General features: G+C 35.5%; 4 protein-coding genes and 1 pseudogene across 4 annotated transcripts; 1 reads left to right on the top strand and 4 right to left on the bottom strand.

Moving 5' to 3' along the window:
• Positions 1 to 910: 910 nt before the first annotated feature.
• LOC125647714 (integumentary mucin C.1-like) lies at positions 911 to 13,018 on the bottom strand. Its single transcript, XM_048874515.2, has 2 exons — positions 7,443 to 13,018; positions 911 to 1,498 (listed from the first exon to the last, which is right to left on the bottom strand). The coding sequence occupies exons 1-2, from the start codon at positions 7,734 to 7,736 to the stop codon at positions 1,082 to 1,084; spliced, it is 711 nt and encodes a 236-aa protein (XP_048730472.2). The 5' UTR covers positions 7,737 to 13,018; the 3' UTR covers positions 911 to 1,081.
• A 15,659-nt stretch (positions 13,019 to 28,677) lies between these two features.
• On the top strand, positions 28,678 to 55,427 carry LOC125665391 (uncharacterized). Its single transcript, XM_056151202.1, has 3 exons — positions 28,678 to 28,967; positions 52,638 to 53,998; positions 54,146 to 55,427. The coding sequence occupies exons 2-3, from the start codon at positions 52,838 to 52,840 to the stop codon at positions 54,416 to 54,418; spliced, it is 1,434 nt and encodes a 477-aa protein (XP_056007177.1). The 5' UTR covers positions 28,678 to 28,967; positions 52,638 to 52,837; the 3' UTR covers positions 54,419 to 55,427.
• LOC125660473 (uncharacterized) lies at positions 30,251 to 32,796 on the bottom strand (annotated as a pseudogene).
• Positions 55,428 to 63,008: 7,581 nt separating the features above from the next.
• Positions 63,009 to 102,723, bottom strand: LOC125665390 (uncharacterized). The gene is made up of 14 exons (XM_048898033.2): positions 102,579 to 102,723; positions 90,750 to 90,853; positions 76,738 to 76,883; positions 75,499 to 75,610; positions 73,283 to 73,398; positions 72,336 to 72,433; positions 71,154 to 71,299; positions 70,246 to 70,413; positions 69,839 to 69,972; positions 67,106 to 67,248; positions 66,708 to 66,766; positions 65,569 to 65,695; positions 63,356 to 63,634; positions 63,009 to 63,235 (listed from the first exon to the last, which is right to left on the bottom strand). Exons 1-14 carry the CDS (start codon positions 102,706 to 102,708, stop codon positions 63,009 to 63,011), a joined length of 1,989 nt encoding a protein of 662 aa, XP_048753990.2. The 5' UTR covers positions 102,709 to 102,723.
• A 7,224-nt stretch (positions 102,724 to 109,947) lies between these two features.
• LOC125665938 (uncharacterized) lies at positions 109,948 to 143,481 on the bottom strand. The gene is made up of 15 exons (XM_048898966.2): positions 143,098 to 143,481; positions 133,128 to 133,231; positions 126,803 to 126,948; positions 125,369 to 125,480; positions 121,908 to 122,023; positions 121,287 to 121,384; positions 120,645 to 120,790; positions 119,763 to 119,930; positions 119,308 to 119,441; positions 116,781 to 116,923; positions 116,369 to 116,427; positions 115,279 to 115,405; positions 112,867 to 113,145; positions 111,396 to 111,584; positions 109,948 to 110,098 (listed from the first exon to the last, which is right to left on the bottom strand). The coding sequence occupies exons 1-15, from the start codon at positions 143,351 to 143,353 to the stop codon at positions 109,986 to 109,988; spliced, it is 2,190 nt and encodes a 729-aa protein (XP_048754923.2). The 5' UTR covers positions 143,354 to 143,481; the 3' UTR covers positions 109,948 to 109,985.
• Between the last annotated feature and the right edge of the window lie 698 nt (positions 143,482 to 144,179).

The raw sequence follows: 144,179 nt of genomic DNA, 5'->3' as shown, positions 1-144,179 counted from the left end.
CTTCTTTTTTGTGCTGATTATTACAGCTATATACTGTACAACACAATGTGATGGGACTTGTAACTGTTGAATCTCTCCATTTTGTATCAATAGCCTGCTTTATGTGCTGCTCACAACTTGTTTAAATGTTTTCATGCTTGCTCGCTTCACCGCGATTGGCACGTATGACGTCACATACTAATGGCGCGAAAATCTCTAACGAGAATATGCATATCTGGCTTTTTGCACTTTCGATACAAAATAATCACTAAAGCACGCTTTATATCGATAAAACAATAATAGCACGATTCAAAACACCCCATTTTCGTATAAATTTACAAACAATAAAAATCGTGGTAAAAACCCTTTAAGAAAACAACACTTGAAATGTTTCTTTTATTAAACATCAGTTGAGTTCTTTGAATTGCTTTACATGTAAACATGTTTCTCAAGCAAAACCAGTACGACTGACTGAAAGTTAGAAATAAGCTACCTACCGCTGACATTAATAGTGGCTGGTTTATCCTGTATCGATGTTCAATGAAAACTTATCAAGCCCTACTGCAGAATACAAAAACACAGTTCTATTATGATGAATATTTATTTATTTGGCACAACGCCTGTCGCGACACGGGGCCTCGATTTATGAAGCCATAACCAAAAGGCCGTGATTCTCGCTTCTAAATCCGAGAGTTTGGCGAAGGAGCAATATCTACCTATGTTAACTCTTAGGTATGACGCGGACATGACACGAGCGGGACCCGAAGTCACGACCTCCCGCTTAAGAAGCGAACGCTTTTCAGCGTAAATGGTATGAGTTGAACATTGACTTAAAACAGCAGTCTTACACACTGGATTTAACGTTCATGTAATATTGCATATTTTCGAGAAAAGATATGCTCAAATACTACATATATTCCGTGAACAATACAACTAAAGGATATTTATTACCCACTTAACTTTGACAGACAGACAGGGAATTCAAGTGGCGTTGTAAAACATTGAATAGAAAACATTTTCAATTCATGTTTTCATGATCATTGCGAAAACATGTAAACTGACAGTGTCCTGTTCTAATTCTGTTTTACATAGTTCATTCATACTATGGGTTCTGACACAGAGATGGAAATGCAACACAGATTGGGTCTAGTGTTGTGGTTGTTGCGGGTGTTGTGGTTGTTGTTGCTGGTGTTGTGGTTGCTGGTGTAGTTGTTGTTGCGGGTGTTGTGGTTGTTGTTGCTGGTGTTGTAGTTGTTGTTGCTGGTGTTGTAGTTGTTGTTGCTGGTGTTGTGGTTGCTGGTGTTGTTGTTGTTGCTGGTGTTGTGGTTGTGGATGTTGTTGTTGCTGGTGTTGTAGTTGCTGGTGTTGTAGTCGTTGTTGCTACATCGGTTGTAGTTGTTGATGCTTCTGTTGTTGGTTTAGCTGCTGCTGTTGTTAGGGTTGTTTCTGTTGTTGTCATCACGTCAGTTTGTCCAACAGTAGACGATGCTGTTGTGTGTTGATCGGCGGTGCTTGTTTCCTTGAAAATCAAATGAATGTATGTACACAGTATACATTTCATATGAAGAAACAGTTAGGTGAATGGAACATTTCAATCACAAATTTTCATTCATTTATTTAAAATTCATTTACGTACGAATAAGGGACACAGCACATAATGCTTTAAAGAGTTCTATTTCTAAAAAAAAAAAAAAAAAAAAAAAAAAAAAAAAAATCGGGTCGCCCAGCTTTTGGGGCGTTCGCTTCGAAACCAAAAGGTTCCGAGCTGGATTCTCGATTCCGGCGCTACGACAGACATGACCTAAAAGTCACGGGTCTTTCGAATCACTTTAAAAATTGAGGTCCCGTATTAATATACGAGGCTGGTTGGTTGTCTATTGTTTAACATCCCATTAGAAAATATCTTTCACTCATATTTGAGACATCACCATTGCCGATGAAGGACTACAAAATTTAGGCCTATGCTCGCTGCTTATGGCCTTTGAGCAGGGAGGGGTCTCTATCGTGCCACGCCTGCAGTGACACAGGACATCGGTTTCTGCGTTCTCATCCGAAGGAGCATCCCACTTAAAGGGACTGATTCACGATTTCCCCCAAAATTTTCTTTTTCACTTTTAATGATCAAAGTCTACTGGCTAATGTGTTTAAAAGAGTTCACATAAAAATTAAGGTTATACATTATCAAAGAAGCTCATTTTAGAGAGTTTATTATTTGTTTTGTAAACAAAGATTGCGGTATGTTATTGTTTATGAAATTGTCAAAAGAAATGGATATCGATCTAAGTTTATTATATCTTTCACATTTCGTAGCAGTTTTGGGGTAAATGTGTCATCTAAAAGTTAAAATTTGTGACTATGCAAAATAAAGATGCTTTATATTACAAAATCAATATTTCACTTGTTTGTTTGTATACATAAAAAGACTCGAGTCTTTGTTTACATAACACAGATTTAAGGCTAAAATATTGTTTTAATTCTTGCATTCAGAAGGTCAAAATTTTGGCTGTCAATATTAAATGAGTTTTATTTTTAATGTTTACCATAAAAAATTAAATATAGTTTTATCAAAAATCGTGAACCAGTCCCTTTAATCGCCTCTTACGACAATCAAGGGGTGTTGTAGACCTATTCTAACCCGGATCCCCACAGGAGGAGTTCGTACAAAAAAACAAATAGACCAACACCGCCTTGTGCGTTAAGCGTAGGTCAAAATATGACACTTCATCTGAATGAAAAATTCTCAAACGGGGGCAAACAAACCGAACTACAACTTTCAACAGGATTTCACGGATTATCCTTAACAAAAATAAACATGAAAAAGTTAATCAGAGAATATCGTTTAAATGCATACGCATACATAATTGCCGTCAGTTACAGCTTGTATTGCTTTAATGAGTTGAATCATGTAAATTTTAACATGAGACAAGATAATTCATTTTTATAAATAAATTAATCTAAGTTATTAGCTCAATCAAGTTTTTAGCTCACGTGAGCTTTTCTGATCGCCTGTTGTCCGTCGTCTGTAAACTTACTACATTTTCTATTTCTTCTCCAGAACCACCGGACCAATTTCAACCAAATTTGGCAAAAATCACCTTGGGTAAAGGGCTCTCTAGTTGATTCAAATGAAGGGTCATACCCCCTTTCAAAGGGGAGATAATCACTAAAATGCCAAAATAGTTGGGGGTCATTTAAAAATGTTCGTCTCAAGAACCACTGGGCCAGAAGAGCTGAAATTTACACGAAAGCTTCCTGACATAGTGCAGATATGAAAGTGTCTTAAAACCCTTACCCCCGGGGGTAGAATGGGGTCACAATAAGGGATCAAAATTTTACATGGTAATAAATGGGGAAAATCTTGGAAGATCTTCTCAAGAACCGCTGAGCTAGGAAAGTACCAATTTATTTCATGTCATGACCCCTGGGTGTAGGATGTGGCGACGATAGGGGATCAAATTTTTACATAATATATACTAGGGATAAAATCTTTTAAAATCTTCTCAAAAACCAGTGTGCCAGAGACGTTTATATTAGCATGAAAGCTTTTAGAGGCTTGTTCAGATCCCCACCCCACCCCCCACCCCGGAGGTAGGGCGGGACTACAATAGGGTATCAAATTTTACATGCTGATACAAAGGAAAATCATCTTCTTTATAACTAATGGGCCAATTTCAACCAAATTTAGTACAAATCATCTTTGAGTTAAGGGGATTCAGGTTTGTTCAAATGAAGGGACATTCCCCCTTCAAGGGGAGATAAGCACAAACAAGGAAGATTAGGGTGGGATAATATAAGAATCTTCTTCTCAAGAACTACGGGGCCAGAAAAGCTAAATTTTACATGACATCATCTTGGCATATTGGGAATTCAAGTTTGTTAAAATCATGACCCCAGGGGTAGGGTGGGGACGAGATAGGGGATCAAAGTTTGACATACGAAAATATAGGAGGAATCTTTAAAAATCTTCTTCTCAAGAACTACTTGGCCATAAGAGTGGATTTATATCTGATAGCTTCCTAATATAAAGTAGATTTAAGTTTGTTTAGATCATGGCCCCCAGCGTAGGATGGGCCACAGCAGGGGATCGAAGTTTTACATTTTTCTGAAGAACCACTGCGCCAAAAAAGTTTATATTTACGAAAAAACTCGAAATTCATGCGGGATATCGTTATGATCCAACAACTCCCGTGGTGAACCGGGTTATAATAGGTCCCCAGTACCCCTTGCTTATTGTAAGAGGCGATTAAATGGGGCGGTCCTTCGGATGAGACCGTAAAAGCTCAGGCTCCGTGTTACAGCAGATGTGGCACGATAATAAAAAAAAACCCTCCCTGCTTAAAGAAAGTAAGCGTCAAGCGTAGGCCTAAATTTTGCAGCCCTTCACCGACAATGTCTCCATTGGAATTAAAAGTAAGGATAACTGGAGATTGTTGTTTATGAAAAAGAAAGGTCTCCCCAGCTACCCACATTGGAAGTGCTTCATATGAAACCTCCTCCCCTTCATGTACTGCATAGTATGGATGAAAAGTCATGAACGGGAACAGAAATTATGATCGTCGATAAGCCACATAGGAGAAGTGTTCGCAAACTATTTTACAACCCCCATCCCTCAAATCCACTATAAATTTAAGGATAACAATTGGATCTCCCTGTTCCTAATATATGCACATTTGCAAATGGCGTTAAAATATTGTACACAATTTTAAGTCTATCGGATAAGCCATATAGAAGAAGCATTAACAAGCTATTTTAACATCTTCCACCCCTCATGGATCTACGAAAATAATTTGATCCTCCTGTCCCAACAATATGTATATCTACAAATTACAATGATAAATTGTACAAAGTTTCACATCTATTAGATAAGCCATATAGGAGTGTTCTCAAGCTATTATACATCCTTCGCCAATCTTAGATCAACTTTAACTTTTAGGAAAATAATTGGATCCTAGCATCCCACCAACGTGCACATCTACAAATGGAAATGAAGTATTGTATAAAGTTCCAGGTCTATCTGATAAACCATGTAGGAGGACAAGCGTTCACAAGATTTTGTGACGAACAGATGGACAGACATAAAGTACAACAATATTTCTTTCCTTGGAAGAAGGGGGATGTAATTACATTAATTGACAGTTCACCCCCCCCCCCGTTCAATATCTAGTGTGGTTCCCCCAGCACTAATGACTGACTGAAAACGCCTCCCCATGGACGCATTTAATTTTCTAAGAGGTCCATGGGCCACATCGCTCATCTGAGTCACGTTACATTGGCCCATATTTAGAGATTTTTCCTATATATTAGTATGTAAATTTAACTTTGATCCCTATACTGAAGCCCAAACCTACCCCCGTGGGCCGTGATTTTTACATACATGAATCTGCACTATGTCAGAAAGCTTTCAAGTCTGACCAAATGGTTCTTGAGAAGAAGCTTATTAAAGATTGTCCCCTATATATTTGTATGTAAAACTTTCATCCCCTATTTTGGCCCAAACCTACCCCCGTGGGGTCATGGGTTTAACAAACTTGAATCTGCACTATGCCAAGAAGCTTTCATTGTTTCAACTCTTCTGGTCCAGTGGTTCTTGAGAATATTTTAAATGCCCCACCCTATTTGTGATTATTTCCCCTTTGAAGGGGACATGGCCCTTCATTTGAACGGGACTTTAAAGTCCTTCACCCAAGTATGCTTTATTCCTAGTTTGGCTAAAATTTGTCCAGTGGTTCTGGAGAAGACGTTTCTTTATGTTGCAGAGTTTGAGGCTGTTGTTGTCTTTGGTGGATGCCCTCATTCACTTCGAATGTTGCTAAAACGCGAAACGTAAAGCGGAGCGGAATTTAATCATTAGAATGATTGAATTAGCTATAACACCAAAACATCTGGAAAATATGCTCTATTTGGATTAAAATCAAAATTTTGGGAATTTGTATACGAGCTGTAAAAAAAAAATTATTTTAAAATTCTACTCAATTTGATGAAGCTAAGTTAAACGCGTGTATACGAGTTTACAAAGTTTTTTTTAACGAGAATTTAGAAATTTGGGCATTGACGGAAGTGTTAACAAGCAGCAACACCTATGCCCTTCTTTGATAACGATGACTGGTACGATAAAGAACCGTCACTATCAAATGGTCCAGGACGCCAAGCAGAGGTAAGAATGTGTTGCACTTCATCTACAACTGCCGACAACTCTATAATGCGAGAGACCCTTGAAGAAAAAAACGCTAAACAATTGATTAATTAATCATCCTCACTTAAGTCTAAGTACTTGAATAATTTTAAGGTCTAATAATCAGGTAGATTTCGAGAAATTGACTTTTTAATTTTTTTTTCATAATTTACAGTGTCACCAAATGAATATGATATTAACCATTGTTATTTAAGTGACTGGTTCGCGTTTGGATTTTTTCTGACAATTTTGATGTTGAACATTAAACATATAACTCAATTAACGTTGAGAAAGAAGAGGTGGGAGCTTCTTAAACATGAATAAAACGATTCTATGAGCCCCTTGTTTATATTTGCACACAAATTAGTGAAATGCAAAGTATCCTAATTCTGCAAATACACAAACAGAGATCGATAACCATACACGTTGTAATTAGTTACATATATGTACCTCAATGTTTACACAGAAAATACAAGTAATGAATTCCTCTGTCATAATGTATTACTTCGATGTTTTTGTGAAACCCTTTAAACACACTTGAGTTCCATGGTGACCCGGCTTAGAATAGGTCCTCAGTAACCCTTGTTTGTCGTAAAAGGCGACTAAATGGGACGGTCCTTCGGATGAAGCCGTAAAAACCAAGGTCCCGTGTCACAGCAGGTATGGCACGATAAAGATCCCTCCCTGCTCAAAGGCCATAAGCATCGAGCATAGGCCTAAATTTTGCAGCCCTTCATCGGCAATAGTGACGTCTCCATATGAGTGAAATATTCTCGAAAGGACGTTAATCTAATTAATCAATCAGTTGTAATAGTTGTGCAGTCAATTATGTATATTTCACTCATCCCAATAAAGAATATTGCTAATTAATGCCATTTCAGGTCTCTTGAGTCACAATGCAATAGATAAAAATTTGATATAAGTATGATAACAGTCTTCAAATATTTCTTGGTCACCTTTCGTTCCTTCTTTCTTTTGACAGTGCATAGCAATATGGAATTCTATTAGACAATTGTGATTTTTGGAAACAAAACATATTGGTTTTGTTAATTAATTTGATAGAACGAGTCAGAAATACTTATTGATATCTTTTGATTTATTTTTTCCATAAATAGTTTATCGATAGAATTGTCTATAAGAAAAGTTACTTTAAAGGAGTTTAAAATGCATTTATTCATGATATATGTATTTCATAATATTTTTAAAAAATTGTGTTCTTCAACAACCGAATCGTCCTCACATAACAATTATACTAAACAGAAAGAATTCAGTAGTCAAATTTTTTAATTACCTTTGAGAAAAGTATGCACACGGTGCTTGTTGCGGAATCCCCACAGTTAATTTTAGAAACGGTCCTATAAACAGTGCAGTTTTCTTGATGAAATTCCCGACAAATACGAAACCTCGTACACGCGGAAGACGTCCCGCAAATGAAGCTGCATTCCAATGTTAACAAGGTATTAGACGATGTTAACAAAGTGTTAGTCTCATCGTAAAGATGACAGGCTTGTCCATCTACTGTTGAGAGGATCCAACACATGGCCAACAAGATTCTGTACAAGACACCGAGCACACACGTAGACATTTTCTTACTGAACTTCACCCGGTAGTTTCAAATTCACTTCAACATTCAATGTTCTTTGTGGCTTTTTGTTCTGTACACACGGATGGCTTCGTGCTGTAGCCTACAGCCGTTGCCGTTTTCCATACTGTGATATCATATCTGATACGATATGTAGCGGGGCTCTGTTTTCCCGATTTAAACAAGCTTTGTGGTGCTTTATCCGTTGATTATATGTGTTAAATTCCAAAGATATAGCAAACTACTTTAATTTTTCAGTTCGATAACTATCAGGTCAATTACTGCAGGATGAATTGTAAATGAAAATCATGACAAGCACGGGAAGTCAACCTATGTACATGTTGGGTCTAATGGTAAATTCATCTGTAAATCAATTACATGATATGCAGCAAAAACACTCATTCGTCAGACTTAATGGGTTTTATTAGCATCTTTATTCTGACTGATAAGGTTTTCAAATCAGTTAAAGAAAGGAATTGAAATAAAAATGGTTATGTACCCCTGCTGCATGTACAATAGGCTTACTTCAAGGCTAAGGACATCTGTATCAATTTTATGCTAGTTTATTTGAGCAGCCAGCGACTTATTTCAAGTTGATTATTTGGCTTGCATAAAAACAATGGATTTATATTGAAAAAAGTAATGTTGAGTGAATATGTTAGAGGGGACAAAAAATCCTATTAGTTATCTTCTGTGTTGCACAAAGACACACTGCTGTTACATTCACCGAGTACGTGTTCCGAAGAGTTTGCTTGAGGACCGAAAAATTAGTTTCCATAACCATTAGGAAACGTGTTGTCTCAGGTAACGAGGCCACAGCAGGGGACATGTTTCCATACTAAAAATAACGATTTTTGAATTATTATATTTGCATTCACTGTGTGCTTTCTGCTTAATTCTTATTGAAATTCATTGCTTGTCAAAAACACATTATGTTCAGTCTGACGGATTTAAAGGGGGGGGGGGGGGAGCAAATTTTAGGTAAATCGTGGTATCTTGTTTAGAAAAATGTACTAAACGATAAAAGAAGCAATAATTTCTGTCACTCCCGGATAAATAAATGACAAAATCTTTTGATTTCTTGAATTACTTTATTGGGAGAACTTAATGTTTTCGAAAAACCCTTAAAATTTGCATCATTTCATTAATTTCACCTTATAAAAAATAATAGAAAATAGTACAAAAGACTGAATAGGAGACATATTTCAAGCCCTGTAAAATCCAGTGGCGGGTAAATGTTATACGTCTACAATAATTATAAGGGATTATCTTATGAGTTTAGAGTATGTACTTCTTGGACTGTTTCCCGTTACCAACGTCCAAATATGGGGATAAGTCAAAGTCTGATCATTTCAGCTGTTACGTGTACATAAAGTACTTTTTTAAATACAGAAAATTATAAGTAATAAAATGCATTCATTTGGTTTGTTAAACGGGGGATGAAGATCGCAAACATTGCAGAAAAAAGTACATACATGTATATTCTTACATATCCTGTAATCTAATAAATTAAAGAGAACATTTTATTGGTACCGTATAAGTTTTACATTTAAATCAACTGAGAATATTCACAACGGATATGTGATTAACATCAAAATCATTTAGATTTAGTTTGTCTGAAAGTTAGTTTCATGTACATGTACGTAAAGGTGGAGATAACGAACATTGATCAATCTCATCACTTCTATAAGGAATTCAAAATGATGAGTTGAACAAATACGTACCCCTCGAGCTTTTTAATGAAAACGGGATAAAGGATTCAATGAAAACAGAGTTATTGCCCATGGATTTAATATTTTGAAACATATTTATATATATCATGGACTTTTGAAATAGTTTATGTTTAAAAAGATTTTTTTTTTATAATAACCATTGGAAAAGACTCCAACAAAATTTATGGTAATATCATGCATAAATCTAAATAAGCATTGATCTCGCAAAACATCATGTCACCGGAGAGTGGAACTATATCCATTGTTTAAGATGAGAGTTTCTGGTAAAATAAACTCTGGTAAGAATATATCCATTGTTTAAGATGAGAGTTTCTGGTAAAATAAACTCTGGTAAGAATAGATTAAAGTGAAGGTTTGTCGTTTACTTTTTATGTAAGTTTAAGGAGGTACTTTTCATCGTCTGACTTCCTTTTAAAACATGTATGAAAATATAATTATCAGCAATATTTGCCTATTCATTTCAAAACTCATCACCTAGCCGAGTAGCTCAGTAGGTTAGCACGTCAACTACTAAAAGAGAAGAAAAAAGCACGTCGACTACTGAACTGTAGATTGCGGGTTCGAGTCCACCAGGGTGTTTTTTTTTTTTTTTTTTTTTAAAATCCGATTGCTTTCTACACCACTAAATCTGCATTTTTTGACTAAATAAAGTAAATTTGAAAGTTTTTAACTTTAAAATTTCAAATTTCCCGGGTGTAGCATACCTCCTTAACACGACTAAGGTTCTTTAATCAATTTAAGATTTTTCAGGGACAATACCATTTCCATAACATCCTTCAGTGACAAACCCCCCACACTTTTTGGACAAACATGTATTTGTATTGCAGGTCCCCTAAACTACGATACTACCATGTATGAAAAAGAAAATCATTTTCAACTATTTTTTCATGTCATTGACCTGTCTACCTTTAAGACACTATGTAATGTAATCAATTGGAACTAAATATCTGTTGTTTCTTTCACAAAACAAATATACATGCCAAAATTATTCTCATTTCATAGCTGAAAGCAAATTTAATTTGTCTTCTTGGGTCAACACCACCATGCCTGTTGTGATAGTGATTCTGTGTTTGTACTTTTAGGAGGGGCTTAGTATTTTGATTCAAATTGAAACAGATACGTACTCCCACAAGTAATTAGACATCGCTGGTCCACTTTTAGAAATGCTGATGTATTCCACATTTGGAATAATATGCATATGTTAATTAAATCCTTCGGGCAAGTATTCTTCTTTTAATTTAGTTGCCTAGGGATGTCTATGGGTTAACCATTGACAATGTGTTTGCTGTAGAATCCGCTTCGCGTCTCCTTGAAGTCATGTAAAATTATTTCTAAAAGATTGCTACGTTTGTATAATTAAGTAATTGTGTCAATCAAGCGGCAATACGACCTACTAAAGGAACAGGAGTAATGTACAATGATTGAGAACCACGGGATATTAAAAATACATTGAATTCGATATCTTTCCATGCTTTCATCATTTGAAATAAAATATATTCTAATATACTGCTGGTGATGATTTCATTGTGAACAAAGACGTTAATGGCGATGCAACAGCTCAACTTTATACTTTATACAGAATATCTCCTTGGTCGTTAACTTCCCATCGTTATGTAGCAATGTTACATTATTAAGAGTGATATGTTAGGCCTCCGTGGCCTAGTGGTTAGAGCATCGTAGCTCAAAATCACACGGCCTCTCACCTCTGGTCGGCGCGGGTTCAAATCTCACTCGCGCCGGTAAATGAGAACGTTTCCCAGTTTACTTTCGGAAGGTCGGTGGTCTCTTCCCAGTCACATTGTATCTGTGTTCTCTCTTCCACCAATAAAAACTGGGCGCCACCAGATAACTGAAACATTGTTGAGTGTGACGGAAAACAGCAAAACAAACGTTTTAAAGAACCCAACTGTTCCGTTTAAACGACAAAGTATCATGGCGTATCAAATTTAAAGGATTACAGACTCATAGAATACATTTATGTTTTATTCTTTACACATTGAGTTGTCAATTTTTACTTCCTTTTTATACTTTGCGAATAAAAAGCATTTGAGTTGTGTTACGCAATCAAGTCATCAACGACTCCTTCATTGGTGCATAACGGACTTATACAAAATCTTCAACTTACAACAATAGACTCTAACTAGAATTTCAGTAAAACTATGGATGCTCCAGGAAATACATCTAACCGATGAACTATTTCATAGAAGGACTGACATAATGATCAATAATTGTTGAAATATTGGTGAAATGAAGGGTGTATTTTCATACATTGTGAGTGACGTTCATGTTTACAAAATGACCTTGTCTGAAATTTATTTCCCTATTACTTCAATACCTGTTCAAAATTTGTTGAAGTAAGGCATTTTTCCTCATATAAAGTAAATATTCCGAGTGACCTTGATCTTTCCAAAATGACCTTGGTTCAAACGCCCCCATCTCATGCAATATTTGTGATCAATTTTTGATGAAAGATTTAGGAAATAGGAACTTTTATATCACAAAACGTTGAATTAATTTTTATACGTTGAATGATCTTGACCTTTCCAAATGACCTTGGTTCAAACGTCCTTGTCTAGAGGAACATATGTGATCAATTATATCAATTTCTGATGATACGAGCTAAGATGTACCTAACGGCGACTATTTTTTCCCCCGAATTTTTTCGGGGAACATAAAAGTCTGAATAAACTAAATAGCACCATACCCAACACTTTGTGAGGGAAAAACTCAAATCAAAGAAACATTTATTGCGTCATTAACCAATTATATGTATGTGAGGGGAAAAAAACCCAAAACAGTGAAAAGTTAAATGTAAATTTGTACATGTTTAATAATGAAAAAAAGATACAATATGCATTCATCATTAAAGCAAATATTGATCGACAAAAATATAGTTTTACTAACAGCCGTCATTTCCGGTAGCGACTTCCCCTTGGTTTCTTTTGGATATTTTTCTCCATAAACATGAAAGAGACAATGTAAACAACTAAATATGATAAATTCTATTCATTAATAGTAACCTTCGTCCACACATTTACCCACTTTGTAAATAGTCGTTTACCTCTTATCCATTTACCACCAGCATTTGATGTTTATGTATCTCAACTGATTCGATACGGGTAAGCATGTCCTGTGTACGATTAATTTTGAAACCACAGAAAGCTAATGACAAATAAATTGATGTTACAAAGGTTTCACTAATTTCCTTTGATATCAACTATCTTATTTAGAAATACAACCTCTCATTTGATTAAATGCTGGCTGCATGTTTTATTGTTATACTGTTCCTCTCATTCTTATTTTGACTATTGATTACTCCATTTACCTTATCCAAACTTAGCTGCAGGACTGACCGGCTACCTAACATGGCTACGTCAACAAACGAAATCATTTAAAGCTGGGAGTTTTCAGGTCGTATGAGGCTTTAATGAATATTTGAAGGTATGTTTAGACACAAGTATAGTAGGAAAATATGTTAAGAATTTTTTGATATTAAATTTATGAGACAGCAACTCAAGAATACAACGATATAAGGCCTCAACCGTGCGCAGCTTTTTGTGCGCCGTAAATCGAAGGTTTTTATAAGGGGTGGCTCTGTAGCTCTCTGTTATGTCAAAATATTTTTTCAGAGAGCTACAGTTCTGCAGCTAATCCAAACTAAGAATTATTGGACGGTGTGACCGGTCAACATGAAATGCTTACTTGCCTTGGGCTTCTCAATTTCGTATCCTTTGTAGTGGTATGAGATTGGTCACTGTTATCTTCAACATTTTGATCCATAGCAAGAGTTTCTCATTTTTGTAAACTTCGAAGAAGTAAGCCATAACTTCTAGCAGTTCCTGTATTGTCGGAAATGTTGCATAGTACATGTATGTCTAAATGCTATAATTAACCTTTGATTCGTAATATAACGTTCCCAAGTTGATTGTAGGACTTTAGATTTAATGTAACATTTATTTTTAGCAAATAATGCAATTCATTGATGAACAAGTTGCATGGGTGTGTTTGGGTATGCTACAGTAACATAAAATCGCCTTTGGTTTGTAATAAATTCTACAGAAAGTAGGTTTTTTTTATTCCACGAATCAGAAATAAATGCTGCATACACTCCTGAACTATGCATCATCTACATAGCATGCACTGGAAATAGAATATCGGGTAGTGCAGTTATATTATTCTTTGAAAACCAATAGTCGTTTTTATGAAGCCTATAATATTAAGTGCAGCAACTATTCTGAAAGGAAAACTGTCGGGATTTTATGTACCATATTTGAATTATAAGTGTTTAGCGCAGTTGATTGATTGATTGTTTTTACATCTCATATTCAGACGTCACCAGGTGTAGGCGAAGTACCACACATTTAGACTTATGCTTAGCGCTCAATCACTACATATTTTAACTTCTTAGGTTTTACGCGGTCATGGCATGAGCGGGGCTCGAACTCACGACCTCCCGGTTACGAAGCGAACACTTTAACCATTGAGCTATCGCGAGCGTCCGCAGTTATGGAATGAAACGTTAATTGATTTATTAACAAGATATCAATTATATACAGTATATGTTCTCTGAATTGTATTTCTTTTAGTGTAGATAAATACGAACATCAATACAAGGGGTGAGAATAAAGATTGATTCATTGAATATTATTTAACGTCCCTCTCGAGAACATTTCACTCATATGGAGACGTGAGAATAAAGAAAAGTGATAAATCTTGTAAATCCCACAAAATGAAAAATCTCGGACAGGGTAAACACGGACCCCTGGAAACACCAGAGGTGGGGTTGTGTACCTAGGAGGAGGACTATTGCCTGAACTGTTAACCGGTTACATCCCCTGTGAGTCCTCTGTGTTCGTGTAAATGGAGTAATCTATAGTCAAAATCACTATGGATAGGATGGCTTATCAATTAATATGAAGCACGTCATAAAACAGACATACTACTTGCACAGAAAATCATTATACACTGTAACGAATATGTAAAATGCTGTATTTAAGCAAGACTTGAAAAATTTCTTCGGTTTATGTAAAACATGCTCTCGTGTATTGAATCAGTATCATGGACAAATGTAGTTGGAAATTGAAGGTTATAACGAGGCTGGCGTCATTCCTTTTGTCATAGAATTGAGTCCTTAGTCTGACACCATGGTCTCTGTACAGTACACCATGTAAAACAGATAGAGAGACTGTCATTATACCCCGCGCAACAAGTTGTGGGGGGTATACTGGAATCGGGTTGTCCGTCTGTCTGTCCGTCCGTCTGTAGACGCAATGGTTTCCGGGCTCTAAAGCATTTTCCTTTCCACCTACCGTCACCATATCATATATATGGACTACCCATGGGATGAAGATGTTCCCTATCGATTTTGGGGTCAAAGGTCAAGCGCACTGGACATCGAAGTAGCAATATGGTTTCCGGGCTCTAAAGCGTTATCCTTTCCACCTACAGTCACCATATCATACATATGGACTACCCATGGGATGAAAATGTTCCCTATCGATTTTGGGGTCGAAAGCTCAAAGGTCATCGAAGTAGCAATATGGTTTCCATTTAAATTCTTTAACGGCTTTTTTCATCGCATGGAGATGCTGTGTTCCTAGATAATCCATTTCTCCCTACAAACGAGAATACCCCAGGTTTGTCATGCCATTTGTTTTTTACACTCAGAAAAGAGGTAGTTTATACCTATTACCAACACCCTTTGGGAGATTGGGGTAAGCGGGGGGTATTCTTAGTGAGCATAGCTCACAGTACCTCTTGTTTCAGGTTTACTTGTATGGATGGCATATCATGTATGAAAATGAATATAATTATTGTTGACGATAAAACGTAGTTAATGTATCTATATCTAGTTGAAGGCCAGTGCAAGAAGGTTTTATGTACAAGTTTTCAATAAAGTTTGCTTCATAAGGATATGAAAACAGGTCAACTAATAAAGGAGCACAATTTGTGTCAATTAGAATTCCATCATACTCTTTCAAGACCTGGTTTCCAAAGACTATATAAATATTGTCAATTGGAAACCTCAACATTTCTTTCATACATTGTATCAACTTCAGAGTGCCTGTGTGTAAAATAGGAATGGTTTTGACAAAGTAATTTTTGGAAGACTGGTCCCAAAAAATATTTCGAAGTTTTATTTTTATTGACGATGCAACGGTACATAATACGCCCGTGAGAATGCTGACATAGAATACCGGTGTTTTTCCCAAGCCATGATTTGTAGGACTTTGCTTCAGGTAGTATCAGCCATCATCAGACTGTGGCATACTTTCTTTGAATAATATGAATAAAGGGTCTTAGCTTATAAATGTGGCAGGAGGTAGATATACAAACTAAGAGTTTTGGGTGTAAAATATTTGCCCATATTTTATCAAGTTCAACAACCTGTAAATATTCAAAATGTCAAAGAAAATTAAGATTTGTTAAGTATCACAATCCTTACACTATGCATTTTCAAGTTATTCAAAAATACCCTAGACTCTAATTTGTGAGAGGAGTTATAAGGACAAACCATGTCCTTCATTTATTATAATATTTCTTCAAAATGGACTAAGTTTAACAACTTGTAATTTTCTAAAAGAAAAATCAAGAAAATCAAACTCCTTGCCACATGCGCATTTTCCATACCCAAACAAATACTCTGTAAGATAAGAAGGTCCTCACTTGACGGAAGGAAAAATAAAAGACAAATTATGTAAGGTATTCTCTATGCAATATTTTTTCAATACTGACAAAGTTCAATAACCTGTAATTTCCTCACCATGAGCCACATCGCTCAACTTAGTCACCTTGACTCATATCTAAAGATTTTCCCTATATATATCGACTTATGAAACTTTGATCCCTATTGTGGCCCCAACCTACTCCCGGGGGCCATGATTTTACTAAACTTAAATCTGCACTATGTCAGGAAGCTTTCATGCAAATGTAAACTTTTCTGGCCCAGTGATTCTTCAGAAGAAGATTTTTAATGATTTTCCATATATATTTGAACGTAAAAACTTTGATCCCCTACTGTGGCACCATCTTACCCCCGAGGACCATGGTGTTTACAAACTTGAATCTGCACTATGTCAGGAAGTTTTCATGCTAATGTAAACTTCTTTGGCCCAATGGTTCTTAAGAAGATTTTAAAACAAAATCTATTTATTGGTATGTAAAATTGTGATCCCCTATTGTGGCCTCATCTTAGCATCAGGGGTCATGAGTTTAACAAACTTGAATTGACAGTGTCAAGAAGCTCTCAAGTAAATAGCAGCTTTTGTTGCTCATTGGTTCTTGAGAAGAAGATCTTTAAAGATTTTCCATATATATTTATATGTAAAACTTTGATCCCCTATTGTGGTCCCATAATACCCCCAGGGGCCATGATTTTTACAAACATAATTCTGCACTATGTCAGAAAGCTTTCATGTAAATATCAGCTTTTCTGGCTCAGTGGTTCTTGAGAAGAATATTTTTAAAGATTTTTCCTACATATTTGTATGTGAAACTTCGATTCCCTATTGTGGCCCCATCATACCCCTGGGACCATGATTTTAACAAACGTGAGTCTGCACTATGTTGGGAAGCTTTCGTGAAAATATCAGCTTTCTGGCTCAGTGGTTCTTGAGAAGAAGATTTTTCCGATATATGTGTATATAAAACTTTGATCCCCATATTGTGGTCCCATCTTACCCCCATGGGCCACGACTTTAACAAACCTGCATCTGCACTATGTCAGAAAGCTTTCTTGTAAATGTCAGCTCTTCTGGCCAAGTGGTTCTTGAGAAGAAAATTTTTAAATGACCCCACCCATATTTTGGCATTTGTGTGATTATCTCCCCTTTGAAGAGAGCATGGCCCTTCATTTGAACAAACTTAAAAGCCCTTCACACAAGGATGCTTTTGGAGAAGTTTGGTTATAATTGGCCCAGTGGTTCTGGAGAAGAAGTCGAAAATGTAAAACGTTTACAGACAGACAGACAGACGACGGACAACAGGCGATCAAAAAAGTTCACAACTTCATTACCCATATAAACACTTAGTAAAATAAGGTTTTCATTTGGAAAGTGTGGGAGGAGTTCACTGAACAAATTTTGTACTCTCTTTGTAATGTTTTCTCAAAACGGACCATGTTCAACAACCTGTAATTTTCTTAAGAATTGAAGAAAATGAAAATCCTTGCCACATGCAAATCTTTAATATCCATAAATACACTATGTGGAACAAGTTGGCCCTCTCTTGAAAATTGTGGGAGGAGTTTGCCGGACAAATTATGTACCCTCCGTATAACAATAATTTTCAAATAAAGGGGCAAAACTCCTGTATTAAAGAGAGGTCAAAATGGATCAAAATTATAACATGATCTAGAGTGATCCACATAGAAGCTCCATAGCAAGTGTCAGCTTAATACATGTATGTGGCAGATAAATGAAATTAGAAACAGAAAACCTCGAACGAACGGACGGACGGACGGACAGATGTACAGCCATCGTTGTACCATAATACGTCACATCTAAAGACGGACGTAAAAAAAGCACAGTTTTCAATTTATCGTGAGGCATGGTCATGTAAGGTGTTGAAAAATTCGCACATTTGCATTTTGATACTGTTTTAGAAAATGATTTGTGATTTCATATAATACTGACTGCTAATTGTCAACTCATATAAATAAGGATAGCGGTTTTCATTGATTCTCAAGTACCCCAGGAAATAAATGGACTTCATCCATATAATTTGGTTGGTTGGTTGTATATTGCTCATGAATTTCTCACTCACATGAAGGCGTCAAAATTTAGGCCCACGTTCTTTATCGAGTCACATCTGTTTTGACACTGGGCCTTTGTTTTTCGCGGTTTCATTCGACGGACCGCCCCATTTAGTCGCCTCTTCCAACAGACAATCGGTAGTGAGGACTATTCTAACCCGGATCTCCATGGGGTTTGACAATATGGACCACTTATATGCATTTCTAAGCTACGGAATACAGTATAAAATGTATTTCTTTAATCATATTCTAATCGCCGAAATTGGAAAATCTATAACAAGAGATATTAACTTTTTTCTCAGTCATATACAACAAGAGTAGTACCCGGACGTTCAAAGGGACTGTGGGTAATCACGTGATTCATAGTCCTCCCACTACCTGCATAAAAAGCGGCATTTGTTTTGAAACTTTTGAGTTATCTTTCTTATTTTGTTTTATCACTGTTGTTATGAAGATTTTTTATTGATACCAATATGACAGAATTTAAATATTAGTCTCGTTTGCAAGTGATAACCGAGATTTTCAATCAATATAATGACTCATTACAGGAGAACCCTCTGTCAATATGCAAGCAAAACGAGCTCGATTCACTTAAAAGGGAAAATGGAACTAGCTAGATCAATTGAGGACATCTTGCTGTTTAATTGATTATGGTATTCTTTTTAATGAAATAAACGACAGTTCTTTTTCGTGTTATGTAAAGTACAGTGTGCCATTTTCACGGACTTGTTTGGAATAAGCTTGTAACCTTAAAAGTTTTCAAGATGTTTTGTTCCACGTCATTGACATGCAATACTGGACGGACTATTTCCAGAACGGTATTTTTTAAACTAAAGATACCGAGACACAATTATTAATTAGATTGATAATCTGAATTGTATATTGTTTCACCAACAAAGACAAATAAGACACGCACAATGTCCCTATGTTATATACTGTAAACCAACTTTTTTTTCGCGAGCGAGAAAGTTTCTCGCAAGAATCCAATTATCGCGAATATTTCTCACCGCGAACCAGTCCATTGATGTCTCTTGTAATTGTCTAAGATAATCTAAGTCGCAAAGATTAATCGCCGTGAACCAATTCATCTCTGATACATGTATATCGTGAATGAATATATATATATATATATAGAGAGAGAGAGAGAGAGAGAGAGAGAGAGAGATGTGCATACATTTTGAACTTTGCGTGGCACACCAGACCAGGGTAATTCTTAATCTTACCAACGCAAACTGTGACACGGGACCTCCACTTGTATAACGTCATATCCGATTGCAAAGTGAAGACTGCAACTAATAGGCTTTCGCGACAAATAAGTTGGCTCGGGTGATCAGTCAATTCAGAAAAGTACACCTCCCCCATCCCGCCCTTTTATAACTTTCGCATCCCTCTTTGTTTTTTCTTGACCTCCCCCCTCCTTATCGTCTCATATACACGTATCAACACTTCGCGAAAGTTACGTCCCTTGTCTGCCATCTCCCGGATAAAAATCGTATTTCCCTACGTTGTAGTTATTTACAATATGCCCCAGATTTGGGCAACCCATTAACTTGTATGAAAACGTGGTAATTGGCTAAAATTCAAAGTAATAACATCTTACATTTGGTAAGGTAAAGAAGGAAAACTTGGGTTTTTCACCGACTGACCTTTGGCTGACCTCGCAAGGGGACGTAACTCGCGGCAAAGTGTTGATACGTGTATTCGTGTTACCCCGCACCAAATACGACATGTGATTTGTCGGTGTTTACATTAAAGAGAGACTTGAGTAACTTTCATCGAGAAAAAAAATGAAATATCAGTTTTGTATCTACGTTTTTAAGTTGAGATGATGGTGTACCACATCATCCAATTTCATGAATTAAATTGAAATATGAAAATCTGGATATTAACAAGATTTAAAATCTATATCATGATAATACATTTATTCCAAAATGCCCTTTCGCTGATAAATAAACATATTAGTCTCGCAACTTCAGGTCATTTCTCAGTCGACAACGTCAAACTGTTCAAAATAACGATTTATTATGATGTTGAATGTAAATGGAATAAACGGTCATTATCTCGGTATACTTTGTGTAAATGGTGTTTGGGCGAAGGTTAGAAAGCTTGATTTTGATCAAACTTCCTTTTATAATTCAAAGTAGCTACATATAATGTATTTTGTTTATAAGACAAATTAATGAGATTTTGCCCCCAACGAAATTTTCTCACTTTACGTAGTTGAATTACTAAACAGAATAATAATATTCATTACTGGGCACAACAGACGTTTAGCGAGGCTTTCCTGTACATAATTCACACTCCACCCAGGAGCAAACCTTGTAACGAGTCCGTCAGTTTATTCAGATCCTTGAGGGGTGTGTTTGACCGTCAAAATGCAGGTGTAGACCTGAGTGCAGATGAATACAAACTTCCTGTGTTTTGCCATTATCGAACATAATACAAGATTTAAAGAAACAACAGGTGTGTTCTGATTGTCCTCTTTCTCAGTCAATGGATTCCTTCACTCCCTGTAAACCTGTCAAGGATACCTCACCTGCTTGGTCTTCACTTCCAATATAATAAACGTAAAGAGATGATAGTCAGCGACCGAGTAAAACATTTGGTACACGTAACAAAACGTATTATCATAAAGTCGATAATGGAGGGGGTAATTAGATATTGCGGAAGCAAATAAGCCGATTTAGTTGTTGGTTGGTTGTATATAATATTGTTTAATGTCCCGCTCGAGAATTTCCCCCTCATATGGAGACGTCACTGTTGCCGGTTAAGGGATGCAAAATTTAGACTTATGCTCGGCGCTTACAACCTTTGAGCAGGGAGGGGGATCTTTATCGTGCCACACCTACTGTGACACGGGGCCTAGGTTTTTTGCGGTCTCATCCGAAGGACCTATTCTAACCCGGATCCCCAAGGGCTGTCGATTTGGTACATAACCCTTTAGGGGATATGCACTCCTTTCCTATAGTCAAGGTGCATATACTATACCAAAATTCATTCCATTTACTGTTGAATACATGCACAATAAACCTGTCACATTTGATAAGGAAAACACTTGTATCAATATTTATGTATTATATCAAAAGAATAAATCTGTATATTCTTAAAGTGTAAATTAAATTCAGAACGAGGGTATTCTTTACTCAGATGTACTATAGATACCAATCCTCATTATTATATAATTTAAGAAATAAAACATGCAGGTAGTATTGAATATATACTAATGGCGGCGCGAAGCAACCCGACCTTTCAGTAGTATAAATATAGGCATTGTTGCAAAGTGTAGTTATCATTTAGATATTTTGGTAATTAAAGAATATGCAATACAGTACTTTAGGTATCAAATGCTGATGAAATTTTGAATTTCGTTTAAATGGTAACTGCAACGTTGGACATTTAAAATCAGTACACGGATTTCAGCAATCTAGAGTTCTGCGTTTCATTTAGTGTATTACGTGTAAATTATATACTTATAAAATCTAGGAAGTAAACAACATAACCAAGGGTCGAGGGTTTATTTCCCCTACTTCATACGTCGATACACTAATGTATTATCATGCAGTTATTAATTTGTGAAGTAAGAGGGATAACTGGAATTTGTTTTACAGACCAATCCATAAATTTTTATTTTTTTTTAAATATTTGCTTCTTTCTTTAAAAAAAATTGAAATCGCAATTACGAAACATTTAAACTAATGTTGAATTATGCAGCAAAACAACATCTCTATACAATGTCACCCTTCAGCGCCCCATCCTACGGATATAACGGGTTAAAATTTCTAAACAGGTAAAAAGATTAATATTAATAACATTTCCTGTATATTGGCAGTTGTATTATAAAGTATTCAGGTTTTTTTCAACAATTGCATTCTTGTAAAAACGCTTATACTATGATTGCTGGTAAAAAAAAAAAAAGGGGGGGGGGGTTCTTGCATCGATTGCATATTATTAAAATGTCTATTTCGTCTTGGCGAAAAATCAGTACATTTTAAAAGGATGTGACGCATACTTGATGTTACAATGTTCTTGGCAACCTGAGTTTGACTACGGATGACTCCGTTTACCTGATCAAGATATAGGGCTCACAGTGGGTGTGACCGGTCGACAGGGGATGCTTACTCCTCCTAGACACCTATATCCCACCTCTGGTATATCCAGGGATCCGTGTTTGCCCAACTCTTAATTTTGTATTCTTTATAGGAGTTATGAGATTGATCACTGTACTTTATTTTCTCCTTTTCATTATACTTGATGGACAGTCACAAGCTATGCATTCAGACTGAAGTTCTCTATTAAGTAGGTATGAATGTCTCAATTTGGAATCGTTTCTGACATACCCACTTCGCCATGACATTTCAACAGGAATCATGGTCTGTTTACTTTGTTTTGAATAGTTTAAAGTTTACTTGTGTCGCAGAAATCCTAATGCATTTGCCAACGAGAGTTTACATATAATTCATAGAAATATTTTAGATCAGTGTAGGGAATTTGAAAGAGCACAACATCATTCTTTACTGTAATTTTTGCCATTGTGTCCTTTTTAGTGTTGCCATGGATACCAACACGACACGACTTGAATCCAGCAGAAATCAACTATTCGTCTTGTTTAGGTAGAAGATAGAGATAAAAAATGTATGGATGATCAGTATTAGTGTTGATTATTGACTGCAAACAAAATCTGAGAAAGTAGTAAAATATTTGTCAGTATATAGACATTTTAATATACTAAAACGCAAGCCGAATATCCTTTGTTTGGCGGTATAAATTGTTGCTTCCGTTCAGGAGTCGCGTAGAGAAAGCGTCATTTGTGATCATTGCAACAGCAGGGACTCTATACACTCAGCGGTAAAAATCTCAATTTGTAGAATGTTTAGACTGTTTTTACTCCGATATCATTTAAATTTACATGTTGCATGCTTTTTCATTGGTTGAAAAATTATTGGACTATTGTATTCAACGGAAAAAAAATAAATGACCGGAACTACTTTCTATTGGAATGTTGGGGATTCCTTTAGATGCTTCGTATTTATATATAGATTAGGGAATCCTGAAAAGAAAAACTTAACAATTCTATCGATCTATATAAATTTATTAAAGAAAAACAAACAAATATCAAATATAAATAATAATTAATTATGCAAAATGAAATAAACATGGCTATTTGAGGACCCCTCCCCCTCAGATAACAACACACGTCTGCTGCAATTCCGGGCTGAGAGTTAAATGTATTCAACCGGGGATGACAATAGTCCAGCTTGCTCCTTGCGACAACTTCCTTCAAGTCACGAACCCAAATACCTGATACACCGCACACTGCCTCAGAGATACTGCAACATCGTTGCCCTTTACGACTAGTATGGTTTCGAACTGCGGCATATGTTTATGAGTGGGCACCGAAACGAGGCTTCCGTACATCTTTACAACAGCTCTGACGCCTTAGAAGCAATTTTCTCTCAACAGGACTTATCTCTAACTCATCCTTTCAAAACTGAATTATTCAGTCTACAAGAAACCCGTTTACTCAACAGTAAACAACAGTTCGTGGAAGTTGCCATTAGGCCTAACGGATTTAGTGGGGTTTTTTTTAAAGTTGTGTATTCACAAATTACTACGCCCATCTCGGAATGACACAGAATGTAGTACAAGAATAACTCGTTAATTCAACTCAAATCATATAATATTTTATCATATAAACTCAATGCTTTAAAATATTAAATGATAAGGAATGAATTTATTATTTTGTCGCTACGCGCAATGATGCAGTTTTCAGTCTTTTTTTATGGAATACCTCCATCCAATGAAAAAATAATAAATTCATTCCTTAAAGTGTTTGCTTGAAAATGATGGGGTTTGTTTCATTTTTCTTGTATTAAGACAATGATGTGTCTGTATCCTTCTTTTTTTTTTTTAACTCACCTGAGCTTTTCTGATCGCCTGTTGTCCGTGTGTAAACTTTTTACATTTTCGACTTCTTCTCCATAACCACTGGGCCAATTTCAACCACTTTTGGAAAAAAAAGCATCCTTCGGTAGGAATTCTCAAGTTTGTTCAAATGAAGGTCCATGCAATCACAAAAATGCAAACATAGGGTGGGGTAATTAAAAATTCTTCTCAATAACTACTGCACCAGAAGAACTGACATTTATATGAAAGCTTCCTGACATAGTGCAGATTCATGTTTATTAAAACCGGGGGTAGATTAGGGCCACAATAGGGGATCGAAGTTTTACATACGAATATATACCATATACTAGAGGTAAAATCTTTGAACATCTTCTTCTCAAGAACGGCTGAGCCAGGGAAGTACAAATTTACATGAAAGCCTCCTGACATAGTGCAGATTCAAGTTTGTTAATATCATGACCCCGGAATAGGATGGGACTACAATAGAGGTAAAGATTTACATACAAATATATAGGGAATATCTTTAAAAATGTTCTGAAGTTTCACTCCGCCGGAAAAAGTTTATATTTACGTAAAGGCTTCCTGACCTAGTGCAGATTCATGTTTGTTAAAATCATGGCCCCCGTGGCTTATTATGAGTTTTAGATACAAATATATAGGTCGACAGGCATTACTTACTCCTTTTAGGCACCTGATCCCACCTCTGGTGTGTTCAGGGATCTGTGTTTGCCCAACTATCTATTTTGTATTGCTTATAGGAGTTACGAGATCGATCATTGTTCGTTATCGTCACCTTTCATAGGGAAAATCTTTTTTTTTAAGAACCACTGGGGTTGTGTGGGACCACTATATGGTATCGAACATTTACTTGCAAACTAAGGAAAATCATTAAAAATCTTCTGAAAAATCACTGGACCAGAAAGGTTTACTAATATTACATGAATGATTCCTGACATAGTGCAGATTCAGGCTTGTCAAAATCATGGCCCCAGGGGTAGTGGAGGGCAACAATAGGGGATCAAACTTTTACATGCATACTAGGGAAAATCCTTAAAAGTCTTCTGAAGAATCACTAGGCAAGAAAAGCTTACATTTACATAAAAATTTCCTGACATATAGAGAGGAATCAAGTCCCAGGGGGATGGGTGGAGTCCACAATAGCGGATCAGTTTTGTATACAAATATATAAAAAAAATCTTTTAAAATCTTCTTCTCAAGAACCATTGGGCCGAAGAAGTTTACATTAATTTTACATGAAAGCTTTCTGACATAATTCAGATTCAAATTTGTAAAAAATAAATAAATAAATAAATCATGACCCCCGGGTGTAGGTTGGGGCCATGAAAGGGATCAAAGTTACTGTATTATATGCGAAAATATAGAGAAAATATTTGAATATGAGTCAAGGTGTCTCAGGTGAACGATGTCGCCCATGAGACTCTTATTTCGTAATATCCAATGGAAATAAGAGAACAAAGCTTTCTGAAAAGCTTAATTATTACGTGTAAGGGGCCAACATTCCAATCCACAAAAAACTATTGCAATTACAAACGATAACTACCGAAGATGAATGTGGATTACTATTGACAAAAATTATAATTCATTTCAATGTCAGAACTTCTGCTGCCGTCTTCTGATGGACAAGTCCACCGTCACAGCGAACTAATCTAATGTATTCTTCAAAATGGAGGTTCCAAACTGACAGTAAACTAAAGAATCACATGATGCCCGTCCATGGGACCATTCGTGTCATCTGCCCCTGGTGTCCAGAAGAAAGAATCTATTTAATAGGGTAGCTAACATATTTGAGATCCCATCTGAAAGAAATCAACCAGTTAGCGAATTATCCGTTGGAGGTGATATCGGAAATTAACAGAATATGGTTCAGCTTGGATCCGGAGGAATATGGACGTTTAGTGGGTGAAGTTCAGCAGACACACATGCTCGAGTTGTGGTACTTGTGTGGCTATCCAGGTCAAGAAAGAACAGTAAGAGAAAAGATAAGTAGCAAAGGAACAGGAAGATGATGAAGTCCGGAGACATGGTGGATGTTCTCACTCCTGACGAGCTCTTCAAGTCAGACCGTGATGAGAATGATACAACTAGCAATCCAAAGTCAGAAGAGTACAACGCCTCCGAACCTGAAATAGGTCATAGAAGTGGAAAATGTTCATTTAGCCAGAAGAAAGATTGCACTAAAACAAGAAAAACAACTCTTCAGCATAAGTTTTAACAAACAAACACATTTGCCAGGTCTATGAGCAGTATTACCAAAATCATGGCAGTACAGAACCGATCAGAAAAGCCAGTAACATCGGTAAGTAACAGGAACAGATGATCTACTTTATTGGGATTGAAGCAATGTATGTCGATCAAATTAAAAGAATATAGAAGGTGGGTTTATTCATCCACCCATCAAAAGAAAGAAAGAGTCCTGAATCCAACATCAGTATAGTATACACTTTATCACCAACCCGTATAGCCAATGTACATGTACCAACAGAAGTTGCAGCCGTCCCAGAAGTTCAAATGCAACTTTCCAAGGACGTCAGATCTGTCAGAGAGGGCAAAGAATCTTTTGAAATAAGGATGTCTACCATTGTTCCCTCCCGCCCGTAGATACTGGGTCTCGAAAAGGATTACGGTGAAAATCAATAACCTCACCATCACTTGGCCACCCACCTGATGGAAGGAGATGCCACCTGACAGGTGCCCTTCGTCTTGGGAATTTACAGCTATGTCAATGCAGCAGGCTATATATCCAACACAATCCAATACCATGGATAGAACAGATTTGTTGGATAAATTCAACTTTCTTGACCTACTAGAAAATATTGAAAAACCCGTAATGAAGAGAACGGTCAGGTGAAGAGAAAATCACGATACTATCTATACGAACAGGTAAAGGAGATTTCAACTAGAAAAGGATGAAAAATGGATTCAATGGATGGAACGATCACAAGTCGGCAGATAACATACTGGTCATGATTGATTCACCGGACATTTCAGTTAGCCTGTAAACTTACTGAAAAGATACAATAATAATTGGCAAATGCTATACGTTTTGTTTACCTCATTTGACTCTATTGACTTCGGGTAGTCATTCTGTAGTTTTCAGCCTACGGCTGTTAATCTAATACTTGTTTTTGTTTTATCCTTACCTTCCAATATCCCAATGGAAAAAGACTGTACACTTACTGGAGATACATCAGGTTTTCGTATTTACCAAAATGTATAATAGAATGGTGAAGATAACGAAAAATGACCAATCTCACGAAATCCATAAGCACTGCAAAATAGATAGTTGGGCAAACACGGACCCCTAAACACACCAGCGGTGGGATCAAGTGCCTAGGAGGAGTAAACACCCCCTGTCGACCGGTCACACCCGCCGTGAGCCATATATCTTGTTCAAGTAGGGGGATTTATCCGTAGTCAAAATCAGTGTGTCACGAACGGTCTAACAATCGGTATGAAACACGTCAGACAGCATTTGGCCCAATGGTAGGTTGTATTGGAAAACTAGATCGTTATAACGACCATAGAATTTGTGAAATGCTGACTGTAAACGAGACTGTTGAAACCCCTCTACCATCAACTTGTTTGTCAGTAGTTTGCCTCGATTTAAAAACTGATCATACACAGAACAGGCTCTTGCGTATGGAGTCAGTTGAGATATATACATGTAAACTCCATATGCAGGTGATAATGGAATATTGCAACATAAATAAGGGAAGTTGACGATGGAGAAGCTAAAACCATTCCGTTTGTCATAAAGTTGAGTTATAAGTTTGCCGTTAATATCTACTTTCAATAAAATATTTAAGTATGAAGCAGAAGTGGACAACTCTGTGGTGTCTTTTATTTCGAGGACGCAGGGAGATATCGAACCGACATATGAATGGAAGTTATTGTTAGTAGATAAAACCTAAACAATATATCTAAATGTCGAATTAAGAGCCACAGCAAGATATTTTTACTTCTCATGTAGAGGTTTTCTGAATAAAGAACCTGATTCACAAACACCAAAATATGGCCCTTAAAATATGTAAAAATTAAAGTAAATGTTGAATAAGAGTATTGGTGTCACAGATACGTATCAGAATCCAGGGTTTAAAAAATCATGTTAGATTTTAAAAATAGAAGCACACCTGAAGCTGTAAACATACTAGAACCGGATATGGTTCCGTATTTTCAGTATTTTTTCACCAAAAACTAATAATTTTCAAAGTTTTCCCCACACTGATTTCATCTCGCCCTAGATATCTGAAGTACTTTTTTAATCTACATCTTTTCAACTGCTCATGATTGCAAAAATATTTTAGGGCGAGCTAGGAGCACTATTTTTATTTTTTAAAATACAATATTTCGGATTACTGCTAAATATTACCTTTATGATGGGTTGGGGTGAAAAAATTTAATTTTACGGTTGTCATGATCGATTTTAGTATGTGAATCATTATAAAATATGTAATATATAGATATTTATGAAATGAAATATTCGTTACAGGTCAGTGTTTATTTTTAAGCAAGGAAAATTCCCTTGTCTAAAAATAGTTTTCGGTTGCAACTTGATTCGCCTCCCTTGTGCATATGTACCATCATTTAAAGTCTTTTACATTGCAATTACATTACGTTTTTGTTTTGACATTTTGAATATTTTATTGTTGTATCTTTGGAATTTTTTAATATTCATCCTCAAATGATCCTATAAACTTAACGAACGACAAGGACCGAAAGTGTATAAAACCCGAATTGACTATGAATCAAAACATTGTCGTGACGTCAGACGTCTGCTTTCTCATTCGATGTCGGAAGATGACAGATACTTTTTCCAAGCTTCACGTAAGTATTCTTAGATCTTTTTGATATCATATCGGATAATTTCAGTTCTGATATTGTATTGAGAACATTTACCATGTAGTTTTAAACTGTTTTATACACGTTGTGCACAGTAGCCGAACGTGTGATATTCGTACGAACTGATGTTACCGTTATCAATTTGACAACTGATCACGTTTCGGGGTTGAACAGTACCATGAAAAACATGAAACATATAATCAAAATGAATGTACCTTAAGTGTTATATACACGTTTAGTCTTTGATATAAACGTCTTGAAAATATTAAAACGTTATCACTGTGCAATGCACTTACATACATGTACATGTATGCTTCCATTGTTAGATATCTAGCATTAACTAAGAAACTGTAAATAAACTTCAGGTAGCTCAGAACAGAGTTGTACGTTTTGATTTAAACTTCCATAGTAGATATAGAGTAACCTTTAGGGAATTTAAGGTTCAGATGGATGTTTTCCCAATTTCAATGTCAAAGAGTGAAACAGCAGAATTAAAATAAATCATGTACACAGATATTGTCGAGCAAAGAAATGCTTCCATCGAAGAATGTATCGGTACTCATTCAATTACAATAAGAAATTAAGACTCTGTTTCATTTTGTCATTCAAACCAATGAAATGTAACTAGAACTTTTGTTAATCAGACATTAACGTACAGTGTACCTGAAGATATTTTTCTATCACTCTGCTGAAATCTTTCTCGAATAACTAAATTATAATTAATTAAGCTTTTGAATACTATCAAGTCATTTTGATAGGAGTTATTACCTCCACATAATAAGGACCCCTTTGAAAATAAAATTTGTATATCTTTATGGGTTATCCCAGGAATTCAGGTCATCAACCCTTTTATGAATGTTTTGACTTAAAATATTATATATATAGTATATAAATATATTATATCTTAATGTAGTATATATATATATATATATATATATATATATATATATATGAGTTGCATCAAGCGAAAAGGGACCTTCGGAACAAAATTTTGGAAATTCACTTTTTTAGTTTTTCTTAAAGAACAAGTCCTCCTGATTATTTGTGTATCAATTTTCACTTCTTTTCTAAAAAATAATTGCATAAAAACTGCCATAGAAGCAAAGTGAATTGTTCTGTGTTTTGACGTCATTAGCGTAACGTCAAATAACGTTACGTGGTTTCAGTTTAGAATACATGACATATAATTCTGATGATGCCTTATTATAAGAGCTATTGATGCAGTCAAGGGTCAAAATGTGTGTAGAAGCAACAACAAAGAAGTATGTACATGTAAGCTCTTTTATGATGTTAGAGCATCTATACTTCATTCCAATAATGACATAAAGTTTCAATAATAGGCCAAATTATGGTGTGATTATTCCTCGTGATTCGGACAAGTCAGCTCTTTATAAGGATCCCTGACAAATGGTCTGACCATACGATAGAGGTATTTCTGTCTCTCTGGAGAAATCCCTCCTGGTGGTACAATATCCGGCATCACGGTATTAGCTGTCAGGTCTTCAGGTATAACAGCAGACTTCAATAATACAATTTCGGTCTCTACCTGATCAGCCCTTTCTCTGACGTACATCTTTCCTGGAAAAAGAAATAAATATATTTAGACATTTGTAAAATATATTCTTGCAGCCAATGATAAGAAAGTCCTACCTGAATTTGTATCTCGTGCGCTGATATACAGTTAGTTTGCAAAATGACTGGGGATTTTATTTCTAAACTTACCAGGAAATGACGAAGAAAATCTAAAATGGTGCATTTTCCGTATGCCTCTTACTGGGCCAAAGTACTGGGATATAAATGTCTTCCAATCAAACCATTCCCAGTTGTGTTCCCCCGCATCATTTAGATATGTCACCGATCTGTTTGACTTGGCACTTCTGTTTATGACATCCACTAAACCGGATAAACTATCAACATCAGTCCTGTGGTACAAACGCTTGATGTTGGCAAATCCAGCATCCACCAGACAACGCCCATGATAGGGCACCTGCGTTGAAAGGGTAATATCCTTGTGTAGGCCTAACAGTGTCCGCCACGACAGATACCCCAGTACGTATCTGTTTTTATTCTCACCTAGAAGAATAGTTACCTCTATAAATACATGTACGAGTATTTATAGAGAAAAAATACACAAAATCATGATGTATAGTTGAAGGTGAGCAAAATACAAAAAATGCATACACTACAACGTATTCAAATGTTAACGTACCTGCACAATTATCACAATGGATAATGCATTCTTTTTCTCCAGATCCAAATGTTGTAAGGCAGTGATGTAGCATAGAAATAACACCGTTTGAACCTTTGACGCCAGCCCCGTTTTCTCCCATTCCCTGGTCTTCATCAACTATATAATTCACCTGCTGGTAACATCCCTCTAAGGCAACTCCAAAAAGCTGCACCTTTCTTGGTGTCAAGAAATAAAGTGGTCCCTCCTGTCTGGCATGATGTGGAATGGAAAGCGCTTGAGAAAAGTCGAAGGTGTAGTGGACATGTTGAAGATTTGTTGAGCATGGAGGAAGTAATCCCGCTGGTCTTGCGAATGTACTAAATTCATCTCTTGCTTTCGTCACTGCATCATTATATACCTGAAATAATTCAATAAATAAAATAAGAGCTAATAGGTGTTTAATAAACGTAAATTCTGATTTGATTTTAAAATGGCACAATCCTTCAATAAATATGTATTGAACAAAACTTATCATTTACCTGTCGTTCCATCTCAACCTTTGACAAGTGTTCTGTGAAAATGCGCAGGTCCTCTTGCTTCTCAACTAACCCAACCGCCGTTGAAATTCTTGCTCTACAATCCTCACATATAGGGCATATGTCAGATCGGGGTGTCATATATTTAATATGAGGACAACAGTCTTTCCACAAAAGTTTGAAGGTTGTGAGTCCCACTTTTCTTTTACCCAACTCGACACATGATGTAGAATACAAAGAATGGAGTGTAGTTTTGCTGCCCGATGAAGGTAAATATGTGATGGGGATGCTTTTGTTTTTCACCGTTGGCTGTGGAAGTCCAAATTCTTCAGCGTAATTCTAGATGTAGTCGATTGCGTTCTTAAGATCATCGAAATTGAAAGCATTTGATGGGCGTCTGTTCTTGTTTTTGTGTGTCCGTGGAACATATCCATTTTCATTCATGTGGGAAACTAGATTTTTCACATACTTTGATCCAACTCCGTAGGCGAAAAGAAAGGAACCTTTACAAATTTCTTGATTTTGGAAATAGTATGCGTATTTCTTCCTTTTCCTCTCTTTCCCACGTTGGGTATTGCTACCAAATCCAGTACACATCAGTCTTCCCATTATAAACATGTCCTTTTCATCCCTAGTGAGTTCCTTTGTGGTCAATATTGAGTTCTGTATCTCTTCTACACCGATATTTTTCAAACAGTTTTTACCACAAGAACAGGCTGTAGTAGTGTTCTGCTTTAAACTTTGAAGATCGTTGTATCCATTACAAGCAGTGTCCTCCTCACCTTCACTTTGACTTTCTTCGTTGTTGTCGGTGAAACAGTTTCTTCCAAACATATCGACTTTGTTTCTGATAGTTTCTTGTCGATCAAAGCCTGTGTTGATTTCATCATCACTGCCATCATCGCTTACATCACCGTCGGAGACATCTAACCCAGGATTGTATTTCGATAATCTTGTGGGCCTATGGGGGAAATACTCATCGTCTAAGTGTCCTAGATCCTGTAAAGTGAAAAGTATGGATATCAAATTAGTATTGGTGTTAAAAGACAGCAATAGGGTCATATTCTTTATTTAATGGGTGGGTGTAAATACAAAATTAATGTTTGTAGTGGTTAAAGTATATTGAACAGTGCGACATTTAACTCTGGACACGACAAAAGTCCGGAGTTTCGCCAACCCTTTTATTAAGGATACAAATAAACCCTTTACAAAAAAAGATGGGATTTTATGTTCACAAGACATGCACCAACATTTACACTTGTAACTATTGTAGTTTTTAAGATATTTCACCTGAAATCAAAAAATCCCATGGGATTTTGGAGGGATTTTTAATCCCACTTGGGGGATTTTCACTCCCACCAAAAATCCTGTGGGAGAAAAAATATAATTTCTCCCATAGGATTTTAACTCCCATATTTAAACTTATTATGGGATACAATGTCCCATAGGAGGAAATGTCCCATAATGAACATGAAATGGCAGTAAATATCCTATTTGAGCATGAATGGGAATAGATATCCCAAAATAAAGCACAGGATGGGATTTTTATTCCATGAATATAACAATAAAACAGAAAATTGTATCTTAAAAAGTGTTGTTTGTCATGATTCTTAAAATATACTTAAAAGCCAAGGCATGACATTAATTTTTAAATATATATAGTAATTATAAACTCTTATGTGTCGGCCTATGTGTTTGTGAATAAATGTCTAAAAAACATGAGAGATAATAAAGGATATTAGAGCTCTGCATTACTAAACTTTTCCCCATGCAATTTTAATTGTATACATATAACCTTGCACAAAAATCTCCATATAAAATTGGACGGGACTATATTATTGCAACAAGCAGACAAGAACACTATGAAATACTCATTCACACACGGGCACTTTAAGTTAATGTAAATATATAGTATGTGCATGTATAAATATATATACATGCACATACTACATGTATCTATTTACATCAACTTCCATTGCCCGTGCATTCACATGCAGTTGCTCACATTCACTATTCACAACCCTTCATATGTCGTCAGGTGTTAAAATATGTTCACAGGAACCGGTAATTTGTCAGTGTATTAATAATAGTGTGGGTATACCATATACCGTACCATCCCCTAATCAGCTGCTATTGGGGGGGAGAGGGGGGGGGGGGGCTACAAGGGCTGATACTTCACTCAAAACTTCGTTTCAAAATAGTTCTTAAAATTATCGTCACCCACCATCCTTGTGGTTTTATAAAGGGTAGCAGTATTATTACTACATATTAAATTACCAGTTCCTGTGATATGTTGTTGAATTACGGAATAGGCCTAACTTACAACTTGTTTACATATTCTAAAATTAGTGTTAAGTGCTTACGGTGAAAGATGAACTCTGCTAGGTGATGCTAAGTTGTTTAGTGAACCGAATCAGACATCTCAAATAAGATTCTCGATTATTTAACAACACAAGAATCGTTTTACAAAATGCATGCTTCGGTCCATCTTTCCCTCCCTTCTACAATCGTATTCATTCTCAAGTCAAAGTACTTTCTCCGATTGCTACCATTACCTTAAGCGTCGAAAAGACTTTGACAGGCGTGTCAGAATAAACGGTTAACAGACGTCTCGACTCTAGGGAAGTTCGGCTCTAAGTGTTCTAAACATCTCGAGCGATTTTATTGTGATAAACTTCTATGATTTACGACATTTGTGTATCAATGTTTTATGAATATTGTAGACTTTTTTACTTATAAAGCAAAGCAATGTTATCGCAAATTTTTAGGTCTACTTACAAATGTATTAACCCCGAGATCCGCCACTAATTAGTTACACAAGTTGTGTGGTTACAACAGTCTTCACTTATCATTTTAATTTCATTGGATGATAAAATAGATGACGTTAATATTTTGAATACCTTGTATACGCAAAAGAATTTAACTATACGATGTTTATTTTTCAAATTATAACTCCAGTGGCGAATGGGCGGATCCCCCGTCCCATTCCCATCCCTCATGCATAATACTGATTATTTCCCCAGCCACTTAATGGTCAGCGGTACGTACATGTACTCACCTATCATTCTAACTTATTGAAAGTTAAAATAAATGTAGATATAATGTAAACATTTTGAATACTATATATATATATATATATATCATATGATGAAGGCATGCCTTCATCATATAATGTTATGATGTTTATTAACTTTAGTGGTGGATAACCGAGAACAACACCCCACCCCTACTTCGCACAATTCAATTTCTAATATTGACAAGCAGCCCATTTTGACCAGATAGACATTACCCTTGAACGTAAAACACTGGTCAGTCATTGTGTATTTCTAATAAACAAACTTCATCATTGAATACAGACCGTTATGTTGCCACTGACACTACTTAGTCGTGAGTTGATTTTGTAGGTGATAGATTCCTATGATCTTTACTCGTATGTTTCATTGCTTATTTGGAGTTTTTATTTGTTTGGTTTTTCCCCCTTCTTCTTCTTCTTCAAGAGCAAAGTATTGATATTGCAGTTTAACCCCCTGTAACCGCCAGTTATTAGGTAGACGTATTGTGTTGATCTACTAATTAGGTAAATGAATTCAATGGATATCTGCGGTAATATTTAGCGTTATTCACTTAATATTAGCTTCCTAACTATATTGAAAGTTGAAATAAACAACGTTAACATTTCGAATACTTTAAATATCTAGGATACATAATCATACGAGGATTATTTTTTAATATTTTGAAATTAGAAAAACAACTTTAGAGGCGGAGGAGCGGAAGCCATCCCTCTTCCTGCAGGATTTATGGTCCAAAATTGACAAAAGGCTCGTTTTGACCAGATAGAAATGGCACTTTCAAACGGAAAATATTGGTCAGTCATTGTGTACTTCCAATTAAAAAAACTACTCCCATTGTAACTCTACTTAGTCCCTGGTATTCTACAATGTACAATTTGAATATTTCATATCTGTATGGTATAAACAGTCACACGATGTTTAGTTCGGAAATAAAAAAAAAAATGTAGTGGGGACACTGGTCAGTCATTGTGTATTCCCAATTAACAAACTACCCTTTTAAATCCTACTCGTTACGGTTCGTCAGACATGACAACATATCCGAACTAGTCTTGTATGTATGGATGTACTTGTTTATTGTAATTAAGGTCTGCTTCGCAATGAAAACCTGTTATCATTGACAATTAATTGTTATTCCACTTAGTCATCGATTTTTTATGTGATACATTTCTATGATCACAGACATTTATATATATATCAGGGCTGTCTTGTCAGGGTTTATTTATCATTATTCCAAAAGCAAAGTACTGTTATCACGATTTTATGCCTACTTCTTACCCCTCTGGATCCGCCACTAGCTAGATAATTTTGGTGATGCCTATAACAGCGGTACTCATCTATCATTGTAACATTATTGGAAGTTAAAATACAAGTAGATATAATGTTAACATTTTGAATACTTTACATATATACATGTTAAGGAATTCATCATATGCTGTTTATTAACTTTAGTGGTGGATGACTGAGAGCGAACATCCCCCTCTCCCTCGCACAATTCAATTTCTAGAATTGACAAGTGGCCCATTTTTACCCTTGAACGTAAAGCACTGGTCAGTCATTGTGTAATTCCAATTAACGAACTTCACCATTGAGTCCTGACCGTTACGCTTCGTCAGACACTAACCCACTAATACTACCTAGATACTGATTTTGTACGTGATAAATTCCTGTGATCTTTACTAGTATGTTTCATTGTTTATTTGGAGTTTCTATTTGCTTGGGTTTTCTATTTTCTTCTTCTTCAAAAGTAAAGTATTCATATTGCAATTTAACCCCCTGGATCCGCCACTTTTTTAAGTAAATGTATAAATATAATTGTGTTGATCTATAATAATTAGGTAAATGAAGTCAATGGATATCTGCGGTAATATTCAGCGTTATTCACTTAGCTTCCTAACTATATTGGAAGTTGAAATAGACAACGTTAACATTTTGAATAATTTAAATATTTAGAATAGATAATCGTGTTTATTTTTGAATATTTTGAAATTAAAAAAAAAAAACTTTAGCGGCGGAGGAGCAGAAGCCATCCCTCCTCCTGCAGGATTTATTGTCCAAAATTGACAAAAGGCTCGTTTTGACCAGATAGAAATGGCACTTGAACGGAAAATACTGATCAATCACTCTACTTAGTCCCTGATATTCTATACAATGTACAATTTCAATACTATATGTACAGGAAATAATCACACGGATATAAAAAAAAAAAAATATAGTGGCCCAACTGGTCAGTCATTGTGTATTCTCAATTAACAAACTATCCTTTTAAATCCTAGTCGTTACGCTTCGTCAGACACGACAACATAACAGATTGACCCTAACCGAACAAGTCTTGTAATTAAGGTCTTCTGCTCCCAAATGGAAACCTGAATAAGATATCATTAAGGTCTTCCGTTTCCAACGGAAGATTCCGTTGTTCTTGACACTACTTAAATAATAATAATAAAATTAAAAAAAATAGTGGTCCCACTAGTCAGTCATTTTGTATTCCCAATTAACAAACTACCCTATTAAATTCTACACGTTACGCTTCGTCAGATACGAGATCATAAGTCATTGACCCTAACCTATCTAGTCTAGTATATATGGGTTTTTTGATTACTGTAATTCAGGTCCTCCGCTTCCAACTGAAGACCTCATTGTTATCTCTGTTATCATTATGGTCTTCCGCTTCCAAAGAAAGATTTCGTTGTTATTTTTGACACTACCTAGAGACATAATCTCGAACATTTATGTATTGATGATTTGTTGTTTGTTGTAATTTTTGGTGGAAGCTTTACTGGAGTTGAAATAGTTACGGTTGATATTGGAAATAGATTTTACAATGAAGAACTAATACTGTCTTCATTACTAGGAAAACTTTAGTAGCGGACTGATCAAAGCACCCACCCTTTCCCCAACCCCTCGACCAGCCATCACGTATAGTTCATTTTCCAAAATATATAGATGCAACACTTGATCGTAAAATAGTGATCAATCAATGCATATTCCTAATCAACAAAATACCTTTAAAAGTGCGACATTTAACTCTGGACACGATAAAAGTGCGGAGTTTTTTGTCTATGACAACCACATATTTTCTTCAATAAAAACACTGAAATTTCACTCTGTCATTAAATGTACGTATACGACGCGATCTAATCAAGCCGGCATAGAGGCGCCCCATGCGAAAATTACCCTTATCAAATGTTACATACTTCGGATTTTTATTGAGCTTAATCCTAAATATTGCACATCTAGATAATTTTCCAAAAATATATGAAACTTTTTACTTGTATCAAAATTCTTTCTGTTTTATATCTTCTAAATTTTACCATAGAGTTAACTAACAGTCTCACTTGCGGAATTAAGGGGTGTGGAGATCGCACCCCCCCCCCCCCATCATTTCAAAGATAAGAATTTAATGTGCTTGAAATTGCTCTGCTTCAATATTTTCTCCCGTAAGGGAGGGGGACAACCCCTCCCGAACCACCCTAACCGTGATTTGGTTAGTCCTCAATTGCAAAGCCCCTGTAGTCCAATATCCAGTATCCAGTTAATGTAGGGCTTTTACATGTAATATGTATATCAGATATGTTTTATCCCGTGGGGATCCGGTGTTGTATCATAGACCCCCCCCCCCCCCCCCGGAAAAACGGGCCCGGAATTGCGCCCCAGCATATAATTTCCCCCTATGTACAAAGTCAGTAAAGAGTCTCCCCTTTGGCGGAAAAATCACCCTGGTATATATAGAACCCCCCCCCCCCCCTGTTTCCGGATTTCATTTGTTATAATAGTTTAAGGAAATAGATATGCGCTCATTAATATTACGATATTCATAAAACAAACGAATATTTTTTGTTGTTGACATGATAAAGTTGGATTTACACGCTGAAAACTTTGAAATGCATATTGTAAATACAATATGCTTACCAAAAGACTTTAACGATGGTCAATATAAGTAGGATTTTTCGTAAAAAATCGACTATAAGATGTATAATTAAAATATTTGAAAAGTAAAATAGATGAACTGTATAAATAAAAGTTATTAAATTTTCTCGTTTATTTAAATTAAAAAAATCATTTAAGTTCTTCCCAACTTTACTAATTCAAATGTTAGATACTAGTAAATAACGATAAAGACTTTTAAGATGTCTGAATGAATTTTGATATACCATTACACGATTTGAGCAATTTCCTTTTTATAAAAAATCATAAGATGATGATTGTTCACGATACACACACACAAAAATAATCAGAAGAATTACTGGGTCTAAATAAGCAAGAGAATTCTAGTAATAGAAATGGAAACAGATACATAGCTAAAATGTAAGAATGGGGGTGTACTGTCATTTAGGGGGAATTTCTTTTTTGGGACGGTTTTTCCAAGGGGGGTTGGGTTGGACCCGGGTTAATTCTTCGTAAGGGGAAATTCTATTCCAGGCCCATCTTTCCGGGGGGAATGTCTATCCCGGGCCCGTTTTTACGGAGGGAAAGTCTATGCGGGGGAGAATCTTATGCTTTACAACACCGGGTAGAATAGGTCCTCAGTACTCCTTGCCTGTCGTAAGAGACGACCCAATGGGACAGTCCTTCGGATGAGAACGCAAAAACCGAGGCCCACTGTCTCAACTTCTGTGGCACGATAAATTCCCTCCATGCTCAAAGGCCGTAAGCACCGAGCATAGGCCTATGTTTTCAGCCCTTCACCGGTAATGGTGACGTCTTCATATGAGTGAAAAATTCTCGAGAGGAAACTTAAACAATATCCTATCAATCAAATCTGAGTCTGTTTTCATATCCATGTAACGTGTGTCTCTAGTACTTAATACATTCTAAGGAACTAAAGATCATGCACCCAATGTTGGGAATGAACTAAGTAAACTTAATTTGTACACTTTTAATGCGATATAGTTTTATACTTTTTTTTCATTAATGTATATTAAATATGCGCATGCCAAATATACAGCTTTTAAGAATAAAGATATGCAATCAAAATACTTTAGAGAGTACTGGTGCTAGTTTTTGCAATAAAAAGAAGAGAGAAAAAAGCGGGAGCTTTCATAGGCATTGTCCCCTGGAACCACCCAGGACTTTGTCCTGGACTTACTGAGGTCTAAAGGCGGTCTTTAGACCCACCCACCCAGCAATTTCTCCGGGCCCCAAACTGAAATATTGCACCCGCCTCTGAATACAATACATAATTCATGGTTATCTTGCTTTAAAATCAACAAATGTAAATTCATGTAATACTACACAATTGTCTATTACTTGAATGTGGCCATTTGCATGGATCTTGAGAGATAATTCAATTATCCCCTAGATTATAACGCGAGAGTCTGAAGGATAGAGCCAGTCAGACAGCAGAAAGGCATGCGCATGTGCACGTGTGTAGATTCTTCTTTTCCAATATAATTTCATACTAGAGCATTACACACCCGTTTTTATTTGTCAAACTGCGTTTTGGAAATCTTCAATTCAAAATACCCAGTCTAAGCTTCGATGATTCTGGCTGTATGAACTTCGTAATATTAGGGGTGGGTCCAGGAAATGCGGTTACAGGGAGGGGGCGCCACTTTATGAGGCAGGGGGTCTGGGGGCCGCCTTGAGGCCCACAGTGGATCCAGAGCAAAGCGCTGGTGGAGTTCAGGGGGGCGAAGCCCCTGGAAGCTCCGGGATTTTACAGGGCTTGAAATATGTCTTCTATTTAGTCATTTGTGAAATTAATAAAATGACTCAAATTTTATGGGTTTTAGAACAAAATTAAGTTCTCCCAATAAAGTAATGCAAGAAATCAAAAGATTTTGTCATTTATTTCTCCGGGAGTGGAAGAAATTATTGCTTCTTTTATCATTTAGTACATTTTTCTAAACAAGATACCGCGATTTACCTTAAATTTGAAAATTTTAGGGGGGGGGGGATTGCACTGAATATAGGTGTATGGAAATGTATAGATCTATGTACGTGCATTTTAATAACCAACTGGGACTTCACTTCAGAGTAACACAAATTCCTAACACTAAAAGCTGGTCTGAATCCCCCCCCCCCCCCCCCACTCGCTTATATACCCTACAAAATTTACCTGCAATATTACATAGTATTTACTAATGTCAATTATTATAAGTTCTTTTCATTAAAAACATGGAATTTACAAATGGATGAAAAATACAAATTTCACTACATAGACTTAGGTGTACAAGTGGTTTTCGTCAAGTTTCCGCACTCATTTTTCATCTTGATAGCTTTCTCCCTGCAAAAACTTGGTGTGTCCTGCTGAAACTTGATATATCTACGTTGTTTTCAAGTAGTTTCCGCAACGACAATTTGCTGAAAGCTGATCAAGTTTGCGCAAATTTCGGTTTGCAGAAACTGTTCTGTTTTAGTATGCACATTGCTATACTGATAGTCTACCGCAAAGTTTTGATAAGTTTCCGCAATATTTTAGTTCTGTATCAGTTTGTACAATATGGTGTATACCAATTTTCAGCTTTGTGGAAACTTACTGAGACTTTATCATCGCCATGTAATTATAATAGGATGTTTGTGTTGCAATCAATATATAGAATTTTTAAAAAGATAACTGAAAACACTCGGACTAAATGCAAAGACAGCCTGTTACATGTATATTATAATTTGCGGAATGTGTTTTTCCCCTTTCGTTGTTAGTCTCACCCCCTCCCTTTGGAGGGATGGTGGTGGTGGTGGTGTCCATTTGTACTAATGAAGTATCACCTATAAGGTGTCAGTATATTCTGGTAGATTATTGCAATATACATCAGTGGCAGATTTAGAGGGGGCGTAGGCGGAGAAATAAATGACAAAATCTTTTAATTTTTTTTAATTACTTTATTGGGAGAACTTAATACCCCCCCCCCAAAACCTTAAAATTTGGGTCATTTTATTAATTTCACCTTATTAAATTGATAGAAAATACATGTAGTACAAATGACTAAATAGGAGAAATATTTCAAGCCCCATAAAATTTGTAAAAGCCAGGAGTTTCCGGGGGCTTCGCCCCCTGGGCCCCAACCAGGGCTTCGCCATGGACCCACTGCCTCATAAAGTGGCGCCCCGTAACCACAATTCCTGGATCCGCCCCTGTACATGTAGATATGAGGAGATACTGTCTGTATAAGTTGATAGCTCATCAAACGCACCTCCTGCGATGTGAAAGTGAAAATAGCTGCAATCCTCGCCGGCGGAATTATGGTAAGGTTCAATTTCAGCAACTATTTGCGATAATGTGCTCCACGAAGATTTCCTTAAAGATTACAATTATTCTAAATGAACCCTGTGCTTCCTAATCCCCGTAATGTAGTTCTTGTTCATCAGTGGCGGATCGAGAGGGTTGTAGTCACTCCACTTTACTTCCATAGTTTTAAACAAAACTGGTCATTTTACCAGTTTGCGATATTCACCCCTCTTTGGGGCCGGGGCGGAATAGGCACAAACTTGGGTCGCAATCCGCTCATCCTTTAAACAATTCCTGGATGCGCCCTTGCCCACAGGCACCTTAAATATGGATATTACTACCCCCCCCCTCAACTTTTTTTCATATTTTTTTTATGGGAATAATTTCTCTGAAGTGTATGAATTCGTAGTCTATTTCATCCCTCTTCGATTCATGTAATCGTTTCACGTTTTTTTTTTTTTGTAAGCTTTAGAGATTGTCCTTCTACCGGTATAGAGATTGGCCTTCTACCGGTATAATAAAATTCATTTTATTATATACCAGTAGAAGGCCAATCTCTAAATACATGTATCCATACTTCCGGTGCCTGTGCCCTTGCCCGTGGAGAACAATACGTAAAGTGCACTTGTAAATATATTACCATTTTGTCTGTAATGATATTTCAGGGCCGTAAATTAACCTTCAATTTGGAGGAGGCAGGAAATTAGGCGGGGGTCTGGGGGCCGCCGAGGCCCCCAGACGCTGAGCACATTTTGTGCACACTGAACACGTTTCGTGCAAAATCCTTGATTCTAGGGCCTTCTAAAATGTTACTTGACTAACTCATTCTAAAAGAAAGATTTGGAATGCTTTTTAAGGGAGGTATCATGTTCTTAGTTATTGGAAACAACATAAATTCTAATGAACTTTAAATTTTAATTTTTTTTGGCTCAAAAGTTGGAGGAGGCAGCTGCCTCTTCCACCTCCATGTAATTTACGGCCCTGTATTTACGGGTGTATTCAATACCACCTCCTAATAAAAACACGGGGGTGGGGGGGTGGTATCGTATAGACTCTCATTATTATCATTACAAACAAAATTACCGGTTCCTGTGATTAGACAAATATTGATTTATATTCACAAAATAAAAATTAAATCAAAATCGGAACCAGGAAAGATTAATTGATTCCCAACTACATGGAAATGGACATCAGATTTTAATAGTGATATTGTTTAGCTACAGTTCATAATGCATAAGATATAATTGCAAAAGTCTATCTGTTAGTTGGATAATATCTTGTATACAATATGAGAATTTCATAAGTTAACATCAGGGACCTATATACTAACTAGTATATAGGTCCCTGTTAACATCAACACTGTTTCAAGTATCTGATTTAAATCATTACTTCTTTTTACTGGCTAACAATTTATATTTCTATTAATTTGTCTTGAAAATGAAAAATCCATCGTACCACTGGACTTGTTTATAAAATGAAATTGATCCAACTTCGCCCCAAAATCACAGATTAAACAGTGGCGGATCTAGACCTCACTGTGTGTGTGTGGAGGGGGGGGGGGGGCTTTTTTGGTCAAGCAAAGGAGATATGGTTTTGGTATTAAATGTTAATGAAAATTGAAACATCCATACTTCTTCATTATACTAGCCCGAATATTTAGAAATAATTGTCAAAGTGCACAAATGATCTTACAAAGATTTGGCCTAAAAGCAAAATATGCTTGACCTGGACCATTTAAATTGGCTTTAAAAGTGTTTCAGGTGTTTTCCCCCAAAAAGTCACTAAAATGATTTTAAAAGATTTGAGATGACCTTATAGAAATTAACAAATTTTGCACTAATCAAAATTTATAATCCATAGTTTTGAAATGTTTGAGTGGAGTATGAATGGTTGGTATGAGTGATTATATATCAATTGTACATCTTACCTTTAAAAGTATATATTATGATGCACTTAATTTCTATTTGTACAAATAAATTTAAAAAAAATTAAGCCTAAAAAAAATAATTTAAAAAAATTATTATAATCCGAGGATTAATGTGCATTAAATTATACTTTGTTGTACAATATGAAAAAGGTACAAATTAAACAAATATTAGAATGAGATTACATATCTTAATGGTAGTATAAGTTAACCACATTCACTAACTGCAAAATTGTAGCTCTCTGAGAAAATATTGGGACAGATCTGTACCAATTAATATTTTCTCAGAGAGCTACAGTTCTGCAGCTATTGCATTCACATGATTATGAATTTCACAATATTTCATATGAATTTAAACGTAAAAATTAAAATGTATCCTTTGTCTTTGTATTGGGTGATGTATATTGCAACATAATTTTCAATGTTCAAGCTGAGAATTGCTTTGCCATTATTTTCCAAATATCACCATATAAGCCTACAATATTACATATTATGTATCAAATGAATTATTTATAATATTGACTGAAATAGCATGATATGTTGATCATGATATGAAATGCTTATAAAAGTATTAGATGGCAAATTACAACCTCACAAAGTCATTCACCCAGTAATTGTAGATAAGGAACAATGAGAAACAAAGTCAGGGGCTTGCTGAGCTGTAAAGAACATCCCATGTGTATTATACACAAAGGGATTAGTTGGGGTAAAATTCACCAGACAAAACCTGGGTACAGATATAAAAAAAAAATGGACAAAATGACCATGCAAGGACAAAGTCAATATTAGAAGTTTATTAAAGCATAATAACAAAATGTCACAGGACATAATACTGATTTTTATATAAATTCAGGGGGGAAATCTGTTCCTTTTGTAATGTTTACAAAAATGCATGTGTAAAATATATGTTATATTTTTATGAGATTGTTTTTCAATTTTATACTATAGATTTTGATAATTATTATTAAATGCTTATTCCTTTTATCATATCTATTGCAAAATATGAATTAAAATAGGATTTTCTTTTACTGATATAGAATACTAATAGGCTTTGTAATCATTGGGTTTACAAATTGCTACACAAGATCTGACATTTTTCACATAGCTTCTGCGTGCATGCATGTCATTTGATTCCATATCAACATATCAATTAATAAGCAAGATTCAAAATGTGAAATTACTTTGAAAAAAAAAAAACACAACAAAAAACTTGATGACTGATAATCTATAATATGCATGATAGTTCAAATTTTCTTATGAATATATATGTATATCAAATGATATGTCAGAACAATCAATTTGCTATTATTGTACATACATGTATATGCTTTCATAATTTTGCTGTTGTGTGATAATGAAATATTGTCAAATTAAAAAAAAATGTGAAATTACAATTTATTGTCCTTAGGTTTGTAATCAAGAATGAAGGAGTAAATGATAACCTAGTGGTGGATCCAGAGGGGGTGCTGGTTCAGGAAATTTTGCTAAAATAAAGTAAAAATAACACATTTTGAGGGTGGACCCCCTCCCTTGATAACCAAAATTAATGGTAAAATTCCCCTCTCAAAAATTCCTGGATCCATCCCTGTAAGCATTAGACAATCATTAAGTTGTCATTCCATTATTCATAATTTCTTCATTGGACACATGGAGGCCAACTCTCACATGTGTGTATATAGACATAATTCCAATTATTTTGAAAATAAAGAGGTCAATTAGTACCAATTGAATTCAATATAAAATATATAAAGAATATCTTATCATGGATATAAAGATTAAAACATTTCAATCATGTTAATTAATATATTTTTAGGTCAATTGATTCTCTCATGTGACCTATTGCTAGTGGTCAGCTTCTGTTGTGACAGTAAACAAAACATCAAGCTTGAAAATATCATGATTCCTAGGGTAGAAATTCTGACTCCAGGAGGAACCAAACTTGATATATAGTGTTTATGTGTAAAACATTTAAATTTAGATAACATCTTCTTTAATGCTATTGATACTTTTAGGTAAAGAAGGAACAGGTAATTGTAAATTTCATGACCTCTATCAGTGATAATAATAATAAAATTTATATACATGCAGCCTTATATAAAACAGTTTATTACTCTAAGGTGCTTTACACAATCTGATTAAAATAAGATCTTTGATCCGCTCCGTTATTGTTATGTCGTTTCAATAAGATCTTTGATCCGCTCCGTTATTGTTATGGAGAGGATCAAAGATCTTATTTATAACAATAACGGAGCGGATCAAAGATCTTATTTTAATGAGATTGTGCTTTACAAGGGCAAGAAGAGGAATGCAACAATAAAATAGAATTAAATGACATTATGACAACTTATACATGTATCTGTAAATTAAATTATCAAAATAAAACACTAATGGCTAAAAGTTGGTTGGTTTTTTGGGTGGTTTTTTTTTTTGGTATTTGATAATTAAAAACACAGTTTATATATACATGTTAGAATCTAAAGGTTTTGATACTAGCTTTAAAATAGATGGAACCAAAAATGGTCATAGTAATTACATGTCTTTATGATTTAAAAGAATCCTTCTTTAATTTTGTTGACACTAGAATATTATAAATGATGGATGCATTGTCAAGAAAAACAGAAAGATGTACAAAAATTGTGACACTTGCAACTCCAGGGTTCTGATTCAAGGTCAGATCCAAATAGTGTTAAAAGTGTATATCAAGTTTATAATTGTAAAATGTTTCATCAGTATAGACGCTTTTGGGGGAATGAATTACACCTTATACATGTATTATACTTCTACTGAATATTAGAATTTAGCATATAAATGCATGCCTAGAGCAAGAAAAGTTACTGTATTATATAGATTTCATTCATATTGAGGTTAGTAATACTTTTAACTAAATAACTCAGGTATTTAGTTAAGGTCAGTGTCTTGTTGATATTTTTGATGTGTGTATGCATGTACGTGTATGTGTGCGTGTGTGTGTGAAATACAAAAAAATCCATAAAGATTTGTTTCAGAGTTTTGAGTAGTGATCAGTTTTAGCAATCATCAACAGCTAGGGTATGAATCTGTACACTCATCTTTGTTAATTTCTAAAAAGACTTAAATTGCATTTCAAAAGTAGTCAAGTGTTATGTGAAGGAGATTTGAGGAACATATGTTCCTGCTAAATGTGTGTGATCATACATTTGGGGTGTCAATGGATGGAAAATCATCTGAAGATCGAAGTTTTGAAGAAATTGAAATACTTTATTGAATATTAATCAATCTTATTTTCATTCTAAAATCATGTACTCAAAGGAATTTTCTTTCAATTACATATGTAAGTGCATTAAATTGAATTATTTTTCTATTTCTTACTTACATTTAAAACAGTTATGTTTGTCATTTTGTTTCTCAAAGTAGAAAATATTTTCATGTAGATTTTTCTTCCAAGATTATCATTCCTTAGATTTCAATTTAGAACATTCAAGTAAAAGAAAATAAGACTCTAAAAAAGGAGGTCTCCATGTGAATTGAGAGAAAGAAACGGAAATTATAAATTCTGTGGTGACATTAAATTTCATTTCATAATTTTGCCAGCTATAATAAGGTATGATATGAGATTCAGGGTGGTACATTTATGTGCATACATGTACCTTGTATCTCCAATTGAAAATTGATTGCTTTAAATCAATTTCAACATTATGAATATCCTACAAAAGTAAAACATAATGATTTTAAAGTTTAAAAAACACATTGTTTCACTCCTGAAACCTTGACCTCACATGGATATATATTGGTATTTAGTGTTGGTAGGTTTTGGTTCTTTTTGGGTGGATTTTGGATAATGTAGTGAATTTCAGTTAGTTGTAGCACAGTAACATGGAGTGAGCTTGCTTGCTTCCTGATATCTAGTCAATCACTTTTTAAGACATACATATTTTTCAAACTTGCATTGCACATATTTGTTTACATTTTTGGTAGGAGTGTTTTATATGCTCACTATATATGTCATCTTCATATATAGATGTGTAATTGTTTGCAAAAAGAGGAGACATCTAAATTCCTAATAAAAATGATAATTACATTTAAATCATAATTGTGCACTTCATGTACTTTTTACATGCAAAATCATTTCATATAATTATATGGTTTTTGTATTTTCTGTCCATATCTGTAAGTCTGTCTGTCACAAAGTCTTAAATTGTGCATTAAAATGCTTCTCCTCCTGTATGGATTATCTGATAAACTTGAAACTTTGTACAATGCTTCATTGCCATTTGCAGATGTGCACATTGTTGGGAGAGGATTTATTGTTATCCTAAAAGTTATAGTGGTTCGATCCAAGAGGGATGCGGGTGTAAAATAGCTTGTGACCATTTCTCCTAGTTGCAAACATATTGCAGAGTCTTGAATTTTTATTTTTTTTTATATACAATACTTCATTATCATTTAATGATGTCTAGATTTCTCTGACCCAGGAATCTAATATTTTCCTAAAATCTACAGTGGATCAAAAACAAGTATTTTAAGTGTTGTTTTTTTTTTTACCCTTTATTGAATAATCTTTGTAAAATTGCATGTGCAAAAGTAAAGATGCTTTGAAAATTCAATTACAAAATTAAACATTTCACTGGTTTGTTAAGGTACTCACTACACTAAAGCTTTATGACACTATGTTACAAGATGGCGATTTAAATGTTTTGGGAAAGTATTTGTATTGATCGATTTATTCGTCTATAACACCATAGCTAAGTGGTTAATTAATAAAGCATTGGGCGAGAGAGAGAGAGAGAGAGAGAGAGAGAGAGAGAGAGAGAGAGAGCATTGGGCTGGTGAACTACAGATCTTGAGCTCAAATCCACCAGTCTTTTGTTCATGTGTTGAAATAATATTTTTGAAAATCATGTTTTTATCCAAATTTGCATTTTTTGCTGTTTTTGGCATACACACTTATTGTATATCATCAGATCTTTTTTAAAATATTAAATCTATTTGTACTGATTTGAGAAACTATTTCCCGGTGTAGTGAGCCACCTTAAATGTAAACATAAAAAGACTCCAGTCTTTGTTTACATAACACAGAATGAAGGCTAAAATATTGCTTTTATTCCTGCATCCAGAAGGTTAAAATTTTGGCTGTGAACAAACAAACAAAAAAAACGTAAACGTCCTGTTTGAGAATTTTTCACTTGTATGGAGACGTCACCATTGCCAGTGAAGGGCTGCAACATTTAGGTCTATGCTCGGTGCTTATACCCCTTTGAGCAGGGGTGGATTAATATTGTGTCACACATTTAGGTAATGTCATATAACTGTAAACAATGTCTCTAGAGGATTTGGGTGTTGCTCAACCGGAAATGTAATAAATGAATGCATAAGATTGGATCATACTTCTTTTTGGACTAGAACATCCAGGACTGAACTTTCTTAGGGTCGAGATGTCTGTTAACCGTTTATTCGTATTTACCTGTCAAAGTCTTTTTGACGCTTCAGGTATAGGAGACAGTAGTTTGACTTCAGAATGAATGTGATTGTCAGAGGGAGAATGATGGACCGAAGCATGCATTTTGTAAAATGATTCTTGTGTTGTTAAATCTTCGAGAATCTTGTTGGAGATGTCTGATTCGGTTCACGAAACAACTTAGCATCATCTAGCAGTAGCAGATTTCACCGTAAGCACTTAATTAACACTAATTTTAATATATTGTAAACAAATTGTAACTGTAAGCTAGGCTATTCCAAAATTCCACAACATATCAGAGGAACCGGTAATTTAGCCTGTACATAATGATAAGAGTAGGGGTATATACCACACACCCCTAATAAAAGCACTGGGATTACTGAATCAGAATGACAATTGGGGTGGGACGATAAAAGCAGAATTTTCGAATTATTTTGAAGCGAAGTCTTTTGGGTTATTTTTTTCATTGGGGATGGTACCATAGGGCCTACTATTATTATTACAGACAAAAATACCGGTTCCTGTGAATATTCACACCTGACGACCTGTAAAGGGTTGTAAATAGAGAATGTGAACAGCTGCATGTAAATAAGTTAGTGTTCTAACTGCATAATTTAATACCGTTCAATTTTATTCTAATATTTTTGTGATAGGGTTATATGTATACAATTGAAATTGCATGGGAAAGAGTTTAGTAATGCAGAGCTCTAATATAATTTAATTTCTCATGTTGTTTAGACATTTATCCATTAACACATGTATAGGTCTACATAATTTAGGAATGTAATTACTAGATATAAAGTTAATGTCATTCCTTAGCTTGCAAGTACATTCTTAAGAATCATGACAAACAACACTCTTTAAGATACAATTTTCTGCTTTATTACTATATTCATGGGATAAAAGTCCCCATCCTGTGTTTTATTTGGGATATTTATTCCCATTCATGCTCAAATAGGATATTCACTGCCATTTCATGTTCATTATGGGACATTTCCTCCTATGGGACATTGTATCCCATTTTGAATTTAAATATGGGAGTTAAAATCCTATGGGAGAAATTATATTTTTTCTCCCATGGGATTTTTGGTAGGAGTGAAAATCCCCCAAGTGGGATTAAAAATCCCTCCAAAATCCCATGGGATTTTTTGATTTCAGGTGAAATATCTTAAAAACTACAATAGTTACAAGTGTAAATGTTGGTGCATGTCTTGTGAACATAAAATCCCATCTTTTTTTGTAAAGGGTTTATTTGTATCCTTAATAAAAGGGTTGGCGAAACTCCGGACTTTTGTCGTGTCCAGAGTTAAATGTCGCACTGTTCTTGGCTTTTTAAATCAATTTTGAATATCTATTTATCTTTTATCGATACCAAAATATACTAGTATAGGGACAATCGATTTATTCTTTTAGTCTGCCTACCTTTTTGACAATTAATTTATGTTATTGTGATTTCATAGTTTTAGCTACATGTATAATACATTTTTAAAAAATCAGTTGTTCTTAAAGGCAAAATTATATATTTAGAAGTACATGTAAAGTGTTGAAAAAGTAGTATTTGGAAATAATATATAATATACATTATTAGGATTTTTAAAGCGCCTTTAACTTCAACAATGTTACAGTTCATTTAAAATCAATTAAAAACAAATCACTGCTTGAACGTTATTTAAAGAATAATTAATTCGATATCTAAAGCAACACCTTATAAATAATCATTCCTATGAAAATACTTTAATGTTTATATTAACTTTGAAAATAAAAGATAATAATGTTGAAGAAAAAAATGAATTTGCAATTTAAAAAAAAAAAGAAGAAAAAGCGCAATTTTGAAGGAAAAAATGTTGCCCATCAGAGGAATTGAACCTGGATCTTCGTGTCAGAAATCGAGAACGTTCCCATTTGACCATTTCGACGTTACATAACTTCGTAATAAAATTAATACAGTATTGTCAGGGAAAAAAAAAAGAATCTTTGGATAAACATTTTGTTTACTGTTGTCAAGTGCTTCTATTAAGTTCATAATCAATAGTTCTTTAAATATATCCGTTTATTAGGAGAATGTTTACCCATTATTATACTTATTCTACGACTATTATCACTAAAAAACAGTGCCGACATCGTTGGTTAGTGTTGTCGTCTGTTTACATCAGATCACAATATTATCGTAAGCAATATACCTAGTAAGTCTTACATATTTCAATATATAGACATACATGTAGTTTTGTGAACAATATTTCTTTAATGGGAGTAAGCTCTGTATATATGCACAGTTACTTTTAAGTTATTTTACTTATTTTGATTATGTACAAGAATATATAGGCCCTATGTAGATCCATATAGGCATAAACGTACACTGTGTTTTACGGGGACAATGTAACACAATTTAAATCTTAAACTACATGTCATTAAAAAATTAATGCTTTACCTGTAGATCCATGGGATGCCAGTAATTGTGGTATTATCTCTGTTGAAAACTCTTTTTAGCGGTGTCGTGTTTTTTTCCCCCCGGCAATTATCGTCTGTACAACAACGTTACTTTTTTGATCGATTGTGACGTTTTTCCATGAACGTCACGAAGGTCCCTTTTCGCTTGACGCAACTCATATGTATGATATATACTCTATCAGCTTTGTGATATATATAATTCATTTTATCTGATCTGACAAAACAATTGCATCTAGACTACACTAGCTAGTATCACATGAATTGTTATTTGTATGTTAATGCCTTCAATGAAAGGTGAAGATAACAAACAGTGATCAATCTCATAACTCCTATAAACAATGCAAAATAGATAGTTGGGCAAACACAGACATTGATGTAATGATGTTCTAGATATGAATTAGTTCACATTTCATAATATTTGATCATGTTATTACTGTATGTTCTCAACTGTGCTACAAATAAATGTGGTACATATTTGTGATGTATTTGAATTGCTGTAAATGTCCTCTGATTTTAAATGCATTATATATGCTGAATTCTTGAATAGATATTATTGATCAAATGCAACACGCATTTTTTTTTCAATCTAGCAAATTGTACTTTAGATGTATTCTGTTGATTTAGTGGTTTGACCTATCTTAAAGAAAACCTAGGCAATATGTCATGAATAACTTAAGGTAATGCTTTCACACTATATTATAAATATTTCTTGTGACAAGACCTTTGGTGTCATGATCTTTGACTTTGTGACCTAAACATTGATATTTGACCCAAAGGCATAGCATTTCACAAAAATATCTTGCTATTAGGAGTGTGGGGATGGGGAAAGAAAAACTTATGGTGTGGTTATGCATAATAGTTTAATTTGTAAATGAAAACTTAAAGGACTTTACATTTTTTACAGTAATACTGCCTCGTTGCGAGAGAAACAATTTTAACTGTGTATGCTGTACTAAAAGAGTTTAACCAAGGGACAGGAGGAAGGTCAACAAGGACATCTGCAAGTATTTAGAGAAAAAGTATCTGATTTCTACTACTAAGTATTCTATCATATGCAACAAATGCCGACACAAGTATCGGAATGAACGTTCAAAAAATGTTGATATGCAACATAAATCACAACTTCCAGAGAGTCATGACGACCTTCAAGTACCAGCACCATTACATTCATCTTCAACAAAAACTCCAAAGAGTCCTCCATCTATTTCCCTACCAATTTCATCAACAGTGAAGAGTCATGCATACTGTTTCATTTGTAAGAGACCAGGACCCAAGTTAGTTGTTGTGCCCTCAGAATGTAGACTATCTGTTTTTGTTAATCAAAACATTCTGATTGCAGAAGGAAACAGATGTCCAAATCATTTAAAAGATGGAATTTTTACTTCTGAATCCTTTCAAAATTTGAAAACAACAGACCATACTTTTCTCAATAGACATTCTGTGCTGGATCTCATTACTAAAATTCGTCATCTTTGCCAAGTCAACAAAAACTACCGACTTCATTTTGACAGCAAAGAAAATCTTACCAATGAGGACTACATTTCTATAACTGGTCTGAACAAAGAAAACTTTCAGGATTTGTACAAGACTATACAACCTCATATCAGAAACACTCCATCTAGAAGTGTCAGAACTACCTTGGCTGTTTTTCTTTGCAAGTTGCACTCTGGACTCTCAAATAGATTTCTGGCAACTTTGTTCAACCTCACAAAATCAAGTCTACGGAGAGCAGTAAAAACAATTCGTCAAGCTATGATGGAAAATTTTGTTCCACAGAATCTGGGTTTTCATCATGTGACTCGTGAAAAGGTAATTGAAGACCATACGCGTCCTCTGGCAGCATCACTCTTTGGAACATCAGGAAAGGAGGTAATATTGGTTTTCGACGGAACATACATTTATATTGAAAAGAGTTCCAACTTCCATTTCCAGAGGAGATCATTTAGTTTGCACAAGGGAAGACCTTTGTTGAAACCTATGGTAATTGTAACAACATCTGGATATTTTGTTTCTGTTCTTGGACCTTATCTTGCTGATCCCAGAAACAATGATGCTTCAATTTTGACACATATAATCAAAACAAATGTGGAGGACATCAAACATTGGATTCAAGATGAGGATATTTTTGTTGTAGACAGAGGATTTAGAGATGCTATTCCTCTTCTTGAGGATATGGGAATTCAAGCAGAAATGCCAAAATTGATGATAAAGGGTCAGAAGCAGTTGTCCACAGAAGATGCAAATATGAGCAGATTAGTTACCAAAGTAAGTAATTTGAGTATATAGTGTACTGTATGCATGCTTGTGGCTTACGTATATCTGATGACTTGCATATTAATAACAGGTTATAAAGCTTACAGAAAGATTCATGTCAAATACCATAAGGTAAAATTACTTTACTTTGATTTACAGATTCGTTGGGTAGTGGAGTCCTCGAATGCAAGAATCAAAAGGTGGAAATATCTCGGTCACACGTTGCCAACCAACCAAATTCCTTATATTGGTGATTACGTAAAAATTGTGTGTGTCTTAAGTAACAAGTATTTCTCAGAGTTGAATACATGCTTAAGCAGAGATGACGATGAAGCCCAAGCAGCAAAAATGTTGTATCTATCAAAGCAAGGCAACACTTTGAAGGAATATGTAGAGCAGAACAACCTTCATCGTAAAACAGCTCCTTGGTAAGCAGCTTCAGAGATAAACCTAAATAATTTTCCTACACTTGATGATGAGCAGTTAAGAAATCTGACTATTGGAACATTACCAGCTTAGACTATCAACCAGTTATATTCAAGAGCATATAGAAAATGACAGTGTCATTACGTTTCATGAGGATGATGAACAGTTACTTCGTATAAGAATACAAAGTCGACATATATCTTCGAAAAAGTACACTTTATGGATTAAATACAATGATGTTTGTGTAGAGTCATGGTATTGTTTGTGTCGATGTGGAGCTAGAGTGGTTGGAATGTGCAGCCATGTCTCAGCCATTTTGTGGTACCTTGGCAAATCCAAGGAAATGGACAGCAAGTCAATTGGAGTGCGTGATTGGAGCAAGCATGTCCTTGATGCCAGTGACATTCCTTCTGTTCTTGACCAGTCAGATGATGACAGTGAAAATGATGCAATTGAAGAATAGATTTTGAATCTTTGATCCTATTGAACATATTTTGTAAGGTTATGTAAAATGTTGAGTTCTACACTCACTGTAAATAATATACATTCACTGTTGGGGAAGTCTAAACTTTGAAGAGATGTAATGTGCCAAATGATGATGATTAATTGAATACCATATCATACTTCATAATTACTTATGTATACAATAATTCATTATATGCTGCAAATGATTTAAACTATCAAGAGTAAATAAAAATATTAGGATATGAATAATTGTAGATTCTAGCCAATATTTATTTACAATCCTATATTTGCAAGGAATCAGTTCTGTATCAAGTAAAACTAATATCATATTTATCAGCATGTAAAGTTTGGCATTTCATGAAATTGTTAGATGGCTTATTTAAAGCCCTTTATTACATTTTTGACAATTAATGCTGTAATTATCAATTTATTAAAAGCTAAAATTTTAACAAATCACATACAGTGTGTGTGTGTGTGCGTGTGCGTATGTGTGTGAATGTTTCATGTTTGAATAACTAAATAAAAATCAAATTGAAATTGTCTAATTGATTTTTATATCTTTTGCATCTTTCTTGAAGTACTAAGTACTACATTTTCAGCACAAAATTGCATTGTACATCAATAAAGAGACAACTGACATGTTAAAAGAGGTAAAAGAAATTCTAAAGAAATATTGATGAACAGAAAATTAAATGTTCCATTGTTGGATTTAGAATTTATTTCACTTATGAGATGGGATTCTTTTTATATTTCAAAATTAAGTTCTATATTGGCAACTTCCGCCCGAGTTCGTTTGCACACAAACCAAATATATACGAGGAGGAACTTTGGTTCTGTTAACTGTATAAAAATTAGATCTTTTAATGAATGAATTCATGTCACAAATGTTATGGAGTTATAATAATAATAAGGCAGTTTGAAATACACACAGATATGTATTATTGAAATAAATGATCAGGATAGGAAAATAATGGCATTAGATAATAAATAGAACAGAATTTACCTGATGATGATATCACATGAACATTTTTCTTAGCCGCATGTGAAATAGATTATCTTCATATGACTAAACTAAATTTACAATTTACTTTTGTAACGGCTAGTTTTTCTACCCCCTTCCCCTTACCCAGCCACCATAAATGTAGCTCTATATAGCAAATCACAAAATTTTATACAATTACAATAGCAATTTTGTTTCGCTTATCTAGGGGACTTTAACATAAAAGTACATGAAACGTTGCAAAATTGTGACGTCAATAAAAATTGGGCCAAAAACAATGGATACTTTGAATGTCAATAACTAAACAAAATGAAAAGATATTGGAAAAATAATAGCATATTTGAAACATAGATATTTTTGGCCTTTGTCCCTGAAAATAATATCAAGTTCCGACTAAGGGCCATTTTTGGCTATTCGTGGCTCTAGTTCTTTCCTTCATGCAAGGTGAAGATAACGAACAGTGATCAATCTCATAACTCCTACAAGCAATACAAAATAGATAGTTGGGCAAACACGGACCCTTGGACACACCAGAGGTGGGATCAGGTGCCTAGGAGGAGTAAGCATCCCCTGTTGACCGGTCACACCCGCCGTGAGCCCCATATCCTGATCAGGTAAACGGAGTTATCCGCAGTCAAAATCAGTGTGCCAAGAACGGCTTAACAATCGGTATGAAACACGTCAGACAGCATTTGACCCAATGCGAGGTTGTATTGACGAACTAGATCGTTATAACGACCATAGAATTTGCGAAATGCTGACTTCAATCGAGACTGTTGAAATCCCTGTACCATCAACTTGTTTGTCAGTAGCTTACCTCGATTTAAAAACTGACTATACCCAGAACAAGCTCTTGCATATCGAATCAATTGAGATATATAAACACCATATGCAGGTGATAATGGAATATTGCTACATAAATGTGGGAAGTTGACGATGGAGAAGTTGAAATCATCCCGTTTGTCATACAGTTGAGTTGTTAGTTTGCCGTTAATGTCTACTTTCAATAAAATATCTAAGTATGAAGCAGAAGTGGACGACTCTGTGGTGTCCTTTATTTCGAGCTCACAGGGATATATCAAATCGACATATGAATGAAAGCTATCATTGTTAATAGACAAAACGTCATCGATATATCTAAAAGTCGAATTGAAGGTCACAGCGAGTGATTTTTTCTTCTCACGTAGAAGTTTTTGAATAAATTCTGCTTCATATGAATATAAAAACAGGTCAGCTAACAAAGGAGCACAATTCGTGCCCATGGGAATTCCAACAGACTGTTGGAAGACCTGATCACCAAAGACCACGAAGATATTGTCAATGAGGAACTCTAGCATATTTTTTATTTCAACTTCAGAGTACTTGTGCGTGGAATCAGAGTGGTGTTTAACAAAGTAAGTTTTTGAATGACTGATCACTAGATATGAATATTTCCGTTTTCCGTTTTTGTTGAAGAAACAACTGTCTATGATGTCAAAAAGTCTAGTCTTTAATTTATCGTGAGGAATGGTCATGTGTCTAATGCGGGATTTTAATATCCCTCTTATGCTTTTAACCCATTCTGACAATGTATCAAGTTCTTTTTCATATTTAGCCCATCGTCTGGCATAATCTTCGACAGAACTCATAATAGAGATGAAGTTTTGTCGCCAATTAAAAGACCGAGGTTCTCTGTATTTAGGACCTTTAAGAATAAGTGATTTGAGGTCCTCATTTTCAACTATATCAACATCACCAGTAATGACATGTCCAGCTGGACTGTAGTTGAAAGAAGATGAAGAACAAGAACATGTTGGTGGATTACGTATAAGATGGTTTATATCTAAGCACTGCAAAGTTTGTTTATAATTAAAAAGTTTGGATGCAATAGTAGTATAGCTGTAGGAAATACAGGGTGTAGACTTGAACTTGAAATAAGTTGGAATACACGACTGAACCCTTTTATGACGAAGAATGTTGCTTATGTTGACGGCATCTATTCCTTTGTTTGTAAATTTGAGCTTAAGGAACTGACGGCATGATTTAGAAGGAATATCATCCATGGTCCGTGCTGGTTTATAGAGCCTGTGGTAGGCAACATCCATAATCATAGAGTTAAGTCTATATTCAAGCGTTGAAAAATCCAAGTATAGACTAGCCATAGCTTCTTCAAATAACGTATGTAAAACCCTCAATGGAATAGAGTAAAGTTTTGTACGAATATGATGTGGACCCAATTGTCTGTTGACGTAAGGCAAAAGTGAATCAAACGTGACATCATTTATACTTGGTCTTTTATATGAACGATGTCCGTGACTGCGTTTTCGTCTTTGGGTATTGGGAAAGAGTCCCATCACATTAACGTTATTTCCTTGTGGACTAGTCAAATTTCCCACATCATATACTTTATCATTGCATCCATATGGACATGCAGTGCCTAGGGTCCTGATCCAGTGATCTTCTCGTTGTCTACGAAAAGGGGTGCTTAATGTAGGATCAATGTAAAACAAAACAGATCACCTAACAAAGGAGCACAATTCTGGCCCATGGGAATTCCAACAGGCTGTTGGAAGACCTGATCACCAAAGACTCTAGCATATTTTTAATTTCAACTTCAGAATACTTGTGCGTGGAATCAGAGTGGTGTTTAACAAAGTAATTTTTAGGATGACTGATCACTAGGTATGAATATTTCCGTTCTCCATTTTTGATGAAAAAGCAACTGTCTATCATTTCAAAAAGTCTAGTCTGTAATATATCGTGAGGACTGTTCGTGTAAAGTGTTGAAAAGTCATAGGTTTTGAGAAAAGTTTTGGTATTTCAAGTTAGCTAAAAGTTCTTTAGAATTTTTTAGACTCACACGTTTGGCATATGTAGTCGCACAGTAAGTTTGAAGTTTCTCCTTAAGAGCTGTTAATATTTTCGTGAGGAGCAAAGATAGGGGCTTGGCAGAGCAATTACTGAATCCAGCGATGTATCTTTGTAAGGGTTTTTATGTAGTTTAGGAATCCAGTTTAGGTACGGTAACTCATATTCATTCGACCCACCAACTGGGATACCAAATGTGCCTAAAACTGAAGCATGGTTTTGAAGAATTTCATCTTTTGATATGGCAGTTGGAGTATAAGTACGATTACCAAATGAGGAGTTAATGCAAAATTCGTTTAAAATACAGTTGTAATAATGAGCCTTACATGCAAAGACAATGTTGTTAAAAGCTTAGTTATCTGGAAGCAAAACATATTTCCCATGTGACCTATCTAATTAAATAAATTACAACATTTGAACTAGTTCCAAGTCTCAACTACTTGTATCATGAATTATAAAACTGAAATACAGGTATAGGAGTATAAAATAGAAGATATATTTGATGAAACAGGAATTATAAAATCATGCAGATTTAGTTCAGTAATATATGTGTAATATGTTTTGCACCAACAGGATCATTGTTAAACCACTAAATACTTAGTTGTAGCATCCTGCGCAGTTGTGCTCAAACACCTACGAGCCAACTTCCTTAAACAATATAAAATCATTGAATCACTTTAGCGAAAGTTAAAGGAAACGACCGACAAAAATGCAATAAACAGAAAATTCATTGATTTTGTTGTTGGATATAGAACGTTTTCTTACGAGATATTCGCATAAATGCCTTCCGTGAAAATTTTTATTCAGCGTAAATTGATCTTGAAGCGGATAGCCTCCCTGTTTGTTATTTTTTTTTTGGTTGCGCTCTACATGGATCATTTCAAAAGCTTACATGAAGCAGAAAACAACTTATGAAGGTGATAGGCGGAGAAATAACATATAATGGATACACTGTAATGTTTAGTTAGATATCTATTTATTGATTAGGTAGATGGATAATGTACACAAGATATATACACAATATCCATACTTCTGTGGTTTGCCCTATATACTTCATTTTGTATTCTTTATGGAATGTATGGGATTTGTGATTTCGTTATCTTCACCGTTTCATATTTTAAGGTAATTCCACCCCTCTAGAATTTTAGGTTCCATCTTATATTTGATTGTTGATTCTTCAAATAATATATCTGAGTAACAAATAAAAATGATAACGTCAGACAACTGCAATTTGCCATAAACAGCGCTAGCATTATCAAAATTTCACAAAAACTGGTTACAGTATAATAATATACATAATAATTTCATGAAACTGTTTCTTTAAAGAAATATACAAAATGTTTGTGAAAAATAAAGGAAATCTATCGCATACTGGACTTGATAAATAACATAATACAAACAGAGTTATTGCCCTCGGATTCAATATTTTTAAACATATAATTGATCATTCATATATAACATGTATATATATATATATATATATATATATATATATATATATATATATATAAATGTGTGTGTATGTATGTGTGTGTGTATGTATGTATATATATATATATATATATATAAATGTGTGTGTGTGTGTATGTATGTGTGTGTATGTGTATGTATGTATGTATATATATAATATAATATAATATATATCTATTATGGTGAACAAGATTTTTTACAATAACTATAAAAAAGACTCTAACAAAATTCATGTTCCTGTCATGCATAAATCTTATTAAATCACTGACTTTGCGAAATTTTATGACGTCACAGGAGGGTGGAACTACATTAAATGTTACATTTTCCCCGGAGGTCGTACGATTTTACATCTTCATACGAGCGAAAGATTCTCGAGGGGGACGTTAAACAATATACAACCAACCATCCGTACGATTTTAAGGCATCGTATGAAGCTACAGACTCTCACGAAAATCTCACAACCACCCCCTGCCATCGCACGGCAAGGTACATGTACAGATGTACATTCAGATACAGCAAGGTTACGGGCTCCGTGGGAGCATCGCGGGTCAAATTTAAACTCAGCTTTGAATCGGCACAACGACGTACATGTATAATTCATATATCCTATTCTTACATCTTTAAAATTATTCTTCAGTTTAGATTTTTAACAGACGAGAAGGAACCACACGCCTTTATCTACATTTATTTGTCATTTTGTAGAAGCACAGCTAGGCAAACATATTCAGAGGGCCTTTACACATCCCTAGAAACACATGGCAGATGTTGAACGTATTCCCTTGTCGCTGTAAAGCGACACCTGATCTGTAACTTGAAGTAATACCTGTTAAAATTCAAAATAACATCGTTAAAGTTAACATTCTTTATCAAATTCAATTTGCCAATGCTAGTTTTTCATCACACAAATAATGATTTCATATGACGATAGTTTACACATGTTTTACCATTCTTCAACACCACCTTCAACTAATTATTTTCCCATTATCTGAAAATACATTGCAACGATATACACAAACACTGCATAACTTTTCATACAAATTGTTAATCTTGTGTGTTTTTTCTTCCACTCTGTTAACAGATAGTTTAACAGCCACACAATTTCCACGTCAATGGGAAAAACAACAACACATATATATTGAATATCATTGGAGCTGCATATTTTCCTGCTTTTTTTTATTTAATTATTTTGATTGTGTGATATCAACTATTTCTATTTGGATTATATATATATATATATATATATATATATATATATATATATATACAAAGCACTAAAATGACCAACGACACGAACAACCAGATTGTCAAATTTTCGGGACGAACAATTTGACAATCTGGTTGTTCGTGTCGTTGGTAATTTTAGTGCTTTGTAAAAAATTTTGTATTTGACCTTGGATCCATGTTGTGGATCCGGGTGTTGTTGGAACGTTAGTGCTTTTATATATATATATATATATATATATATATATATATATATATATATATATATATAATTGCTTTCTTGATAAGTATATATATCGACATAATCATGGAAACGATGCACATTCACTAGGACCATTTTTACGTGCTTTAAATGAAGTATTGCTTCTCATAATTCCTTTATATATTTTTATGAAAAACTTGTGATTTTTCACAAAATCCTAAACTCCTTTCAATCGAATTATCTTAGCAAATTTATTATTGGTTTAATTTGAACATATCTTATTGTAACTGAATTTTCAAAGAGATTGGAGACAAGTTCTTAAAACTTGGAACGCTCTCTCCCTTATACATATATATATAACAATCTATTTTGGTATGCATGGTAAAACAGTCATTCTAAATATAATTTAAAGAAAGTTGATCATTTAAAGAAAAACAAAGTAATGATATATTGTAAAACTTACACGGTACAAATTTTGATGCACCAGATGCGCATTTCGACAAATAATGTCTCTTAAGTGATGCTCAACCGACATGTTTGAAATCCGAAATAACAGTAAACTTGTAAGAGTTATTTTAGGGAAAAACAGAGTGCCAAAAAAGTGGAGCCAAATTCGTCTAAGGATAAGAGCTATGCACGAGGGAGATAATCCTTAATTTTGAAATGAATTTCTAAATTTCTAAATCTTATCACAGCAATTAAATATACATCCGTATTTTCAAGCTAGTAACGAAGCACTTAGCTACTGGGCTGTAGAGCCCCTCGGGAACTAACAGTCCACCAGTCTATAATTATATAGCCCTGCAAATTAATCAGAACGACCACTATGTTTGATAAAAGCTTGTATGATAGTAAACAAGTATTCGTTTTCGTTTTCACTAAATTACTAAGGGAATTGCCACCCTAAAGAAGAACTTGAGTATCGACACTATGCAAGTTGCTAATTCCAAATATGTCATTAAAATAATATTTCTGCCTTCTTTATACCTAGGACATGTAAAATAAACAATGAAATTCATCCTCAACTTTTCCACAAGTACGTAAAGGACTCTTAATGATGTTACAATGGAATAAGTCTTTCTTCAATATACAATGGAATTGTGCCTTAGCCTTGTATGAAAAATATTTAAACGACGGTTGTCACGTGCGAAGTATAGAGGAGGTGGATTTTCTTTCTTTTATTTAAAATTTATTCATAAATATCCAAAGAAATTCACTTCAATTAATCATTGAAATTTTGTTTTGATATGCTAGTAGTATTATCATAACTTGTATATCCATACAGCATCATTCCAAACCAAGCTTAGCGCTTCGCAGTACTTTCAGTACTTTGATTTTACAAAGGGGCAGCAATGACTGACACTTGATAGGGGCAAAGTCCGACAAAATTGTCAATGATAGACATGATTGGGTGGCTGTGTGTACTCGCCTTGTAGAGCAAGTTTTGCTTCTTCTCTATTAAGTGCCAATGTCCAGGTTTCTGGGTCCACCCTGAAGTTATTGCACGTAGGAAAATTTGGAGGTATCGGAGCCATGTCCTTTATATCCCCCTCCTGCATCACCAAGCTCATTCCCTCCGCCAGGTGGTGTGTGAAATGACAGTGCATAAACCAATATCCTGAAATTAAATGATACTGTACATTGATTGATTGTATATTGTTTAACGTTACGAGGATTATCTGCTTGAATAAAATGTATAGTTACCAGGAGTATCAGCTTAAATAAAATGTAAAGTTACCAGGGTTGTCCGCTTTGAACCTGATTATAACATAGCCATTTGCCGGTACAGTGACGGTGTCTTTCAATACAGGATTTACAAGATTTGCGTCAGGGATATTTCCATCGGCCCAAGAGGGATCTGCCCATGTTGCCCCCGTGCAATCTTTATTCAAACATCTAATATCTGGATTTCGTCCAGTAGAATTTCCGGTTTGCGGATCAAATGGAGGATATCCAATTTTCAAGACGTGGAAATGATGTCCATGTAGATGAACAGGGTGAGCAACTTTAGGTGTACCTGAAATAAAAAAAAAAAGGAAATGGATGTTAAAAGAAATTAATATAATAACGTTTAACTTAACACCATAATTTTTTAAAATCACATTTTAATTTATAATGTAATTCTTATGTGAATAATCACTAGCAAAGAAACACAAGATGACTTTGTGAAACACTGACACCTCCGGATTACAACAGATTGATTGATTGATTGGATATTGTTTTACGTCCCTCTCGAAATTGTTTCACTCATGTGGAGACGTCACCACTGCCGGTGAAGGGCTGCAAAATTTAGGCCTATGTTCGGCGCTTGTGGCCTTTGAGCAGGGAGGGATCTTTATCGTGCCATACCTGCTGTGACACGGGACCTCGGTTTTTGCGGTCTCATCCGAAGGACCGCCCCTTTTAGTCGCCTCTTACGACAAGCAAGGGGGTACTGAGGACCTATTCCCGGATCCCCACGGGACGATTACATCAGAGTGGAACAGGTTAATGTTAAGATCACAAATCCAAAGATTTTGTAGTCAATGATAAGGTCTTGGCACATGAAATACATATACCAAATGTGAAAGCCTTACTTCTTATGCTGTAAAAGATTTGAACTAGGGTAAGATCTTTGCCACAGGCGGACAGGCCAAACACTATATGCCCGAATCTTCTCTTCTGAGAGCATAAACATTGTTTCTTATATGTTTCTAGACGCTCCTATTCCAACCACAGGCAATTATATCGCTTGAGATTGAATTTACTGTTTAAAAAAAACCTCTAAATAGGGTACTCAAGTGCCGATGAAAAAAAACATAAACCAAATTGTATGGAATTCTACTCAGATTTCTCTGTATTCTAATATATTCACACATCATCAATATACATTACTATTAAGTTCATCCCGAAATTCCGTATGCTTCACAACCGCCGCGGTGATCTAGAGGTAGAGCGTTCGCATGAGGAAGGTCGGGGTATAAAACCCGGCCGAGACAGACCTAAGTCGTTAAAAGAGGTAGTGACAGTTCCATCACCAAACGCTCGGCATCAGGTGTGAATGCCACGGGTCCTCGGAGATGACCTTAACAACGGATGTCCCGTGTCACAGTAGGTGTGACACGCTAAAGAACCCCCACTGCCAATGGCCGTAAGCGCTGAGTATATGCCTAAATTTGTAGTCCTTCACTGATATTGGTGACGTCTCCATATGAGTAAAAAATTCTCAAAAGGGACGTTAAACAAGATACAATCAATCAATCAATCAACTGTATGCTTCACAAGATCTGCAGGATGTGTAAAATTGTCTGAACTTTCACTTATCACGGTCATATTGTTCCTTTATTCAAAACAGGATGAAAGGATCTAAAACGATTAAGACACTCAAATATTACATGTAATTCTGATCAATAATAAATCAATATAGTACATAATCATGCCAAGAGCAGGTCGTTATGAAGATATGTCTATTTTTATCCAAGCCACATTAACACAGATGTTAAACTATTTATAACAATGAAGTCGATTTTGGGTAATTAGTGGCACAGGCCAAAATGGCCATGATAGTGGAAGTGCAAATGGTGTCACAATTTCAGTCACATTGGGCTATTTCGGACTTAAATTTGTGAATTGGGATAAGAAATTTAACTGCACAAATGAAATGTAATGCTGCACATTCTACGGTGTATATAATACATGTAGCTTATTGCAATATACAACCATTCTGTTTAGTGGTACACTTCCACAATGTAGATTGGTAATGAATGGATATATTACAATACAGAAAATAATTTTATACCATTTGGTTTATTGGGTGTTTTTTTTTTCATCAGCGAACTTTGGTACCCTATATTTACAGTTTCTATAACAATCATAACTCATTAATAGTAAATTCGACCCGAAGCGATATAATTTCCTGTGGTTGTTACCGATTCGACCCCAATTATCGATATAATTGCCTGTGGTTCTTACCGAAAGAGAAGACAACCATTTCTATTACACTCCCAAGTCCTAGTTTAAGAAGGTGAGTACATCTGCATCCAGTGTCAGTACAGGTATCTGGTCCACAGGGCACAATGGCGTCTGGTCCGGGATAGGTCTGAAAGAAATATCATCGTGCACTCTGTCAACTAACGTGGTACAAATTCATCATCACGAGAAATAGATTCCTGAACTACTTGAAGATGTTCGATAATTTTTCGAATACCATTCTACGTACAAATGTAAAGTAGGCAGCTATGACCACATCCTGACCGTGTAAAAGAAGCATGGTTTAAATGAAGGAAGGTTTTGATTTGAACAGTATTAATTTTAAACTTGTACATAAATAAAGGAATGATCGGAAAATAAGAATTCAGGCTTATTTCATTGACAATCATTAATACTCTTCCTCTTGAAGAGACCCTGTGTCAAAGTAGATGTGGCACGATAAAGACCCTTCCCTACTGAAAGGCCGTAGGCGCCAAGCACATGCCTAAATTTTGCAACCCTTCACCGGCAATGGCGACGTCTCATATGAGTGAAAAATCCTCGAGCGGGACGTTAAACAATATACAACCAACCAACCTATATTGGTTTTGGATCATAACCTAGATCCTATCCCAGCCCCAGGGGGTCATGTGCAGACCAACAGAAAAGTCTGTAGCTACGTTACTGACACTATAATTGTAATTCAAATGAAATGTGATTATCTGTGGAAGGACTGGGAACATTCAATAGAAAACTTTAAACTTCCTTCAGACAATATCAACATACAATGCCAAATTTGTAAACGTGCAACTTTCCATGTGAGTAATTTTGTTCCTTTAATATGTGAAAAATTATAAAAACGAAATGTAACCAGAGTGGTGTTCTTGGTCCTATCTTCGTCTGTGTGTGTTTACATGTACATGTATATGTGTGTTGTGTTTGATTTTTTATAGACATAGGATCTCTCTCTCTCTCTCTCTCTCTCTCTCTCTCTCTCTCTCTCTCTCTCTCTCTCTCTCTCCTACATATATGTTAACTCGTCCTCGGAGACACAAACACACGTAAAGAACAAGAAGGGATATAAAAGATCTTTCTTGGCATACATTGAAAATTGCAAAATGACGTCTCGAATTAAACGATACCTGCAGAGGCGAGGTTGGTTTTCGAAATTGATTACCGTTGATAGTAGATCCCCTTCCCACTGAAACATAGAAGACAACATTTAGAAGAAGAAAAACTGCAATATTGTCTGTACAATCAACACTTGACTCTATTTCAGATTTCTTTCTATTGTTAAATACTTTTTCTGAGTCTAAGCATTTTCGTATTTACTGTTATATTTAGGACTGCTTTTGTTGTAATGCAAATATTGAATATATTTTACGTTCAATTCATGTTCTCTGGCAACGCTTTAGTTCTGGTGGATTATCTCGTCAATATTCCGTAACCATTACCATACCATATGAATGAACATATATACAGTTTAACTTTTTAATAGAGTACATTTTACGTTCAAACAGTAATAATTTATCAAACTTACGGATAAGGTTGAAGTTAAGAAAGAACAGCTGCTTGATATCGCCAAGTTTGACGACTGGGACCGGAAGTTTCCTCAAGGCCCATGGAGTTGATCGTAGTCGTGTTATTGGAACACTTATCGTATTGGTCTCAGGAGGATAAAGGCTACGTTGTAGAAAAAGGATATAAGACTGGTGATGGATTTCAATGCATTGCGCTTACTATTCGAAATATACATACAGCCTTAAAAATAATTTTGTCTGATTGAAAAAAAAAAAACATGACCCGCCGCAGCGATCTAGGATAACCGTTTTACCCACATTGCGCTGCACAATGTGTCGAATGTAAAGTGTGAACAAACTCAAGTTGCAACTTCTAGTCCGTAATGTATGTTAATTATGATAACTGTTTTACGTACTTTAAAATTAGAATAAAGGTGTTGTGTATGCACGTATGCTTCATTTTGATTGGATAATACTAAAACGTCTGTAACTGTCTTGCTTGTGAATAAAGCAGATAGTTGATATTCACAGAATAGTTAGATAATATGTGCATCTATAGGATAGTGTTGAATGACATCAACAACAACAAAAAAAAACAAAACAAAAAACAAAAAAAAAGAAAACATTGCTTTCTCTCATTTTTGTACGCCCGCCATTATGGACGTGGGGATCCGGATTAGAATAGGTCCTCAGTACCCCTTGCTTGTCGTAAGAGGCGACTAAATGGGGCGGTCATTCGGATAAGACCAAAAAAACGAGGTCCCGTATCACAGCAGGTGTAACACGATAAAGTTCCCTCCCTACTCAATGGCCATAAGCGCCGAACATAGGCCTTGATTTTGCAGACCTTCACCGGCAGTGGCGACGTCTCCATATGAGTGAAATATTCTCGAGAGGGACGTTAAACAATATTCAATTAATCAATCTGTACGTCCGTCCGTTTGGGATTTTCTGTTTCATTTCCCTGTGACATATCAAGCTGAAACTTGCTATGCAGCTTCTTTGTGGATCACTCTAGATTTTATTTCAATTTTGACCTCTCTTGCAGGAGTTTTACCCCTTTATTTGAAAATTATTGTTATATGAAGGGTACATAATTTGTCCGGCTAACTCCTCCCACTATTTTCAAATGAGGACCATCTTGTTTTACAGAGTGTTTGTATGGATAATTAAGATATGCATGTGGCAAGGATTTTGATTTCCTTCAGTTATTAAGAAAATTACAGGTTGTTGAACTCAGTCAATTTTGAGTAAATATTGCATATAGAGTACATAATCTGCCTTTTATTTTTCATTCTACAGTTTTCAAGTGAGGACCTTCGTATTTTACAGAATATTTGTATGGGTATAGAGGATTTTAATTTTCTTCCATTTCTAATAAATTTACAGGTTGTTAAACTTAGTCCATTTTAGGAAATGTTCACATTATGCAAAGAAAGTATGTCATAACCTGATGTTTTTGGTGTAGATTTACAATATGAAAGCCTAATGAATGGTTTGAACCATAGATGCTAAATCAAATTTGCATTGTAATTTTTAACTTCTTTAATCAGGTATTGATCTGCATGTATAACATTTCGAGATTTTGATGAAATGTTCTGAAATATAGGTGGCAAATGTTTTTTTCGGGGCTTAATACTAAGTAGCATAGTCAAAATCACTTACACGCGCAAGCGCGCGCGTTGAATTTTGATTGGCTAATATTTAGAAAACCGATAAATCTCTTAAAAATGAGATAAATGGGATGACATTGACATCATGGGTACATACTACAAAAACTTTAATGCAAGATGATTGGTTGTGCTGAAGCTCAATGACACCACTGTTTAGATGGAGGACGCTTGGGAACATCCGCTCCCCGTTACAATTAGAACTAGTGTTGTTTGTTTTTAAAGTTTCTTTTAACCATTTAATATTTCTTTACTGCTATTTTCAAATTACAAAGTACATGTACTGTATGGGAGCAGGTATGGAGGACGTGGATCCCTAGATAAAGAGATAATCCAATATAATACACAAATAGATAAAGAAATAATCCAATATAACACACCAATAGATAAAGAGATAATCCAATATAACACACCAATAGATAAAGAGATAATCCAATATAACACACCAATAGATAAAGAGATAATCCAATATAACACACCAATAGATAGATAAAGAGATAATCCAATATAATACACAAATAGATAAAGAGATAATCCAATATAACACACCAATAGATAAAGAGATAATTCAATACAACACACCAATAGATAAAGAGATAATCCAATATAACACACCAATAGATAAAGAGATAATTCAATACAACACACCAATAGATAAAGAGATAATCCAATATAACATACCAATAGATAAAGAGATAATTCAATACAACACACCAATAGATAAAGAGATAATCCAATATAACACACCAATAGATAAAGAGATAATTCAATACAACACACCAATAGATAAAGAGATAATCCAATATAACACACCAATAGATAAAGAGATAATCCAATATAATACACCAATAGATAGAGAGATAATTCAATATAACACACCAATAGATAATCCAATATAACACACCAATAGATAAAGAGATAATTCAATATAACACACCAATAGATAAAGAGATAATTCAATATAACACACCAATAGATAAAGAGATAATTCAATACAACACACCAATAGATAAAGAGATAATTCAATACAACACACCAATAGATAAAGAGATAATCCAATATAACACACCGATAGATACCGACCCATAAACTTGATTTACTGCTAGACATGGCAAGATCGGTGAACAAGCACGTGGCCGTGCAATAGGAGTCAGATATTCATCTATGCCCTGGTAATTTAGAACAGCAAAGGTACGCTTGCGGTACACTATATTTTCCTAAAAAACAACAACATTAAAATGGTAACGTTAATGGCTGGTTTTATATATTGTATATTTAGAAAAAAACAATGTTATGTATAAATGCCACTTGTATTTTACAGTTAAGCATCAGCGAGAGAGAGAGAGCATTTTTCATTTTTGTAGTTGTATCCAGATTCAAAGAACAGTTAAATCTAGTTTCATTTTATTATAAAAAGTCCAGACATATTCACGTGCAGTATAAATCGATTATTACATTAGCTGATGATGTGATATACGGTGTGTACAAACCCCTGTGATAAGCCTTCTCATGGTGCTAATGAAGTTGATGTAATAGTTATTTCGAGGCTTCCCGGCATATATGATAAAATCCACGCTTTCCCCTGCTTGTAAGACCACAATATCTGATTTGTACGGTTCTACATCGTTTCCATCTAAAGCCACAATAATCAGCATGTGCTGTAATTTGAAATATACAACTATTATGAATAATCAAATATACAACTTTGATTAAAAAATACAACTGCACGTAATGCGTTTTCGGTTTCCGTTTACAATTAATTTGAATAAAAATAAGAGGCGCATGGGTCTCATCGCTCATCTGAGCCGCCTTAAGGTGACCCTGCTGTTGTTCAGCTATTGTGATTTTCCAACAACTTTCAAAGGCGCAAACTTTCATTATGACGCCAGGCAGAAGTTGGTACAGGCTATATCTCAGATTTTCATGAAATGTTGTGTACAGGTACTTACTTACCTTAATATCAAATTTGCAAAATAAAAAACTCCTATCATGCTTAGTTTGGCTTCAGTATGTAATAATTACTTTTAAGATAATTTTAAAGACCTAAACCTAATTATAAATTTGTCGTTTTGCTTTGTATAGTCTTTGTACCCGAATAGTAGTTCATTTCCAACCATTTCTATCCCGGTTTCCCAGTAACCAACATAGGGAGCTTCAAAGTTGCGGTCCAGTAATATTTTGCGACCGGCAGGGTACTATTTATTGCCATGCAATACTCTTAAAATGCTTGTTATGTCCTTGTATGACCTTGTATCTACTATTAGATCCGACATTTTGGATGTTGTTGGATTTTAGTGCTTTAGGTATACATATTAACATTACATCTTTGGAAAAGAGATCCATTGATCTTGACGCTGAAGTGCCAATTTTACTTATTATTTCACTACTGTGCACATACCTCATCGATAGAAATCTCAAATGCTCCATCGAAACCTGCGTTGATGATTCTGAATCTGTAGTAACCGTTCGGAGTAACTGTAAATGTTTCCAATGGTATGTAAGGCTTCTCTGCAATCGTTGGATTTCCAGGAATATATTTTCGTCCTATTAGAATAAATCCAAATTGATATACCCACCGTCTTTTCTAATCCATCGCTCATTTTCCAAAGTGCAATCTCATTACATTCCCTTGTGATGCTACATTGTGTAAGAAAAAATCTGTACGTTTCATAATTCCGCTTTCCATTGAATGAAAATTAAATTGAATATCGGTTGCTAAATATTTTATGAAAATACAGCTACATATAGGAAATGAACAATGTATTTGGTGATTGAATGTTTTGCTCTGATGACAAAGACTGCTCACACTTTGGTGATTAGAATGTAACATAGTCAGCCTCATTTCGCAAGTTGTATTGTCGTTGTAATGTATTGGTTTACAAATACAACCTGATATTAGTTCCGATTTTAGGCAATTCGTTATATTCTAAATAACTTTTGACTATGGATTACTCCGTTCATCTAGTCAAAATAAGAGTCTCACGTCAGGTGTACCTGATCAATGAAAGATGTTTACTCCGAAGCCCGTAAAGCGCCTGCTCCCGCATGTAATATCCTACCCTAAATGTGTTATTCTTCATAGGATTTATGAAATTGACCACTGTTCATTATATTTTCATGAAGATATGTTCGGTTTTCTTCCGTTAGTATTTTGCTTCAATTCGAGAATCTTGAACTGGTGTAGTAGATACTTCACTAAATTTACTTTTAAGTGCCACAGCTGCATGGCTCTTACGACCAAAACAATTAGGATACTATCCAAGGTCCACCTCTCACGGGACCTCTGTTACTGTCCAAGGTCTACCGCACGGGACCTCTATTACTGTCCAAGGTCTACCTCACGGGACCTCTATTATGTCCAAGGTCTACCTCACGGGACCTCTGTTTTTAAGATCATATCCACAAAACCGAAGACTCTCCTTTTTAATGCCAGACATTTGGCGAAGAAACGGCCACTACCTTGGTATAATGCGTCGACAGGATCGAGAATCGAAGAACTTTTAAAAATATTAAGTAAACTTTTGAAATCCGGGCCATCAGTGTTTCATAAACACAGTGTGTTTAAAAATGTTATCCGTACCACGTCCATTAACAAGACCCGCATGGAGTTGAAACAGAACTGCAGATCCGTCTGGATGTGTTGTGACAGGGGAACAGGATCCGTCATACTCATCTAAACTAAATTTCAAAAAGATACAATTCTGTATATTATGCATCAGATTTTATCATTGCTAGGACTTTATGTATGTTCGTTTGGTGCTACTTTTTGAGAACTTAAATGGGCATGGGCACGATTTAAGCTGAAATTTTAAATAGTGTATTTTTCCATCTTATTGTTTATAATGCTCAACTAAAGTCTTTCTAATGGTCCCCTAAAATTTTAATATCAGTTGTTGAGTTACAAGTGAGAAACAGCAATCACAATTCTTTGTTAACGAAACAAGGCTCGTGTCATGTTTTTGTTTACAGATACATTACTTACTAGAAAATATCATGTTTAATACCAAGTGCGATGTGCCAAACACTAGAAATTATTTAATTGTGTTAGAATTAACCTGTGAATTGAAAAAATCTGCGTTAAACGAAACTTTCACTAGTACATGTGTCTTTAAGCTATGTAAACAAAAGCATAGTAGCATGCTACGAGCCTTGTTTACATAACAAGGAATTGTAAGCTCTGTATCCCCCATGTACCTCGATAACTAACATTCAAACTTTTGCTGACCATCAGAAATACCTTAGTTAAACATCCTAAACATTAGAAATGGAAAACTTAGATTTGATTTTGTAAAGCTAAAATCGTGTCCATGTCCGTTAAGACAACTTTGCCTTTCAGCAGTATAGGGTTAGGTCCGTTAGAATAAATATTTTATTCACTCTGTGTAGTCCAATAATTTTCCAATAATTATTAGTATTAATATACATCAGGAATGTGGGGAAAGACTTCCTACTGTATTATATTACATATTACAATATTAATAATATAATTTAAATTCCCCCATTAAATTATGTTAAACTTGAAAGTACACTGCAAATTCGCCTCGATAAGCCTGTAGCACTTCTGTAGAGGAGCGTTTTGTCCATTCAAACAGGACTGCAATGAATTCTTCGTTTACATCCGGGGATGGCTGTTCTACGAAACTCTGTAAAATGATATACATTCATCCGTTAAATTATTTAAAATAAATATATCGTTGGAATTTTCAATATTAAATTTACTGACTTATCCTATAATTCAATTCTTGTGTAGCTAATGAGGAAGAGTAAACTATGTATGCGTTTGGAGTTTTCGATTTTGCGATTTAGCAGCACTGGTTTGTAATTTAATAGATGATCTGTTCGGCCTTGTTATGCAGTATTTGAAAATTGTTCCAGAGAGTACGATTTAATAAATTACAAATATGCCAGAATTGCCTGTGTGTTGATTGTATGTGATAGCACTCTAACGCAGTTGATTTTGTCGGCATAGTACACGTTCAAATCAAGCCATCTCCTCTATTTTCATCTTGCATGACTTAAGACTCTCAATGTTGATGAAATGTATTTGTATATTCTGGACCATTTTAGAACGAAAGAAATGAATACAAAGGAATTCGTTCCGACACTGAACTCGATGAACATATTCTCAACATTGTCCATAAAGTAACGACACCATGCCATGTGATTATACAGAATCACGCTGAATACAGGGGTAAACGTTACGATGATTAGAAAAAGGTGTAAGAATGGAACGACCCGATACACGCAAGGATCAGCAACACATTGAACAATCAAGTAAATAAACAATGTGATTAATATAAGTGTAGATCGTTAGTTAGGAAAATGGGATACCACTCAAAAGTTTCAACTATTTGTAAATGCTGTAATATAGCTAAAACCCCATGTTAATACATGTTTTCCTTATGAAACTCCCTTTATTTTTAGCATTATTCTCAAATCTATACTTGAAAATTCATCAAAATTATCCAAATATTGAATTCCGCGAAAAACGTCTTCCTATTGGTGAATCTCGTACATGTATATCAATGATCGGTTTACAGTGTTCGATCTATTGGTAGAAAACTCATCATAATTCTACTTTATTTGATGCATCCAAAATGTCGTCACAGATATAATATATAACATCTCGTTATACATTTATATATTCCCAATGTACAGTGATTCAAAAGACTGGTATGAAGTTGGGGGACCCTGGGTATAATGTAATCAACGTTAGGTCTTAATCACAGGCTCAGGTGTTACTTTGCGAGATAAAAAGGACGATCTTTAGGATTATGGTATAGTTTATAAAGGACGATCTTTATGATTATGGTATAGTTTATAAAGGACGATCTTTAGGATTATGGTATAGTTTATAAAGGACGATCTTTAGGATTATGGTATAGTTTATAAAGGACGGTCTTTAGGATTATGGTATAATTTATAAAGGACGGTCTTTTGGATTTTGGTATACATGTAGTTTATAAAGTGTAAAAGTTCTCATGATATCCATGTAGTTCAAATTTTCTATGTTCCAATCTTTAGAGTTCGTTGATCTCTTTCTAAACAAATATTGACCGTATATCGATTTTGAAAATACAATATTGATAAATTAAACTCCAAGAAAAGGGGTTTTAATAATTAAAAGCATCCCTCTTATTCAGACTCATTTTCCAGCGACGCTAGCTAGCACATTAGGATGACCTCTTACATGTAACAATAATCTATCTTTTCCGAGTACTGATATTATTTTGGTCACTGCATGTGTAAACAATTTCGTGTCGACAGTGATTATCGGTTCTTTCTACGTTTACCTGCACTAAGAAGATTAAACTGCCTTTATTTGAGGAGGATTGATTATGTTACACAACTTCCGGACCACTAGCTGTATTTGAGGAGTGTATTAGGTTATACAACTTCCGGACAAATAAACAGTATTGATGATTATACTGTTGACAGATACACCATAAAGAACGATGTGCATTTATGTTTTTCACATACTGTAAACCAACATTTATTCGCGGCAATTTTATTTCGCAATTCACATGAGGTAAACTGGTTTGCGGTGAATAATTTTGACGATTGGGTCTTTTTTGAGCCTATGACAGACATTCAAGGACTGATTCGTGACAATGAGGATCTCGCGAAATTTTCTCGTACGCGAATAAAAGTTGGGTTTATAGTACATTGAAATACAGATGGTCAAGTAGTGAGGTATGTAGTCTAAGATATGTTATATCATGACCTGCTCATTGAAATCTTACAATGGGTGGCTTTAGTCTCGGTAACACGATCAAGGCTCCGGCTAATCCATCAGACCGCAGGCTGGCACTGTGTCCATGGTACCAGTGAGTGCCGGCGGGGGAAGCCACGAATCTAAAATCGTAAACAGTACAGTCACAACGTTTGGCTTATAGAGCCTCGATTGATGTTTTTGTACAAAAAAATTAAGGTAAATCTAGTCTTTCGTATTGCAACATCTACGGTATGGATACAAAGTAGTCCCTTATAAACTGGTGTTTTTACGTTTGGTAAAATCACACACAATCATACACATATTAGGCTGATATGATTCTCTTCTTCATTAAAACAATGACATTCATCACTTAATAATAAGATTAGGATATATCTTGACCTTGGATATCTTTACGTTTTCGCATGAGGGGACATGGGCTGGTATCGGTCCCCCTGGATGGTCGTAATAGGTGACTAAATGGGGCCATAATTCGGATGAGACCGCAAAACCGACGCCCCATGTCACAGCAGGTGTGACACATTAAAGATTCCTCCCAATCTAATTAAAATACAATCTTCTCTAACCGGTATAATGGAGAAGGATCTGACAGCATTGCGTTTGAGGTAATGTTACTTCATCTTTCACACTTGGCCAATCAAATGACAGCTTTCGCTAGCATAAAAGTTCTGCTGTTATATCGGAACATACTTGGTATTCATCATACATATGTCAATAATTACCGAGAAGCACAAGAGAATAATCGAAGAAGATGGTGGTGGCCATGAGAGATGTTAGAACGCTACAGGATATATATTTTAACGATAATGGATGTTAAATATATGTAAGATTTTCCTTTCCTCTTCCTTTAACGTTGAAATTTGAGATTCGTTAAAACTTTTCATGGATCAACGCCATGTTTGATTCTTGATTCATTGTCAAGCATCAGGCGTCGATTTACTTAGGCGTACTCGGAAGTTATGTTATTGGTCCAAGTATTTATTGAATTATTCATGAGACCGGGGTCAATAACATGACCTTAAATGCTATGTTGTCAGATCCTTCTCCAGTGTAACGGTAAGAGATATGATTTTTATTAGAATGAGATCCCTTCCTGACCCGAGCGGGACGTTAAACAATATGCAACCAACCAACTTTTATGTTGTACCTACGCCTTTTCTTAACTATATAAACTATTCAGATTTATTTAAAAGCAATTTAATGATTTCTTTTCTCCACAAAAAGTTGCTTGCAAAATACAGCGGTGTACCTGTATTCAAATGTTTGTCCCGGTAGTATGGGACACTGGGATATCATTTCCGGTCCGTCCATCCAAGGTGTTCCTCGTTGAAACAAGCCGTGCCAGTGGAGAGTAATAGTTTCAGTCTTCATGGCGTTCCTAACGACGACGGAAACCTGTGTGGACAGCATATCAAATTTTGTTTGAATATAGATAAATGGATTGATAACATCTTTCATAGATCCGACACTTTTAAGATATAAGAGTGTTATTGGTTATATTGCTTGTCATATGCACGTAATTCCCTATCAAATGTGTATTAAAAGGCAATATAATAGAGGTGGAAGTGGAGTTTTGTAAAAGAAAACACTGAGGGGTGAAATTGTTAGATTTAAACAGGATGATAAAAAGTGTGCTTTATTTCTTAGTAAGTTTGATTGTGAACATAATAAAAATTTACTGTCGCTTTTTAATAGCCAGGTAGAACAAACACGTATCAAAAGTGCAGTCTTGACTATATGTAATATATTGGAGTTCTGCGCAGATGATATGAAAATGGAAAACCAGGTAGAAATTAATCAACCATAATGGTGGGATAAGGAATGCCAAATTGCTAAAGGTAAAAAGAGTACTACACTGAATAGATTCAGGAAAACAAATGAGGAGGAAGACTTAAAGTTATGCAGATCAGCGAGACAGTATTTTAGAAAATAATGAGCTTCCAAATGTAAAATTTGTAAACAAACACAAGTGCAATCTTGTTTAGAAATTGAGAATAAAAGTGACATGTGGCAGAAACTCGAAAAACTAAACAAAGGCAATGATTCAAAAACAATATACATGTATCAAATGATTAGTGGTCTAAATATTTTTGTGACCTCTTAAACTCAGCAATTTTTTAAATAGACAGGGACTTTTCAAAAGAATTTGATTTGTGTCTATCAGACTTTACTGAAGGAAATATTACAATATCTGTTTAAGTGTCTACTAGCATTGAGCATTTTTTTTTACGAATTCTTTATCATGGAAAAAGGCAAAATCATCATTATGTTCTTCTGCAGAAAAAGCTCTATATGAAAGGTGAAGATAACGAACAGTGATCAATCTCATAACTCCTACAAGCAATACAAAATAGAGAGTTGGGCAAACACTAATTTCAGATTTATAACGTTAACAGGCACTATTCAGTTTTTGATACTATGATTCAACCTATTTTGTTATATGGTTCAGAACTGTGGGGTTTTGAAACTGCAAAATGTATTGAAAATGTACATCTGAAGTTCTGTAAGAAAATATTAAATATTAAACAAAGTATGCCTGAAACTGCAATTTTTGGTGAACGATGTACATGTACATGTAGATATCCTCTGTTCATATGCCATTTGAAGAAAATAGTTAGCTATTTGTTGAAGATTTTACATATGTAAGATATTAAATACCTTTAAAGGTATTATTTATTTTTACTAAGTTTAAATGATGTCGGAAAAACAAAATTTAAGGGAAACTGAGCAACAGTGGTAAAAAGAAATCTGCTATATTTATAGGTTATAGACTTTGTATGGAAAAATATGACGACCGAGTTTCCCATACAAAGTCTATAACCTTTTCATTATATACTTTCAATTTCATTCAGAAACTAACAATGATTTTATTTATAACAATTTCTTAATTGGTTTCACTGAGTAAAAGATGAAAACCACGAAAAGATTGAAAATTAACGGCGTAGAAATTTGATTGTGACGTAATGTTTGCGGGCCGGAATGTTTCTGGGCATATATCATGTGATATATGCCTGCAAACTTTTAAAGAAAAAACGAAGAGATCTAGATGAAATTGAAAGTATATATATATATATATATATATATATATATATATATATATATGGTTTCCAAATAGGTTTGGATAAAACAAGGTGTCGGAAATGTATCCTTGAGTGCCAGAGATATATATGCAGGAGTGGCATTCTATGTTGAATACTTACAGTGAACTTGCTTTTTATTGTACATTTAAATCCCTTTTTGAGCCAGAACGATACCTGCATATTGTAAACTGTAAAAGTTATAGAGTAACCTTGTACATTGGACGTTAGCTGACATTACCTATCTAAATATATCTAAACATGTCTGTACCTGTTGCTGATACAACTAAACTGGTGGCAGAGAGTCATTCTATTATCTATGATGATTCTTACGAGTGCAAGGACGGAAACATAACCTTAAATTCAATTCATTCTCTCCTGACACAAATGAACACCAAACTGACAAATATAGAACTCAAGAACGATTCTCTAGAAACAAGACTCACAACAATCGAGCATAAAATGACATCTCTACATGAAATGCAGAGTTCTCTAAGTACCATGAAGTCACATGTCGTCCTTTTAGATGAAGGTGTGAAAGGTGTTAAAAAAGATCTACAGTGTTTAGAAACTAACATGAATTCATTGGGAAATGTGTTCGATTCAGTTAAGGAATCCGTCGAAAGCAATAAAAGTTCAGTGTCTGACTGTAAGAAAATTATACAGCAGTGTACACAGGCCCAGAAAATCACAGAGGGCAGAGTGACAGCAGAGCTGAGGACTGTCAGGGAGGATAATGACAAGTTACAGAATTCTGTCATCGACCTCAAAGCGCGATCTATGCGTGATAATCTTGTGTTTTCTGGATAAACGTGAGGACCAAGAGGAGGTTCTACAGGAATTTCTCCAACGAAAATATAAACTAGATTACGAAATACAATTTGAACGAGTCCACAGAATGGGGAGGTGGAATGAGTTTAACGAACATCCTCGGAAAATCGTAGCTAAGTTTACGTATTACAAAGACAGGGAATTCATTCGAACGCGAGCTGCTCAAAAGCTGCGAGGATCAAGAGTATGGGTGAATGAACAGTTTCCACCCGAAATAGAGGAAAAGAGGAAAAAACTGTACCCTATTATGAGACAAGCGAAGAAGAACAACAGACGTGCGAAATTAGTGCGAGATGTCCTGTTTATTGACGGGGAGCAATACCTTGCACCCGATGGATCCGCCCATGGACATGCCCTGCTCCATCCGAGAGAAGCAAATAGGGAAACGCAACGTTAAATCGGTCGAATCAACAAGTTTACCGGAACGCGCCTGGGCGTGACCGACAACCGCAAAAGAGACAGCGTCAGCACTCCACCCCCGACCGTGTGCACTAGGGACTCGCAGGAGAACAGACGTCAGAGAACCCGAATAATAAACTCTCTTTCTTGTCTTTAAATGTCTGCGGAGTTAATAGAAGACTACAATATAATGAATTTGTTGAGTTTTTATCTTCATTTGATGTTATGTTTGACAGAAACTAAAACTGATGATACGGATGTTCTTCAGATACCTGGTTTTTCAGTTTTTCTTAAGAATAGATGTAGACTATCAAAAGTTAGATCCGGTGGCATTGCTTTGTTGATTAGAGATTCACTTGTGAAGTATGTCACAGTAATTAACACAAATTGTAAATATGTATCCTGGTTTAAAATGAACAAATCACTGTTTAATATTGATGAAGATATTTATTTCGGTGCTGTATACATCCCTCCTGAAGGAAGTACTCATCTCCTGATTGTTATGTTGAGATTGAACACGAATTAATCAATATAAGTAGAGAGTGTAAATATGTATGTTTGATGGGAGATTTCAACTCGAGAATTGGAAAATTAAATGATTTTGTTGAAGTGGATGATTTTTTAACAAATGTCATACAATGTAATTCTGTTGAAATTGAAAATATTGATATTTTATCATTTTTTTGACAATATCAATATCCCCGCAGTCAGAACAGCGCAGGATACCTCAACTAATAATTTTGGTTATAAATTGATAGATTTTTGTGTGAATAATAATCTATATATTGTAAACAGCCGTGTGGGTAATGATAAAGGTGTTGGAGCTTTTACCTGTAAAAACAGAAGCACTGTGGATTATGTGTTATCAAGCAGAGAATTGTTTAATATTTTAATGAAGTTTGATATTTTAGATTTTTGTGCTTTATTTTCAGATGTTCATAATCCTATTTCTTTTTGTATCTCTACAGTTCAGAATTTTACCACTTGTAAAAAAAAAATGAACATCAAAGTACAGGTGAAAATCAGCCACGTGTGAAATTGTGGTGCGCGGACAAAGCAGACGATTTTCGTAATGGTATTGACGTTCAGGCCGTAAATAATATTGAAAGTTACTTGAATGAATTATCCACTAGGTCTAGTATTTGTAAAGCAGACATTACCAAGGAAGCAAATGATATATGTAATGTGTATATGAACACAGCCAGTGAAGTATTTGGAGTTACAAAAAATGTACAAAAAATGAAAAATAAACCCTGGTTCAATAGAGAATGTAGAGCTGCAAGAAAAAAAAATTCATTTAGCGAAACGACTTCATAATAGGCACACGACAGCAGAAAACAAAGACAATCTTAAAACAATGAGTAAAAACTACAAATGTATAATAGATAGTTGTATAAAAAAGTATAAGTTTGAAATAGCACGTAAACTGTCTGAACTGCGCTCTACAAACTCTAAAGAATATTGGAAGATCTTAAATTCATCAAATAAAAATAAGAAATGCGCCGTCGATATTAACGAAATGTTCCAGTTTATGAGGAATCTTAATTTAGGTGATTCTAATGATGATTTAACGGGTAATTTTGATTTTGTTCCAAACGATGGAGATACCTCTGATGAGTTCCTTAACACTGTTATTACTGACGACGAAATAGAAAAGGCTGCTAGAAAACTTAAGCACGATAAAGCACCTGGTTATGATAATGTATTAAATGAACATATCTCACCAACTTTGTCAATATGTTTACCTGTGTATAAGAAACTTTTTAATATGATTTTTGACAGTGACTTTGTTCCAGATGAGTGGTTACTTGGAGTTGTTAAACCTATATACAAAAATAAGGGTGATCCAACATCACCGGAAAATTACCGCCCTATTACTTTGTTGTCTCGGTAAACTTTTCACATGCATTTTAAATACTCGACTGGAGGCATACGCCGAGGAAGTTAATTTGATTAATGAAAATCAAGCTGGGTTTAGGAAAAACCATTCAACATTAGACCACATTCTTTCTTTGCAGTTTTTGTCACACACTCTAATGAGTAAAAAAAAAGAAATTATTTTGCGCATTTATTGATTTTAAACAAGCATTTGACACTGTGTGGAGAAATGGTCTGTGGAACAAGTTAACTACAAACGGTATCAAGGGAAAATGTTTTACTGATATCAGAAATATGTATATGGGAATTAAATCAATGATTAAGATAAATGACATGTCAACTGACTTTTTCACATGTAATGTTGGGGTAAGACAGGGCGAAAATTTATCCCCATTTCTGTTTGCTTTGTATATTAACGATCTTGAATATTTTTTACAAGAGAAAGGCATTATTAGCCTACAAAGTGTTACTAATTCAATTGAAGAAGAACTTATGTTGTACTTGAAACTTTTAATTCTGCTATATGCAGATGATACAGTTATAATGGCTGAATCTGCTGATGATTTACAATGTGCGTTGAATGAATTTTTTATATACTGTACTCAGTGGAAATTGAATGTTAAAACAAAAATTTTGATATTTTCAAAGGGTCCATTGATGAAAAGGCAATTTTACTATAATGGGGGTGTTATAGAGAATGTAAAAGAATTCAAATATCTCGGTATTATATTTTCTAGATCAGGGTCTTTTTGTAGAGCTAAGAAACATTTATGTGAACAAGCCCAGAAAGCTATGTATGGAATTATAAGGAAAATTAGATTGTTTGATTTACCAATTAGTTGTCAATTTAACCTGTTTGACAAAGTAGTTTTACCAGTTTTAATTTATGGATATGAAATATGGGGGTATGAAAATTTACAAGTTGTAGAGCGCATTCACTTAAAATTTCTGAAACACATTTTTCAGCTGAAAAGCTCTACGCCCTCATTTATGGTATATGACGAAACAGGTCGTTTCCCAATCTATATTAATGTGTATAGCAGAATGATTTCATACTGGGCTACATTATTGCAAGATTGTGACTTTAAAATTGTTAATGTACTTTATAAATTTTTGCATACACAATATCTTAACGGTACTGTTAAGAACCCCTGGTTTGAATGTATTCATCGAATTTTAAACATATGTGGTCTTTCAAATATATGGAATCAACAAAAGAACATAAATGGAAAATGGATAACAAATACTGTCAAACAAAGACTTAAGGATCAATTCATTCAAACATGGTCGAGCGATATGTTCAATTCATCTAAAGGTAAAATATACAGAACTTTTAAAATAGACTTTGGACCAGAAAAATATTTAGAAAAATTGTCAAAAAAATTCAAAACTATTTTTCTTAAATTTCGCACCACAAATCACCGCCTCCCTATAGAGACTGGTAGATGGATTGGTATTCCATATAATGAAAGATTTTGTGTTTTGTGTAACGAATCGAAAATTGCAGACGAATTCCATTATATATTAGAATACAATGCTTTGTCAAATATTAGAAAAGAATACCTACACAGTAGGTATTACACAAGACCTAATGTTATTAAATTTCATGAAATTATGTCAACCAGTAAGGTTAAAATACTTAAAAAACTCTGTATGTTTATCTCAAAAATCTATGAGTTAGTCTGTCCTCCTTAATATATTTTGTAAATACTTTTTCAATACATGTATATTGTATATTTGTACATATTCTGACCTTATTCTTACTCAAATGTATGTTTATTTAATGCACCTCATATACCATATATAATTTGGTTTGAGTGAATAAAATGAACTTGAACTTGAACAGATTAAGAGTATCCAGTCATGATTTGGAAATAGAATGTGGCAGGTATAAAAATATTCCAAGAAATGACAGAGTATGTAAATTTTGTCTAAAAACAAAAGGTATCCTTTGTATTGAAAATGATGTTCACTTTATCGAATATTGTGATTTGTATAATGACTTTAGAAAAAGCTGTCAAATATCAATATATCTCTTCTTTTTTGAAATACTGAAATTTTATTTCAATATGAAGGAATAAATATCTTAAATGCTTTGGCAAAGTATGTTTTTCTTTCTTTTAAAAAGATAATTTTTATAAAGTCTCAAGAAGATTAATATACATTATTTGTATTATACCAAAAACAATTGCAAGGATAGAGATGTTATATTTGGTTTTAAAATGTGTTGTACTTTGGGTTAGTGGCCTTGAATACTTTAATAAATAAACATTCATCCATTCATATGCAAGTAAACCGAGATGAAGGTAGTGAGTGGTCTAGTGCACTGCTAACTTCTTTAGTTAGGAAAACATACACATATGAAAAATTCTGTAGCCTCTTTTGCGAAAAGTAAATATTGGTCACACCAACCGTGAGCCCTATATCCTTAATCAGGTAAACGAAGTAATCCGTAGTAAAAATTAATATGTAAAGAGTGGCCTAATAATTTGTATGAAACGCGTGAGACAGCATTCAACGTAATGACAGGTTGTAATTGGAAATTAGATCATTATAACAACCATAGAATTTAAAGACCAAACTTTAAGTTAACGCCCCCAAATTGTTAGCCGTCTGTCAATCAAACATTTAACAACAGATCTCAGGTGGAGTGACATCTGCCGCTAAAGCTTCCCAGAGAGGTGTTTTGATAACAGCCAGTACCTACAGACATTCTTTGGATCTTGAGGAAGCCCAGTATTCTTGAGTTTTGATAGCATTGGACTGTCCACATCTACTATTTTCTCGTAATTCAATTCTTTTTAAAAAGACCCCTGATTCAATTTTAATATAGGCCTAATTGTAACCCCCCTCTATATATACATGTATTATGAATTAAACAAAATAATTTGTCCATTAATTTCTAAAACTTGTAACTTATTGAAATAATTTATATTATCAATTTATGATAGTTCTATATTTATAAAAGAAATTGTTCATTGAGCCAATGACTGAGAGTAAAAGAGATAAAGAGGGGGTGGTGTAGACTCTGTGTCATCTAGCCATAGGTATACCACAATTACACAAACACTATGATCACAGAAACACTACAGTCGGTCCTGAGACCCTTCCTGTGCACATCAAAAGTATACACAGCACCCTGATCTCTTTTCCAGGTAAATAACAATGACCATAGATGAGCTCCGCCTACATCCAGCGATCCGTGAAGAAAGCAAACGGTATTATTTTTGGGTCTTTAAGAAATGTTGAATTTACATGTAAACGAGGGTGCTGAAATTCCTGCAATATCAACCTTATTTGTCTGTAGCCTGCCAGAATACTTCTCATTACCAGCACATTAGAGTTATCGCGCTTTGATGACTCTTGTGCGTCATTGGTAAGAAAATGCACAAGTCTCGCGAGCAAGTGCGAGATTACTGGGACATAAACGAAACGTTCATAGCAACCCCCCCCCCCCCCCCGCCTTTTTTTTTAAGTTAAAGTATATGGTGAACTTTTAAATAAAATAGCCATTGGTCAAACTGTATTTTAAAAATATACTAACACTAGTTTATCAAGGATGTTACATGTTTTTTTTTAAACTCCACTACACCTATTATAAAAATTCCAAACAACGATGTTCTCTGTCCTAAGTCAATCAATATTTTGTAATTTTCAAAATAGCTTAGATGCAGTTTAGAAACGCATTTGTTGTGTTAATTAGTGTTATAAACGTCTTTAAAAATGCAGTTTGGCAAGTATATAACTTATACTAAAATATTTGAAAATGAGAGAGAGAGAGAGGGGGGGGGGGGGGCATTAACGATTACAAAGTTCATGCCATATGAACCTGTCCAAATTGTATAAAATAGAATGTCTTCATAATCTGACAGAATAATCTTAATAACATATGAATCCCATTAATTACAAGAAAAGTTATTGTGTCGGATGTGCATGAATTGGTTTTTCCCTTTACAGTTCTTCTTGCGACTGATGCTTTATATCGGTCAGATTTGGCAGATTTGGTACCTGCACTCCTTCACATAGTTTAATAAGTTCGTCTGTTTTCTTGTAAGAATAATCAATTCCTTTTGCCTTTAGAATTTTAATCAGTGTCGTGGTTTGCAGTCGGTTATAATATGTATTCGATACCATAATTTATATTACGTATGCCTAAGTAATGTTTACGTATGTTGTCCCGGTAGCACAACTTTACGCGCCTTTAATTTGAAGAGTTCCACTAATGGAAATGATAAGTATTAAAAGCGGCATGAACACCATTTTTGATCGATTGCAATCGACAGGGTGTGTGTGTTCGTTATAGAAGTAAAGATCTTTTATGAATAAGTGGATTAAAATTATTCTTATACATGATAACACTTTGTATTTACATAAAATCCGTCTCCTTAACCCATGTTTGTCAACACGCTTGTCATAGTCAGGAAACTACATACGGATGTGAGGGGAGAAAAGTATGTCAAAACCATATAACATTTCGACATCTATATACGATAAATCAATTTAGGGAGTTAGCACAAATAAAGAAGAACAGAAATGTTTCGTTGTAATAGCTTTTTTCACCGAAGCCGTCAACTGATAGTTCAGTCACGTGCCATGTAAATATAAACAGGGCTCGTGCCTCGTTTTGAAAATGAAGAGTATAGATGTCTCAAATACAGTACATCTTTTCATCAGGTTTTTCTTAAATTTGGGTTTGTTGCCAAGTTTTACACAAATTAGATACTAATATATTATTAATCAAAAATTTATGTTTTTGGACCCAAATCGACACCATGCCCCTTTAAATTGAGAGGACATGGTAGCTGAGTAGTAAAACACCGGGAGTTGATGCCCGCTCGTGCAATGACCATGTTAAACCTAAGACGTAAACATAGGTAGTAATTGCTCCTTCGCTCGGCATTTAGAATCACGGGTCTTTAAAAATATTTTAGAGGCCCCCTGTCGCGACAGGCATTGGCACGTTAACTACCCATTTCTTCTACGTCCCTGAACGCTACGCATAGGTCTAAATTTGTGGTACTTCACTTACAGCTAGTGACGTGTCAGTATGAGTGGATTGAGAAAGTTTCGACGGGACGTTAAAACAAACAAGTGATATAATTTGATCATACGCAGAACATACTCTACGGTATCGAAACAACTGAGAGACACAAAACACCACATGCAGGTGATAATGAATGTATACTGTTTAACGTCTCTCTCTCTCTCTCTCTCTCTCTCTCTCTCTCTCTCTCTCTTGAGAATTTTTTACTCATGTGGAGACGTCACCATTACCAATGAAAGCATATTTTCGGAGCTTGCGGCCTTTGAACAGGTAGGGATCTTTATCGTACCACACCTGCTGCGTCACAGGGTCTCGGTGTTTGCGGTTTCATCTGAAGGTCCGCCCCATCTAGTCGCCTCTTACGACTTGCAAGGGGTACTGAGAACATATTCTAACCTGGACCCTCGCGGGATACTAAAGTGAATATTATTACATGAATATAAGAAGTCGACGATGAACTCATCCCGTTTGCCATAGGGGGGGGGGGGGGGGGGGGTGTTAGTTTGCCATTAACGTGTATGTGCAATGATATATCTTATAATATACTTTCTATTTCATCTCTTCCTTTTTCTTTAAAAGTTTGCGGGCATATATCACACGATATATGCTCGGAAACATTCCCGCAAACTTTACGCCACAATCAATACATAAGCATATTTTACTCAGTTAAACAAATAAAGATATTGTTAAAAATAAAAATATTGTTAGATTCTAAATGAAATTGAAAGTATATAATGAAAAGGTTATAGACTTTGTATGGGAAAATATGACGACCTCATTTTTTGTGGCGTATGGACCTCGCAAGCTCGGTCCGTTTACGCGCCAAAAAACTGGGTCGTTATATTTTCCCATACAAAGTTTATAACCTATAAAAATAATGAAGTAAATATGGAAAACTTTTCGACGTTTTATATTTTAAGTTTACTGGGATACATATAATCGACATTCAAATAAAATGTAGTATTTCAAAAGACTTTTAGTTTATTATGTAATATGCATGTAAAATAGCAATTATATACACATGCATCTACTACACTCTTTATAGAGAGACATACACTACATATTCAAAGATATATAGACAAAAGTATTACAAAATAAAACAAAAGAGGTAATATAATATATATTTTTTTTAGATTTATTTATCTAATGTACATAGTATTACATGTATATGAAAGATACAAGTTTTCTGAGTTATCTCAAAGGTCAAAGTCGTAGCATCACTTAGTAGGAAAACCTTGTGGGCAGGATATAAACCGAACCGTAAGCTCCAGAATATTACAACTTGGTACATTTGATCACCATGATAAGTGGAACATGCCAATTGTTGTTCAAGGTCAAAGTCACAGTATCACTTAGTAGGAAAACCTTGTAGGCAGGATACAAACCGAACCATAAGTTCCAGTATACTGCAACTTAGTATATTTGATCATCATGGTGAGAAGAAGATGCCTATTGTTTTTCAAAGTTAGAGGTCAAGGTCATAGTCTCACTTGGTAGGAAAACCTTGTGGTCAGGATACAAACCGAACCGTCAGCTCCAGCATATTGTAACTTGGTACATTTGATCACCATAATGGGAGGAATATGCCGATTATTTTTCAAGGTCAAGTTAGCAGTATGACTGTAAGAAAACCTTGTAAGCAGTATACAGTGTGAACTGTTGGGGCTAGGATAAAAATTGGTACCTATTAGCCAAGTCTTTAACTTGTCGTGATAAAAGGTGGTGTAAAATGTTGAAAACTCGTTTGTTTTAATTTATGCTGTTTGTTTTGAAAATTTATGATTTACTAAAAGTTCTTTGGAATTTTTGAGAATCCGCATTTGATTTACACCACCTCTCGCATATGATGTCGCAGGATATCTCTGAGAGTTCTTCACAGCAATTTATGTTTTTGCTAGTAAAGCAAACGGCTTGGTAGAACCTTTATTGTAATGTTTCTCTGTTTATAAGGGTTTTTGTGATATTTTGGTATCCAGTATCAACTCGAATTCATTCGTAATTTTTTAAAAGTTATTTTGATCACCCTAAGGACACTTGATACAAAAAAAATGCATGTGTTGATATATATATATTACTTGAGCCCCGTTCACACATTCACGGATCAGGAGTCGGTCGACGCCGGATGCAAAATTCTATTCATCTGGGGTGATCCGACGTCTTCGGGTTCTGTGACGTCGTAATGCCGGTGTCAACACGGTCTTATCACGATGCAGAGACGGAAAACACCGGTTTCTCTACAGATAAGCACGGTAGCTACCCGTATGTCCCGGGGGAAAATCCTGGTCGGTGCCGGCATGATCACAGACCGACGTTTCCGCCGGTCTATCCACGGTTTTTTCATGGAGATACATGGATTATCACGGTCTTTCTTCCCTGCCTTTATTATGTCTGTCCGTGTAGTTGCCGGGAACAATCCATGTACAGACTGTAGACATCCGTGTTGTTCAGCAAAAAAGTTTTGTACACGGATGTTTAATTTTTTTCATGGTTTGGCTTGCCCAAGCCGGATTGTCCCGGACGACGCCGAATGCATACGCGGTTTGTACACGGTGATGGCGGATTGTCGCGGACCATCACAGATTGACAATCCGGGATAATCCGGCGTCTCATCCGTGAATGTGTGAAAGGGGCTTTAGACTGGTTGTAATACAAGTGCAACGTACCCGATTTTTCTCATGATGGAATAAAAATACTGATCAGGAAATTTAGCTTCATTGATAACTCAGATACAAACAATTACAGGTTAAGAAAAATGTATTGGCCTTAGTTGGTGAGCAATATCCCACATGTTGCGATATATAGAAGGACGAAAATGGGGGATTAAAAGGTCGACTGGCACTTAACGGAGTACAATCTGTACGGTGAATTGGTAATAATTTCCATTTCACAATTTACGAAATTGGTGTCTAATAATTGTTAGACAGCTTACCTATCGAATTATCTCCGCTTGCTGCTAAATTATCTGCTTCCTCTGGCGTCTGTCGCTGGTATATACTGTAAATTCCTAAATTTACGCGAGGAATTTATTATCGCGTACATTCGAGAAAAAACATCACACGCGAAATAAAACTACTCGCTTTTAATTATATATTGCCATATAACATACACTCGCTGATTTATGTTCTCGCGATTTTACGTCCATGAATCATTTCGTGATAATAAGTACTCGCGTAAAATAAAGAATCTACAGTATACCACACCGGATACCCAACGTTACCAATGTACACAGTGACGTACTGCACACATGACGTCACGTTCTTTGCTGACTGTGTCAAATTTGGTAACCGGGAGTATGGAGTTGCCAATATCGATTCGGTAAGCGGTAAATACAGCAAAAATACGTAACAGCATTGAGTGCTAGTGACTAAAATTGATACAAACAAGGTAAGGAAACATCAATGGTTAAATGCAGGTATATTTTGTTCATAAATGTGAGTTAAGCGCTATATTTCAATGTATTTCTCTGCACCAAAGTCACCAACACGTGCACCAATGTAGTACACAATATGTCACCAGTTATTGGTTATTATCCAGACTCTGATTGGAAATACACAAGCGTTAATAACTTTATGTATATTAGATATATATCGATGACTGCACACTCTCCGATACTCCTGTATTATACGTTGTAGATTTACAGCGCTAACTTTATCAGTACGAAGACCTGCACATCACACAAGTACATATAAGAAATTTCTACGAAAATCTTTTTAAGAAATAAGGGACTTTTCGATAGTGTTCGAAAGCTGAAATATACCTTTCGTCCCTCCATATAACACTCTAATAGTATACAAATTTTACCCATTGTTATAAACTTAATTAAGAAACCACGGGAATGAATAACATTCCATGCGGCATTTTATAAAAACATAAATTTATATTTCATCCTTTTTGAAAAATGTTTGTTTGTAGCAAGTGTCGTTAAGATATAAATTAAAAGCATTTTTCACAAACAGGAAATGTCACGATATAGCTGTAAACCAGTAAATGATCTTTGTGGGTTTTAAGTCTTCGTAAATATGCGCTACTTACCACTTGATCTTCGAACACCACAATATCTGGTCCCGGAATTTGTCCGTTGATGGCGTATACTAGTCTGTAACTACCATCCCCAGCACTAACATTGTCCCTTAATTCTGTAAAGGAAGAATAAAGAAATTCTTGTAAATGATAAATATTTTGTATTGCATTAAACAAAAATTTTAAATGATTTTATTACTCTACTTTTGAAAGTGAAATATGGAGCCTTTGACGATTTCTTGAATACGTGGCAATTATTCTTGTCTGTTTACCGTTCTGGTTAACCAAAGGATTAATACCACATTATCTCGGCTCAAAAGTTTCAATTTCAAGGTGGTAACATTTTCGTTTGACAACCTTACCTGAAAGCTCAAGTGAGCTTTTCTGATTATCTTTAGCAGAATGATTGAGTCAATCTCAATTAAACATTCTTGAGTGTAAGGAATTCAAGTTTGTTCAAAGGAACGGTCATGGGGAATAATTTAAAGTTCTTCTCAAGAACCACTGGACCAGAAATGTTGAAATTCACATGAAAGCTTTCTGAAATACTGCAGATTAAAGTTTGTGAAAATCATGATACCCGGGATTAGGGTGGGGTCACGATAGGGGATCAAAGTGATTCATGTGAATTTATAATGGAAAACGTTTAAAAATCTTTCAAGAACTAATGGGCCAGAAAAGTTAAAGTTTATATAATACATGTAGCTTCCTCACCTGATGTAGATTCAAGTTTGTGCAAATCATGGTCCCCGGAGTAGGGTGGGGCCACAGTAGGGGATCAAAATTTCGCATGCGAACATAAGGGGAAATCTTTTTTTAAATCTCAAAAACCACTGGACCAGAAAAGTGACAATTTTACATGAAAGCTTCCTCATATAGATCTAGAGAAGATTTAAGTTTGTGAAAATCATGGTCCTCGGGGGTAGAGTGAGGCACCAATAGGAGATCAAAGTTGTACATTCATATAGATGCATAATGAGAAAGTCTAATAAATCTTTTAAGGACCAGTGTGGCAGAAAAGTGGATATTTACATGTACATGAAAGCTTTCTGATATAGAGTAGATTTGATTTGCAAGTTTGTTCAAATCATGGTCCCTGGGGGTAGGGTGGGTTCGCAATAGGGGATCAAAATTTCGTATATTGATATATATATATATATATATATATATATATATATATATATATATGCATTTTTTTTTAAAGAATATCTCTTTCATATTGTGTATATAGTGTACATTATTTTCGGCAAGACCTTGTGATGAAATGGTGTGTGATTTTGTGACCTTGACCTGGGCGTTTGACACATTTTTAATACATTCAAGTCTGACCTATTCAATACGTCCTGAACTATGGAAGGTACATTGTAGATCTTTCATACCCTGTATATAAATTTCTTAGGGCAAGGCCTCTCATTTCATGTCTCAACTGATTCGATACACAGGAGTTTGTTCTGCGTATGATTAGTTTTTCTTAAATCGAAGCAGGCTACTGACAAACAAGTTGATGGTACAGGTATGGTGGAAAGTGAAGATAAGGAACAGTGATCGATCTCATAACTTCTACAAGCAATACAAAATAGATACATGTAGTTGGACAAACACGGACCCCTGGACACACCACAGGTGGGATCAGGTGCCTAGGAGGAGTAAGCATCCCCTGTCGACCGGTCACACACTCCGTGAGCCCTATATCATGTTCATGTAAACGGAGTTATCCGCAGTCAAAATCAATAATGGAATATATGGTATAAATATGACACTACACTTACGTGGTTTTTACCATTTTTTAAATAAGAAACAAATAACACCTTGTTACAATCAGGTAAAAAATGAAATAATGTTTGTAATTAATTTAGTGTGGATTGTATTTATTTCGACCCTATTCGCTGGGGAAAAAAAATAAGAGGGTTTCGAACAATATTTTGGTAGAATTCTTTTGAATTGATTGAGAGATTTTGCTTCTCTTTGTTTTCGAATCATCAAATATCATTTCCTGTACCTAGAGCATATATGGCATAAAATCACATATCAAGTCTGCAATTTGAAACCATGTGATTAAGGTAGACCGATCCTCATGTGATGTCATAGGTTTCTGCAAAATCTTTATTTAATAAAACTTTGTGCATGGTAGAAATATATCTTTCAGATGAATTTTATACGCAGGATAAAATAAACAATTTGGTAAACTATTGATAATGAAAATGTTTGTTTTCCATAGATAATCAATTATTTATAATTTTTAAAATGTTTTCAAGGGCAATAACCCTTATGCTGGAATGCCCTATACTGCATGCCTTTTATACAATGATTTCCTTAATATTCACAATCGATTTATACATGTTTATGAATTATCAGTTTTTCTTTTATTATTCTGTTTAACGAAAATGTGATTTTTTGATTTTGACATCTGGCACCTTCAAAAAGGTGGCAACATATATATTTTCTTTGGTTATTAATCAAATTAAACTATACTGAGTGGAAATTAATACAATTTTTCCACTTGCAACCATTAATATTGATAAGTCATATGAGAATGGAGCTACCTTAAATGAAAAGGTGAGCATTATATTTCATTCTTTACCTTCCAAAACCTTTTAGAAAATTTTTCACACCTTCCCCCAAATTGCAAGTCTATAGTCACACTGATAAGTATTTCAAACGTGTCTGATGTCTCGTGTGTCTCAACGTTTTCTCCGATCCCGATTCTGCAATCTTAAATCCGAAGATATTCATTAATTCATTATGAACGTCTTTAAAAATCAGTAACAAGTTTTCGTGTTTCTTTATCAATAGCACTGCTTCATGCGGTTTGTTTACAAAAGAATTATAGGGACACTAACACACGAAGATGCGGGGAATTCTTAAGATTCCATAAGCATTCTAGTATTGAAAATAAATGAGAAGTTTGAACAAAAATCATGCAGAATTGACGTGCACTTGATTGAAAATCTTACTTTGCAAGTCCTTATTGAATAATTGAAAAAATCAAGCAGAGTTATCGTATGTTGCATTTCGTAGGGATCTGTGTTAGAATAGGTCCTCAGTATCCCTTGCTTGTCGTAGAAGGTGACTAAATTCCAGTAAATGGGGCGGTCCTTCGAATGAAACCGCAGAAACTGTGGCAGCAGGTGTGGCACGATAAAGATCCCTCCTTTCTCAAACCATAAGCGCCGAATATAGACCTAAATTTTGCAGCCCTTCACTGGTTATGGTGGCGTTTCCATATGAATGAAACATTCTCGAGAGGGATCTTAAACAATATACAATCAGTCCTCGGTTAGCATAACCTTAAAAGGCACGTTTGTAGATTTCATTGAATCAACTCAAATATTCAGTTGAAGGGATTAAAACTTTTAAAGATGATTACAATAGATTTAATAATTGATTGATATGAAATGTAGCGATATTGTACCGATGATTTTGAAACAAGTCCTCGGTACAGTATTGCTACCGGGTAATGATGTCCAAGTAGAGTCAAGCTTCACGACGTGCTGTGTTGTCTTCTGACAACTCTTGTTCATGATGTATGTGACTTGTGCATAACGGAAGGAACTGTTTCCTCTGAAAAGCCATGCCATAATATAAATGCCTTCAAAACGTCACTTCCTGTTTTTCTGAGTATGCATATTTTTACATGTATAATATCAGTGACATCATCTTTTAGCCTGATTTAATGTTAGTGTCATTTCAGAAATAAATTTCATTTTCGATGACACATGTGGGCATGAACTATGAGGCTTAACATCGGTATACCTCATGACGCGCATTAACGAAAAGTATACACGCGTGAAGTGTTCCAAGTCATACCCTCATGCACCTTTAAAAATGAAAGTTACTGTTTTATACTTTCATTTAGGTCATATTTCCCAGTCGGAAGGCTTCGGTAACCAGGCTATCGTTAAAATAGGCGTATTATATTCATCAAGATTCATACGCATGTCGCTTACATTTGTATCACAGGCTATCATTACAACTGGTAAAGATATCGAAGGGCAAAAACATTGGAAATGTAAGTATTATATAATACATGTATTTACATATTAAGTTCATTATGTCTATTAGACAACTTTTGGAAACCCCAATTTTTAACACTCATGAGAATGGTTTGCATTGATTTCATTTTAGATCTATACATGGTAGGAACATACATTTCATTGATAGTTATTGTTAAAGATAAAATATTTCAAAAGTTTAAGTTATTTATGAAAAATGAATTATATGTTTAAAAAATTACATTCAACTTCCCATATTTATGAAGTAATATTCCATTATTACCTGCATATGCTGTTTATATATCTCAAGTGGTTCGATACACAAGAGCTTGTTCTGCGTATAAAAAGCGAGGCAGGCTACTGACAAAGAATTTGATGTTACAGGAGTTTCAATAGTCTCGTTTAAAGTCTGCAGCATTTCCCAAATTATATGGTCGATATAATGATCTAATTTTCAAATACAACGTGTTTCATACCGATTGTTAGGCCGATCATGGCACATTGATTTCAATTATGGATTACTCCGTTTATTTGATCAAAATATAGGGCTCACGGCGGGTGTGACCGGTCAACAGGGGATGCTTACTCCTCCTACACCTCTGGTATCTCCAGATGTCGGTGTCTGTCCAACTCTCTATTTTGTATTGCTTATAGGAGTTATGGCATCGATCATTGTTCCTTATTCAATCTAAGGACATCATCTCTGTTTTCACTAAGTCTATGCAATAGATGTCCTTTATTTTTCAATAATATTTTTGAAAAATTGTATATCTTTCTAAAGAAACAGTTTCATGAAATCAATATCAGTATGGCTTTTAATAATAAGAATTTTGGAGATTTTTATCATTTGATTTCGTGGGGATCCGGGTTAAAATATGTCCTCAGTAACCCTTGCTTAACGTAAGAGGCGACTACCGGTAAATGGGGCGGTCCTTCGGATGAGACTGCAAAAACCGAGGCCCCGTGCCACAGTAGGTGTGGCACGATAAAGTTCCCTCCTTGTTCAAAGGCCGCAAGTGCCGAGGATCGGCCTAAATTCTGCAGCTCTTAATCGGCAATGATGCCGTCTCCATATGAGTGAAATATTCTCACGTGGTACGTTACACAATATATAAACAATCAATCATTTGCTTCTCTGTGTATTGCTTAACATTTCATTGGAGTATACTCATGTGGGGACACTACAGCTTCTTCTGAAATACCACATTTGATCTATTCATGACGCTTAGCCGCGGGGCCGTAGCAATGATGATTCTCTATCGTACTCACGTCTATCTTGACATGAAACAACCATAACTTTCCTACATCGTTCATGCACATTAATAGATATCGTATTTCGTCTAAGTTGTACAATGTTTTTAATGTATATACTTTACACTAATGGATCCCTATGGCTTTACTTAATAATACCACCTGACCTATGTATGTGTACTCCAGTTTGACCAGGGGCGGATCCAAAAATTGCGGTTAGGGGTGCAACTTAATAAGGCTGGGGGCCACCTAGAGGCCCCCAGTGGGTCCAGGGTGAAGCCGAGGTGGAGGACCAGGGGCGAAGCTCCCGGAATCTGCAGATTTTATAGGGCTTGAAATATGTCTCCCATGTAGTAATTTTTACTATTTTCTGTCATTTTTAATAAGGTGAAATTAATAATAAAAAAGACGCAAATTTTAAGGGGTTTTGAAAAAAAGAAAGAATTTCTCCCAATAAAATAAAATCAAAAGATTTTGTCATATATTTCTCCGAGACGAAAACTTGGGGGATCCTCCACTGTTTAGGACTGTAAGATCCCAGTAATTAGCGCAAGTGTCCTATAATTTAAACGACATACATGTATATTTACTTCATTTCTAGCCACGTGTTAATATTTATGTGTGTCTCAAGTTATTTTTACCCACAAGAATTTTGTTGGATTTAAGGAGTTGGTGTATTTTGAATCAATTAGCATTACTGAAAAGACAATTATTGTTGACATCTTGAGGAAATAATTTTCTTTCTTGATTTGCGGTTTTTCCAAAGTTTGTGGAATAAGTAGTCAATATAAAACTTCATCACAGACAAGCGTTCCTAATATCAAAGAGCACAGATGAATAGGTTAACAGGATACATTACCATTCCCCGATCATTAATTCTAACTGACAAATAAAGAAAATCGCAATGCATTTTATTTAAGGATTCAGTTGGCTTCTTGAAATTAAAGTGAATACTATAATTATCATATTTAATTTTAAAAATGAAGATAACGAACAGTGATCAATGAAAGGTCAATCTCATAAATCCCACAAATTAAGAGTAGGGCAAACACGGACCCCTAAATACCAGAGGTGGGACCAGGTTCCTAGGAGGAGTAAGCATCCCATTTTAACCAGTCTTAGCTGCCGAAAGCTCTCTATATTGATCAGGTAAACGGAGCTATCCGTAGACACTTTGCGTTAATATTACTTAAGAAATCATTTCCTGTTTTTTAGATAAGAAAATATTTTTGACCCCTCTCGGTCCCTTATTTAAGGAACTGATTCCTTACTGAAGGAGCTAACTTTTAAAACTTGATGTCGTTAAATATGTCTTGGAATTACCGATATATTTTTTTGTACAACCTTTAACAAAAATGTTTATAGGCTAATGAGGCTTCGAGATAATTTTGATAAATTTTATATTGTTTAACGTCCCTCTCGAGAATGTTCACGCATATGGAGACTTCAGCATTGTCGTTGAAGGGCTGTAAAATATAGGCCTATGCTCGGCGCTTACGGCCTTTGATCAGGGAAGCATCTTTTCCGTGCAACACCTGCTGTGACACGGGGCCTCGGTTTTTGCGGTCTCATCCGAAGGACCGCCCCATTTAGTCGCCTCTTATGACAAGCAAGGGGTACTGAGGACATATTCTAACCAGGATACCCATGGAATGAGATAATTTGGAAATTCACTGTTAAGGATCAACCCTGCAATTATCTAAAGGGGGTGGAAAAGAAATAAAATTAATGAATATGGCACATTATTTAGAATAATTTTCTGAGTAATTTATGTTCTATAATGATTAACATATTTTAAAAGAGATATATATCTATCATTCGTATATTATCCCCCTATATATCCCTTAACACCATATGAAGCATTTCGATTTTGATAAGAACTGGAACAGTTCTTGGACAGTTCTTAGGAGTAGGTGTATACATCAAAGTTCCGTACCCAGACCATCTAACACCGTTCGTTCCCTCAAACCGTTCGTTCCGGCATGGTCATTCGTAACTCATCTAGCATTATTAAGATAAATTTGTTGTTGATAAATTACAGAAAATTTGTGTAGTTAGGGATTTTATTACACAATATTTCAATTTTCCTTCCATTCATTGTTTTACGCCCATCTCTCACTATATACCAATTTTTCATTCATTTAAGAAATGAACATCACTTTTGAGCTGTTCATGGTCAGTGTGAACGGATTTGGATTTGAGGCAAATTCTGTGAATCGCGCTAGCCTCAAATCCAAATCCGTTCATATTGACCATGAACAGCTCAAAAGTGATGTTCATTTCTTATATATAATTTACTATATCACCCTTGGTTTACATTGCTTCTATTTTGTTGCATAAAACGAACTCCTAGCCTCTGTCACAGTAGTTATTGTGACGTATGTCAACACATAGACCTGAAGTCATATTTCGTCTCACCCTGCCTTTTATCAACATTGCAAGGTGCACTGTATTTTGGGGGTAGGAGACTGCAAGATTAGGATGATAATCCACGTAAGTTTACAATCTTAATCCAAAGGTGTGACTTGCGAGATTTTTGTAACAGTTCTATTTTTTTCAATTCATTACGTTCTCTCAGTCGCGTGCTTTAAGCTAGTTCATAATCCGCTCATAGTCAATGTGAACGGATTGTGTCACGCGCTGAAATTGGTTGGTTCATAGAGGAAAATGCGATTTGTAATGCCTTCGGCTTTCATAAAGTTTGCGATGCGGTTTTTAGATTCATTTCTCGATGGACAAAAAAATATATACAGTCAATCCTATAACAAACAAAATTTCAAAAATTGCGATTAATTCTTATTTGGTAAGGACACAGGTTTCGACAAAATTGTTGGAATACTAAAATTCATTATTTATTTGTTATAATTTTCAACTGTTTTCAAGTGCAGGTGTGAATTGAAAATTATAGCTATGAATTGCTATAGCAATGGTGTTCTAGCCTACGGATGAATAGACACGGACCCCACGCCTCGAGTGAAATTAGTTTACTTGATAAAAACAGTACCTACCTTCATACATTACAGGTAAATAGGGCTGTGTCAATAATTTACAAATACATATATTCATAACATTGTCTTTCAATTACATGACAGCTACCATGTAACAGATTCTAAGATTTCGACAGTGACGAATCGTTATCCAGACTTTAAATTGTTTAAGCATTCTATTCTTAAACATGATTCAGCATATTTTCTAATTACAATTTGTGTTATTACATAACCTTCACGTTTGACTGAGAGTGTTTTTATTTCCCATTATGATGACAACATACCAATACAAACAAATTGACATATAATGAGCGTGGCCACAAGGACGTAGACATTGCTAGACAATCTTTTATCCTGTTCTACATTACAAAATAAACCAGAGGAAAGTGTCTCCACATGCCATTTCTCTTGATGGTATTGTCATCCGATTTTTAAAGAATGGCCACTTTTATCATAAAATATTGCTGTATAAATATGCTTCTCGGAGCTCTTTATCTTTAACTACGATTAGCTCTATGAAATTGAAAGAGCATATTTGTACTTCAATAATCATTAGCTATATTCTTACTTTCTGGTACGATATATGCGATAACATATGTATGGAAAGTCTCTATCAGTCTGATAACATCAAGAAAGGTTTCTTATTGTCTCTGGAAGTCTGATAATATCAAGAAAAGTTTATCATTGTCTCTATAAGTCTGATAACATCAAAACGTTTATCATTGTCTATATAAGTCCGGTAACATCAATAGATTTCTCAGTGTCTCTATCAATCTGATAACGTCAAATAATATTTCACAGTCTCTAATTAAAGGACACAACGCATGTTTCTAAATTCTTTCATTTTTTCAGCAAAATTAACTCTTTTTCTGCCTAAAACTACTTTAAATGTGTTTTAAATGAAATATTTTGTTTAGTTTTCAAGTTTGAAAGCGATGAAATTCAAATCTTGCGATATGCATATTTTCTTTCGCTAGTTTACGCGCCATTATGTGTGACGTCATATGCGCCCTCAGGTTTGAAAACATCTATTAGACATTTCATAAACAGATTAGATTTAATCGACAAAAAACCAATTATCACGTTAACGGCTTGTAAATAATAATGCATTAAGATGTTTTGTGCCGTGCTCGGGTGTACTAGTTGTCGGTAGAAAGGATTTAGACTGAGTATTTTTCAATTTTTCGAAGGAAGGTACGAGAAAAAAGACGTGGATAATTTTTTTGTTGGAGCAAGAACTTTACCTTAAAAAACACACCCAGTCACTTTTCAAACACCGCTTGGACAGAGACCCTGATAAACTGCGAGAAAATGGATATATCGAAGCTATAAACACTGGTAGGCCTATAGCATACATTCTGTTTTGCTCTTCAAATTCAATACACACTCGCATCAACTGACCTTCACCTTATAACAACATATATCGACGATACAATGTAACTTCTACCAACTGGTAGATTTACAACAACAACAAAAATTAAAGATACAAAATAATTGAACTTTTAATTATACAAATAATAGAATATTGTATTTCCTAACTTTAAATTGAATTATAAAATTATTTCTTTATGGTGTCAGTAGGCTACATGTATAACCGTGCTCCCACTTAGTACTTCCTAAAGACGTGCAGATCACAATTCAAAAATAGTAATAAGATTGCTTTATCAAAATAAAATAATGTGATTACCACTTTAGATTTGAATATTTTTATTGATTTGTGTGTGTGTTGTCTTTTTCTTTCTTTCCGAAATGCACACGTGACAATAGCTTGGCAACAATTTAACGTATCATAATTTGTCTAATCCAAAAATAAATAATGATTGCACTGTTTATTTTAGAAAAAAACAACGCCAATTACAGATGTATAAAGGAATAACATCCCCAAACAGTTTGTAGACAGCAACCCATATAAACATTATTTACTCACAATATTGCCGATTTCATACACGCTTTACTCGCTATATTTGGGTATTTACATCGTTATATGTGTGCACTGGTGGCGAACACATATAAAACTCGGACAATTTGTCAACATCGATTTAAATGTTGCCCATGGTAAATAAATTAGGCCCCTAAAAGTTGAGTTTTTAATAATATCTCGCAGTACTTTCACAATCCGAAGGGCGCATGTGACGTCACTGTACCACGTGACTACCTACCTAATTAACTTGACTTTTTTAAATCGGGGCTTAGATTTAAGTCTGTATTGTGGTTAATTATCGCAAAATTTCGGCGAACGAACTTTTAGAATTAATTACTATAAGCATAAAGAAGACAAAATGCATGTAATATTGTATACTTTGAAAACATGAGATGTGTCCTTTAAGTCTGATAACATAGAGAGGTTTTTCGGTGTTTTTGTCAGATACATTTGTTAAAAACTATGTAGTCAGGGAAAAAATTAAGCTAGCCATCGTTTTAGAAAGGATTCCTTAATTCAATTTGCGCGGTTCAGAAACAGATGGTCTCTTCCCAATGGATTATCAACAGGCTAAATTTTTCCACGCTTTTGTCTGTAGATCAAGACAATATTCATTCATTGTGTGCATGTTCTTTCAAGCAACATTCAATATTTTTAGTCATTTAGAAATTCTAGGTCATCAACTTTTCGGTGAAGTGTCAAAAAACATTTTTTAGGTAATTCCCGAAAGACCCGTATGTATCATTTCTAATGCTTGGTGCTTGTGAAAGGAACAGTCACAAGTGTGAGAGACCTCCTGTTTCTGAAGCTGCGCAATATGAATTTAGGAATCAATTCTAATCGTTTTAGATTTAGCACGCTTCCAGGATCACGAATCGTAAGTCGGGACACGCCAATTACAACATACTAAACAGTGTGACATCATATCTCAAATTAGAACACAGTACTATGGACATTGATTATCATTTGTCTTTTCTTTTTTAACATGGAAACAAGTGAATTGAAGATGAAATTTGAGAGCCGGAGAATGGTTATTGCTGAACACAATCCTTTAGATATTGAATGTTTGGTTTGTTTATTTCTTTTTGCGTCCCTACCAGAATTTTCACTCATATTGAGACGTCACGAGATGTACGTGAAATACCACAATTAGCGCTCACTGCCGTAGCAGAGAAGGTTCTACCACAATTACACAATTAGCGCTCACTGCCGTAGCAGAGAGGGTTCTACCACAATTACACAATTACCGCTCACTGCCGTAGCAGGGAAGGTTCTGCCACAATTAGCGCTCACTGCCGTCACTTCTAGATGTCGAGCGTTTGAGCGAGTCCACATGAATGAAAAATTCTCAAGTGGGACGTTAAACAATATATAATTAATCATTGTAGCATTTGACGAAGGAGTAATTACTATCTATGAGGAAGACTTAGGTTTGATGCGACCATAGCACGAGCGGGGCTCAACATCCCAGTCACGAGGCACACGCTCCATCTTTGAGCTACCGCTACCGGTAATACCATTATTTAGTGAAAACATTTAATCATGTCTTGTAATTAACTTAATTTTCGGTGTATGTGTGTGTTTTATTATGTCCTGATGTCAAATTCTGTGCAAATAAATTTGATATGCATTAGTTCATGCACTAGTGCCAAGGCTTTGAATTAAGCATTTAATTAAGACAAAACAGTACCTTCTCTGGTGAGTGGAATATACTGATCTGTGCACGTGAAGCTCGCTACTCTTCTCTGTAAAATCCCGTCTCTGATCACCACGGGGTTATAACTCGGTTCCCGTATGTTTGTGTAATTATACCACATCATGGTAAATTTGTAGTCCACGTTAAATTCAAAGTAACACACATTATGGAGACAGTTCCGATGCGGCTTCACGACACGAGATGTGCATTCCAACACGGAAAGAATTACCACCAGTAACTGAACGATCATATTGATTTAAGAAATTTAAAAAAAAATACTGTTTTCAACTTTTAACTTTCTATTAAAATTAATTTCATATAATGTCACTCCAATGTTTCTCACACTCTTCCCTTCAATGATCGGAAGTTGGTTTGCTTATCTTAATTTTGTGTTTTGTCAAATTTGGTTTATATTTGAGGTAGAGAAGGCGTGCGATGATTACTCATTAATTAAAACTGTCTATTCACCTGGCAGAGCATCCTTTTCCATTTCCGTTTAAACAGGTTATATTTCATACAACTTCCTAGCTCCTACCTTGAATCAACTGCCATTAATATAAATGCATTGAAAACATTAAAATGCATGCATAATTCCTTATCACTATGTGCATTGATCCCCCTAGATTGCATTGCCCTTGGGACTAGTGATACTTTTAACTAATACTCAGGTGACCGATAAGGCCTGAGTCCTTGCTAAGACACCTGGGTAATCTCATGTCAGCGTCCATCTTGTGTTAACAATTAAATATTTTTAATTATATCTTGATAACTGCAATTCTTTTAAAATTTTGTATGAAGCAATTTTGGAGCAGGGAGAAATAAATTGTAAATTTCTGGACTCCTGCACCCCTGTGCCCTTAGGAGCGAGGGAAAATTTGACCAATTTTCAGAAATCCTTTTTCTTTAAAAAAAAAAAAAGGTCGACAGGCCTTATTAGTCACCCGAGTACTAGTGAAAAAATATCACTACTCCCAAAGGATATGAAATCTAGAAAATATTTCCTGTTCTGAATATGTAAGGTAAATTCTAATGTTCAGCAATAGTATAAAACAAGTTGTGTTCTTAGATTAGCTGCCCTCAAAAGTGCATACACTGATGAAAGGCTTTATATAATATATAATATAATATGATATTAACATTAAAACATTAAAAGATATGACTAATTTCGACCCATTCTAGAGTTAAAACCCTAGGTTGTGAAATTTACCATTTTTTGTACATCCTTTTCTGCTATTCCTAAGTATGCATTTAGATTTTATACAGTATCGGCAAACTTACACTGACATTAATACTATATACTCAGTTGGCCCCACCCTGGGGTCGGAAACCCTACTCTGGGGATCATCAAATCTACAATTTAGGTAAAGGACTACCTGCTCTTTCTAAACATCCATTTAGTTTCAATTTAGTATCAATAGCACTAAAGAAGATGTTATTTAAGTGTTTTGCACATAAACACTATATTGTAAGTTAAGTACCCCGGGGATTATGAACTTTTGAAAGAGACCTTCCTGCTCTACATCACCATGCATTTAGTTTTTCCTAAACATGTGTGGTTCTAGAGAAGAAGATTTTTAAAGAAATAATTTATTTTCACTATATACATGTACAGTGTATCATGACCACGCCTGTCCTGGGGGTCATGAAATTTAATATTTTGGTAGAAACTACCTTGCATATCATTACTATATACTCACTTTCTCTGCTAGATGCCCAGGAGTAAAGAAGATTTTTAAAGAAATACAAAATGTACATCAATTTTACATTTTTAACCAAAAATTAAGGTCCCATAGGGTGAGTGAGGGTCATGAAATTTACAATTTCCGGTCTCCTTCACCTACAGATGCTACATACCTTTGGTAAAGATTGGCCCAGTAGCCCAGTAGTTTCTGGGAAGAAGTTGTTAACGGACGATGACGGATGAAGACCAATAGCAATAGGTCACCTGAGTGCCTCAGATGACCTAAAAACTAAATGTATAATCATGTACAGTAGAATGGCCCTGGGGATAGAGAGTCTGACTCGAGGGCGGGGCCGAACTTACATGTAGTGTATATGAAATTGTGTGAAATATTTTTTTAAATCTTGTTTAATGCTGTTGATACTAAATTGAAAAACTATATGCGCTGTGATATTCACAGGAATACCAGAGGAGGAATGGGATGACACCGTGATATTCACAGGAATATCAGAGGAGGAATGGGAGGACACTGTGATATTCACAGGAATATCAGAGGAGGAATGGGAGGACACTGTGATATTCACAGGAATATCAGAGGAGGAATGGGAGGACACTGATATTCACAGGAATACCAAAGGAGAAATGGGAGGACACCGTGATATTCACAGAAATACCAAAGGAGAAATGGGAGGACACTGTGATATTCACAGGAATATCAGAGGAGGAATGGGAGGACACTGTGATATTCACAGGAATATCAGAGGAGGAATGGGAGGACACTGTGATATTCACAGGAATACCAGAGGAGGAATGGGGGGACACCGAGCAAGTGTTGCGGAACTTTCTCCAAAACAAGTACAAGGTAGATTACAGAGTCGATTTCGAGAGGGTGCACAGGATGGGCAAATGGAGTGACTTTAGCGTTCTGGGACAAACTGACACGAGGCTTTTGAACCTTCGGGCCGGAGTGAAACCTCATTCATTGACCAATGTCAAACAATTGCACATCTGTAAAAACACAACTAAATGCAAAGTGATGTAGAGCAGGAAGGCCTCTACAAAATTGCAAATTTCATTATCCCCAGGGTAGAGGTTCTGACTCCTTGGCGAAGAAGCAATCTCTATCTATATTTACGTCTTAGGTTTGACGCGGGCATGGCAATAGCGGGGCTCGAACTCGCCAACTTCCGTATACGAAGCGAACTCTCTACCACTGAGGTACCGTGATGGTGAATTCGTATTGTTGTTTAAATTCTGTATGTTCCTAAAATCCATTTAACATGTAGAGGTTTTTAAAAGTTATGCTCTTAAATTGACGTGCTGCAGTTCTCTGTCTTTGGGTCCTTTTGTTTTACGACTTTATTACAATACCAAGACCGAAAATTGTTGTTTTAATTCATCCCTGCGGTTTTGTTTTATTGTTTGATCTAATGGTTGTAGTTTATCCGTACAACTAGCAGGGACAACTACAACAGCAATGCGTGATTTGTTCAACATATCAAGCAGGGTATTGTGTGATGGGGAGTGACTAGCGCAGAGAATAGAGACATGACAAAAGTATATTTTGATGTAGCCGTTTAACAGGCAGTGTCGAAATCTCGAAAATGGAAACATTGTGAAGATAACCATAATTGAAAATATAATGAGATGATGAATAAACGCTATATATACATATTTATATGTAATAACATCATGATATACCACCACAACCGCCGCGGTGGTCTAGAGGTTAGAGCGTTCGCCCCGCATTCGGAAGGCCGGGGTTCGAATACCGGCCGCGACAGACCTAAGTCGTTAAAACAGGTAGTGACAGTTCCATCGCCAAACGCTCGGCATCAGGTGTGAATGTCATGGGTCATCGGATATGACCTTAAAAACGGATGTCCTGTGTCACAGTTGGTGTGGCATTTTAAAAAATCATCACTGTTCAAAGTCTATAAGCGACAATCATAGGCCTAAATTCTGCAGCCCTTCACCGACAATGGTGACGTCTCCATATTTGTGAAAAATTCTCAAGAGAGACGTTAAACAAGATACAATCAATCAATCAATATATCACCACACCTGTCGAAATTCATTAACAACTTGCAATAGATCGTTTGTTAATAGAGTGATTTGTGAATCAGACGCTTAGATACATGTAATAATCAGCGAATGAGTTGTCGATTTGCTTATGAATACTGAGTGTATGAACATGTATTTTTTTCAGTGATCATACAGAATGAAATTAAATATTTTCTCTGAGCTTTCAGTGGTCGGTATTCAAATTGATGTCACACTAATTGCAAACGTGAGGTTAAGCATGCAGACGTGATATTTGCACGAGCATTCATGTATTTAATCATGATAACTTAAGAAGGACATATGCAAAAACACACTGACTGTTCAATTAAAAACAGAAACATGTTCATTATATGTGCACACACCGCTACTGTAACACACGATATCATGCCTGAAGGTATCTTTAAAATTTTGCCACCAACACACAAATGATAAACAAACTTTGATGGAACAAAATCACAAAGGTTACGTAAGAAATTAAACGTGTGTTCTATAGAGGTCTTGTTAGTCTTATATACATGTATTGTGTATTTTGTTTTCCATCGAACCTCTCCATATTTCTTCCTTTTGTTCTGTACAACAGGTGCTTGAGACAGGTCTTCTACCCCATCCAGTAGTTTCTTTTCATTATCATAAGGTTAATCTATTACACGTATGATCGCTGATATGACATTCATCCCGTGGAGATCCGGGTTAGAATAGATCAACAATACCCCCTTGCTTATCGTAAAAGGCGACTAAATCGGACAGTCCTTCGGATGTGACCACCGAAACTGAGGTCCTGTGTCACAGCAGGTGTGGCACGATAAAGATCCATTCCTGCTCAATTACCAGAAGCGCCGAAATAGGCCTGAATTATGTAACCCTTCACGGGCAGTGGTGACGTCTCCGTATGAGTGAAATATTCTCGAGAGGGACGTTAAACAATAGTCAATTAATCATACAAATGATTAGCATGGTTTATTTGTACATGTGGGATTTGTTTATTTGACTGAAATACCAATAGGCCCTTGGGCCACATCACTCACCAAGTCACCTTGGCCCAGCTGTTGTGGATTTCTCTAATCACCTGCTTTTCCGTTGTCTGTCTGTCCGTCTGTAAACATTTTTACATTTTCGACCAGAACAAGTGGGCCAATTTCAACCAAACTTGGCAAAATGCATCATTGGGTAAAGGGCTTTCATGTTTGTTCAATTGAAGGGTCATGCCTTCTTCAAAGGGGAAATAATCGCAAAAATTGGATGGGGTCATTTAAAAATCTTCTCAAGAGCCACTGGGTCAGGAAAGCTGAAATTTCCATGAAAGATTCCTGACAAAGTGGGTTGATTGATTGATTGATGTCTTCCTCCACACTCAGCAATTTTTCAGTTATCTGGTGGCGCCGTTGTAATTGGTAAAAGAGAGATGACAAAGTGGAGATTCACATTTGTTAAAACTATGACCCCGGGGTATGCTAGGGTCACAATAGGGGATCAAAGTTTTACTTACAACTATATGGGGGAAATCTTTAAAATCTTCTCAAGAACCACTGGGCTAGGAAAGTACAAATTTACATTAAAGCTTCCTGACGTAATGCAAATTGAGGTTTGTTAAAATCATGGTTTCTTGGGTATTATGGGGCCACAATAGGGGATCAAATTCTTTTTATACAACTGTATAGGGACATTCTTTTAAAAACTCTTCTCAAGAACCACTGGACCAGAAAGTTTATATTGACATGAAAGCTTTCTGGTATGTGCAGATTCAAGGTTGTTAAAACCATGGTCCCACGGGGTAGGGTGGGACCACAGTAGAGGATTAAACTTTTACATTGGAATAGAAGGACAATCTTCAAAAATATTATCAAGAACCACTGAGCTAGAAAACTTTACATATGCAGGAAAGTTTCCTGACATAGTGCAGGTTGAAGCTTGTTAAAATCATGTCTTGCAGGGGAAAAGTAGGGTCATCATGAAGGGTGAAAGTTATACAGACAAATATGTAGGGACTTGTTTTAAAAATATATTTTCTCAAAAGCCATTGGGCCAGAGAAGTTTACAATCACTTGAAAGCTTGCTGACATAATACAGATTTAAGTGTGTCACTTGAATCATCATGGCCCATGAGTGTAGGGTGGGTTCACAATAGGAAATGAAAGTTTTACATACAAATATATAGGGAAAATCTTTAATAAAAATTCTTCTAAAAAACCACAGAGCCAAAAAAGTTTATATTTACATGAAAGCTTCCTGAAATAGTGTAGATTCAAGTTTGTAAAGAGACCCCCCCCCCTCGGGGGGGGGGGGGGGTAGGGGGGGCACAATTGGGATTCAAGTGTTTCATGCAAGTATGTAGGGTAATATATTTAATATGGGCCAAGGTGACTCGGGTAAGCGATGTAACCCATAGGCCTTTTTGTTAAAACATTTTTTTTTTCAATATTTACAATCCCTTGAACATTTTTGTGGTCCCAACCTAGCCCCAAAGGGTCATGACAAAACCAAACCTGACTTCACACAATATGGGTATACCTTAATACGACTACCATAACCTTACTGTTCTGGAGAAGATTTTCTTTCCCGTACACAATATGATAACTTTGGTCCACCCTATAATCAGCACTATCTTGGGATGCTTGCATATTAATATGACGAATCATGGCCCATCACATATTTTATATATTTGAAATATTGAATTCAATGACAATAACTCTGTTTTCTCATTGATGTTCGACGTATTGCGAAGTGATGTTTTGTATGCAACAACTATAGCATATACAAATTCTTTTGAATTTGTGTTTTGATTTAATTGTGTCCAGAACACAACCTTTTCATACAGAAGAAATTTGGAATTCTATTAGAGAAGATATCAGTTTTGCATACAAGTTGTTTATTGTGCATTTTGTCATAGTTTGCGGGATAAGCACTATTTGTCTTAATGTAAAACTTATACGGTACCAATTTTGATGCACCAGATGCGCATTTCGACAAATAATGTCTCTTCAGTGATGCTCAACCGAAATGTTTGAAATCCGAAATAACTATGAAGTTTTAGAGCTAAATATAAAACTTCGGTCTCTTTTGTAAAGCACCTTTCATTAAGATTTTTTGGACTTAATATTATATCATTATTGTATTACGATAGATAAAGAAATGATGTAAATCAGGGATCTTGAATCAAATAAGAAAAATATTTGTTATTTAGTGGAAATCATATTGTTAGACAATGGTGTATATGTAAATATAGTATTCATTTTCTACTTGATGACATTTGACCCTAATTTTCCCAGGAGGTCGTGCGATTTTCCGTACGATTTTATGTCTCCATATCAGCGAAAGATTCTCGAGGGGGGCGTTAAACAATATACAACCAACCATCCGTACGATTTTAAGGCATCGTATGAAGCTATGGCATTTTTTGTGTACATACTCTCACAACCACCGCCTGTCATCGCACGGCAAGGTACATGTACAGATGTACATTCAGATACAGCAAGGTTACGGGCTCCGTGGGAGGCTCGCGGTCAATTTTAAACTCAGCGTTCAATCGGCAAAACAACGTATAATTCATATATCCTATTTTTAAATCTTTAAAATGATTCTTTAGTTCAGATTTTTGACAGACGAGAAGGAACCACACGCCTTTATGTACATTTATTTATCATTTTGTAGAAGCACAGCTAGGCAAACATATTCAGAGGGCCTTTGCACATCCCTAGAAACACATCGCAGACGTTGAACGTATTTCCTTGTCCCTGTACAGCGACACCTGATGTGTGACTTGGAGCAATACCTGTTCAAATTCAAAATAACATCGTTAAAGTTAACATTCTTTATCAAATTCAATTTGGCAATGCTAGTCTTTAATCAAATAAATGATGATTTAATATGATGATGGTTCAAACATGATTTACCATTCTGCAACACCATATTCAACTAATTAATTTTCACATTATCTGAAAATACATTGCAACGATTTACACAAACACTGCATAACATTTTATACAAATTGTTCATCTTGTGTGTTTATCTTACATTTTGTTAACAGACAGTGTAACAACCACAACATCTATATATGTACGACTTTGAAGTGTGATGGTCACTTGACGCCAAAGTGCGATGGTTTGTTACGTTACGGACGCCAAAGTGCGATGGTCACGCCAAAGTTCGATGGTGCGGATTTCAGTAACGTTTGTGACGTCGTCTCATTGTGACGTCATTTTTCACGTCTTTCAAAATAATACTGTAGAAATGCAACGTTAGTTTCTTTTCTTTTGTGCATGGATTTTGCACTGATATTTTGGTGAAACAACACACGGTTGGTACATTCTGTACCAAAACACTGTCGATTACAAACCAACGAACTTCGAACATTCTCTCCCTTATACATGTATGTATAACAATCTATTTTGGTATGCATGGTAAAACATTCATTGTAAATATAATCTAACGAAAGTTTAAAGAAAAACAAAGTAATGATATAATTATATAGACCAGCTAATTAATCAAAACGACCACTATGTTTGATAAAAGCTTGTATGATAGTAAACAAGTATTCGTTTTCACTAAATTACTAAGGGAATTGCCACCCTAAAGAAGAACTTGAGTATCGACAATATGCAAGTTGCTTATTCCAAATATATCATTAAAATATTTCTGGCTTCTTTATACCTAGGACATGTAAAATAAATAATGACATTCATCCTCAACTTTTCCACAAGTACGTAAAGGACTCTTAATGATGTTAGAATGGAATAAATCTTTCTTAATATACGATGGAATTGTGCCTAAGCCTTGTATGAAGAATATTTAAACGACGGTTGTCACGTGCGAAGTAAAGAGAAGGTAAATTTTCTTTCTTTTATTTTAAATATTCATAATTATCCATAGAGATTCACTTCAATTAATTATTGAAATTTTGTTTTGATATGCTAGTAGTATTATCATAACTTGTATATCCATACAGCATCATTCCAAATCAAGCCTAGCGCTTCGCAGTACTTTCAGTACTTTGATTTTACAAAGGGGCAGCAATGACTTCCGACAAAATTGTCAATGATAGACATGATTGGATATATGTGTGTACTCGCCTTGTAGAGCAAGTTTTGCTTCTTCTCTATTAAGTGCCAATGTCCAGCTTTCTGGGTCCACCCTAAAGTTATTGCACGTAGGAAAATTCGGAGGTGTTGGAGCCATGTCCTTTATATCCCCCTCCTGCATCACCAAGCTCATTCCCTCCGCCAGGTGGTGTGTGAAATGGCAGTGCATAAACCAATATCCTAAAATCAAATGATACTGTACATTGATTGATTGTATATTTTTTAACGTCTCTCCCGACAGGGCCGTAAATTAACCTTCAATTTGGAGGAGGCAGGAAAATAGGCGGGGGTCTGGGGGCCGCCTAGGCCCCCAGACGCTGAGCACATTTTGTGCACACTGAACACGTTTCGTGCAAAATCCTTGATTCTAGGGCCTTCTAAGATGTTACTTGACTAACTCATTCTAAAAGAAAGATTTGGAATGCTTTTTAAGGGAGGTATCATGTTCTTAGTTATTGGAAACAACATAAATTCTAATGAACTTTAAATTTTAATTTTTTTTGGCTCAAAAGTTGGAGGAGACAGCTGCCTCCTACGCCTCCATGTAATTTACGGCCCTGCCTGAGAATTTAATTTTTCACTCATGTGAAGAGGTCATTATTGCCGGTGAAGGGTCTATGCTTGGAGCTTATGGCCTTTGAGCGGGGAAGGGTCTTTATCGAGCAACACCTGCTATGACACAGTACCTCGGGTTTTGCGGTCTCATCCGAAAAAACCCCAACAATTTAGTCTCCTCTTAGGACAAGCAAGGGGTACTGGGGACAAATTCTAACCCGGATCCCCATGGGCTTCAAACGTTACGAAAATATTCCTAAGATATTGTAAAAGTCAAATGTATTTGTATTACTGTTTTTAAAGGTTGGGAATGCTATAAAATGTAAATTTACCAGGATTATCCACTTGAATAAAATGTAAAGTTACCAGGATTATCTACTTAAATAACATGTAAAGTTACCAGGGTTATCTGCTTAAATAAAATGTAAAGTTACCAGGGTTATCTGCTTAAATAAAATGTAAAGTTACCAGGATTATCAGCGTAAATAAAATGTTAGGTTACCAGGATTATCAGCGTAAATAAAATGTTAGGTTACCAGGATTATCAGCGTAAATAAAGTGTAGTTACAAGGATTATCGGCTTAAATGAAATGAAAATTTACCAGGATTATCTGCCTAAGTAAAGTGTAAAGTTACCAGCATTATCTACTTAAATAGAATGTAAAGTTACCAGGTTTTGAGCTTCAATAAAATGTAAAGTAACCAGGATTATCTGCTTAAATGAAAAGTAAAGCTACCAGGATTATCTGCTTAAATGAAAAGTAAAGTAACCAGGATTATCTGCTTAAATAAAATGTAAAGTAACCAGGATTATCTGCTTAAATAAAATGTAAAGTAACCAGGATTATCTGCTTAAATAAAATGTAACGTTACCAGGATTATCTGCATAAATAAAATGTAAAGTTACCCGGGTTATCCGCTTTGAACCTAATTATAACATAGCCATTTGCCGGTACAGTGACGGTGTCTTTCAATACGGGATTTACAAGATTTAAGTCAGGGATATTTCCATCGGCCCAAGAGGGATCTGCCCACGTTGCCCGCGTGCAATCATTATTCAAACATCTAATATCTGGATTTCGTGCGGTAGAATTTCCGGTCTGTGGATCAAATGGGGGATATCCAATTTTCAAGACGTGGAAATGATGTCCATGTAGATGAACAGGGTGAGCAACTTTAGGTGTACCTGAAATAAATAAAAAGAAAATGAATGTTAAATGTAATTAATATAATAACGCTTAACTTAGTACCGAATTTGTTTTATTACATTTTAAGTTACAATATAGATCTTATGTGAATAATCACAAACAAAGAAACACAAGATGTCTTGGTGAAACACTGACGCCCCCGTATTACAACACAGTGGAAAGGTTAAAGGTTAATGTTAAGATCACAAAGCCAAATATTTTGTTGTCAATGACAAGGTCTTGCCACATGAAATACATATACCAAATATCAATACCTTACCTCTTATGGTGTAATAGATACCAAAAACTATATGCCCTCTTGGGGCATAAACATTGTTTCTTATGTGTTTCTAGTCGCTAATGTTCCTACCACATACAATTATATCGCTTGGGATTGAATTTACTGTTTAAAAAGACTCTAACTGGGGTACTCAAGTGCCGATGAAGAAAAAAAATTAACAAAATTGTATGAAATTCTACTTTGTATTCTAGTATAATTGTACATCATCTTTTTACATTACTACCAAGTTCATCCCAAAGTATGCTTCACAATTGCCGCGGTGGTTTAGATGTAGAGTGTTCGCCCCACATGCGGAAGGTTGGGGTTACGAATCCCAGTCGCGACAGACCTACATTAATTTTATAAGTCGTTAAAACAGGTGGTGACAGTTCCATCACCAAATGCTCGACATCAGGTGTGAATGTCACGGGTCCTTGGATATGACCTTAAAAACGGATATCCCATGTCTAAGTAAGTGTGGCACGCTAATGAATCATCACTGCTTAATGGCCGTAAGCGCCGAGCGTAGACCTAAATTTGAAGTCCTTCACCGGTATTGTTGTTGTGTCCATATGAGTGAAAAATTCTCGAGAGGGGCGTTAAATAAGATACAATCAATCAATCAACTGTATGCTTCATAAGATATGCAGGATGTGTAAAACTGTCTGAACTTTCACTTATCACGGCCATATTGACCGGTGCCTTTAATTAAATGAGGATGAAAGGACCTAAAACGATTAAGCGACTCAAATATTACATGTAATTCTGATCTATGATAAATCAATACAGTACATAATTATGCCAATAACAGGTCGTTATGAAGATATGTCTATTTTTATCCAAACCACATTACACGGATGTTAAACGATTTATAACAATGAAGTCGATTTGGGTATTTAGTGGTACTGGCCAAAATGGCTGTGATACTTTCAAGTGCAAACGGTCTTACAATTTTCAGTCACTTAGGACTATTAAGGACTTAAATTTATGAATTGGGGAAAGAAATTCAACTTCAAAATAAAATGTAATGCTGCACATTCTATTTAATAACTTGTTCCAATATACAACCATTCTGTTTAGTGGTACAGTGCCAGGGCCCAGGTAAAATTCGAGAGAAAAAATAATCGGAATATTTCTGAATTTTTATCTGCATACGGAAATTCGGGATGAACCTTTATAATACTTTAGATTGGTAATGAATAGATCTACCTTGGATGGCTCTGAATATGATTAGTTAATCATATCTTTGGCCCTTTTTGTTCGCCATCTTTTTGCTTGTTGTACACTTTGGAACAAGTTTCCAAGGTCTGTATTTTAACTAGTCATTGTTTGTTATTTGTGATAATTGTGTATGGGGAAAATCAGGACAGATGTGTTGAAATCCTATGTAATTACATTGTACATGTATGTATCTACTGATTTTTCCCTGTTTGAACTGGTCAGTACCATATTTATTTGTGAAATTATCTATATGGGAGAAATCAGAAATAATGGGTTGACATATTGTGCAAGAATATGACAGTGTTCGTGGATCGCTGATTTCCCCCCTTGTTTGTATGAACCTTTATCTTCGTCATTTGTTGTCTAAAATAAATGACATATTTCATTCTCATACAGTTTTACAGTGTTGATTTTTAAAGCAAAAACAAGCTTCGGTGAGCTGTCCTCTTGAAAAGGAAATAGTATGAGACATAAATAGATATAATAGAATACAGAAAATAACTTTATACCATTTGGTTTATTGTTTTGTCATCGGCGAACTTGGGTACCTTATATTTACAGTTTCTATCACCTTTATAACTCTTTAATAGTAAATTCGACCCAAGCTATGTAATTTGCCTGTGGCTCTTACCGAAAGAGAAAATAACCATTTCTATTACATTCCCAAGTTCTAGTTTAAGAAGGTGAGTACATCTGCATTCAGTGTCAGTGCACGTATCTGGTCCACAGGGCACAATGGCGTCTGGTCCGGGATAGGTCTGAAAGGAATATCACCGTGCAGTCTGTTAACTAACGTAGTACAAATTCATCACGAAATATAGCTTCCTGAACTACCCGTTAAAAAACATTCGAACACCATTCTACGTTCAAATGTAAAGTAGGCTATTACCACATCCTGACCACGTAAAAAACAACCATGGTTTAGGTAAAGGGAGGTTTTGATTTGAACAGTATTAATTTTATTCATGTACATAAATAATCGGAACATAAGTATCCATGCTTAATTCATTGACAATCATTATGACTCTTCCTCTTGAAGATGCAACATGTCACACTAGGTGTGGCACGATCAAGATCTCTTCCTGCTCAAAGGCCGTAATCGCCGAGCACAGGCCTGAATTTTGCAGCCCTTCACCGGAAATGGCGACCTCTCCATTTGAGTGAAAAAATTTCGAGTGGGACACTAAACAATACACAACCAACCTATATAGGTTTGGATCATAACCTAGGTTCCATCCTGGCCCCAAGGAGTATTGGACAGACCAACTGAAAACTCCATAGCTACGTAACTGACTATCACTATACAAATGAAATGTGATTTTCTAAGGAAGGACTGGGGACATTTATTAGAAAACTTTTAACTTCCTTCAGACAATATCAACATACAATGCCAAATTTGTATACATTTGAATAACTTTCCATGCGAGTTAATTTTCCCTTTAACATGTGTAAAATTGTAAAAACGAATTACATACAAACTGAAACGGTAGTGACGTTCTTTGGTCGTATTTTTGTTTGTGTGTGTTAACATGTACACGTGTGTTGTGTTTGTATGTTTATAGACACGTGTTCTCTCTCTGTCTCTATCTATCTATCTATTTTGCATGTATGTTAACCGGTCCTGAGAGACACAAACACTCGTAAAGAACAAGAAGGGATATAAAATATCTTTCTTGACATAAATTGAAAATTGCAAAATGACGTGTCGAATTTAACAATACCTGCAGAGCCGAGGTTGGTTTTCGAAATTGGTGACCGTTGATTGTTGATCCCCTTCCCGCTGAAACACAGAAGACAGCATTTAGAAGAAGAAAAAACTGCACAGAAAAATTGTATGTACAATCTACACTTGACTCTATTTCAAATTTCTTTCCATTGTGAAATACTAATTCTGCGTCTAAGCATTTTCGTATTTACTGTTATATTTAGGACTGCTTTTGTTGTGATACAAATATTGTCTGTTGTTTACGTTAAATTCATGTTCCCTGGCAACGCTTTATTTACTATAGTTCTGGTGGATAATTTCGTCGAAACTCCGTAATCATTACCATACCATATGAATGAACATATATACAGTTTAACTTTTTAAAGAGTAAATTTTACGTTCAAACAGTAATAAATTTTCAAACTCACGGATAAGGTTGAAATTGAGAAAGAACAACTGCTTAATATCGCCAAGTTCCACGATTGGGACCGGAAGTTTCCTCAAGGCCCATGGAGTTGATCGTAGTCGTGTTATTGGAACATTTATCGTATTGGTCTCAGGAGGATAAAGGCTACATTATAGAAAACAGGATATAAGACTGGTGATTGATTTCAATATAGTGCGCTTACTATTCGAAATATACATACAGCCTTAAAAATAATTTTGTCAGACTAAAATAAAAACATGACCTGCCGCGGCGATCTAGGACACCCGTTTTACCCAAATTGCGCTGCACAATGTGTCGAATGTAAAGTGTGAACAAACTCAAGTGCAACTTCTAGTCCGTAATGTATGTTAATTATGATAATTGTTTTACGTACTTTAAAATTAGAATAAAGGTGTTGCGTATGCGTGTATGCTTCATTTTGATTGGGTACTACTAAAACGTCTGTACCTCTCTTGTGAATGCAAGGTGAAGATAACGAACTGTGATCAATCTCATAACTCCTATAATCAATACAAAATAGATAGTTGGGCAAACACGAACCCCTGGACATACTGTACCAGAGGTGGGATCAGGTGCCTAGGAGGAGTAAGCATCCCCTGTTGACCGGTCACACCCACCGTGAGCCCTTTATCCTGATCAGGTAAACGGAGTTATCCGCAGTCAAAATCAGTGTGCCAAGAACGGCTTAACAATCGGTATGAAACACGTCAGACAGCATTTGACCCAATGATATCAGTAGCTTACCTCGATTTAAAAACTGACTATACGTAGAACAAGCTCTTGCATATCGAATCAGTTGAGATATATTAAAACCATATGCAGGTGATATTGGAATATTGCTATATAAATATGGGAAGTTGACGATGGCGAAGCTGAAACCATCCCGTTTGTCATAAATATTGAATAAAGCAAATAAGTTAATATTCACAAAATAGTTGTACATGTATAATATATGTATCTACATGCATAGAATGGTGTTGAATGACATCAATAAAAAATGCAGAGTAATACTCAAGTGTGCCTGTATGCACGTGCAATGCTTTCTCTCATTTTATACCCCCGTCTGTATTATGGTACAGCGATGTCCACCCGTCCGTTCAGGGTTTCTGTTTCTAGTTTCATTTCTCTGTCACATATCAAGCTGACACTTGTTATGTAACTTATTTTAGTGTATCACTCTAGATCTTATTGCAATTTTGATTCATTTCGACCTCTCGCAGGATTTTTGCCCCCTTATTTGAAAATTATTCTTACGTTGTATATATGGAGGGTACATAATTTGTCCGGCGAACTACTCCCACAATTTTCAAGCGAGTACCATATTGTTTTACAGAGTGTTTATATCGACATTGAAGATGTACATGTGGCAAGGATTCTGATTCCTTCAATTATTGAGAAAATTACAGGTAGTTAAGCTTAGTACGTTTTGAGAAAATATTGCAAAAGAGAGTACATGTACATGATTTGTTCAGTAAAATCCTCCAACAGTTTTTAAGTGAGAGCCTTCTTATTTTAAAAAATATTGATATAGGTATTGAAAATGTGCATGTGGCAAGGATTTTTATTTCCGTCAATTATTGAGAAAATTACAGGTTGTTGGACATAGTCACATTTGAGAAAATATTGCATAGAGAGTACAGGATTTGTCTTTTATTTCTCATTCTACAGTTTTCAAGTGAGACCCTTATTCTACAGAATGTTTCTATGGGTATGAAATATGTGCATGTGGCAGGGATTTTTATTTTCTTCAAGTTTTAAGAACGTTACAGGTTGTTAAACGTAGTCCCTTTTAGGAAATATTCATTTTATACAAAGAAAGTATATTACAGCCTGATACTACCTGAAGCAAAGTTCTACAACTTCTAGCGTATTATGGCATTCTTGTGGTACTGAATTTATGATTTTGCTGTAGGTTTACAATATGAATGCCTATTGAATGGTTTGAACCATAAATGCTAAATCAAATTCACGTGTGCAATAATGCGTGTGCATTGTAATTTCTAACTTCTTTGATCAGGGTATTGATCTATTACATTTTGAGATTTTAATGAAATGTTCTGAGATTTAGGTGGCAAATGTTTTTTCGGGGGTGTATACTTAGTAGCATCGTCAAAATCACTCAAGCGTGCTAGCACGTACATTCAATTTTGATTGGCTATTATTTAGAAAACCGATAAATCTCTTAAAAATGAGATATATGGGATGACATTGACATCATGGGTACATACTACAAAAACTTTAATGCAAGATGATTGGCTGTGCAGAAGCTCAATGACACCATTGTTTAGATGGAGGACGCTCGGGGAACATCCGTAACGCTCCCCGTTACAATTAGAACCAGTGTTGCTGGTTTTTAAGTTTCTTTTAGCATCAAATAGCCAGTTATTGTTTCTTTCATGCTATTTCCAAATTACAAAGTACATTTACAGTATCGGAGCAGGTATGGAGGATGTTGATTTCTAAATAAAAAAGATAAACCAATATAATACACATGTATAGATACCGACCCATAAACTTGATTTACTGCTAGACATGGCAAGATCGGTGAACAAGCACGTGGCCGTGCAGTAGGAGTCAGATATTCATCTATGCCCTGGTAATTTAGAACAGCGAAGGTACGCTTGCGGTACACTATATTTTCCTAAAAAAGATTAAGATGCTAGCGTTAATAGCTGGTTTTACTGAATGGATATTGTATATCTAGAAGAAATAAAAACAATGTAAAAATGCCACTTGTATTGTACAGTTAAATATGAGAGAGAGAGAGAGAGAGAGAGAGAGAGAGAGAGAGAGAGAGCATGTTTCTCTTAATTTGTTTTGTTTTGTAGTTGTATCAATATCCAAAGAACAGTAAAATCTAATTTAATTTTATAATAAAAAGCAGACATATATTTCACGTGTAGTACTAGTATAAATCGATTATTACATTAGCTGAGGATTGTGATCCACGGTGTGTACAAACCCCTGTGATTAGCCTTGTCATGGTGCTAATAAAGTTGATGTAATAGTTATTTCGAGGCTGCCCGGCAAATATGATAAAATCCACGCTTTCTCCTACTTGTAAGACCACAATATCTGATTTGTACGGTTCTACATCGTTTCCATCTAAAGCCACAATAATCAGGATATGCTGCAATTTGAAATATAGAGCTATTGTGAATAATAAAATATATAACTTTGATTTTCAAAATACAATTGCACGTAATGCGTTTCCGGTTTCTGTTTGCAATTAATTTGAATAAAAATAACAAACGCATGTGTCTCAGCGCTCATCTGAGCCGCCTTAAGGTGGTGCTGCTGTTGTTCAGCGATTGTGATTTTAACAAACGTTTAATAGGCTGTCCATTATGATGTTAGGCAGAAGAAATCTCTCAGATTTTAATGAAACTTTGTGTACAGGTACTTACTTACCTCAATATCAAAATTGCAAAATAAAAAACTTCTATCATGTTTAGTTTTGGTTCAGTGTGTAATAATTACTTTTAAGATAATTTTAAAGACCTAAACCTAATTATAAATTTGTCGTTTTGCTTTGTAAGTCTTTGTACCTGAATAGTAGTTCATTTCCAACCATTTCTATCCCGGTTTCCCAGTAACCAACACAGGGAACTTCAAATATTGTTGCGGTCCAGTAATTTTTACGACCGGTAGGGTACTATGTATTATCATGCAATACTCCCAGATGCTTGTTATGCCCTTATTTGACCTGGTATCTGCTATTACATCTGACACTTTGGATGCTGTTGGATTTTAGTGCTTTAGATATACATTTTTGGACAAGAAATCTATTGATCTTGACGTTGAAGTACCAAATTTACTTATTATTTCACTACTGCATACGTACCTCATCGATAGAAATCTCAAATGCTCCATCGAAACCTGCGTTGATGATTCTGAATCTGTAGTAACCGTTCGGAGTAACTGTAAATGTTTCCAGAGGTATGTATGGCTTCTCAGCAATCGTTGGATTTTCAGGAATATATTTTCGTCCTATTAGAATAAAATCAAATTGATATATACCCACCATCTTTTCTAACCCCATCGCTCATTTTGCAAAGTGCAATCTCATTACATTCCCCTGTGATGCTACATTATATAAGAAAAAAATATGTAGGTTTCATAATTCCGCTTTCCATTCTTTGAATATTGAAGTGAATATTGGTTGTTAAATATTTTATGAAAATACAGTTACATATAAGAAACAAACAATGCATTTGTTGAAAATTGCATTTATCAGCTGCAATTGCTCTGATGGCAAAGACTGCTCACAGTTGAGTGTGATTTGAATGTTTTTAGAAAATCCCACTTAAAGCCATACTGCAAGGCACTGGTTTCATATCTAGCAGATGTTGGTACTAAAACAATTTGACCTTGAAATTGACCTCTGACCTACATGTACTTTGAAAATCATGAACTAAACTTTTGAAATCCGGACCATCATTGTTAAATTTCACAAACACATTGTGTTTTAAAATGTCATACGTACCACGTCCATTAACAAGACCCGCATGGAGTTGAAACAGAACTGCGGATCCGTCTGGATGTGTTGTTATAGGGGAACAGGATCCGTCATACTCATCTAAACTTAATTTCAAAAAGATACAATTCTGTATATTATGCATCCGATTGTATCATTGTTAGGACTATATGTTTTTGATAAAAGCTGTCTACAGCCTGTCTGTGCCTACATTTAGGTCTGACTATGTAACGACCTTGAACGGCATACGTAACGACCTTGAAGGGATATATTTGCATATACCTAGTCAGTAATCTATATTCATACAATTAGCATTTAAATCTTCAGAGCGCCTGTGCAGATTAACCAAATCTAGTATATGATGGTACACCATACAACTGAATACATTTTCGTTTGATGCTACTTCCTGATAACTTAAAAAACCTGTATCTACAGAGACAACTTTGCCTTTCTGCAGTATGGGGTTTTAGGTACGTTACGATAGATATTTTATTCACTCTTTGTAGTGTAATCACTTTTCGATAATTATAAATATTAATATACATCCGGCAATCTGGGGAAAGATACAGTATTCCTTAATATTACAGATAATTTAATTTCCCCATTACAATATGTTAAATTGGAAAGTACACTGCAAATCCGCCTCGAGTAGCCTGTAGCACTTCTGTGGAGGAGCGTTTTGTCCAATCAAACAGGACTGCAACGAATTCTTCGTTTACATCCGGGGTTGGCTGTTCTACGAAACTCTGTAAAATGATATACATTCATCCATTAAATGATTTAGATAAATTGATCTACATCATTGGAATTTTCAATAATAAATGACTTTTTTTAAAAATTCAACTCTTGTTTAGCTAACGAGGAAGAGCAAACTATGTATGCGTTTGGAGTTTTCGATTTTACGATTTAGCAGCACAGGTATGTAATTTAATTAATAGATGTTCGGCCTTGTTATGCAGTATTTAAAGATTGTTGCAGAGAGTACGATTTAATAAATTACAAAGATGTCAGAATTGCCTGTGTGTTGATTGTATGTGATAGCGCTCAAACACAGTTGATTTTTCGGCATAGTACACTTTCAAATCAAGCAATCTCCTCTATTTTGATCTTGCATGACTTAAGACTCTCAATGTTGATGAAATGTATTTGTATATTTTTGACCATTTTAGAACGACATGTGATTTATATAAAATTGGTTCTAAGATAAGTTTGACTAATCGGTAAAACAGAATCGGCGGTAATATTTCTCTAACATGTCGGACGGCAACATTTACATGTAGGATAAAGTCCGGAAAAAACTTAGTTTTGAATCAGGCATTTACAAATTAATCTTTAAAAACATCACTATGCATTATGGACCCCCATCCTAGTCACCCCCAGCGCAGTTTGGTAAGGAATTGTTCGCCTGCCTAAACCATGATCTGATGAAATAATAAATGATCACCTCAAAAGCGTTTTCACGCAAAAAAAGTCAGAGAAAGAATTAAAAAACAAACATCCCCAGCTAGTGCACATCGTTTAAACGGCACAAGTATAATTACGAGCTGAAGGAGGTACTATTCATCGTTATAATAGCTTACTTCTCTGATATAGCATACCTCTTTAATCGAGAGAAAAGACTCAAAACAGAACTTCCTGGTACCAAGACAGACAATCTTATGTCAAACGCTGAAAGGGACATAACGCTAATGGGGAAAATTTGTCGATTATCTTATGAACAAAACATACAAACTTTAAAAAAAATTCAATAATTTGTAAACCATGGAGAAAGATGTTCCATCATGCAGTAAGTGTCAAGAACTCTCCCAACACGAAATAAAGAAATTGATCGATGAACTACAAAATAAATGTCATGAAATTGACATTTTTAAAAACAAAATGCAAATTAACCTCTCGTTGAAGCAGGGTATCATTCCATCAACATCGTTAAGCCTTTTTTGAAGAAAGTTCATGGTCTCGAACTCGAGGAAGCGAATTATACCATTGGATGACTTACATTTTTTCAACATATCAGCTCTTTAGACTTAGTATGCATCCAACGGAAAACGACCTGCTTCCGAGAAACGAGTCGGCTTATACACATTTCCATTTTTGTGAATCCTCTTTATTGAGACTCGTGAATGAAAAGCTACAAGTCTCAATGCAATCCATCTCAGTACTGCGCTGGATACCGTATATCAGGATATCTCCAGAAACAATACCGGTATAACAATCCATCTCAGTACTCCGCTGGATCCCGTATATCAGGATATCTCCAGAAACAATACCGGTATAACAATCCATCTCAGTACTCCGCTGGATACCGTATATCAGGATATTTTCAGAAACAATACCCGTATAACAATCCATCTCAGTACTGTGTTGGATACCGTATATCAGGATATCTCCAGAAACAATACCGGTATAACAATCCATCTCAGTACTGTGCTGGATACCGTATATCAGGATATCTCCAGAAACAATACCCGTATAACAATCCATCTCAGTACTGTGCTGGATACCGTATATCAGGATATATTCAGAAGCAATACCGGTATAACGCCTCTGGACAATCGTGCAATTGGGAATGCATAGGATTTAATAGCTACCATTTTTGCATATATTACGTCTCATTTTCTCTATGCCATTTCATTGTAGCGTCCATGGTTATACGTCACGTAACCAGGGTCTTTGACGTTGTTTACCCATCTGATGCAAATGACCATACTGCAAACAATCACTTTGATCCAATGCCAACAATCAGCGAAGTAAAATCCATAAGCTTGAAGTATGCGCAGTGACAATATGTAATTGGATGAACGCAGATAAACTCTTAATGAATATAATCAAAGGCAACTTTCATTCCATTTGGAAGCAAAACAACTTGACAAACCGATCGCGGTAGCTCAGTGATAGAACGTTTGCTTCGTAACCGGGAGAGCGTGAGTTTGAGCCCTGCTTGTGCCATGGCGATGTCAACCCTAAGGCGTAAACATAGGTAGTGATTGCTCCTTCGCCAAACGCTTGGCATTTAGAAGTGAGAGTCACGGGTCTTTCGGCATGACCTTAAAAACGGAGGTCCCGTGTCGTGACAGGTGTTGGCACACTAAAGAACCCTCACTGCTACAGCCCTAAGCGTTAAGCATGGGTCTAAATTTGTGGCACATCACCGACAACAACTGAAGACGTATCATTGTCAGTGTAAAATTCTCGACGGGACGTAAAGTAAATAAACCAACCAAAAATGGAATACAATATGATAATGTACTTCTATTCTGAATTTGAATGTAACAAATTACAAATTTCAGCTTCTGTGTTGGCATGTTGTTGCATGAAGACCGCCATGTTTACTATTAAACACTAGATCGTCGCCTTTGGCTAGCGAAGACGGGCGTATCTAGATTTATTTCCCAGGGAAGTGGATTCCATCTCATGCAATTTTGGGAGTCTAATAGAAACTAGGGACTAACATTACTGTTTTACATGTACAACATACAAACATTCATTTTCTTTCAAGTTAAGATGGGTAGTGGGTTCAGATCCCCTGCTTATACATGCAAGTCTGACAACCCCTACCAATGGAATTTATAATGTAAACACCAACAGGGAAGACATTCCTGTAATGAAAATCTTACAATAGGATAATAAATGTCTTTGAAAAATCTACATTTAATTTCAAGGCGGTAATTGTCAGGAACTGCCATTATTTGAGGAGTATTAGGTTATACAAATTCCAGACCACTAGCAGTAATGAAGGAATATTAGGTCACACAACTTCCAGACAATCAACAGTATTGGTGATTATACGGTTGACAGATACACCATAAAGAATGATGTGCATTTATGTTTTTCGCATTCTGTAAACCAACATTTATTCGTGGCTATTTTATTTCGCGATTCACCTGAGGTAAAGTAGCTCGCGGCGAGTAATTTTCGCGATCGAGCCTATGACAGACATTCAAGGACTGGTTCATGACGATGAGGATATCACGAAATTTTCTCGTACGCGAATAAAAGTTGGTTTACATTACATTGAAATACAGATGGTCAAGTAGTGAGGTATGTAGTCTAAGATATAATGTTATATCATGACCTGCTCATTGAAAACTTACAATGGGTGGCTTGAGTCTCGGCAACACGATCAAGGCTCCGGCTAATCCATCAGACCGCAGGCTGCCGCTGTGTCCATGGTACCAGTGAGTGCCGGCGGGGGAAGCCACGAATCTAAAATCGTAAACAGTACAGTCACAACGTTTGGCTCAAAGGACCTCGCTTGGTGTTTTTGTAGAAAAAAAGGTGAATTCTTGTCTTTGTCATTGCAATATATACGGTATGGAAACAAATTAGTCCATTGTTAACTGGTGTTTTTACTTCCGATAAAACCAAACACATACAATCACACACATATATTGGGCTGACACAGTTCTCTTCAATAAAACTAATGACATTCATCACTTAATAATCATCTTGACGTTGAATATCTTTACGTTTTCGTATGAGGGGACATGGACTGGACCCCTGGATGGTCGTAATAGCGACTAAATGGGGCAGTCCTTCGGATGAGACAGCAAAAACCGACGCCCCATGTCACAGCAGATGTGACACATGAAAGATTCCTCCCAATCTAATTAAAATACAATCTTCTCTGACCGGTATACTGGAGAAGGATCTGACAGCATTGTGTTTGAGGTCATGTTACGTCATCTTTCACACTTGACCAATCAAATGACAGCTTTCGCTAACATAAACGTTTTGCTGTTATATCGGACCATACTTCAGAAGTTGGTATTTATCCTACGCATGCCAATAATTACCGATAAGTACGAGAGAATAATCGAAGAACATTTTCCTTTCCTTTTCCTTTAAAGCTGATATTTGGAATTTGTTTAAACTTTTCATGGATCGACATCATTTCTTGTGAACTTATAATCCGAATAGGCTTCAGTAAATCGATGCCTGATTGCTTCTCGATTCTTTGTCAAGCTATTGTTATTTGTCCGAGGTTTTTTTTTAAATTATTCATGAGGTCGGAGTCATAACATGACCTCAAATGCAATGCTGTCAAATCCTTCTCCAGTGTAACGGTTAGAGAAGACCTGATGTTTATTAGATTCAGATCGCTTCCTGACTCGAGTGGAACGTTAAACAATATACAACCAACCTGTACCTTGTACCTACGCCTTTTCTTAATTATATAAACTATGCTTTTTGACAACATAAAAAAATCATAATTTTGCTATTTCAAGCAACTTTTTTTTTCTACTTTCAAAGCCACGTGTACTTTTATCTATTTACTCGAGCTCTGTATTTTTATCATTTTTCTCTTACAATTATATTAAAAATGTAAGCACTTACCGGTACCAACAAAAGTATGAGTGTGAGTATGAAAGTGTGTGAAAGCTGGTTAGAAAAAAATTACAAATTTTCTTCTGTCTTATGAAATATTTGTGAAATAAAAAAATTATCAATAAAAAAAAAAACTATGCTTTAAAGCAATTTGATGATTTCTCCCCCAAAATGTTCACTCACAAAATACTGTGGTGTACCTGTATTCAAATGTTTGCCCCGGTAGTATGGGACACTGGGATATCATTTCCGGTCCGTCCATCCAAGGTGTTCCTCGTTGAAACAAGCCGTGCCAGTGGATACTAACCGCTTCAGTCTTCATGGCGTTCCTAACGACGACGGAAACCTGTGTGGAAATCATATCAAATTGTATTTGAAGATATAAAAATGGATTGATAAATAGGACATTTGAATAGCGACTTCATCAAAGATTCTTTCTATAAAGACGTGGGGGGGGGGGGGGTAAATGGAGATTACATTATTCAACTCATACGTCCGACCGAACAGACTTGTGTTACTACAAGTAAGTTTGATCTCAAATCCAACCTTAAATTGTGTAATTTTAAATGTAGACAGTATGTTTAACTAATTTGGTGTAGAAATAGTGCTTTATGTTTATTTTCTTCATACTTTATTTAAGGAATGTTAATTTTGACCTATGTTATACGACTAACGTGTATGTGCAATAAAATATCAAATAGGAAGCAAATATGGAAAACTCTTCGTCGTTTTTCATTTTAATTTTACTGGGATACATAGAATCGACATTCAAATAAAAGTTAGTATTTAAAAAAATTATTCTCTAATAAACATATACGAATGAATATGAGTTGCCGTACCTATACTGGATTCCTAAACTTCATAAAAACCTTTACAAAGATACATTGCTGGATCCAGTAAATATTCTAACAAACCCCTATCTTTGCTCTTCACGAAAATATGAACAGCTGTGAAGGAGAAACTTCAAACGTACCGTGCGACTACATATCCCAAAAGTGGTGCAAATCAAATGTGGATTCTAAAACTTGAAATCGCAAAACTTTTTTCAAATCAACAACATTAAAACGTAAGACTTTTCAACACTTTACACGACCATTTCCTCACGATAAATTAAAGACTAGACGTTTGATATCATAGACAAAAATGGAAAACGGAAATATACATGATTATCCTAGTGAATGTTAAAAAATATAACACATATAGAAAAAATGACAATAACATATTTAAATCTGGATGATTATGCATGATTTGTGTTTGTACAGTGATAGCTGTAATAGAAATTGTATACTAGCGGAAAAAAGAATCTGTGCATTATAGAATTTAGTATCATTTTTCTATATTCATTGTTTATATTTATAAAATATAAACAATCGATAAAGTGGATGTTTTTGAACAATATCGGATAGTACCCGACTCAGATGCACGGACTTTTTCATAGTCAGTGAACACATGTTGTTTATTGAAGTGTTCGTACGCACGAGTTTTAACTGGCCAATACTATTTGGAGTAAGAAGTGTAAAAGGTTTGATTGGACACTATTTATTGAGGAAAGCACTTCAGTTTTGACCAAATTTACCCTTCTGTCATGCCACGACTCAGCGAAAACCAACGTAATCGTGCTGTTGAGATGCTTCAAGCTGGAAGGTCACAAACTATCGTAGCAAGACACTTTGGAGTTCATCGGAACTCCATCCAGTCATTATGGAGACATCTCCGACAATCTGGTAACACTCGGGATCAACCACGTTCTGGGCGACCTCGTGTGACGTCGCGTCGACAGGACAACCACATTAGACTTGTGCACCTGAGAAATCGTTTCCAGACAGCAAGTTTAACTGCTCGTAGCATTCCTGGACTTCGACCAATCAGTCCCAAGAACAGTGCATAATCGTCTGCGCGAGCACAACATCAGACCAAGACGTCCAGCGGTGCGCCCAATACTGCTTCAACGTCATCGTATCGGTAGACTAGCGTGGTGCAGACGACATCTGCGATTCTGAATACAGGATTGGGCCAATATTATGTTCACTGATGAATCCAGATTTCATTTGGATCGCAGTGACGGCCGTTGTAGAGTGAATCGTCGCGTTGGGGAGCGGTACCAGAACGCTTGTGTTGGGCAACGTCGACAATTCGGTGGAGGTAGCGTTATTTTGTGGGGTGGAATAACAGCAGGTGGAAGGACCCCTCTACAAATTGTAAATGGAAATCTCACCGGCGTACGCTATCGAGACGAAATTATTCAGCGCCATGTGATACCCTTCATACAGAAACAGCAAATTCACATCACTCTGCAGCAAGAGAACGCAAGGTCACTTGTTGCACGTGTAGTCAGGGACTTTTTTGTTCAACAGAATGTCGATGCCTTGCCTTGGCCAGCTGTTTTCCCCGATTTATGGCCGATTGAGCACGTCTGGGATGAAATGGAACGGCGTCTACCCCGTTTAACAAAATCAGCCAGTGATATTGGCTGATTTAAGTCAAGCTTTAACCAACAATTGAAACAACATCCCTCAAGCATTTCTGAACACTTTAGTGGCATCAATAAGACGCCGTTGTCAAGCATGCGTGAATGCAAATGGTGGTCACACGCGTTATTAATTTTGTTAATTCAAGTTCGAATACTAGTGTCTTTCTAGTGTGCTAAAATTGACGTTATTCAACGTTAACATTAATGGATTATGAAATGTTGTAACGAATACATTTGTTAACAGTATTGCAAAAATAAAATTTGTTCATTAGTATTTTTTATTATTTTTTCATATATTAAATAATGCACAGTTTCTTTTTTCCGCTAGTATATTATCAGTGATTAAAAATTATATTATTCAATGAATTATATAGTGAACATTGGCAGTGCAGAAACGCTTTTGACCCTTGGGTGTAGAAGGACGATGAGGGGGATTAAAAGGTTGACTGGCACCCAACGAAGTACGATCTGGACGGTTAAGTGGTAATAATTTCCATCTCAGAATTTATTAAATTGTTTTCTAATAACTGATATCCAGCTTACATATTCTAAAGTACAAACACATTACGCCTGTTCTAATCCAATTGCATTGACTTCCAGTCGAGTACCGTATTCAATACAAAATTTTCTTTTATGTTTACAAGTGTCTTCACAACCTGGCTCCTAGATATTTGTCAGAACTGATAACACAATACACACCGGCGATATCGCTAAAATTAGGATCAGTGTGTCTGGTTACAGTCCATCTTTCAGCGATTTTTCGCATTTGAGAAGCAGTAGACGATGTTTGACGGTTGATTACAGCCGATAAATGGACTTTATTTCCAGTTCACCCTGACGATGCGAGAGGTAAGACCTTGACAGAGTTGCTTCTAAACGGTAGGGGTCTAATTATCACATTATATCGAACTTTTCGCCGAAATTTTCAAGCGATGCAGCTGGTAAAAAAGAAAACCAAGATGGCGGCGTGATATACACATGTACCTTGTGAATATTATGTTGACAGGAAGACAATTTTGTTTTATGATAGATATTTCAAACGTCGAGTGCCTCTGGTTTAACAGGGCACTTTAGAACGGTAACCCATGTGGACTTAGAAATGCAAAGAAACTCGACTGTTTTAAAAGAAATTAGCTCACCTAAGCCGAAAGCTCAAGTCAGCTTTTCTGATCGTCTGTTGTCCGTCGTCTGTCCGTCTGTATGTAACCTTTTTACATTTTTGACTTCTTCTCCAGCACCAATGGGCCAATTTCAACCAGACTTGGGCAAAAAGCATCCTTGGGTAAAGGGCTTTCACGTTTGTTCAAATCAAGGGTCATGTCTCTTTCAAAGGGGAGATAATCACAAAAATGCTAAAATAGGATGGGGTCATTTAAAAATCTTCTCAAGAACCACTGGGCCAGAAAAGCTGAAATTTACATAAAAGCTTTGTGACATAGTGCATATTCAATTTTGTTAAATACATGACCCCTGGGGGGTTTGATGGGACCACAATAGGGGATAAAAGTTTTACATACAATTATATAGGAAAAATCTTTAAAAATCTTCTCAAGAACCACTGAGCCAGAAAAGCTGAGATTTACATGAAAGCTTCCTGACATAGTGCAGATTCAAGTTTGGTCAAATCATGGCCCCCGGGGGTTGGATGGGGCCACAATATGACATCAAAGTTATATATATATATATATATATATATATATATATATATATATATATATATATATATATGTAAAACTTATACGGTAGCAATTTTGATGCACCAGATGCGCATTTCGACAAATAATGTCTCTTCAGTGATGCTCGACCGAAATGTTTGAAATCCGAAATAACTATGAAGTTTTAGAGCTGAATATAGCCATATACAGTGTACCCTTTTACACTGGATACCCAACGTTACCAACCTACAGTGACGTACTGCACACATGACGTCACGTGCTTTGGTGAATGTGCCAAATTTGGTAACCGGAAGTATGGCGTTACCGATTTCGATTCGATAGTCTGTACAACTTATAAATAAGCAGAAATACATAAAAGCATTGAGTGCCAGTGACTATAATTGATACAGACAAGGTAAGGAAACATCGATGGTTGATTTCAGGTATATTTTGTTAATAGATGCGAGTTAAGCGCTATTGTTTTAAACTTAATTGAGAAAACATGGGAATAGATTAGATTCCATGCGGCATATTGTATTCATTTTACTAATAAAAACATAGATGTATATTTCATCATTTATTGAAAAATGTTTGTTGGTAGCAAGTGTCGTTAAGATATAAATTCATAGCAATTTTACATACAGGAAGTGCCATGATATAACTGTGAAAAAGTAAATCATATTTGTTTAAAGAGACACTACAGCTCATTTTGCGCAAAAATCATGAAATGACAATTTTCCCAGCGCTTTCTCAATTTTTGTTGCACTGTTGAAAGTATGAACTTTGCGAAAATAACACTTATCTAAAGTTAAAAATTATCGTTTTAACGTAAAAATTAATACTTTTTGATGGCCTATACACAAAATATCGAGTCTCCTACTTTCAGTCTTCAGACGCATGTGCATAGACAGTAAACAGTGCAGCATGTCGTCCAGAGAGAGAAAGTGTAGTTGATAGATCTAGAATTTTGACAGATTCTGTGAGAAAAGAGGTAAAATTAGAATGAGATAAAACTCATACGTGAAATAAAATTTACCTTGGTATCAGTTTGACCGTTGGAAAACAAAGAGCTCGGAGAAACACATGTAACTCAGTGGCGGATCTAGGATTTCCGAAGAGGGGTGTGAAAGTCAAAGATTAGCCAAAGTAATCGGCCATTCTGGTGGAAAATTTGGATTTTCATTCACAATCTGTGGGGTAAAAAGGGAGGGGGATCCTGGCCCCCTAAATCTGCCATTGAGACTAGCTGCGAAGACACCACGTTTAAAAGTAAGTGCTATTTTTATCTGAACACGACACGTGTTAGTTGTAAAAACATCTGTCAGTGGGAACATGGAAGGTTTCTGTTGAAATAATGATTTATAATTACTTATTATAAGGAGCAGGGAATAATCTTATACTTGAAAGGTGAGTGTGGACCCCCTTGAAGGGGAATTTAAATAATTTCCTACAGAACACCTTTGCTGTCATTCAAAACCACGTGATGTAAATAAGCATTCAAAAGTCCGAGTCAGCATGAAGAAACCTTTGAATTCCGAACGATCTTCAAAGCGCAGTTGAGAGTAAATTGATGCATCCCAATTGTTCAAAATTGTCAGTATCGATATGAAATTTATCATTTTATCAATACATGGTTTTAAAAAGACTTTATTAAAATGTGGAAAATGAGCTGTAGTGTCTCTTTAAGTCTTCGTAAAGATGGGCTACTGTGGAATCGTTAGAATTCGCGGTGGCTCAATTTTCGTGGAATTTGTGGGTACCCCTCACCCACGAATTTACATCCTCAACGAATAAAGAATCATAATTACATTCCAGAGTTATCTTTCTTACAAATATATAAATCCACGAAATTACGTCCCCCGAACCCGTAAAAATTCAACAATCCACGAAAATTGCCCCCACGAATTTAAATGATTCTACAGTACTTACCACTTGATCTCCAAACACCACAACATCTGTCGTCGTCTCTATTTGAAATTGTGTAACGCAAATTTTGTCATATTACATGTTGTTGCATAATCTTATCCCAGCCTTTACTTTGTTTTCAAATCATTTATTCAAGAATAATTGACCAAACCTCACTCTAATGTCATGTTGTCTATTGTATAGAAGTTCATCTGATAGGAAGATGCAAAATACAAGCTGCGTCAAAGTTAGATAGCTCAAGTTTTCAAATAATTGTGGATATAAATTTATATTTCATCATTTCTGAAAAAAATGTGTTTGTAGCAAGGTGAAGATAACGAACAGAGATCAATCTCATAACTCCTACAAGTGTAGCAAGTGTCGTTAAGATATAAATTAAAAGAATTTTTCACAAACAGGAAGTGTCATGATATAGCTGTAAACCAGTAAACGATCTTTGTGGGTTTTAAGTCTTCGTAAATATGGGCTACTTACCACTTGATCTTCGAACACCACAATATCTGGTCCCGGAATTTGCCCATTGATGGCGTATACTAGTCTGTAACTACCATCCCCAGCACTAACATTGTCCCTTAACTCTGTAAAGGAAGAATAAACAAATCCTTGTAAATGATAGATATTTTGTATTGTATTTACAGAGTTTAATTACTTTTAAAAGATCATTGTGGTATAATACAAATGTATAAAATCACGTCAATTTATTTATTTTCATTTTAAACGTTCATGTTATCCTTCTAAATAATTGGTTGGTGAAAAATTTAAAATGATTTATTATTCTACTTTTGAGAGTGAAATATGGAGCCCTTGACGATTTCATAACACGTGGCAAATATTCTTGCCCATATTGTTAATTCTGACTAACAAGTTGATGTTAAATCGGTTCCAACAGTCTCGTTTAAAGTCAGCATTTCGCAAATTCTATGGTCGATATAAAGATCTAGTTTGCCAATACTACGTGTCATTGGGTCAAATGTTGTCTGATGTGTTTCATACCGATTGTTTGACAGTTTTTGGCACACTGCTTTTGACTAGTGATAACTCCGTTTAAGTGATCAAAACATAAGGCTCACGGCGGGTATACCGATCGACAGGGAATACCTCCTAGGCATCTGGTCCCACCTCTTGTATATCCAGGGGTCTATGTCTGTCTGACTCTCCAATTTGTATTCCTTATAGGAGTTATGAGATTGGTTCGTTCAATGTCCGTTTACTTCACCTTTAATCATACCCTGTGACCTTGAACTCGAAGTTTGACCTACTTTTAAGAAAACATAACCTATTAAGTATATTACTATATAACTATTTAAAGTAAGGCTTTTATAATTTGTTTGTAGATTCTTCATTACAAAATCTTATTATACTTTGGTGTTTAACCTTGCGACCTTGACATAAAAATATGATCTACTTTCAATAAAAATCTTAAACATTTAATATTTCCTTAAATATTTAAGATATAGCTTTCATGTTTTGTATCTAGATTTATTAAATGGTATGGACCATGATAAATGACCTTGTAATCAGGTTAAAAAATGAAATGTTTGTAATCAAAGTGGTGTCACACAGGGGAGTGTATTTATTTCACGCTGAAAAATAATGATGGGGTTTCGAATATTTTGGTAGAATGCTTGTTATTGAGAGAGTTTGCCTCTTTTTTTTTTAATTCATCAAATTTTCATTTCTTCCATATATGGCATGTCAAGTCTGTATTTTGAAACCGTGTGATTAGATGAAAAGGTGAACATTATATTTCAATTCTTTACATTCCAAAAACCTTCAGAAAAATATTCACCCCCTCCCCATGATTGTAAGTATTTCAAAAGTGTCTGACGTCTCAATGTTTTCTCCGATCCCGATCTTAATCGGAAGATATTCATTAATTCATAGTAAACGTGTTTAAAAATCAGTAATAACGCTAAGTTTCCGTGTTACTGCATCTTGCGGTTTGTTCACAATACAATTAGTGACACTAACATACACAGATTCGGAAAAGTGTTATGATTCATCGGTTATGCTTTAGCATTCCAGTATTTAAAACAAATATTACGCTTGAACAAAAATTATGCTAAATTGACATGCAATTGATTGAAAATCGTACTTTGCAAGTATTTATTGAATAATTGAAATATCAAGCCGAGGTGGCGTATGTTGCATTTGTTAGTGATCCAGGTCCTCAGTACCCCTTGATTCTCGTAAGAGGCGACTAAATGGGGTCAGTCCTTCGGGTGAGACCGCAAAAACCGAGGTTCCGTGTCACAGCCGGTATGGGACGATAAAGATCCCTCTCTGCTCAAATACCATAAGCGCCGAGCATAGACCTAAATTTAGCAGCCCCTCACCGGTAATGGTGACATATCCATAAGACTGAAAAATTCTTGAGAGGGATCTTAAACAATATACAATCAATCAATCCTGATATGAAATGAAACGATATTCAACCAATGGGTGGGCCTCCGTGGTTGAGTGGTTAGAGCATCGCGCTCAAAATCACACGGCCTCTCACCTCTGGTTGGCGCGGGTTCGAATCCCGCTCGCGCCGGTAAGTGAGAAAGTTTACTTGCGGAAGGTCGGTAGTCTCTTCCCAGGTACATTGTATCTGGGTTCTCTCTTCCACCAATAAAACCCTGGGCGCCACCAGATAACTGAAAAATTGTTGAGTGTGGCGGAAAACATCAATCAATCAATTAATGTACCGATGATTTTGAAACAAGTCCCCAGTACAGTATTGCTACCGAGTAATGATATCCAACCCAGTAGAGCCAAGCTTCCCAGCGAGCTGTGTGGTCTTTTGAACTCTTGTTCATGATTTATGTGACTTGTGCATAACGGAAGGAATCGTTTCTGCAAAAAAGCCATCCGATTTGCATATCCTTTATTATCATAATATAAATGCCTTCAAGACATAATTTCTAGCCTGTTTTTCTAATAAAAGCTATCGATTGGGTATGCATATTTTTACATGCATAATATAAATGCCTTCAAAACATAATTTCCTAACCTGTTGTAATATTAGTGTCAATTAAGAAATAAATTTCAGTTTTGATGAACGTACTATATTCATCAAGATGCATACGAATGTCTCTCACATTTGTAGCACACTCACGAGGAAATGGCTATCATTACAATTGGTAAAGATATCGAAAGGCAGAAAGATTGGAAATGTAAATATCACGTAGTATTAGACAACTTTTAGAAAACACAATTTTTAACACTCATAAGAGTGGTTTGCTTAAAGTTATTCCATCCCCATGCGACGTCATAAGATTTTGTAAAACTATCAAATAAATTTTATTTTAGATCTATACATGGTAGGAACATTTTCATTGGAGTCTTTTCCGATAGTTATTGTCAAAAATCTTGTTAAAGAAAAAATATTTCAAAAGTCTAAGTTGTGTATGAAAAATGAATTATATGTTTCAAAAATTATATTTATGCAGTGATATTCCATTATCACCTGGATATGCTGTTCATATATCTCAAGTGGTTCACAAGAGCTTGTTCTGCGTATAAAAACCGAGGCAGGCTACTGACAAAGAAGTTGATGTTACAGGGGTTTCAACAGTCTGGTTTAAGGTCAGCATTTCGCAAATTCTATGGTCGTTATAATGATCTTATTTTAATACAACTTATCATTTGGTCAATTCTTTCTGACGTATTTCATACCGATTGTTAGGCCGATCATGGCACATTGACTTTGATTACGGATTACTCCGTTTACCTGATCAAGATATATGGCTCAGGACGGATGTGACCGGTCGACAGGGGATAATCACTCCTCCTAAGCGCCTGATTCAACCTCTGGTATATCCAAGGGTCGGTGTTTGTCCAATCTCTATTTTGTATTGCGTATAGGAGGTATGAGATTGGTCATTGCTCGTTAACTTTACCTTTTCATTCAATCTATAAAGGCAACAACTCTGTTTTTATCAAGTCTATGCAATAGATCTCCTTTAGTTTTCAAAGATATTTTCTAAAAACAAAATGCATATCTTTTTATGAAACAGTTTCATGAAATCAAAATCATTATGGGTTTTAATAATGATGAGAATCTTGGAGATTAACTTCTATCATATGATCTCATGGGGATCGGGTTAAAATAGGTCGCTTAACGTAAGAGGCGACTAAATGGGACGATACCGCAAAATCTGAGGTCCCGTGTCACAGCAGGTATGGCACGATAAAGATTCCTCCCTGCTCAAAGGCCGTAAGCGCCGAGCATAGGCTTAAATTTTACGGCCCTTCACCAGCAATGATGACGTTTCCAAATGAGGAAAAAAATACTGGAGTGGGACGTTAAACAATATACAATCAACCTAATATTTGCTTAACATTTCATTGGAGAATATTTCACTCATGTGCAGATGTTACTGCTTCATCTGAAATGCCACAAATTTTGGTCTTTTCATGACGCTTAGCTGCGGGGCCGTAGCAATGATAGTTCTCCATCGTACCAACGTCTGTCCTAACATAGAACTGTCGTTTTAAGGCCATATCTAGAATACCTGTGGCGTTCACTTCTAATGTTAGGTACTCAGCGACGAGACAATCGCTGCCAATGTAAAGCGTCTAAAGTTTGACGCGGCATCAGAATTGAAAATCGAACAAAGGATCTACCGGCTGCAACGCGTCGAACAAAAGCCTAAATCTTGCAGCCCTTCAAGAGCAGTGGTAACGTCTCGATTGATTGATTAGATATTGTTTAACGTCCCTCTTGAGAATATTTCACTTATATGAAGATGTCACTACTGCCGGTGAAGGGCTGCAAAATGTAGGCCTATACTCGGCGCTTATGGTCTTTGAACAGGGAGGGGTCTTTATTGTGCCCACACTTCCTGTGACACGGGAACTCAGTTTTTGCGGTCTCATCCAAAGGACCGCCCCATTTAGTCGCCTTGTACGACAATCAAGGGGTATTGAGGACCTATTCTGACCCGGATCCCCACGGTACGACGTCTCAATATGAGTGAAAGATTCTACAGAGGGACGTTAAACAATATAGAACAAATTAACCGTACGTGTATATATCGCATTGTCGCCCTTGTTGTATAATGATTTTACTGTAGATATTTTACACTAATGGTTTTACGTAATAATACCACCTATGTATGTCTAATCCAGTTTTACATCTGTAAAATCCCCGTAATTACCATAAGTGATCTATAATTTAAACAACATACAGGTATATTGACTTCATTTCTAGCCACGTGTTAATATTCATATGTGTCTCAAGTTATTTTTACTCCAAAGAATTTTGCTGGATTTAAGGAGTTGGTATTTTGAATCAGTTAGCATAACTGAAAAGACAATTATTGTTGACTTATTGAGGAAATAATTGTCTTTCTTGATTTGCAGTTTTCCAAATATTGTGGAATTAGTAGCGAATATAAAACTTCACCACAGATAAGCGCTCCTAATGTCAAAGAGTACGAATAAATAGGTTAACAGGGTTAATTACCATTCCCCGATCATTAATTCTAACTGACAAATAAAGAAAATCCCAATGCATTTTATTTAAGGATTCAGTTTGCTTCATTACTATGATTATCATGTATATTATAAACTAAGATAATTATCAATATACATAATAAATATAATTATCAGGGAAGGATTTTTTTCGTGCCACACCTGCTATGACACGGGGCTTGGTTTTTGCGTTATCATCGGAAGGACCGCCCCATTTAGTCGCCTCTTACGAAAAGCAAGAGGTACTGAGGACCTATTCTAACCCGGATTCCCACTGGATGAGATAATTTTGAAATTCACTGGTACGGATCAACCCTGCAATTATCTAAAAGGGGTGGCAAGGAAATAAAATTAATGATTGATTGTATATTGTTTAACGTCCCTCTCGAGAATATTTCACTCATATGGAGACGTCACCATTGGCGGTGAAGGGCTGCAAAATTTAGGCCTATGCTCTGCGCTTATGGCCTTTGAGCAGGGAGGGATCTTTATCGTGACACACCTGCTGTGGCACGGGGCCTCGGTTTTTGCGGTCTCATCTGAAGGACGGCCCATTTAATGGCCTCTTACGACAAGCAAGGGGTACTGAGGAGCTATTCTAACCCGGATCTAAAATTAATGACGATGACACATTATTTAATAATTTTCTGAGTAATTTATGTTCTATAATACTTTACATTTTGTTTAAGAGATATATCTACCATTCGTATATTATTCCCAAATAAAACCCTTATTACAGACCCTAAGGCGTATGCAACGTTCTAATCTCTATAAAAACCGTTCCGTTACCCAGACCAAAGCGTTCCGTTCTCATCTTAACCGTTCGTTCCCTCAAGGTCATTCGGAACTCACCTAGCATTATTAAAATAAATTTGTTGATGAAAAGTAGGGTGTTTTATTACAAAACAAACAAAATTTCTAAATTATATGCTAGGAATAATAATTGCGATTAATTCTTATTTGGTAAGGGAAAAAAATCACAGGTTCTGATAAAATTGTTGGGATACTAAAATTCATTATTTACTTGTTATGATCTTCGACTGTAATGTTTTAAAGTGTGGTTGTGAATTGAAAATTATAGCTATGAATTGCTATATCAATGGTGCTCTAGCCTACGGATGAATAGACACGGACCCCACGCCTCAGGTGAAATTAGTTTACTTGATAAAAACAGTACCTACTTGAGTATGTGTATGGAAATGGCAACAACTTCCTTTTTACATCAAAACAAAGCCAAGCGTTTCAGTTAGTTTTTTAATTATCAATTCTGTATAATTTTCGATTTTAAATCATTTTGAATACCATGATACATTTCAAAACTGATGGCAAAACGCCTCAATTTAAAGAAAAAACTTTAATGTAGAAGGAAGCCCCTGCCCAACGTTTTTAAGCGTTTACGAAAATGCTTTTCAAAGAATATTCAGGATTTTACACAATCAAAAAAGTGTTTGAAACTTATAATTTCAAGTTGGCTTGACATGTCTGATGTGTAAATTATAACGTCGTCATTAACTAATAGCGCTTTAAAGAATGTTTCTACATTGGTACACTCATTCCACTTGTGCTGAAAGACTTTCCTTTCATTTTAAGGGACCCCAGGGGATTCCAAGAGGAGTGCAAGTCTGAAAACATTATTCAGTTTGTTCATTTTGCAGAAAGTGGAACTAAAGCAATTTTCTTTGATTATATTGGTGTTCGTCTGGGAGGCTTTCTTAACAGCCTGCTTTTATTATTATTATTTGTTCAGTTGAAGATACGGTTTGTTGGTAAAAATCAATTCTGAAAAGAAAAGAGGGATAGAAGACCAATCAGTTGTTTTAGATGTGGACTGTCAACGCCGAAGAGTAAAGCCTACTGTGAGGGGACTTTTTTTTTTTTAATGGATTACGTATGTTTTCCCATTTATTCGAACAGGTGAGACGGGCAATGACAAACGCTGACAAAGACTAAATGTCAACCGGCGTCTTTCATACATTACAGGTAAATAAGACACTGTGTCAATAATTTACAAATACATATATTCATAGCATTGTCTTTCAATTATATGACAACTACCATGTAAAACATTCTAAGATTTTGACATTGACTAATCGTTATCTAGACTTTAAATTGTTTAAGCATTTTATTCTTAAACATGATTCAACATATTTTCTAATTACAATTTGTGTTATTACATAATCTTCACTTTTGACTGAAAGTGTTTTTATTTCCCATTATGAAGATAACATACCAATACAAACAATTTGACAAATAATGAGCATTACCACGAGTATGTAAATATTACTAGACAATCTTTTATCCTGTTCCAAATCACAAAATAAACCAGAGGAAAATGTCTCCAAATGTCATTTCTCTTGATAGTATTGTCATCCGATTTCTAAAGAATGGCCAAATTTATCATAAAATATTGCTGTATAAATATGCTTCTCGGGGGCCCTTTATCTTCAGCTACGATTAGCTATATGAAATTGAACGACAATATTTGTACTTCAATAATCCTTGGCAATATTCTAACTTTTTGGTACGATATATGCCATAACATATGTATGGAAAATCTCTATCAGTCTGATAACATAAAGTTTTTTCATTGTCTCTGATCCCGTTGGGATCCGGGTTGGAATAGGTCCTCAGTACCCCTTGCTTGTCGTAAGAGGCGACTAAATGCGGCGGTCATTCGGATGAGACTGCAAAAATCGAGGTCCCGTGTCACAACAGGTGTGACACGATAAAGATCCCTTCCTCCTCAAAGGCCGTAAGCTCCAAGCATAGACCTAAATTTTGCAGTCCTTCACCGGCAGTGGTGACGTCTCCATATAAGTGAAACATTCTCGAGTGGGACGTTAAACAATATAAAATCATTGTCACTGAGTCTGAAAACATCAAAACATTTCTCATGTTCTATGTAAGTCCGATAACAACAATATGTTTCTCAGTGCCTCTATAAATTTGATAACGTCAGATACGATTTCTCAGTGTCTCTATAAGTCTGATAACGTCAAATAAGATTTCTCAGTGTCTCTATAAATCTGATAACGTCAGATACGATTTCTCAGTGTCTCTATAAGTCTGATAACGTCAAATAAGATTTCTCAGTGTCTCTATAAAGCTGATAACGTCAAATAAGATTTCTCAGTGTCTAATTAAATCTGATAACATCAAATAAGATTTCTCAGTATCTAATTAAATCTGATAAAGTCAAATAAGATTTCTCAGTGTCTCTATAAGTCTGATAACGTCAAATATGGTTTTTCAGTGTCTCTATAAATCTGATAACGTCAAATAAGATTTCTTAGTGTCTCTATCAATCTGGTAAAGTCAAATAATATTTCACAGTGTGTAATTAAGTCTGATAACATGGAGACGTTTCTCGGTGTTTCGGTCAGATATATTTGTTAAAAACTATGTAGTCAGGGAAAGAATTGAAGCTAGCAATCGTTTTAGAAAGGATTCCTTAATTCATTTATGCGGTTCAGAAACAGATGATCTCTTCCCAGTGGGTTATCAACAGGCTAAATGTTCCTATGCTTTTTGTTTGCAGATCTAGACAATATTCATTAATCGTTTGAATGTTGTTTCAAGTAACATTCGGTATTTAGAAACGTCATGAACGTTTAGGTGAAGTGTCAAAAACTTTGACCTATTCACGGGGATTAAGGTAGCTCACTACACTAAAGCTTATACTCTGTATGACACCACGTCACAAGATGGCGATTTAAATGTTTTGTGAAATTATTTGCATCGATTGATTCGATTGTTTATTATTCTGGCTCTGTGGTTAAAACTGGTAAACCGCAAATCTCGAGTTCAAATCCACTAGAGTCTTTTGTTCATATGTGTAGAAATAAGTTTTTTGAAAATCATGTTTTTATCCAAATTTGCATATTTTCTGCCTTTGTAGCCAAAATACTTATTATATATCATCATATCTTTTATGATTATATCCATTAGTACTGATCTGAGAGTATTTCAGGGTGTAGTGAGCCACCTAAAACCATATCATTGGGGATACTTTATTGTGTCTACCGTGACACGGTACTTCCGTTTTTAAGGTCATTCCCGAAAGACCCGTATGTATCATTTCTAATGCTTAGTGCTTGTGAAAGGAACAGGCACAAGTGTGAGAGCCTTCCTGTTTCTGAGGCTGCGGAAAATGAATTTAGGAATAAATTCTAATCGTTTTAGATTTGGCACGCTTCCAGGATCAAGTATCGGAAGTCAGGACGTCCCATTTGCGAAAAACTAAATATTGTAACATCATATTCCAAATTAGAGCACAGTATTATGGACATACATTGTTATTTGTCGTTTCTTTTTCAACATGCAAACAACTGAATTTCCCGTTAATTGGTTAAGGATCGAGGGCCGGGAATGGTTATTGCTGAATACAATTTAAAACATATTGAATGTTTTGTTGTTAATTTGCTTTTACGTCTCTACCAGAATATTTCAATCCTATTGAGACGTCACCAGCTGTAAGTGAACTACCACAGTTACACAATTAGCGCCCATGTCCGTAGGTTCTTTAACTTGCTAAATCTTGCCGCGGCACGGGACCGCCATTTTAAAGGTCTAATACGAAAGGCCCTTGATTCTCACTTCTACATGTCGAGCGTTTGAGCGAGTCCATGTTAGTGAAAAATTCTCAAGCGGGACGTTAAACAATATATAATCAATCAATTTAGCATTTGACGAAGGGTCAATCACTATCTATGAGGAAGACTTAGGTTTGATGCGACCATAGCACGAGCGGGGCTTAACATCCCAGTCACGAAGTGAACACTCCATCTTTGAGCTACCGCTACCGGTAATACCATTATTTAGTGAAAACACTTAATAATGTCTTGTAATTAACTTAATTGTCAGTGCATGTGCGTGTTTTATTATGTCCTGGTGTCAAATTTTGTGCAAATAAATTTAATATGCATTAATTCATGCACTAGTGCCAAGGCTTTGAATTAAGTATTTAATTAAGACAAAACAGTACCTTCTCTGGTGAGTGGAATATACTGGTCTCTGCACGTGCCGCTCGCTACTCTTCTCTGTAAAATCCCGTCTCTGATCATCACGGGGTTATAACTCGGTTCCCTTACGTTTGTGTAATTATACCACATCATGGTAAATTTGTAGTCAACATTAAATTCAAAGTAACACACATTATGGTGACAGTTCCGATGCGGCTTCACGACACGAGATGTGCATTCCAACACGGAAAGAATTACTACCAATAACTGAACGATCATATTGGTTTAAGAAATTCAAAAAAAATTATTCAACTATCAACTTTCTTTTAAAATCAATTTCATATAATATCACTCCAATGTTTCTCACACTCTTCCCTTTAATCATCGGAAGTTGTTTCGCTTACATTAATTTCGTGTGTTGTCAAATTTGGTTTATATTTGAGGGAGAGAAGGCGTGCGATGATTACTTATTAATTAAAACTGTCTATTTACCTGGTGGAGCATCCTTTTCTATTTCGGTTTCAACATGTTGTATTTCATACAACTTCTTAGCTCTTACCTTGAATCAACTGTCATTAATATAAATACATTGAAAACATTAAAATGCATGCCTAATTCTTTATCACTATGTGCATTGACCCCCTCCCCCCCCCTAGATTGGATAGCCCTTGGGACTAGTGATACTATTAATTAATACTCAGGTGACGGCTAAGGCCTATGAGTCCATTGTTAAGACACCTGGATAATCTCATGTTACCTATTGCAATTGGTCAGCGTCCGTCGTGCGTTAACAATTAAATATTTTTGATTATATCTTGATAACTACAATTCCAATTCTTTTCAAATATTTTATGAAGCATCTTTGGGACAGAGAGAAATAAATTGTAAATTTTCTGGACCTGCACCCCTGTGTTCTTAGGGTGAGGCAAACATTGACCAATTTTCAAATATCTTTTTTTTTCTGTTAAGAAAAAGAGGTCGACAGGCCTTATTGGTCACCCGAGTAATAGTGAAAAAGTATCACTACTTCCAAGGGCTATGAAATCTAGAAAATATTTCCTGTTCTGAATATGTAAGGTAAATTCTAATGTTCAGCAATAGTATA

This window comes from Ostrea edulis, chromosome 10 (assembly GCF_947568905.1).
Source record: "Ostrea edulis chromosome 10, xbOstEdul1.1, whole genome shotgun sequence".
NCBI classification, from domain to species: Eukaryota; Metazoa; Mollusca; class Bivalvia; order Ostreida; family Ostreidae; genus Ostrea; species Ostrea edulis.
This window is presented reverse-complemented; position numbering and strand designations above follow the sequence as displayed.

Coding starts and splice junctions, on each gene's coding strand:
- LOC125647714 (XM_048874515.2), bottom strand. CDS start 7,736: ATGTCTACGTGTGTGCTCGGTGTCTTGTACAGAATCTTGTTGGCCATG. Junction 1,499..7,442: donor TGTGCATACTTTTCTCAAAG/GTAATTAAAAAA, acceptor TTGATTTTCAAG/GAAACAAGCACCGCCGATCA.
- LOC125665391 (XM_056151202.1), top strand. CDS start 52,838: ATGCAACATAAATCACAACTTCCAGAGAGTCATGACGACCTTCAAGTA. Junction 53,999..54,145: donor TGAGCAGATTAGTTACCAAA/GTAAGTAATTTG, acceptor TTTGATTTACAG/ATTCGTTGGGTAGTGGAGTC.
- LOC125665390 (XM_048898033.2), bottom strand. CDS start 102,708: ATGATGTGGTATAATTACACAAACATACGGGAACCGAGTTATAACCCC. Junction 67,249..69,838: donor GCAGTAAATCAAGTTTATGG/GTCGGTATCTAT, acceptor TCTACAACGTAG/CCTTTATCCTCCTGAGACCA. Junction 63,236..63,355: donor GTTCAAAGCGGACAACCCTG/GTAACTTTACAT, acceptor ATTTAATTTCAG/GATATTGGTTTATGCACTGT.
- LOC125665938 (XM_048898966.2), bottom strand. CDS start 143,353: ATGATCGTTCAGTTATTGGTAGTAATTCTTTCCGTGTTGGAATGCACA. Junction 121,385..121,907: donor ACTCGAGGCGGATTTGCAGT/GTACTTTCCAAT, acceptor TTTGAAATTAAG/TTTAGATGAGTATGACGGAT. Junction 115,406..116,368: donor AACCAACCTCGGCTCTGCAG/GTATTGTTAAAT, acceptor TATTCCTTTCAG/ACCTATCCCGGACCAGACGC.